Below are 144,179 nucleotides of genomic sequence, written 5' to 3'. Positions count from 1 at the left end.
TGAGAGTTCAGAACTCAGCCATACTCCTGTTTAGTTCAATTCAGCTGAACTGTTATTAATCTTACAAGCAAAAGAAAGCAATGAAGAGACTCAGGAGTAATATTTCAAATCTTGGTTGCTAGCAAATGAAAAACAGATTGAACAAGTTTGGCTTGTGATTCATTCTACAATTTAAAGCCACTGCCCTTTAATTTAGTCTTTTGAATGCAACTATAGTAGGTTTGCCTCCTTGTATTTGGATAATGAGGCAACCCACCATGAAGGCTGAAGGCTGTGTCTGGGCTGCTTACTGGCACTAAATAGCACTGGATGCAATGACATTATGCTCCCAACAGTATTAATTATAAGGGTCTTAGAATAGAAACATGGAACAGAAAATCAAAGATGTTCTTAGTTCACTGCTAGTAAACAAATGGCAAGCCACAAATGACAGAGGTTCTCTTTGTTGGAGGTAAAACCACTGACATTACCAGCTACTGAAGCCCAAGCAAATACTTTAACAAACTGTGTAGCTGGTAATAGGAATTTTTTCCTGAAAAAAAAATGTAATTGAAGTATAGTTGATTTATAATGTTGTGTTATCTTCAGGTATACAGCAAAGGGATTCAGTTATACATATATAAATATATATTATTTTTAAGATCATTTCCCCTTACAGGTTATTACAAAATATTGAGCATAGTTCCCTGTGCTATACAGTAGGTCCTTGTTGGTTATATATTTTATTTTTTGTCACACCCACCTCATGTGGAAGTTCCAGGGCCGGGGATCAATCTTGTGCCACAGCAGTTACCCATGCCACAGCAGTAACAAGGCAAGATCCTTAACCCACTGAGCCACAAGGGAACTCCATATTTTATATATAATAGTGTATATATGTTAACCCCAAACTCCTAATTTATCCCTCCTCACTTCCTGAAAAAGTTCAAACATACCCAAGTTGATAAAAGTGTAGTACCTTTCATGTATTCACCACATATATATATATTTTTTTCTTTTCTACTTTTTAGGGCCACACCCATGGCATATGAAGGTTACCAGGCTAGGGATCGAATCAGAGCTACAGTTGCTGGCCTACGCCACAGCCACAGCCACACAGGGTCCAAGGTGCATCTGCGACCTACACCACAGCTCATGGCAACATCAGATCCACTGAGCAGGGCCAAGGATTGAACCCGCATCCACCAAACCTACTGTATCAGACATCCCCAGGTGTCCCTCAATATGTGTTCTTATTTTATCAATTTTTGAACTCCCAGATGTCAGATGAACTCCTGACTGTCCAAAATAAAGATAAAATTCCACAATTTCCCTCAAAGCTAGATGTAGTAATATGACTTAGCTCTGGCCAATAACACAACAATCGCTGCTTCAGGGAATCTTCCTTTAAAACAAAACAAACCAAGAGTTTCCTGGTGGCTCAGATGGTTAAGGATTCAGCATTGTCACTATTGTGCCTCAGGTTCAATCCCTAGCCTGGAGAACTTCTGCATACCACGCATATTCATGGCCAAACAGCAACAACAACAAACCAAACAAAACAAAGACAGCAAGGCAAAAATCTTTGCCCTTTCCGGGCCCTTCCTTCCTGCTGCTCAGAACATGTTCAGGATTGCTAAAACTCCATCCTGGCCTGAATGTACCTTAGGGATAGTGGAGCAGAAACCTGCAGTCAGTCTGGGGTCTGGTCAGTCTGGAATGGTGGGATATGTATACCAGCTCAGGAGTGCTTTCATCTAGACTTTTATAAGAGCAAAAAATATTGTGTTTTGGGTTTGTTTTTTGTTTTTTGTTTTTAAAGTTTGTCACTCTTGGGCTAATCTAATCCTAAATAGTGTGTCTACCCTAATCTTTTTTTCTACTCCTCCCCACCCCACTGATTTACCATTCCTGGCCCTTCTGCTCTTTGTGCAAGCCTCTGTCACATTCCATAATATATTGTCATGACTTTGGTGTCTTAGTAGGTGCTCTGAGTTTTGTTGAAATCTGTGAAAGGATTTCAATCTGTTTATGTGGATCTCTATAATTTAAAATTTTCTTGGGAGTTCCTGTGTGGCTCAGCGGAAATGAATCTGACTAGCATCCATGAGGATGCAGGTTCAATCCTGGCCTTGCTCAGTGGGTTAAGGACTGGCGTTGCCGTGAGCTGTGGTGTAGGTTGAAAAAGCGGCTCCAATCTGGCATTGCTGTGGCTATGGCATAGGCCAGAGGCTACAGCTCAGATTCTACGCCTAGCCTGAGTACCTCCATATGCTGCCGGTGCAGCCCTAAAAAAAGAGGGACAAAAAAATTCTTATCCTTCCAATTAGATCACAAGTACTTTGAGCACAGGGATTTTTCTTATTCTCTCTGTAAAATTTCCATTTGGTTCTTTATATTTTCTATTTCTTTGCTGAGAATTTTTATCTTTCTATATGTTTCAAAGTGTTCACCTTCATTTCTTCACACTTTTTTTTTTTAATGGCTGCACCCACAGTATATGGAAGTTCCCAGGCCAGGGAGTGAATCTGAGGGGCAGCGGCGATTTACCGTTGGATTATTAACCTATTGCAGCATGGCGGGAACTCCCCTCTAAGAATATTTTTATAATAGCTACCTCAAATATTTCATCATCTAATTCTAATATACATGTCATTTTGTTGTTGGCATTTATTGATTGTCTTTTCCAATGTGAGTTGAGGCTTTACTGGTTCTTTCAATGCTGAGTAATTTTGTATTGTGTTCTGGATATTTTGAACATTATAGGGCTCTGGGTCTTATTGAAATCCTATGGATAATGTTGCTATTTTTGTTTTAGTGGATAATTGACCTGGTTGGGTTCAGGCTACAAATTTTTATCACACTTCTGGGTTTGAGGCTGCCTTGACTCCAGGCTAAAGAATATTAGAGGGATAACAATTAGAAAGTCACCATCAGTTCAGGGATCCTGCAAATTCTGACCTTTTTCTCCAATCTATCTGCTATGATTTCTTTTTCAAGAGTCCTAATATAGCTATTCCACAGATTCTGCCTAGATTTTATAGTGTTATTCAGTGGGTGAGACAGAGTGGATTGTGCTATCTTGCCCAGAACAGGTCCAGGTCATTTTTTAAGTGTACATCCTTGGGGTTCCCATCCTGGTGCAGAGGAAATGAATCTGACTAGGAACCATGAGGTTGTGGGTTCAAACCCTGGCCTCGCTCAGTGGGTAAGGATCTGGCCATGCCGTGAGCTGTGGTATAGGTTGCAGATGAGGCTTGGATCCTGTGTTGCTGTGGCTGTGCCTAGGCCGACAACTGTAGCTCCTGTTGGACCCCTAGCTTGGGAAACATCATATGCTGTGAGTGCGGCCCTAAAAAGCAAAATAAATAAATAATAAGTAAATAAATAAATAAAATGTACCTCCTTAATTTCTATAGAGGTTGAATAGAAGAAATGACCATACAACAAATGGTTGAGTTTCTAGTACAGTCCTTATGATGTATCCTGATTAACTGCAGGGTTTAAAGTGCTCTGTGCAAGAGTTCCCACCGTGGCTCAGCAGGTTAAAAACCCGACATAGTGTCTATGAGGATGCAGGTTGGATCCCTGGCCTCACACAGTGGGTTAAGGATCTGGCATTGTCAAAAGCTGTGTTGTAGGTCACAGATGCAGCTCAGATCTGGCATTGCTGTGGCTATGGCATAGGCCAGCAGCTGCAGCTCTGATTTGACCCTTAGCCTGGGAACTTCCATATGCTGCAGGTGCAGTCCTAAAAAGAATAAATAAAATAAACTGAAGTGCTCTATGCAAAGAATTTGGGAAATGTGGAAAAAGCACAAACCTTGAAATTAAGCAGAATGCATAGAATGGAAAAGGCATTCCTGGGGATGGTCCAGGGTGCTGAGTTGCTAGCAGGCAGAAAGAAGAAAGAAAGAAAGAAAGAAGGAAAGAAGGAAAGAAAGGAAAGAAAGGAAGGAAGGAAGGAAGAAAAAGAAAGAAAGAAAGAAAGAAAGAAAGAAAGAAAGAAAGAAAGAAAGAAAGAAAGAAAGAAAGAGAAAGAAAAGAAAGAAGAAAGAAAGAGAAAGAGAGAAAGAAAGAAGAGAGGAAGAAAGAGAGAAAGAGACAGAGAGGAAGAAAGGGAGAGAGGGCATTACTATGATGTTCACTGAGAGGGTAAAATCATACCATTTATGAAAACTCTCCACCATACATAACATACAGAATAAATGTTAATTCCTTTTAGAATTTAGTATCAGGAAAAGATTGCCTGAAGAAAGAGTGTACTTCTTCTGGTCATATGGTAAGAATTATGTAACTTGTATTTTTCCCCACACTTTGGCTGACAGGAGGCTCAGAGCTAAGTGTGATGAGCAATCAATATGTTCATTTGTGGAAATGGTATATTTGCCTCTGTAGAATAACATGGCATTTTATTTTCCATCTTTTATCACAAAAGCCAAATTGTATAATGTGACTTTTAGGGTAAAATATTTTAAGCTTTTTGGATGTAGATAGAACATAGGCATAAAAAAGCTAGTATATATTCTGCCTTTTAATTTATATGGTTTTACTAAGCATTTTATGTTCCTTAATTGAAAGTTTGTAGTTATTTCCTTATAAGTCACTTTGAATTAAAATAAAGATAGCTATTTCAGGGTTATGAACACTCAGTCACAGAATGGTTACAGTTTACCGCTGAAATTCATATTTTAGAATTAGAGCTAGCATTTTATATCTCAAACTGACATTGCTCCTATTTACAATCCATTTTAAAAATATTTAAAATAAGATGCTGATAACACATGGAGAATATTTTTCTAACAAAATCAGATGATGTGATAAGCTTTGGTTGTGTAATCTTCCTTCAAATGTTATTAGCATATTCATCACAGTAAACAGTATGCCTTTCTTTGTTAAACACTGCAGGAATTGGTTTATGGCCTAAAGACATTCACAGTAAGCACATGTTGTATTAAATGACTCCTATTTAAAATAGCTTTGGTTAGATTTTGAAATAATGAAGTGTCTCATGCTTCTGATGAAAGCTTTCTTTTTTTCTTTCAGGTTTCTCTTAGAAGGAGCCATTTTTAAATAGAAGTGTTTTCTAACTACGGGCCCAATTTCTCCAGCTTGATTTGTGCCAATATGTTTTTTAAAGAGTTGTATTATTATGTTGTGAGGCCAGATGTTTAAACAGTTTTGTTTTGTTTTTAATTCTCAGGCACAAGCTCACCTTTCACAGAGCAGTACAACTTCCTATTTATTGATTGCAAGCTGTTTCTAAAGCCTTAGATTTTTTTCCCTAGTAATTCAGTGCATAGCAGTACAGTAGTATGTTGGCTGAATCTGAGGTAGAACTTCGCTTTTTTATTTTTATTTTTTTATCTTCTGTCTTTTTAGGGCAGCACCCCTGGCATAGGGAGTTTCCCAGGCTGGGGGTTGAATCGGAGCTACAGCTGCCAGCCTACACCACAGCCACAGCAACTCAGCATCCAAGCTGTGTCTGCTCAACCTATATCACAGCTCATGGCAATGCTGGATCCTTAACCCACTGAGCAAGGCCAGGGATCAAACTTGAATCCTCATGGATACTAGTTGGGTTCGTAAAGGGCTGAGCCACAACAGGAACTCCAAACTTTGCTTTTTTAAATGCGTTGGCCAGTTTCTGCCTGCTATGATCTCCTTTGAGCTTAAGTGTGCTTGTACTTTGCCACATCAAGTAAAATAAGATCAAAACCTGTTACATCTCTAAGAACTCCTCCTAAAATTTGGTCGGAATCCTCTAACAGCTCATTGACTTATTGCAGGAGGTGTCAGTAGCATTCTTATTTACGTTTTATATTTTCTTGCTCTTGTTTAGTGAAAAACATACAAATGTTCTTCAACTTCAGGCAAAAATTGATGACTGTAGCTGGGAATTGGACAAGCTAGATTAAGAGCCCCTCAAATTAATGTCACAACTTTAAGATGGAACCAAATAAGCAGGGACATGTTCACCTAAAAGGGAATTAGGTAAATAAACACATGATTCTTTTCAATTGCTTAACAGAAGAATGGCTTGAAGAATACTCATAATTAGTGAAAAGAAGGCAGTTACAGAACCCACGTCCCCGTGCAGCCTCACCATCAGCCCCCCTGGCCCTCCAGTCACACTGGACTTGCAGTTTCCCAAGCCTGTTTTCCTGATGAGCTTTCTCACAAGCTATCCCTTCTTTCTCCTTATTTTCTTCACATTTCAGCTTAAATGTTACTTCCTGATCCCCGGGACTAGGTTAGACTTTGTTTGCCTTATGCACTTGTAGCTAGCACTAAAGTAATGGGAGGCAGGTAAGTGAGGTGTGTGGATCTCAACCTCATCTTAGAGATGAGATGGAGTTATGGAAATTGAGGCGCAGAGTGGTGAGATGAATTACCCAAGATCACTGTCACCCAAGTGAATAGTAGAACTTCATGAAGCATCTTCTGATGTTATGTAGCAAGTCTTTTATGTTAGTCAAATGGCTCTTATCCTAAACTGTACTTCCTAAAGTGCTCTAAACTTCCAAAAGCAAACAAACCTAAGGAAATCGTAAGAGTTTGATTTGCCATCTTCTATTTGAGTTAAGAGCAAAATATGGTATCATAACTGTATGACTGAAATATAAGCTTTCTGAACAGAAGGAATAGCAGAAAAGGATTTAAGAATCAGTGAATAACAGCTTAAATATGATTTTAAAGTGATGATGTTTAAAGCACAGGAGACTGGATTTTTTTTAATTTTTTTGAAGATTAAATAAAATAACTAATTTTATTTTTTTAATAATAGTCCTATTCCATCCATGAGTTTTGTTTTGTTTTTTGGCCTCGCCCATGGCATGCGAGACTGGGTTTTATATGTTGGAAGACAATACATTACTAGAGTTAGATGGGGGAAGAGGCATTCCACATTAGCACTGATCAAATGTCAGCAGATGGAGTTCCCACTGTGGCATGTGGTAATGAACCTGACTAGTATCCGTGAGGATGCAGGTTGGATCCCTGGCCTCACTCAGTGGGTTAAGGATCCAGCATTTCTGTGAGCTGTGGTGTAGGCTGGCAACTACAGCTCTGATTGGACCCGTAGCCTGGGAACCTCCATATGCCATGGGTTCAAACCTTAAAAAAAAAAAAAAAAAATCAGCAGAGAAGTATGTCCTGCTTTGCATTTCACAACTTCAGAAAAGAGCAGAGAACTCTAATGGGTTCAAGGCATTTTACAAAGCTAATTAAATATTAGTTAAAATATTATCTGAAATTTGGAAATAGGGTATAGCATTATCAGATGTTCTTGAAGTCCAGCGTTAGGCTTGACTTATTATTTCCACATGTATTTGATAATTCTGCACAGACAGAGATTAACTTGTAGATACAGTTGAGTCTCATTATTCCTGATAGTGTTCTATAAAGTCGCCATGAACACTGAATTAGCACATACTGACTATTGCTTCTATGAGAAATGCAGTGGTAGTTTCCTGAGAGCTTCTGGTCTCAACATTTGCATTAACTGATGAATACAGCAACATTGTTTTACATATATTTCTGTTTAAAAACATCCTGAGTTCCCATCGTGGCACATCAGAAACGAATCTGACTAGGAACCATGAGGTCGAGGGTTCCATCCCTGGCCTTGCTCAGTGGGTTAAGGATCTGGCATTGCCGTGAGCTGTGGTATACAAGGTTGAAGATGCGGGCTGGGATCTGGTGTTGCTGTGGCTCTGGCATAGGCCGGTAGCTGCAGCTCTGATTTGACCCCTAGCCTGGGAACTTCCATATGTTGCAGGTGCGGCCCTAAAAAGACAGAAAAGACAAATAAAAAAATAAAAACATCTTATTTAATATATACATATATAATGTTAATTTCTGAGCACTGAACTCACAGCTGATAGCTGGTAACTCATGCCTGAACAAAACTAACCTAATACACACCACAGGTAAGGCATACCACAGCCTGCTTGCCCTCAGGACCCTACACAGCCCTGCAGCACTATTCCTGAGGGCCACTTTTTTTTATGGCCACACCCAAGGCATTTGGCACAGCACAACGGGGGTGGGGTGGGGGGAATCGCCTGAGAGCCATTTTAAACAGTGAGCAAAAATCCCAACAAAGAAACATAAAAATGTAAAAAACATGGTACTCAATAGATCATGAAAATGACACTTGTTTATAATGTGAGTTGCAATACTTACTACAAAAGTGTGATGAGTATTAATCTGGGGTTTCAAAAGGAATTTTTGGTTTGTTTGTTTTTTAGGGCCTCACTGGCAGCATATAGAGATGCCTAGGCTAGAGGTTGAATGGAAGCTAGAGCTGCTGTCTTATACCACAGCCACAGCAATGCAGGATCCAAGCCGCATCTGGGACCTATAACACAGCTCATAGCAACACCAGATCCTTAACCCACTGAGAGAGGCCAGGGATCAAACCCACAACCTCATGGTTCCTAGTTGAATTCTGTTCCACTGCACCACATTGGAAACTCCCTGAAAATGAATTTTAATGAGTAGGATTTCACAGATATGGGATCTGCAAATAACGAAGATTGACTTTATTCATCCAGCAGAGATGCAAATAATTCTAATCAATGGAACAGAACCCTGTTGATTATGGTGTGTGGCTCTGCTAGAGGGTTGACCTATTTTATACCTAAGGCAGATATCAATTAGCTTGCCTCTATCAATCTAGTTTCTCATTTGCTCTTTCAACTGGTTTTAATATACTTCTGGTTCTCTTATTAAGTAACAAATTGAATAAAATCTTTGACACGTGTTCATTTTTTGTTTATCTGAGATTCAGGTTTTTTTAATATGAAAATTGTACTTTGTACACTTTCAGAGACTAAGACACTGAGAAAATCTCCCTGTAACTGCTAAATGAGGAAATAGAACAAGAAAAGTTCCAAGGTTCTGTCTTTCAGGTCTATATTCTGCAATTTTAAGAGACTAAAAAGAGCCTTGAGAAGGAACAGGTGAGGGATAACTCAAAACTATTTAAATTATATTGATTGTAATAAACCATGCTAAATATTTTTATTTTAGTTAACATTTTCAAACCCTAATCTTTACTAGGACACTCTAAGAAAAAAAATTCTCTTAAAGTCAAAATGAAAATAAAGGAATTCCGTCGTGGCGCAGTGGTTAACGAATTCGACTAGGAACCATGAGGTTGTGGGTTCGGTCCCTGCCCTTGCTCAGTGGGTTATCGATCCGGCGTTGCTGTGAGCTGTGGTGTAGGTTGCAGACGCGGCTCGGATCCTGCGTTGCTGTGGCTCTGGCGTAGGCTGGCAGCTACAGCTCCAATTGGACCCCTAGCCTGGGAACCTCCATATGCCGAGGGAGCGGCCCAAGAAATAGCAACAACAACAACAACAAAAAAAAGACAAAAAGACAAAAAAAAAATGAAAATAAGCCATCTAAATAATCTACAGAGAATATAAAAGGATTACTTAAACCATCATCTGATAAAAGGTTACAGTTTTTTCAGCCTTAATAATAGAGGTTATATTTAGTATCATGAGAAACAAGTGCCTATTTGTCACAGATTTTCTGCCATTTGTGATTTCAACAATTGCTTCATCATATAAATTTACTGTAGAATCCTCCACTAAATTAATGATAGAAAATGAAATTATGCTTATTATTCCTTTCTTTATGCTTTAATTGCCAGCCAACTTAGAGTGAAATTTGAAGCAATTTTAACAACTATAATTTTTCAAAACTTGTACTTTTATGTCTTTTCCTTTTCCTAATTTTATTTGTAGGTTATACTGCTTATTTATAAGTTGATTACAAAATTGTTTATAATTTAGTATGTGTTAATCACAAATTTATTACTATTTGTTTATAATTTTCTCAATCCTTAACTTTTTAACTCCTATTTCTGTTTTATTCTTTCATTTTACATGTCCTTTGTTTTCAGCCATATACAATTCTGGGCTTAGAAGAGAAAAAGTATCCTTCTCCACTCTGGAAAGGGACAGAGGATACACAGGAAAACTGAAAAATAAAGGAAATAAAGGAAAATATTAAATTTTCTTTGGGATAGAAAGAGGATGAGCCATTGTTTTCCTGCTAGCAGAACAATACCTATGGCTCTTTATGTGGGCATCACAGTTTTGTGATCGTGAACCAGGGATGGCCTTAATAGACAACTGGACCACAGCTGATTATTATGAGAAGGAGGGCTTTGGGCTGACTTTCCCACACTTGACATGATAAAGGACAGAAATCATAAAAGGCTCACCACCTTTCAGGGGGAGGAAGATAAGATACTTTATTTCTCTGGACTAACTTTATATCCTGAGGCTGGAAAAGTTATACAAAAAAATTAAGTTTTTCACCTGTCAGATGTTATCCACAATACCTCCCTTGCTTGAAGAAGGAGGGCTATGAAAAGGTTTAGAGTAATGCCAAAATTACTCAGAAATAAGTTAATTTTGAATTGCAAAACTGAAGATTAACTGCTTCATGACCACAGAGAGTAGAAGTGATTCTACCCTTAAAAAGAGCAAGAGGAATTAATGTCTTGGTAGAAAGAGGAGCTGCAGCTTCAGTGCTTCAGGTTCTTGGAGAGAGTGGGGGATTATGAGGAGATGGAGTGAAGGAGAACTGTCTTTTTTAAAGTAAATATTTTCATATTTCAAGAGCAGGATGTATTCATTTTTAGAAAAGTTTGAAAAATTAGAAAACAGTCACAGAAGAACATAAAAATCACTTACCACACTACCACTTGCAATAACCTATACTAATATTTTACTCTGTCCCTCTAGGCTTCTAATCTTTGTTCACGTATGCATGTATTCCCTCTCTGAGAAGCTATAGTGTTGCAAAAAGATCACTTAAAGAGGGGACCATACTTTTACGGCAGATGATAAATAAGTGTTTGATCAAAAATTTATCTTTAAAAGGAGCAAACTGTGAAACCAAATTCAATTTATCATATAGTGAACAAAATTTAGGTTGGAGTTGAGACTATGCACGAAGTCTTAGAATGAATTCCAATCTTTGCTTCGAAGCACCTGGAACAAAAATATATTTGATACTTCCAGCATAATTTAAAAGATGAGCCATCGATTAATTCATTCTTTCAAAAAATGCCTATTGTGTTATAATTCTCACCTACTTTATTCTTTAATTAACAAGTTTAATCTTCTTCAACTGTGTCATATCCTCATTATCAATGACATTGGCTGTCTTTGAAAAATTAGAGGGAGGGAGGTAAGAATCTTTGTTTCTTATGACTAATTTTACAGCTAATGACCTCATGGAATTCTGGTGCCTTTAACAAAATTTACAACTTCAGTTTTCAACCAGTTTGTATTGTATTCCCATTCTTTCAGCAGAGGTTTATCATGTCTACAAATCAGAGATGACTGACCAAGTTATAGATGCCACAGACAAGGAAATATCAGTGTTAAACATGTGGGAACTTGGGAGTTCCCTCTGTGGCACAATAGGTTAAGAATCCCACTGCAGCAGCTGAGGTCACTGCAGAGGTGCAGGTTTTATCCTCAGCTAGGCACAGCGTGTTAAAGGATCCAGCATTGCCACAGCTGTGGCATAGGTCGTAGCTGTGGCTCAGATTCAATCCCTGGCCCCAGGAACTTCATATGCCACAGGTGCAGCCATAAAATAAAATTAATTAAAAACATGTGGTAATCTGAAAGTGATTTCATTGGTGAATATTTTCATATAATAAAAATTCTGCTTTGGAGTTCCCGTCGTGGCTCAGCAGTTAACGAATCCAACTAGGAACCATGAGGTGGAGGGTTCGATCCCTGGCCTTGCTCAGTGGGTTAAGGATCCGGCGTTGCCGTGAGCTGTGGTGTAGGTTGCAGACGCGGCTCAGATCCCGCGTTGCTGTGGCTCTGGCATAGGCTGGCAGCTACAGCTCTGATTGGACCCCTAGCCTGGGAACCTCCATATGCCACAGGTGTGGCCCTAGAAAAGGCAAAAAGATTAAAAAAAAAAATTTCTGCTTCTTTACACATTATCTTCTCTGTATGGACTTGGATGATAAACACAACCCCCTCTGTACTTGATGACAGTATCAAGTAGTAGGTGGGGATTTGCATGGTGTGAGATAAGGGCTGTGTAGCAGATAAATTGTTTCTCAGGCTTCTCCTTGAGGATGCTAGAAGCTTGGGAATGGCAGCTTGTTTATGATGAAGAGAAGGAAAAATAAAGACAGTAAGAGTTAAAGGAAGATAGCATAAGAAAAAAGTGTTCAGTGCTATGCACCAAAAAATTGTTATTGCTGTTATTACTAGGTTCAGCTACTAGATGTATCCAATGCCTATAAGCAAGTCAATTCTACTGAGGGAACCTGTTATCCTTTGTAAAATAAAAGGTTGGTATGCACCATCCTTAGGATTTCTTGTTTCTAAAATTCTGTATTTCTATGACCTGAGAACACACAGTATTTCTAAGGAATGCTGGAGTACTTAAGAAGATTTGAAAACTGTAATAATCTGATATTTGCTCTTTAAGAAGAGTTTGTAGCTATTCGAGCATTTTTTTTCTAATATGTGTTCTTACACATTGTACACGTAAATGTTTTTTTCTACTTTTAATTGAGCTAATTAATTAGCTCATAGGATGCCTTTAGGTGGATCAGGAAAATACTCCTCCATTAGTTTGACAAAATGACAGGGATTTTTTTTTCTTTTTTGGCTGTGCCCACAGCATATGTATGTTCCCAGGCCAGGGATCGAATCTGAGCCACTGCTGCTGCCACCTATATCACCTAAACCCACTATGCCAGCTGGAGATTGAAACTACACCACCTGAGAGACAACGGTAGATCCTTAACCCTGTGCATCACAGCAGGAACTCTGACAAGGATTCCCTCCCCCGCTTTTGCTTTCATTTATTTATCTATTTTTTTGTCAGTGCTCGCGGCATAGACAAGTTCCTAAGATTGAATCAGAGCCAAGCTGTGACAATGCCCAATCCTTAACTGCTAGACCACAAGAGAACTCCTTTTTTTTCTTGTTTTTGCAATTTAGGTATTCCTTCTATTGGATAAACAAAGCCAAATTATCCCTGTGCTGGGTTCTTGTCCTGAAAAGTGGTGGCCTTCTGCTTAATACTCTCATTTGAGGAGTTCCCAGTGTGCCGCAGTGAGTTAAGAACTTGACTGCAGTGGCTCAGGTGGCTGTAGAGGCTTGGGTTTGATTCCTGGTCCAGCACAGTGGAGTGGGTTAAAGGAGTCAGAAGTTGTTGCAGGTGTAGTATAGGTTACAGCTGTAGCCCGAATTCAATCCATGGCTGGAAAACTTCCATATAACATGGGCATGGCCATTTTTTTTAAAAAAAGAAAGAAATCGAGGAATAGGAAATTGCCAAGGGCCATTCAGCTCACAAGTGGCAGAGCAACAATTTAAATCTGGGCAGGGTGACTCCACAGTGCCCACCTAACCGAGTCCAGGTTTGTTTCGCTCACCACACGGCAGGCCAATAAACTGGGCGATGAATTGTTGAGGCAAAGAATAACAACTTTTTTTTGTTGGTCTTTTTAGGGTGGCACTGGTGGCATATGGAAGTTCCCAAGCTAGGGGTCAAATCAGAGCTGTAGCTGCTGGTCTATACTTGTAGCAACACGGGATACGCGTCTGTGACCTACACCACAGATCACAGTAACACTGGATCTTTAACCCACTGGGCGAGGCCAGGGATTGAACCCACATCCTCATGGATACTAAATGGGTTCGTTACTGCTAAGCCACGACAGGAACTCCCGAAATAAGGACTTTTAATCAGAAAGCCTGCCGACCAAGAAGATGGCAAACTAGTGTCTCAAGGAACCATATCTTTCTTAGTCACAGACCCATAGCTATATTTTGCCCATTTATTTAAGATACACCCCAAAGGACTTTTCTTAGGGACAGACGGAGTATTTCCCATATTTATAAGTTCAAGAACAACAAAACACAAAAAGCACAAGCAAATTTCAATACCAAAAGCACAGATTCCATCATGAATGAATGCAAAACAAAAGTAAACAAACCGGTTCACAAATCAGGTTGAGTCCAACAACGATTTCCCTTTCCAACAAAGTACCCCAGACAGGTGCTAAACAAATTGGCTTTTTCCTTAAAGGAAAAGCCTGAGAGAGCAGAGAATGTTCCCAGTTGTACACACCATAGTGACTTACTGTATGGAGCCCATCAGCCCCCGAATGTTTATTCCTTGCTCCATGCCAATCCCTGGGGCAGCCAGTGTTGCTTCAGGGAATTTTGAAGGAAGATCTTCAGGACAAGTGGTCCCGGCAGTTGCTAAGGCCTTACCTGAAAATTCCCCAACCAGGGCTGGCTGGCCACAAGTAGCAAAGCTCCTAGCTGGCTTCGTCAAAATGGTTAATGCAAAGTTGTTAAGGACACACAGCAAAGCCAAAATAAACCACAAAATAGTGGAGTTCAGGATTGGAGGGGACACAAACCACTCATCTCCTTGCACCGCCTGCAGTAAACCTTTCTCTGCTCCAAACTCCAACGTTTCAGGGGTTTTTGGCCTTACTGTGCATGGAGCACATGAACTTGGACTAACATAACTGTTAACTCCTGCCACCTGTGAACTGCTGTGCCTTTACCATTAACAATAGTTAAGCAATCAGGTTTTGTCCCTTTGTTTTGTTGTGTTGTAATCTTATGTTTTTTAATAGAATTTTTTTTCCAGTCCTCAATGTTTTTAAGTTTCAGTTATGTTGAAGTCTCAACACATTAAAAATGACAGGGAAGTTTTTATCAGTCAAGACTATCTTTTCCTCCCTCTTTCCACGAATCCATTACTTCAACTTAACTGAGCAGAGTACCAGCAGTACCTGGTAATTCCCTATAAAGAAAGGAGCCTGGGGCAAACAGACTCTTGAACCGAAAATGCAACTAAGAAGTTACATTTACACATGGCTATGGCAGAAGAAATTACACAATATATCAGGCTGAGATTTCTTTGTAAACATCTATGACTCAGGCTCAACCATGGGAAGTTAAGAAAAAAGTTATTTCCCTGTTTTTAAAATAGAGAAACCGAAAGGACTGGACTTGCCTTTAGAACTGACGACACAGCTGCTCAGCACTAGTCTCCTGCTATAAGGATAAAGAAATGAAATCCAGCAAATAATTCATGTTTAAATGTTACTTCAAGAGGGAATTGGGTGAAGGGCAATTTGCTGTTTCCTGTGCATCTATATTTATTCCAAAATAAAGGGTTTTTTTTAAGTTCCTTCAGTATGGGAAGTGGAGTGTTTTTTGTTGTTGTTGCTTTTTTTTTTTTTTTTTTTTTTGTCTTCTTAGGGCGGCATATGGAAGTTCCCAGGCTACGGGTCCAATCAGAACTACAGCTGCTGGCCTACACCACAGATACAGCAATGTGGGATCAGAGCCACATCTTCGACCTACACCACAGCTCATGGCAATGCCGGATCCTTAACCCACTGAGCAAGGCCAGGGATCAAAAGCGCGTCCTCATGGATGCTAGTCAGATTCATTTCCACTGAGCCATGGTGGGAAGTCCAGGATGTGGACTTTTAACCTTGGAAGGAATTACTGTTATACTCTTGAATTTAGCAGAAGAACAGGGGAAACGATATCTGCCATCAGACCTTCATCATTTTCAAAGGGTATGTTTAGTGTCCTTGACTAAGGAAGGATCGCTTTCCAAGTAAGGGGCAGCAAGTAGAAAAAAGTGATAGAAAATTCCATTAAAAGTATGCAAACTTGGGAGTACCCCTTGTGGCTCAGCGGTTAACGAACCCAACTAGTATCAATGAGGACACGGGTTCATTCCTTGGCCTTCCTCAGTGGGTTAAGGATCTGGCATTGCTGTGGCTGTTGTGTAGGCCAGCAGCTGTAGCTCTGATTCAACCCCTAGCCTGGAAACTTCCATATGCTGTGGGTTAGGCCCCAAAAAGACAAACCAAACCATACAAAAACAAACAAACAAAAAACCCACGAAAGTATGCAACCTTGGAGTTCCCACTGTGGGGCCATGGGTTAAGGACCTGGCATTGTCTCCACAGCAACTAGGGTCGCTCTTGAGGAGTGAGTTTGATTCCCCACCCAGCACGATGGGTTAAGGATCCAGCCTTGCCACAGCTGATTCAGTCTCTGGCCTGGGAACCTCCATATGCTGCAGGTGTGGCCAAAAAAAAAAAGCAATTTTTCTAACTTAAGACAAATTTAGAATCAGTAATCAAGGAGTAGCAATTACATATTCTGTTGTCGTTTAATTTTTTCCTAATAGAAATAATGCATTATAAAAATTTTGGTAAATACTGAAAATCATAAATAAAAAAAAAATTTCCCATAACTTAAAACTGAACAATAACTACTATAGATATTTAGCTTTTTTCTTAAATTTTTTCTATGTGTAAATATTTTTGTATAAAATTTGGATCATACTCATTTTTATTTGGTGAGCTTACCTTTACATTTAGCGTATTGTGAACTTTTCCCAAATCAAAAATAAAATTTTATTAGCAGCATATTATTCAGTATGCAGCTATGTCATAATCTGGTTAATCATTCCATTATTGCATTGGATATATGTGACCTATAATTTTCACCAACATAAATAATGGCTCATTCAAAATTTTCAGTCATTAATCTTTGTGTGCATCTTTGATTATTAAAAGTAGTATCACTGGGTCAAAGAGATTTAGTTTCCTTAATACATATTGCCAAATAATTATACAGAATTGGGGATGCTAGCAAATATCCACCTAAATTTGAAATTCTGCTAGCAGTGGTCTCTCCATTTGATTTCTCCAAAGTCTATTTTCACATGTTCAACCTACAGCTCTTTTATATGAGACTAATGCCAACTCATCCCAAAAGTTCAGGTATAGATGACTAGATAAGAACTTCTACTTATAGGCTGCATTTCCTTGGCCTCAGTATTGTCAAGGTAGAAAAGATCTCATCACCTTCGGAATCTTCTTACAACCACATTAACATTACTATGTTTTTGCATTTTTCAAGCCTATATTAGTCCAAATCAATATTGGAACTAAAGAGCCCCGAATATCTAAGATCGAGGCAGAAAGAGAAAGGAAAAAGATACATCCTGATGTTAAGGATCTTAGGATCCTCATGGAAAGGATGTTATCAGTGCTTCTCAAACTTTAATGTACTTATGAATTACCTGGGGATTTTTTTAAGAAGTATAATTGACATTCAACATTACATTAGTTTCAGAGTTCCCTTGTGGTGTACCTCCTGCTGTGGCTCGGCTTGTGTCCATGGCCTGCGAACTTGTACGTGCCACAGGTGCAGCCAAAAATAAAAAAATAAATTAACATTACTTTTAGCTGTACAACACAGTGATTCAGTATTTGTATATATTACAAAATGATCACCACAGTAAGTCTAGTTAATAACTATCACTATACATAGCCACAGAATTTTTTTTGTTTGATGAGAATTTTTGAGACTTACTCTCTTAATAACCTTCAAATATGCAATGCATTTTAACTATAGTTGTCATGCTGTATATTCATCCCCATGAGTTATTTACCTTATAACTGGAAGTTTGTACCTTTTGACTCCCTTCACCCATTTCACTCCTCTAGTCCCAACCCCGACACACACACCTATGGCAACCACTAATCTATTCTCTGTATCTATGAGCTTTGTTTTTTTGTTTTTTAAGATTCCACACATAAGTGAGATCACATAGTATTTTTCTTTCTCTGACATCTCATTTAGCATAATGCCCTCAAGTTCCATCCACATGGTAGCAAATGGCAAGATTTCATTCTCTTTATGGCTGAATAATGTTTAATTTTATATTCCACAATTTCTTTATTCACTCATCCATTAATGGACACTCAGATAGTTTCCTTATCTTGGCTATTGTAGATAGTGCTGCAATAAACATGAGGGTACATATATCTTTTCCAGTTAGTGTGTTCATTTACTTTGAATAGATATCCAGGAGTGGAATTGTGGAATTATATAGTAGTTCTATTTTTAATTCTTTGAGGAATCTCCAATAGTGTATCCAACAGTTGTCTTTTTCTTTTTTCTTTTTCTGCTTTTTAGGGCCGCACCAATGGCATATGGAGGTTCCCAGGCTAGGGGTCGAATCCGAGCTGTTGCTGCCAGCCTATGCCACAGCCAGAGCAACGCCAGATCCGAGCCATGTCGGCAATCTACACCACAGTTCATGGCAACGCCAGATCCTTAACCCACCGGGCGAGGCCAGAGATAGAACCTGAATCCTCATGGTTCCTAGTCAGATTCATTTCCACTGTGCCACGACCGGAATGCCCAAAAATGCCCATTTTTTAAATCAGATTTTTTTTTTTTTTGCTATTGAGTTGTATGAGTTTTTTATGCATTTTTTATATTAATCTCTTATGACATATATGATTCATAAATATTTTCTCCCATTCAGTGGGTTGTCTTTTCATTTTGTTGGTGGTTTCCAGGGGATCTTTTCAAAATGTAGATTCTATTCTATAGAATGTAGGGCCTATAATTCTGCACTATGATACAGCTCCATGGACCACACTTTGAGTAGCAAAAGTCATTGCACTATTAAGCAAGATAACAGTTTTGGGGAGTTCCTGTTATGGCTCAGCAGCAGTAACTAATCCAACTAGTATCCAGGAGGATTTGGGTTTGATCAATGGCCCCACTCAGTGGGTTAAGGATCTGGTATTGCCTGAGCTGCAGTGTACCTCACAGAGTCATGTAGGATCTGGCGTTGCTGTGGCTGTGGCACAGGCCAGCAGCTTTAGCTCTGATTCCACCCCTAGCCTGGGAACTTCCATACGCCACGGGTGCAGCCCTAAAAAAGCAAAAGAAAAAAAAGTTTTAGATATCAATTACTCAACAGGCTCATAATAAAACTTGATAAATGCTTAGGATTGTTATTTTCATTATTACTAGTGTGTACATTAATTCTTTTCCTCTCCTGCAGAAGCAATAGAAAATTTATTTCAGTGAGTTCCGTTGTGGCTCAGTGGGTTAAGGATCTGGCAATGTCACTGCCGGTTATGGATTTGATCCCTGGCCCAGGAACTTCCACATGCTTCTTTTGGCTTGGCACAAAAAAAAAAAAAGAAAAGAAAAGAAAATTTCAGGAAATTGTCCTTAACAATGTGATAAATTTCTTCTGTTTGAGGAGGCAGAATTCCTAACCTCCCAATATATGTGGATGGGAGTGTTTCTTCTCAATGTCTTATTGCAGAAAGACCTAATGGAGGAAGGACAGAGTCAGAGAGAAGTGAGTTTGACTCCTTTTTGAATTCCAGGGGCTTCGTTGATTTGAGTGACTGCAAATATTGCTCCCTGACTCAATGACTATACAGACCACTAATAAAACTCCTTCGAGAAACTGGAAAAAAAAAATCTATTCTTCGGCTCTTTCTTTTCTCAGCTAATTAACATCTTTTTTTTTTCAAACCTCCTTAGCCTTCCTGTTTCAGCTTTCCATCTCTTTTCACTCATTAGTCTGTTTCACTCTCTGTTACTTTTCGATAATTACAAATGGGGTTGCGTTAGGTGGGAAAAAAATCTTTTTATTTACAATAATTTTGTAATAACTCAAAGCATGAGAGGGCAAGTGAATCAATAACTTCTATAAAAGGAAAAAACAAAAGCCTCAGAAATGTAGATGACTTGTCCAAAATCACATAGCTTATAAGTGATAGAGGCAGTATGTGGACTCAGATCTTTCCAATCTCATAGCTTGTGTTCTCTCAAGCATGCCATGCCTACTCTCAAATCTAGGAGATAAAACCAGCACGCAGATGACTATATTTAAGCCAAAGTGGGCAGGTGACAGAAGCACACAAGAGTGGTATAAACCAAGCACAGCAAAAGTCAGAAACAAGGAGAGCTATGTTCAGGTGGGAGGATCAGATGTGGCTTTGTGGATGGGTCCCTGTATGAGACACTCTAGTTCGTGAGAATAGCACAAGAAAAATGGGAAATCCCAGGACCTCTTCTCAGAAGTAGAAAGGGCCAAGTTTCAATGGAAAATACCAAAGAGATAAAGCTGGAAAAGATAGGTTAGGGCTAGGTAAAGGCAGGCTATGAGTGCCAGGTGAGGCAAGAGTGTTTCATTCAGTAGACAATCAGAAAATGTTGTAAATTTTCATCCAAAAATGCACTTAAGCAAAGCTGAACTTCAAGAAAATGAATTAAAAAGTAGTATATTGGATTGATTGGGACACAGAAAGTCAGAAAATTCTATTTGATGCCATGAAGGATACAAAGATGGTTCAGACTTGGTTTGTATCTTTAAGACTCTTATTACACAATCACTTTTTACATAACTGCACAAATAACCTCAATAAAAGGCATATTTTAATAAATATCACTGAAATGTACAAAATGCTATCATAGTTGTTGGCTGAAGAAGAAAAAGATCTAGAAAATTGTCACATTTTAGTTATTCTAGCATAGACTTATTAGGCTATCACTGTCAATGTGGGGGGGTCTAATTTCATGGAAAATAATTAAATTTGGGACATTTAAACTTTCTTGAAATTTGCATTTCAGCTAATTAACATATGGACCCAAACAGCACACCATTTCCAAACCAAGAAATTCCTTCCAACTACTAATACTTGAAGTCATTTTCATTTTAAAAATTATGTATTCATTAGGTATGCTAAAAGCCAAAGTTAAGAATTTCATTTTTAAAATAAAGAAAAAAGAACAGAGCTACAGTAAGTTTTATTTTTAGAGCTGCTGCTTTATCAACTAAACCAAGATGAAATAGTTACTCACCAGATGACAAAGTAGCTTTTTTTTTTCTCCTTAAATTCATTTCTGAGTTAATACAAATCTGACTCACTGTCACCAAAGAAGAGGAACCTTCTTGCAGAGACTTGTACAGCTGTCCTGGGGTCGATCTCTACATAACATATACTTAAATTTGAACATTGCTCATAATGTAAATGCTAGTTAATTAAATTCTAGGTTTGATTGTAACTAAATCAGATATTGAAAAAAGTGATACATTGGATTAGAATTTCCTTTAAAAAAATGAAGCAGCCTACTTGTTACTTGAGGAGAAGCAAATTCCAAAACATTGACTTATTTCCAATGAGAAAGTCTGTGAAATTTCCAGAAAGTAAGATAGAGCAGTACAAATATCTGTAATGAGCAATAACGCCACACTGTAGAAAAAGTAGTATTAATGTCATTCTGATTCAAAGCTTTTAAGCCAGGAAATCCATTTGACAGAGGGATAAGAGCTCAAATTCATTTCAGTTAAAGCAAAACAGGAAGAGCAATAAGTAGCTATCCTGATTGGGGGGGCGCAAAAAAAAGCAAAGAAGTCAATGTTCTCAGATGGAAAAAATTTGTGAAGTCTCTGAGATTTGGATGTTAAGTTGGATGAGGGCGGAGTGATTAAATTCTCTACCTGCCCAATTTTTACTTATGTAATACAGCTGAAGAGGTAGAAAAACTTCTGAGGCATTTATTAACCAGAGGTTTTGCCCTAATTTATTTAGAAGAAATTACAATATTCAAAATGAAACTGAAGGGAAAGCAGTTGTGTTACTGCTGGAAAGCAGACTCCAAAGAGCAGGGACAGCAACACCCTCAAGCATCAGGTCAACTTGTCATCTCTACCAGGTATTAGATATTTGATTCGATATCAGAAAGTCTCAAAGGCTAAGGTATTGCAGGGGCGGGGGTCGGGGTCTGGGGCATGCTTTTGAAGTTACATTTGCATAATATTTGCATAACCCTTCGCTTAAGTGGTATAATTACTGGGGTCCTGGGAGGGCTGCTATAGAGGTGAGGGAGGGATAAGAAGGATGGGAGCCTGACCCTTCATGCTCACCCCTAGAAACGGCCTCTTGAGCAAGATTCTACTCTCTGAAAAACTTATGGTTTCCAAGTGGTTGGGGTGTAGGGCGATGCACCAGGGGTTTGGGATGGAAATGCTATAAAATTTGGTTGTGATGATCGTTGTACAAATATAAATGTAATAAAATTCATTGAGTAATTAAAAAAAAAGAAATTCAAAAGCTGAAAAAAAGATTCTACTCTCTCTGAGCCTAAATCTCCTCCTTTGCACAATATGAATAATAATGTCTCCTTATAAGGCTGTTGTAGGTAGTAAATCAGGTAAATAATGTTAAGTACTGACTCTTAAATAGCAATAAATATGTTTAAACCTAAAAGATATTGAAGTAGAAACACTAAATTAGGATGTCTGTTCGGAAGAAGATTGTTTCCATTTGGAAAAATATTAACTTTGCCTTGTTCCTAGAGCATTTTAGATATTTATTTTCATTTTCTTTCTTTCTTCTTTTTTTTTTTGGGGGGGGCCACACCTGCAGCACAGGGAAGTTCCCAGGCTAGGGGTTGAATCAGAGCTTCATCTGCCGGCCTACACCACAGCCACAGCAACACCAGAACCCAGCCTCTTCTGTGACCTACACCACAGCTCAGGGCATTGCCGGATCCTTAACCCACTGAGCAATTCAAGGGATTGAACCCTCATCCTCATGGATATTAGTTTCCTCACCGCTGAGCCACAAAGGGAACTCCAAGATATTTATTTTCACATAGTTAGTCCTAATTGTTGATTTTTTTTTTTCCTTAGTGGTTCTTTAAAGATGAGAAAGGCAGCTCTTTTTTAAACTATCACTACCCAGCTAATATTCTGGCTCAAGTGCAAAGGGCTAGTCTTTTCCACAGAGCCCTTTAAAACAGGTGCGGAAATCACAGCCATTTGTGCACTCAGCACAACCTCTGAGAATAGAAGCTGGTTTCTGCCAGGTAGTTTTCTCCCATCCTTGGTCCCAGAGGAGAGTGAAGTACTCCAGAAACCCTTATTAACTGCTGTCATTTGGATGAAAAAGTGTGAAAGCAGCTCCACCACCCTTCACCACATCACATTAAGAACTGAAATGACAACAAAAGGGAATGGAAGCTGTGAAGGCCGCCCAATATTCATGTTACCTTCAAGTGAAGGAAAAGTGTAAAATTGTCCCAAGCCTAGAACTTGTGTCTTGCTTCCACCCAAGCTTGACCACCCCACCTGCCAGAAGATTCCACTCTGAAAAGCATTAATGTTAAATCAAGCATTTTGTGAGTCTGATTCTACTCATTCCTAAATAGCTATGAAGATAACTCTGAGAACTTATTAAATATTTACAAATGAATGAATGAGTTAATGTATATGAATGAGTGAATGAGGTCCCAGAGCTCTGTGACCTCAGAGCTCTGTATTCATTCATTGAACAAATATTGAGGGGTCCCTGCTGTGTGCAGGTATACTATGCTAAGATAAGGATATAGTGATAAGACATGAGTCCTCTTGGAGCGAGATTTTGGCATGGAATAGTCATGTAATTATAAACGTCTAGATCATACAAAATAATATATTATGCTCTAGACACTATAATTATGGGGATAATTATAGACGAGGGAAGTTGTGTGAAATGTAACTTGAATACATCGTATACTTGACCTGAACTGAATTTGCTATCATTAACAATTTCAGTTAACTTTCTTAGAATTTACATAGGCTTTTGAAAACATGATTTCATTATCCCAATCCACTTAAAGATGATGGCTGAGGAAATCTAAATCCATAGCTCTTTTTCTCTTAAATAATCCTTAGAGTGAGCAGAAGCTTTCAAAATCATTCCCCTGATCTTAGACATTTGTTCTAAAAAACAGGTTCATTAATCTTTGTTGTTACTGAGAATGATGTTTCTTCAACTTTAAATAAAATGTTTAGAATAATATTTGATTTGCATATCTCCTTTCACTTTTTTTTTATTTGTATTTTTTTTATTTCCTAAGTAGAGCCTGAAGTCCAGGCTATGTGGCATCTCAGGATCAAACCAAAGCAATGATTTCTATCAGGAAACTCTTACTGTTATTAAATTATTCTTCCTCAGCTTTCATTGCTGAAGAGAAGTGACAGATTGTTGACAGCTATCAGAGCTCTTCATGTTTTATTGGAAAGTCATTTGAAAAATTACCATATCATTAATCTCAAATCTCAAAAACGTTTCAAAAATCTCTCAGAAAACTTGTAAGATAGGCATGAGATAATATCCTTACTATATATTCACTCTTTCTTTTCTAGCATTCAGACACTGGTTAAAGGGGGAAAGTTTCGGGGAAGGAAATGTTCCCTTGGGGGAATGCAGTGTTCATGAAGAGAGACTGGCCCTTGCCTGAGGACCCCTCCCTGCTCCAAAGGAGGGGTGACCGGTAGACTCTCTTGGAAAATAGTTGATTTCTATTAGCAAAGGAGACTCTTTCCCCAGCTGGATACCTGCCCAGTCCTGGATTTCCTGACCTGCCAGGGAGGGTGCTTTCAGAGCCTGGAAAGAGTGTCTGAAAGAGATTGCATGGTGTTGCATGGTGGTATTCCAGGCACAGAAAGGCAAGGACAATCTCCTCAAGTTCTTGGTTCTCGAGAGATACAGAAGGAAGAACAGAGGAGCCAGGTTTGAGAACAGCACTGGCAGAGATGAGAAGGCTAAGAACCTACTCTCGGAAGAGCAAAAGGACTAGGTGGAGAGGGAAAATAGTCATGAAAGAAGGACCTGAAAAAAAAAAAAAGAAAAAAGCAAAAGGAGTTCCCGTCATGGTTCAGTGATTAATGAATCCAACTAGGAACCATGAGGTTTCGGGTTCAATCCCTGGCCTTGCTCAGTGGGTTAAGGATCTGGCGTTGCCGTGAGCTGTGATGTAGGTCACAGACACTGCTTGGATCTGGATTGCTGTGGCTCTGGTGTAGGCCAGCAGCTACAGCTCTGATTAGATTCCTAGCCAGGGAACCTCCATATGCCTCGGATGAGACCCTAGAAAAGACAAAAGAAGAAAAAAGAAAAGAAAAGAAAGAAGGACCTGGAAAGGAAGGTTGGAGTCAGATTATGTAGGGCCTTGCATGCCAGTGCAAAGCAGGTATATTCAGTTCAGTAAGTAATTGGAAACCATTGCAGATCCTCTGAGCCAAAAAAGAATCTAATCAATGCTATGTTTTAATAAAAGTAATTTGACAGAAACACATGGACTGGAATAGGGTAGGGAAAGGCAGGAGATATCATGTATGTGTGATGCTGAAGAAGATACAAAATCAAACCACCATTTGAGATACCACTACACACGTATTTGAATGGCTAAAATTAAGAAGAAAAAATACTGACAATATCAAGTACTGGCAAAGACTCAGAGGAACTGGAACTCCCAGACATTGCTGGTGAGACAAAAATGGACCAGCAATTCCAGAAAATAATTTGGCAGTTTCTTATAAGGTTAAACATATACTAACCATATAACAATCCTACTCATGTTATCTGCCCTAGAGAAATGAAAACATACATTAACATAAAAACCTATACATGTCTGTTTGTAGAAATTCTGTTTGTAACTGCCCCAAAATGGGAATCATCCCAAATGTCATACATGGGTGAAAGGGTAAACAAATCACGGCACTTCCATACCATGGAATACTGCTCAGCATTAAAGAGGAGCAAGAAATTATGCTGAGTGAAAAAAGTCAGTCTCAAAATGTTTCATAGGATATGATTCCATTTATATAATATTCTTGAAAAGACAAAGCTGTAGGGATGGAGGACAGATCAATTATTGCTAGGGGTGAGGGAGGGAGATAAGATAACAATAATAACACTAATGATAATAAAGGGATAGCATGAGAAATTTGGGGGGATGACAGAATGGTTTTGCATTCTGACTGCAGTGATGGTTACACGAATCTGTTCAGATGTTTAAAATTGCAGAATCACACACCAAAAGAAAAAGTTCAATTTTACAGCATGATAATTTTTAAAATTTAAATTTAAAAAAGCAAAGCCAGGAGTTCCTGTCATGGCTCAGTGGAAATGAATCTGACTAGCACCCATGTTGATGCAGTTTCAATCCCTAGCTACTCAGTGGGTTAAAGATCTGGCATTTCCGTGAGCTGTGTGTGGTATAGGTCACAGATGCAGCTTGGATCTGGTGTTGCTGTGGCTGTGGTGTAGGCCAGTGGCTACAGCTCTGATTCGACCCCTAGCCTGGGAACCTCCATATGCCACAGGTGTGGCAAACAAAACAACAAAACAAACAAAACAAAACAAAAGCAAAGCCAAAAAAACAAATTAGCAAGGAAAGCAAGATATTTTCTGTTGTTTGAAGTATCTATTGGACAGAGCATATTAGCATAAATAGACAAAGGCAATGCTAAATGGAAAGAAGAAATGGAAAAACAGCTTAGATTGTTAGACTCCTAGATTCATCCTGGATCAGTGACCATCCTTATGTCAGGCTGTTTTCCCCAGAATGGCTGTAACAATAGGTATCAGCCTATATGCCCTTCTAAAACTCTGCTCCTCCACCCAGAGGTCTATGTCCCAATGACTTGAACTTTTGACTGTGTACACCAAGAGAGGACAATGGAAACTACAGTGTGTGCTTCTCAAAGTTAAGTCTTAAAATTGCTCTGTACTTCCTCTCTGTTCTCTTAGAACATTTGCTCTGGGTATCCAGCCACTGCAGTGTGAGGAATTCCAAGTAGCCCATGGAAAGGCCTATGTGAAGAGGAACAGAGGTCCCTGTCCATAGCGCTGGCTGATCTTCCTACCAATAGCCAGTACCACCTCACCAGCCATATGACAGAGTCATCTTGAAAGAGTCAAACTAGCTGACACTGCCCCAGAGCAGAGCAGAGCAGAGTGTGTCAGCGGAGCCCTGCCTAAGTAGGTTATTTATGAACAACATAAATGATTGCTGTTGTTCTAATCCACTAAGTTTGGGGGTGTCATGTCACACAGCAATAGATAGCTAATGCAATGTTTTTGCTCACTTAACACCAATAGATCTATCTGAGCGCCCTTCTTGTGTATAGAACAGTTTCCCTTGCTATCTAAAGTAGAGCTTTCTGAGAAAACCATCTGTAAGCCAAAATACTATAGAGAAAAGAATTACCTTAGGACCTATCTTGCTAATGAAGGTACAAAATAAATCAAGACAGCACAGATGCTCATGTAGTTCAAAGCTATGGTGACTGGATGCTGAGATACTGAGTGTAGTTCCCAGGGAAGGAGATGGGCGGTGCCACTTTCCCTGCTACTCCAGGTGTACACTGACTCTCTATGGACTGTTGAAAAATAAATGTTGAATGCTAGTTTTGCTTTTTGTCTTTTTTTTCCTCCATAAAAGTGAAAATCCTCTTTGGATTTCTTTCAGTTAGTAAAAAGAGGTTCTAAGGTAGGTCCTTCATAAGCCCGAAGTGGCTTATGAAATGAACTGTTGAAAAGGGAAGTAGACCTGTATTCAGAAGAATTCTTGGGATGGGATGAGGCTTAGAGGGAAAATGTGCACGACTGATTAATGAAGTTACACATTGGGCATTAGTCCTGAGAGATGGCATCACTGCTATTTGCCTATCCTGTTAAAATTCAGCCATTCCCATATTATGTATTGAACAAGACAGGATGCAGATGGGTTGTATCTACTCGAGATCACACAGATATTTAGTACCAGAGACAAAGCTCTAAATCAGGTCTTCTGATGCGCAGTTAGTATTCTTTTCACTCAGTCTGTCCTTTCCCAATAACAGATTCCAGAAACCCGAACCCCAGGACTAAGAGCAGCAAAATATGCCTGGATGCTTCTATTTCCCTGCCTACGCCTGGAACAGACATCATTATCCAAGCACAGATTTTTCATGAGGTCACTGCTGTGCACACAGATGATGGATCCAAAATACCATTAGAGAACCTAAGTAGAAAGATGCAAGAGCTAGACTTGATTTGTACTACTAGTGTCAGAAGAATACAGTAAAGGCGGGCTCAAAATATAACCTGTAAAAAAGAGTTGATATTGAAATCCCCCGTGCATAAGCAAGAGGGGAACGGTTTGGACATGACTGCTTAAGGTTAACAATGCCTGAAACAACACATAAACTCTGAGTCTACTAAGGAATCACTTCCCACATCTTTGAGGAACTCTACTATAGAACCTGTTAACAATTTCCATTTAATATTTTGAACTTCTTTGTTGTAGTTAGAAGAAAACCTGTTACTTTAACTTCATAAATCATATTGCATGTATATAATTTGATCTCATCCTGAATATAATAGAATTGGAAAGTATATAACAGGGCAGTAGTGGCATATTGCACACTTTGATGGTTCTGTTCTTCACAACGCACTTGACATTGTCTGAGAGCAAAGTAGGCTCTGGAAAAAAAATACAATGTCTAGGGTATGATTTAAAAGCAGAGGTTACAAACCTATGGCACTGTGGATTTGGGGGTAGCTTGCTGAGAACAGGATTCAGATTTGTCCACCATAGGACCAAGAGCGGAGCTTCTCTGAACTTGGTCATAGGAGAGCAAAACACACTGCAGAAGCAACTACAACTAAACTCCCAGAAAAATAATGATCACTCTTCTCCTTTCTATGATTCTGAGTAGGGCCTGAGGATGGGGTTAGGTATGAAGTTTATTCAAATAAAACAAGTAGCCAAGTGTCTTCATTCATTTATTCACTGAGTACTTAGTATATGCAAAGTATTCTGTTAAACACTATGAGGAATACAGGATGAAACAGGGATTTTATCTTCAAAGGTTCTTTCTCTAGCAGGGACCCCACCAACTTCTTTTAATACAACAGGATTTGACAACATAGGCCTAATGAGTTAGAAATTTAAATATCAGCCAGTGGCATCTAAACACAAGAAAATGGGGTTTAATAATTAGAAGCAGGATACATCATTATAATGGTCTATACAAATCAGCAGACTTCAAAAATATTGACAACACCTTTATCTCTTTCTCCTTTCTTTCTCTCTTCTTTCTTTCTTCCTTTTCTTTCTCCTCTTTCTTTCTTTCCCTCCCTCTCTTTTCTTCTTTTTCTTTCTACATGGGATTGCTATTATTTGAAAAATTGCTAGTTGCTAGATCACTTAGATGCATCATTCTTCTTTTAGGAAATCATTCCTGGTAATGAAATTCTTTTCATCAGCTCCACTTTCAGATTTGCAATACAGGCTTGTCCTTTAACAAGTAAGTGTTCTTTTCAGAAAAATATGCATCATGTGTGGCAAAACAGAAATATAATGTTCTTGAAAGCGAACTACTTTGGATGTTAGTTAACCTTTCCTTTTTTGTACTTGGACTTTATTCTTCTAGTAATTTCTCTGTCCACATCAAATTTTCAGGAAGGTCGAAGTCATCATCGAAGTCATCTCAAATCTTCAAATAATGGTCAGTAAAATTCTTGTACCATCTCATGTTTTTGTGTTTAGAAGATGTTGATTTATATTTCCCCTCATCTTTTCTAGACTAGAATATCTCAGTACTTTCCACTGGGTTTTCCTAAATACAAGCAACTTGTTTTTCAACTAATAATCTTAACCTAACCACCTCTCAAAGACCTATGATATCTGTTAAGTGCCAGTCGCATGAGAATAAGACAGAGAAGAATCTTAAAGAAAGTGGGATTTAGGAGTTCCAGTTGTGTATCAGTGGGTTAAGAACATGGCTAGTATCCACGAGGATGTGGGTTTGATCCCTGGCTTACTCAGTGGGTTAAAGATCTGGTGCTCTGTGGCTGTGGTGTAGGCCAGCAGCTCCAGCTCCAGTTCGACCCTGGCCTGGGAACTTCCACATGGTGGAGGTGTAGCTGTAGGAAAAAAAGAAAATAAAAAGAAAGTTGGCTTTGGAGTCAACCCAATCTGGATTCCATGTAAGGCTATGACACTTTCTGTATAATTCTAGGTAAATGCCATAATCTCACTGAGCCTCAATTTACTAATCTGTAAAATGGGGATAGAATGCACATTGTAAAGTCAGTATGAGAATAATACAATATTAGAAAGCAGGGAGTCTGGAGTTTCCCGTCGTGGCTCAGTGGTTAATAAATCTAACTAGGAACCATGAGATTGCGGATTCGATCCCTGGCCTTGCTCAGTGGGTTAAGGATCCCGAGTTGCTGTGAGCTGTGGTGTCGGTCGCAGATGTGGCTCAGATCCCGAGTTGCTGTGCTCTGGCATAGGCCGGCAGCAACAGCTCAGATTAGACCCCTAGCCTGGGAACCTCCATATGCCCTGAGAGTGGCCCTAGAAAAGGCAAAAAGACCAAAAAAAAAAAAAGGAAAAAAAAAGAAAGAAAGCAGGGAGTCTGGTACATAATAGGAATTTCTTAAATAAATAACAATTTTCCTTTGTTTCCTCCTAAAAATGACAAAGCTCAAGATTTAACCATTAAAATCTATAAACAGTTACAGTTGCAAAGCATTCAGGTCCCAATCAACCTTTCAGACACCCCACATTAAGAAATGAAAATTTGGGGGGGAAAAACCCTATAATTTTATCATCCTAGTACCACAGCTGTTTCCATTTTTGTTATGGTCTGGCTTTTATACAAAGGGTCACATTTTCTCCACAGCTTCAGTCAGGGTGCATTCATCACAAAGGTACTAAAAGATTTATTCCAGGTGATAGTGGGAAGCTGCTGAAGAAGAAATGGAAGGCTGCGGAGGTGTTAAAGTTCTCTGAAGATATTGTTCAAACCTTTCTCCAGCACAGAAACTCGACAAAGAACTCCTCTGCAGTTTTCGTTACCCAGGGCTGTTTCTTTAAATTGTTTGACGTCAGAGAAGGAATGCTATAGCAACAGTCTGTCAAACTGGAATTAACTCAGAAGAAAGATGGGGGTGGGGAGAGGAAAATTGCTCCCGGGCGGTACTGACTTCAGAGGAAGCAAATTTGGTAGATGCATTCATTTTATGACATTTTAAACATAAAACACCCAGAGAAATGTGGGAAAAGTCGGTTGCATGTGATGTTTTAACTCATGCAGAGACAAGTGACTTGATGGGGTTATCTGGAAGGCCTCCTTTCATCAGTGACAATAGTAACAACTTCCAAGCATTGATTATTTATTCAGAGGTAGGCTCTGTTTAAATGTTATCTCATTAAAAATTTTAGCACCTTTATGAGGCAGATACACTATCCCTATTTCGCCGGTGAAACTAAGGCCCTGAGACGGTACAGGATCACAAAACTAGCGACATTAGAGCTGGGATTGCAGTGCAATTTTGTAAGACTCTGGGCTTCAGTTTACTCTCTTACATTTAAAATTCCAGAAATGTTAAACCTAAGCGGGACCTTGAGGTCTTCTAAGTCAGCCCCCCTGCCCTACCCTCAAGCAAACTGAGGCCCGTACTGTGCCGGGAAGGAAAACTGGCCAACCCACTTGGGCGCTACTCAGAAGTGTGCTCCGTCGTCCAGGCGCTGCACCAAGAAAACGAAACTGCCCGGGAATTAATGTTTTTCTTCTCCTTCTAGCAGGAAACGAGAGAGAAAATAGGAAGCAGAAGCTGTGCGCAGCGCCAGCTGCCTTCGCCCCCTGCCCAGGCCGTGCACGCTCAGGGGTCTGCGCGCGCCCGCGCCGCGTCCCCGCGGGACCCGCGCGCCTCGTGCCTCGCGCCTCGCGCCTCAAGCCACGTCCCCGCCCCGGCCCCGCGCGCCGCAGAGTTGGCTGCTGGGCGGCGCGGGCCTGGGTGTGGTCGGCGGATCTCCGCGGCGTTGGTCTCGGAGGTGCGCTGCGCTGCGCTCCGCACGCCCAGTCCGTGCGCCAGGAGCTGCGAGGCTCCCAGCCGACCCTCGGACGCCGGGTCCAAGCCGGCCCGAGCTCCCTCCAGGTAGGCGGCTGCCGCGCGAGCTGCGGCTGGTCTGTGCGCCCCGCGGGGGCATCTCGGGCTTCCTGCAGGGGGGCGTGAGGCGCCGCGAGGCTGCCTCGGCGGAACTCGGCCCTGGAGGCGGCCCGGGTCCGGCAGAGTTCCTCCTGACCCGAGGATTAGGAGCTCCGGTCGGCGAACCCTGCCTGGGAGGACGGGGCGGGCGCGCCTCGGTAGCGCTCTAGTGCAGGGACCGGCCGTTTGGCCGCAGCTTCGGACACTTCCTAGGCCCTTGGGACCGCTCGCTCTGGGCAGCGAGGGGGTGAGCCATGGTCCCTGGCCTTTCGACCCCTAGGTGCTTCTCCGCACCCCGAGGTCCCTTCGGGGCACTGGAACGCGAGCTGGTGTTTGTCCTGAGAATAGCGATTATTCAGGGCTGCCCCAAAGGGTTATTGGGTCGAGAGCCCTGGGAGAGCTCATAAAAGTTCTCCACTGAGTGCTAAAAATGAGTCCATTGGTTTCGTGTTAAATTTATTTTGGAAATATGATGCACAGTAAGGGGGGGGGGTGTTAAGAATTTTGAATACTTTTAAGTTCAATACATGATAAAATGTTTTCCTTTTCTCTCCACGTTCTTTTTCTGCTTCAGAACACAAATAATTTCCTTGTGCTTTGATATTTATTGCTCTTCGGTCGGTAAGGGAAGATAGAATTCCCAAAAGTTTAAAAACAGACTTAAATTTGTTTATAGAAGCAGTTTGTTATTTTGCATCTCTCTCTTCCCTTTTTTCCTACTCCTTCCCTTTCTCTTTTAATAAAGGGTGTGGACGCATCTTTCTCCTTCCACTGGCAGAATAGCTCGGTCTGTGAATTAGCACCCTACTGGAAAGTTTTCTTAAGACATTCGGCATTGAATTGTTGATTAGAACGCTTTACTATCGGTCCATCTTAGTGTTGCAAACTGAGATTGTGACCTTTAAGTGTCTTTTAGAACATAAACAGAGCACACTCTCCTTCTTTAAGATGAAAGAGAAGTCATTTCTAGTCGCCAAGGAAAACAATAGTCTGTATAGGTAAAATTGTATGCTTTGAATCTCTTCGCCATTGCACATTTTTATTTTTTAGACTTTTCAGTGTGGGGCTTTTGGTTTATTACTGATCCTGGGCTCTGAAAGTTTATTGTATATTTCAGTATTTGGTTACAGATCATTTAAAGACTTTACATGTTGCATTTTGGTTTGTAGATGAGTTTGAAAGTGAAATAGGAACTTTAAAAATATCATTTTATTAAATGTCTTTTAATTCTCTTGTATACACACATTTATGAAATTATTTAATCTGAGTGTGATACATTTATGTTCACATCTGTGAGCCATAGGTGTTATTTAGGAGATTGTTCTGAGTTGGTCTTTGTTAACTTATAGAATTGCTTCTTTTATTATTTTTTCCAGCTTTATTGAGATATTAACATGACATTGTGTAAGTGTAAGGTATACAATGTGATGATTTACTATACATATAAATTACAAAATGATTACCATAATAAGGTTAGTTAATACATCCATCACCTCATGTAATTACTTTTGTGTGTGTGTGTGTGTGTCTGTGCATGCGCACGTATGTGGTGAGGACATTTAACATCTCTTTTAGCAACTTTCAAGTATGCAATACAGTATTGTTAACTATAGTCACCATGCTGTAGATTAAATCCCCAGAACTTACTAACCTTATAAACGGAAGTTTTTACCATTTGAGCAACATCTCCCCAGAATTATTTCTTTGAAATCATTGGCACTTTAGTATGTCAGCACATATTTTAACACTTTAAAAATAGAGTGTAGGACATTTTGAAAATTGAGAATTGGAACTACGTTTTGGACATTTTTCTGCCCTTACCAAATACTGCCTGAGATGGTATGATTTCACTGATTTCTTTCAGGCATGTTATTCAAGTACAATGACTGTGTCACTTCTTTACCTTGTTAATCTGCATTTATTATGGGAACTATTTGTTAAACATTTGTTCTTGGCTGGGGACAGTGCTACACATTATTCTAATTGTATCTCACATTAACTTGGCAAAGAAGACATTATCCAGTTATACAGGTAAGGAAACTGCACCTCTAAGATGTTAAATAACTTGCTGGTGATTATGTATCTATTAAGTAGCTCATTGGGGATTTAAGGCCAGATGTCTCTGAAGTTCATGTTCTTCCCTCTTTGCCTCCCTAACTTGGTGCCAGGGCATGAAGGATAACCCTCAGTTATTTGTTAGCATATTTGTAAATTTTCCAATACGTGCCAGAGATGTGAGTTTGTTTTTCTAGCATAGTCGTTACTGTGTTATTGTACAGGTCCTCGTGTCAACCATTCTCTTCTCACCTTTCTATTCCTGTTTAAATGTCTAACTCAAAATTCAAAACCTCCTTCTTGACAGGGCAGAATTTCTCCTACTGACATTAATAGGTAGTGATAGTTTAATTATCCTTCCTAATTAATTTTAACCTATGTTAATGTGAGTTCTCTCGAGTCATAGATATAACTAATTTGGAAGCTTACAAACAGGACGGCAATCTGTTTTGGAATATGGGAACCCTTTGCTATCCCTCACATTAAATCAGAAGGTATTTTGATAGATATTTCCTTCTACAATTACCCTGTCCCTTCTACTGAAATCTTCAATTTCAATTTCTTTAGAATCATTTACATTATAATACAAACATTCTGTTGTGCCACCCATCTTAAAATTCATTCTTTTTTTTTTTTTTTTTTTGCTCACTTGCTCTTTACAAAGTATAGCTTCTGCCCTCAAGAAGCTTGCAGTTTTGTAAGTGAGTCAAATAAATAGGCACCATGTTGTGTTTTTTGTAAATTTTTTGGCCTCTCTAGTGGCATGTGGAAGTTCCCAGGCCAGGAGTCAAACCTGCACCACAGCAGAGTCCAGAGGTGCTGCAGTGACAATGCTGGATCCTTAACCCACCAAATCACAAGAGAACTCCTAAAAATTCTCTCTTGATCCAGTATTCTGCCCCATTTCTCTGCTTTACATTGAGAAAGTGGAATTTTTTTTGATAGAACAAAAATAAATGCACGAGAGATAATCAGAAACTAAGTAGCTACCTACAGGGGCCAAGTAGGAACTGAGTCAATGGAATGGTGGAGGGGATGGTACCGCTCTAATTATACCTTTTTGTGCTTAGTTTTGGGTTTTGAAAACTTGTTAATGTATATGTTCAAAAACAAGATAGTCAGAGTTGATAGAAAACCTCCAATTGAATACAAACAGCAGCAGATTTATAGTGGTATAGTTAGAGCAGTCCTGAAACTATTTTTTTGTGTATTGTGGGATTGAGCAAAGGAGTAAATTCATTGCTATTTTGGGAGCTAGGATTTTCACTGTGGAAGAAGGGAAATAAAAATATGAAACAGAAGAAGGCAGTGAAGAACTCTTGTACTGGGTTGGAATTAGTTATCCATAAGAACCCATGATTAAAATGTACATACATTCATACAGACATGCATATAATTCCTAGTTCTCTCTGATGAAAGGGCCTAGTGATAAGAACACCCTAGTAGCTGTGAGCACAACCATGCTCAGATCGAAATGGCTGATTTGAGAGCTGAGGAAAGGAAAGTATAAGATGAGCCTAGAACACAAAGTAAGGAAGTGTTCAAAAAAATAATGGTGACATGTCACAGGGACATAGGTAATAGCTTGAACAGCCAAATCTGGGAAATTTTGAGCACCAGCGTGAATAACAATAGTAATGGATTATAACTCTGAATAAAATCAGAAGCCACAAGTCCACAGTAAATAAAGCAAGGAAAGGGGAAAAGTTCTTCCCGGTGGACCACCAATAAAAACTGTAGAAGGAATAATAGAGTTCGAAAACTTACTCATTTGCAGCCATCATGGTAATAGTGATTCAGACAGGTGTTACTAATGGCGAAAAGTATATTAATACAGTTTCCAAAGATCTCTCTAAAGATTAATGACCCAGGGGAAGATGGTTAACTTCACAGTGGAGAAATCTGACAGACAAGCCTCAACCAGATGATCAAAGTGAACATCACCAGGAGTGGGATAAACATATTCCTCTTGACATTCTTGAACTAGGGAACATGATTACTTTTCTGTGGTATTTCTAAAATGCATAACCAAGATCTAATCACAAGGAAACAATTGAGGGACCTTAATTGAGGATTGTTCTACCAAGTTAACTGGCTTGTTCTCTTCCAATATGTTAACGCCATGAAAGACAAAGAAAGGCACAATAAACTGTTCCAGATTAAAGGAAATTCAAGAGACCTGCCAATTAAATGCAGTGCATAATCCTAGGTTGGAAAATCCAGTTACTCTAAGAATATTAAATATTACTGTATCGGTGTTAACTGTACCGAATTTGATAATTGTATACTATAGTTATGTAAGAAAATGCCCTTGATCTTAGAAGATAGGCAGTGAACTATTAAGGAATAAAGGGTCAAATATCTTTAATTTACTTGAGAGTAAATTAAATAGATAAGCAGTAATACTTATTACATAGAGCAAATGTGGCAAATGTTAACAATTGGTGAATCTAGGTGAAGGGAATAAGAGTGTTTGAAATTTCAAAAAAAGGAAAATTGAAACTTCAAAAAATAAGTGGGAGTTCCCGTCATGGCACAGTGGCTAACCAACCCAACTAGCATCCATGAGGACGTGGGTTTGATCCCTGGCCTGGCTCAGTGGGTTAAGGATCCGGCATTGCCATGATTGGTGGTGTAGGTTGCAGACGTGGCTTGGATCTGGCTTGGATTCCGTGTTGCCATGGCTCTGGTGTAGACTGGTGGCTACAGCTCCAATTAGACCCCTAGCCAGGAACCTCCATACGCCAAGGGTTTGGCCCTAGAAAGAAACAAAAAGACAAATAATAATAATAATAAAGCTACTCTGTGTACACAAATCTTTGAAAGATTCCATGTGGGCTGTATCTGCTTCTCAATCCCTCATCTCCTATCTTCTTCTGAACCTGCTCCAGAGACTTTATCCTTCCTATGCCGCAAAACCCTTCTTCCCAAGGTCACCAAGGAGGTTAGTCTTGCCACATTAGATCTCTCAGCCACATTTGACACGGGTAATAGATAAACCCTTCCTTATTGAAGCATTTTTCCCCATTGGCTTTTGGGACCCTCACTCTGGTTTTGATCCTGCCTCACTGTCTGTGGCTTCTTCTCTAACTCAGTGAATGGTATCACTATCCATCCAGTTGCTCAGTTTAAAACTCCTAAGAGTTAGCCTTACTTCCCCTGATTCACTCATCTTACACTGTATTCCTCCAATTGCCAGGTATTTGGGGCTCTAACTTTAGAATTATTCCAAATTTGTCAGTTTTTTTTATCACTTCTGCGGCCCATTACTGTGATGTCAAATCACCGTATTTCCTGGCCCAGACCACTATAGCAGCACCTAACTGATCTTTCAGCTTCCAGTCTCTGTGTCCCCTAGTAGCCAGTATGAACTTTAAAAGGTGAGAATCAAATCAGATTATGTCCCCTAGTCATCAGAACCCATTGCTGTTAGATTAAAATCTGAAGTTTTATTGTGATCAAGAGGTCTAGATGATCACATGGTTGGGTTCCTGCCTTGCTCCCTAATATCTCTGCTCCGCCTACTCCCTCCAGCCTTAGTATACTCTCTCCAGTGGATTCAACTTGCCAGGTTTTTGCCTTCAGGGCCTTTGTATTTACTGTTTCCTGTGCCTGGAATGCTCTCCCCCCATTTAAGATATGGCTCATTCACTCCTTTCATTCAGGTCTCTACTTAGCAGATTAATTTATTTAAAAACAACCTTCCCAGTCATCCTCTAACTTCTCACAGGTTTTTTTCCCTGCATGGTACTTATCTATACTTGAAATTGTTTTGTATTTGCATGCATCATTATCTTCTCTTAGACAGATATAGAAAACCTCCATGGCCCCAGGAAACTTTTGTTTACTCCTGAATCCCTAGAGCCTGGAATGTGCCAGCTGTGTGGTTGGAACTCAGGTGTTTGTTAAGTGAATGGATAAATGCTTGAATTAATAGCTGCCAACTTTCTGGCTGTAATTTATTTAGTGCTTTTGCAGTTGGAGAAGACTGTCTCAAAATGTCCCATAATGTTGGTGCTGTTTAAAATTTTTTGGTGACACTGCTCAAGGTTCTCTGGAAGGTAGTAAGTTATCAACTTTGTATTTCATGACTTCATCTTTCTTTTTTCTGCCCTCTGGTGGAAGGAATACTAATAAGCAGGAGATCAGTAGAGTAGGTCATTAGGAAGAAATAAAAGTGGCTGAACCTTGATCACAAATTGGATGATTTGCTTTTTTTAAATAGCCACACACATGGCACATGGAGGTTTCCAGGCCAGGGGTCCAATCAGAGTTACAGCTACCCACCTACATCACAGCCACAGAAATGTAGGATTTCCTAGCTGCATCTGCAACCTACACTACACCTCATGGCAATGCCGGATCTTAACCCATAGAGTGAGGCCAGGGCTCAAACCTGAAACCTCATGGTTACTGGTTAGATTCGTTTCTGCTGCACCACAGCAAGAGCAGGAGCTCCCACTTTTAAATTACAAAGATTTGAAGAAAATTTTAATTTTAGGTAAGCCTCAAAGTTAACCATTGTAAGACTGGGGAGAATGAAAAGAGAAGAGACAGAGTTAAAGAGATTTCTGGCTCAGAATGAAAAATAAAACTATTTTGCTCCAAAATGTTTGGATTACTTAAAATAATTTCTCCTCAGATCTCATAACTCTTTTGCTTTTTTAAATATACTTATTTCTCAAAGTATTTTTAACATTTTTCCATCTTTAGTTCAAAGACATCTTTTTCTTAACTGTAAAAATAATTTGAGCTAACCTTTGTTGACTTTTCCAATTGCTAGTTAACATATGCCAGGGGAAAAGCCAGGATTCAAACCCCAACAGTTGGGCACTAGAGGCAGCACTTCCTTAACTACTATAGTTCACTACAGCCTTGCTTCTACTGTCCTGTGGATGGTACAGGTACCAAAGAATTTCCTTTGGTGGTGCTTGCTAAATTCACAGCATTATTCCTCAATACCGTTTTCCTAGTATGCATAATGAAGAGCCTTTTCTTCCAGAATTGCTGAGAACTCTATCTTATTTAATCTCTTTTGAAGCAGAAATCACGTTAAATGATTTCACCACTTGTGTACTAGTGACTTGCTAAAAATAATATAAGGTTTCTTTAATGTCCATATGTAATATGTAAAGCAGTATGCAGCTTAAAAAAGTTTTTCTCCCAGGAGTTCCCTGGTGATCTAGTGATTAGGATTTTGTGCTTCTTCCACTGCGGCCCAGGTTCAGTCCCTGGTCTGGGAACTGATATCCCACATCAAGCCACTGGATGCCACGGCCAAAAAAAATATTTCCCCCATTTTGCCTTTAGCTCCCTAGTTGATTTATATTTGTAATTTTTTGTTATATAAACAATTGAGTAAGGACTGTCTTTAAATATTCTTATCTCTTCAAAAATATCATATTTTTAGAAGCCTTACTGTTTCTTCTTTACCATCTAACTTGCAACACATTTTTAGCTATACAGAAATTGATAGAATCTGTACCATAAAATTTGAACACCACTTTGGAAAGGACAAAGAGGAAGACAGTGGTCCTTATGCTCAAAGCGCTAATAACCTCTGGGCTCTGACCTAGGAATTTTTGTTGCTTTTGTCATGATGACATTTAACAATGGCTTGACTCATTTTTTTTCCTCTTCATTTTTTGTGAGTTCCCCACCTAAACACCTTTATCCAGAAATTGTTTTAAGTACAAAAGCTGGGCATTAACTATTTGGTTTGTGAAATTAAAAACCCAATAATGCAGCTTAAGCTGAATGAGGCTTTGTTGTACAGCTGGCATGTAACATAGATCATACATTGTATTTAGGATAATTAACAAGGCTTATAGTGAACGGGTTTTTGTTTGTTTGTTTGTTTTTGTTATTTTATGGGATTTTTTTGGCCTCACATGCACCATGCAAAAGCTTCCAGGCCAGGGATCGAACTTACACCACAGCAGTGACTATACTGAATCCTTAATCACTAGGCCACCAGGGAACTCCTCTGACCAGTTTTTAATAAGGAAATAATTTGAAACATTTTTTACTTTCTAGATGTCTGCAAATTAAATTATGTATTTGAATGGAAAAATGGTAGACAGCTAAATACTTAAGGAAATTGAAACTCGTCAATAAGGGATCATCATTAAGTGCATTGCTTACTAAATAGGCCTCTAGGGAAGCTGTTGAGGAAAATAAACTTTTTGAAAAATACACTCCTTATCATCTGGTGCAAAAAGCAAAAGCAGTTGGTATTTAAAAAATTTTAAACTTAGATATTAGTTTTCATGGTTATGTGTTAACTTTTACCTATGGGAATTAAAATTTATCAACAGGGGATTTCATTATATTTATTAATTATGAGCATACCACTAGGCAAGCTTTTGAGAAAAATAAATTTAAAAACACATACATGGAGGCTCGGCCATGCCTTAAGATAAAAAAAAGGAGATGGAGTTCCTGTCGTGGCGCAGTGGTTAACAAATCCGACTAGGAACCATGAGGTTGTGGGTTTGATCCCTGGCCTTGCTCAGTGGGTTAAGGATCCGGCCTTGCCGTGAGCTGTGGTGTAGGCCACAGACGTAGCTCGGGTCCCCGAGTTGCTGTGTCTCTGGTGTAGGCCGGCGGCTACAGCTCCGATGAGACTCCTAGCCTGGGAACCTCCATGTGCCATGGGAGCGGCCCTAGAAATGGCAAAAAGCCAAAAAAAAAAAAAAAGGGAGAGAAATGTTTATATGTAAATTTCCTCTTTGGTTATGTGCTAACCTTTTAATGAGGGAACATCTTTGTATAATTTCTATCTTTTTGTCTTTTTTTTTTTTTTGTCTTTTTAGGGCCTCACCCACGGCATATGGAGGTACCAAGGCTAGGGGTCCAATTGGAGCAATAGCCACCGGCCTTCACCATGGCCATAGCAACTCAGGATCCAAGCCGCATCTACGACCCATACCACAGCTCACGACAATGCCGTATCCTTAATCCACTGAGTGAGGCCAGGGATCGAACCTGCATCCTCATGGTTTCTAGTCGGGTTCATTAACCACTGAGCCACAACTCCATCTTTGTATAATTTCTAGAGATGATGGAGAAACACGTTATGAAGGGATGCCGAAGTATGGGGAACAATGTCTTTCCTTAAGCTTGTGGAAGAACAGTGTTGGTGTATGTGATGGTGAATGTTGTGGGATGAAAACATCAGTAGGGCAGTAGAGTAAAACTAGATGTGGCTACAATGGAAGTGTAACTGAAAATGATTACACTGTTCAAGCCCTGGTGGGGAGAGTCCCTCGATTGATGGATTTTGAGGACATTAGTTGTCGGGGTAGGGAGCTAGGGATAGAGTCAAGTCTAGTTAGTGTGGGTTATTAATGAACTGATAGGCTGAATCCAAGACAGTAATCATATGACATTCTGATAAAGTAAGTGTGGTCCTGAAGTAGCATTGGTGGATATCTGTTCATCTCAGACCAATATCACATAAGTACACTTGCTTCTGAACTAGTGAAATGTCCCCAAGTTTTATCTCATGCGTCTCTGTAGAGAAAGTAGTTTGAGGACTAAGTAAAAGGAAATACCCTGCTATTTCACGTAGCTGATAGTAAATTAATGGAACTGGTTGCTTAAGAGGTACTACCACTAAAAATACAAGCACACTAAAAGTGGTTTCAGTGGATTCACAGTGGTTTCAGAATGTATTGCATTGTTTAAGGGAAATCCTTAGGATGTTGATTTTAGTCATATTCTCATGAAACATTTGTTTTTTTGGTGACATAACTCTCTAAATATGTGTCCTGTCCTTTCTTATGAGAAGATGAACTTTTCTGACTGCAGTGGGTCAGTTCCTGTGCCTGGTGCAGGCTGGGAGTTAAATACACGTTTGTTGAGTGAAAGAATAAATCACATGATTTGAATTGATAATAGAATCGTGCTCATTTCTTATGTATTTAGGACTATAGATAAAAATAATCAGAAATGCAGGAAGAAAACTCTTCTTTGAAAGACTTCCCAAAATGTTAACTGGAAAAAAAGCTATTTGTTTAAAGTTTTCGAGGAGTCACTGTCGTGGCTCAGCAGAAACAAATCTGACCAGTATCCATGAGGATGCAGGTTTGATTTCTCCTCTCCATCAGTGGGTTAAGGATCTGGCATTGCCATGAGCTGTGGTGTAGGTCACAGATGCGGTGTGGATCTGGCATTGCTATGGCTGTGGTATAGGCTGGAGGCTATAGCTCCAATTCGAACCCTAGCCTGAGAATCTCCATATGCCGCAGGTGTGGCTCTAAAAAGACAATACATAAAAAAAAGTTTTCATTATATCTCTTTCTCCCCCCCCCATCTACACACACACAGGAATTTAAAAGGATTCACTAAAGAATAGAAACCTACTCTATATTTAAAATATATACTCTGCATCAGATTTTCATGTAGTATCTGATATTACAGTAATGTTAGGTTTTGTTAGCTTTGCCTCAAGACCTCGTTCCTTTCTTTTTCCCTTTCTTTGACTTATTTTTTAAATTAAAATTTTAATTTAGGAGTTCCTGTTGTGGTTCAGTGTGTTAAGGACCCAGCGTTTTCTCTGTGAAGATGTGGGTTTGATCCCTGGCTTCTCTCAGTGGGTTATGAATCCAGCATTGTGCTGCAAGCTGAGGTATAGGTCACAGATGCAGTTGGGATCTGGTGTTGCCATGGTTGTGGTGTAGGACACAGCTGCAGCTCAGATTCGACTCAGCCTGGGAATTTACATATGCCACAGGTGCAGCAGCAAAAAAAAAAAAAAAAAATTTAATTTTTGTTTGTTTGGTTTTGGCCACCTTGAGGCATATGGAGCTCCTGGGATCAGATCCAAGCCGAAGCTTCAAACTAAGCTGCAGCAATGTCAGATCCACTGTGCTAGACGAGGGATTGAACCTGTAACCCAGCATTCTCAAACTGCTGCCAATCCTGTTGCACCACAGTGGGAGCTCCTTTAATGTAATTTTAATTAAAAAATTAAAGAACCTAGGGTTAAACATTCATTTTTTAGGAATGTCAGGTAGTCTAAAGCATTGCATATGTCGCACACTTTTAATTTATAACATGTAAATATGAAAAATTTGTAGGAATGAAACAAAATCCATTTGCCCTTAATTCTATGAACTCTTATTCTTTTTAAAAATATTTGTGCATGACATTTTATAGAGTCATGGAGTTTACCGTCTCAGTTCAAATTTTTGCAGTGGTGACATAGCCTATTCAATAATAGAAACCCAAATTATTATCCACAGTGTTCACCCCAAATGGATCTCTTTAAGATACCTGGATAAGGAACTTGTTTTCTTATTGACTGGTTTACAACTGTGTGGAAGGACCCTGTTGGTGCCTTGTTAACAAAACTTATTCACAAGTGGTTATGGTATTTTTTTTTAAGAAAAAAAAAATGTATATCAGTTTTGGAGTTCCTGTCGTGGCTCAGTGGTGATGAACCCAACTAGTATGCATAAGGACGCAGGATCCATCCCTGGCCTCAATCGAGGATTAAGGATCTGGCGTAACCGTGAGCTGTGGTGTAGGTCGCAGACGTGGCTCAGATCTGGCTTGGCTGTGGCTGTGGCATAGGCCAGCAGCTACAGCTCCGATTCAACCCCTAGCCTGGGAACTTCCATATGCGGAGGGTGTGACCCTAAAAAAAAGAAAAAAAAAGTCAGTTTTGGCATTTCATAGTCCAAGTTCCTTTTTTTTTTTTTTTTGGCCACACCTGTGGCATGTGGAAGTTCCTGGGCCAGGGAGTGAACCTGCATCACAGCAGTAACTTGACAATACTAGATCCCTAACCCACTGCACCACTAGGGAGCTCCTCATTCTTATGTTTCTTAAAGCAAGACCAAACACAAGTAGGTTATTTTAGAGGAAGTAATGGCTGCCAAAAAAAGAGAAGGAAGGAAGTGGGGAGGCAGGGAGGCAAGGAAGGAAGGAAAGAAGAAAGGGTGTCAAGATTTTGCCAGATGTATTGTTTCCCTTGAGGAATTATTTGTTAATGATTTCTTTGTAAAGTATTTTAAGTTGTGACTGTAGAAATAGGAAGTTTGTATGGAAACTTCTCTTTTTTTCCATTTCCTCTTTTCTCATTTCCAAGCTTTTGTTCAGGAAAAAAAAAGTAAAAAATTTTCATAGTTCAGATACGGAAAATAGTTTTGATCTATTTTATTTTTTTATTTTATATTTTAGTTTATTGCTGCAATCATGGCATGTGGAAGTTTCCAGATCCCAGGGATAGAACCTACAACTTGTACCACAGCTATAGCAGTGCCAGATCCTTAACCCACTGTGGAACTTCCAGTTATGCTCTGTTTTAAAATCAATTGGAATGGAAATGATTTCTTTTGATAATTATGTATTCCATCTATCATCTTTACTTTTTAAAGTATCTAGATGTTTTGTATGACCAGGAAGATAATATAGATGCCAGTTAGTTTTTTTAGGAACTTCTTTTTTTTTTTCCCTTATATCTTTTTGAGGGCCGCACCTGCGGAATATGGGGGTTCCCAGGCTAGAGGTCTAATCGGAGCTGTAGCCACCAGCCTACGCCAGAGCCACAGCAACGCCAGATCCGAGCCGCGTCTGCGACCTACACCATAACTCACGGCAACACCAGATCCTTCACCCACTGAGCGAGGCCAGGGATGGAACCCTCAACCTCATGGTTCCTAGTCGGATTCGTTAACCACTGCACCACCTTGGGAACTCCTAGTTTTTTTAGGGACTTCTTAATGCGTAAACACACATTCTTGAACTTTCCTCCAATCACGTGGTTTTAGATAAGAGTTTAGACCTGAGGATCTCAAACTTCAGGAGGCATCAGAATCACCTGGCATGGCTTGTTAAACACAGGTTGCTAGGCTCCACCTTCAGGGTTTCTGATTGTTTACACCTGGCAAAGGGCTTAAAAGTTTGCATTTCTGACAGGTTCCCAGGTGATACTGCTGCTGCCCGTCCCCACTTTTTGAGAACCAGTGATTGGACTGTTTGGTTAAATTAGTGATTATCAATCATGTTTCTTCCCTTACACACCTTATTGATAAAACATTAATAACGCCCCAAACTCGGAGTCACAGCATTGGGAAGAGATGGGCATGGTGCAGTTGGAGAGTCAGGTGTTGAAATATTTAGGAGGTGGATGTAGTTTAAGAAAGCCCTTGAGGAGTTCCCGTCGTGGCGCAGTGGTTAAAAATCCGACTAGGAACCATGAGGTTTCAGGTTCGTTCCCTGCCTTGCTCAGTGGGTTAAGGATCTGGTGTTGCCTTGAGCTGTGGTGTAGGTTGCAGACGCGGCTCAGATCCCGCGTTGCTGTGGCTCTGGCATGGGCCCGCAGCTACAGCTCCGATTAGACCCCTAGCCTGGGAACCTCCATATGCCGCTGGAGCGGCTCAAGAAAAGGCAAAAAGACAAAAAAAAGAAATCCCTTGAAAACGATTGGGTATTTTTTCTCCTATCCCTCCACCTTTGCATGTCTCTCTCTCCTCCATGCTCTTTAGAGAATCCTGGTCTATAAGTAAGGATATAAATAAGGTAGGGATGGTTTAGGTCCTCTCCCAGCAAACTTCTCCCCTTTAGAGTCAGGGAGGAAGCCCCACTGCCTCTCAAGTTGCTGCAGAGAGAAAGCAGTGGCTACACTGCAGGCGAATTGAGATGCTGAGGCCATGAACAGAGTTATTTTTGGTAATAATTTTATTTTCCTTTGTTGTGTAAAGTATTATTGTATTATGTCTATTGATCCATCAACAGTTGTGAATATTGGCCTGAGTAGTGTTTATGATTATAGCTTCTTCATATATTTCCCTTACCAGCCCACATTAAATCTGACTTAAAATTCCAAGGACATTTGGTTAATGTGTGTTATTTAATCCCTAAAATAATCACTTGTGGTAGACGTTAGTTTCTCTAATGTACGGCTGAGGATATTGAGACTCAGAAGTTAAACAGGTTCTGGGATCACACAATAAGTATAGTCATATTCCTAGTTTGTTAGGTTGTATGAACTTGGGTAAGGTTCATGACCTTTATAAAGTGTTTCCTTATCTGAAAAATGAGGATGATATTAGCACTTATCATTTGAGGTTGTTAAATGAGTTATTGTGAAGAGTTGTGAGCATTCTTACATAGTAAGTGCTCAGTAAATGTCATCTTTTTTTTTTTTAATGTCATCTCTTGATAGGCTAAATACATGAGTGTCTTTTAATTTCACAGATCATCCAGGTAACCCTCCTCTTATGTATTACAGGTCAAGAATCTTACCCACAATTTGGAGATTCAAAATACTTTGAAACTGCAGGTTTCTTCATATATCATTTAGAGCAAAACTTTCTGTGATTTGAACTCATTTGGTGCCACATCCTGACTTGAACTAACATGAAACTGTTGCTAGTGTATTTTTTCCCCACCTAGTTGTGACTATGCTTATTATGTTTGGCTGCAGAAGTACTCCTCCTGGATTATGTGGCTACTGCCCTAGAGTCCAGTTGGGGTTTTATGAAATATGTGATAAATTCACCTTTTTAAAGTCTGTAAACTCCCGAATTCTGAAATGCAGGCCCTTCAGGCTTAGGGTGATAGATTATAGACCTATGTGAATATGCACGTAAATGTCTGTTTTTCTTCAGACTGTAAACTCCTGGAGAACTGGGCCTCTGTCTAATTCATGTGTAACCCCCGTTCTTGGCATGTACTAGGCTTTCAGTAAATGTTTGGTGGGAGAATGAACTATACCAGAACATACCAGAAGGTGAAGGGCAACAGACTTGAGAGCAGCACCTTATTTTTTTTTTCCTGGAACACAGACAAAACAGACTGCCTTCAGTTCACAAGAGGCTGTATTGCGTTATTTTGGGAACACTTAAAAATGTTCAGTGTAGGAGTTCCTGTCTTGGTGCAGTGGTTAACGAATCCGACTAGGAACCATGAGGTTGCGGGTTCAGTCCCTGCCCTTGCTCAGTGGGTTAACGATCTGGCGTTGCCGTGAGCTGTGGTGTAGGTTGCAGACGCGGCTTGGATCCTGCGTTGCTGTGGCTCTGGCGTAGGCCGGCGGCTACAGCTCCGATTCAACCCTAGCCTGGGAACCTCCATATGCTGCGGGAGCGGCCCAAGAAATGGCCAAAAAGACAAAAAAAAAAAAAAAAAAAAGTTCAGTGTAATGAGAAATTTGGTAGCAAAATAAAAAAGCAAAACTAAATGCCTGTACTGCAGTGTCAGCATCTCTAACTTCTCTTTTCCGCTTATCCACTTGCCCCATACAGCTCTAGATTTTTGGCTAACTTCTTGAGAAAGAAAGCCATGTAGGGGGGTTGCCATCGTGGCTCAGTGATAACGTACCCAACTAGTATCCAAGAGGATGCGGGTTTGATCCCTGGTCTCAATCATTGGGTTAAGGATCCAGCGTTGCCATGAGCTGTGGTGTAGGTGGCAGATGCAGCTCAGATCTGGTGTTGCTGTGTCTGTGGTGTAGGCTGGCAGCTACAGCTCTGATTGGACCCCTAGCCTGGGAATTTCCTCATGCCACAGGTATGGCCCTAAAAAGACCAAAAAAAGGGGGGGGGGGAGGGAGAGAGGAAGGAAGGGAGAGAGGGAAGGAAGGAAAGAAGGAAGGAGGGAAGGCCACATGGGACTATCTGTAATTAGAAGACTATTTGGGGTGGGTAAGCAAGTGTGTTTTTAAATTCCTTAGTGAGAATGATCATAAAAGCTTTAATACCGTAACTGATTCATTATGGGTTCAGAGTTTTTTAATAAAATTTTTTTAAAAAATCATAGGAATTATAAATCAGGATTGCAAAGAGAAAAACAGAGAATTTAATTATAGCAAACTTAAAATTAACTTTTTCGAGGAATAGACTTCTAATGAGCAAAAGTAGTTTATGCTTAAATTTTTAAAGTATAGTTTAAAATATTCTTTCACGTCTTACATGAGTTTTCTTGATCCATATGAAAATTATTAGTAGCTATTAGTACTTCTATGTCTTTGTCTCCTGTAGATTAAAACAGCTATTCACTAACACAGCATATAATTGTACAACTGCATAATGCCTTGCTTTAGTAAACTAGGGACATTTTAAGAAGTGGAAAGACAAGGCTGTTTGAATTGTGCAACTGTATTTTTTTCCATTTTATTTAATAAATTGGCTTGAGTACAATGGCTCATTGGTATTTTTTGATATTTCTAACTGGTACAGCTGAACTTTTAAAAAGATAACTAATATGCTGCTTTCTGCTCAACTAACAATGCTTTTACTATATGATCAAGCTATTTAAAATGTGTTAAATGAATCAAATATTCATATTAAAAAACTTAGTCAAGAATTTATAGTAATTGAAAGAGCACTGTGCTTATATCAAACTAATTTCTGCTAAGTTATTAGCTTAAAATTGCTTTAGCTAGTAATTTCAGTACCACTTCAGTGATTGTGATAAACAGCTCCAATTTGATCTTAAGTAAAAATCATTGTTGGTGAAATTCCTTGACTATTACGCTGTACCCTTCTGATGATTTTTTTTTAAAACAAAAGGTGAAGTGTATATATCTTACACTTTGATATATACAAAGTTCTGTTATCTTTCCTTCCTTCCAGAGGGAAGTTCGTTCATTCGTTTGTTCCTTCTTTTTTTCTTTCCTTTTCTTTTTAAGGCTGCACCTGTGGTATATGGAAGTTCCCAGGATCATGGGTCAAATCAGAGTTGCAGCTGCAGGCCTACACCACAGCAACACCAGATCTGGGCCACATCTGTGATCTACACCACAGCTCATGGCAATGCCGGATCCTTAACCCACTGAGCTAGGCCAGGGATTCAACCCACATCCTCACAGAGACAACAGTGGATCCTTATCCCACTGAGCCACAATGTGAACTCCCCAGGAGGGAAGTTTCTTAACTAACTGGCTGAAGATAGATCTGGAAAAACACAAATATTTAAGAAATGAATTGGGGATGGGAGGAAAGAGTCCAATTTAAAAATTTGTTTTTATGTTTGTTTTTGTTTTGAGCAAAAATTGATTTGGATTGGGCACTGCCAAACCAGAAGTGGTTAGGAGTGCTCTGCCACCCACTTCTGGAGATACGGGTAAGACTTTTATAGAGAAGAGAAGGAAGTGAAGCAAGGGAATTACTTGACTGCCTGCAGCTTACGTGGGTGCCTTATTGGAAACCCTGGTCGGCAGTGATTGGTTGTCCTTAGGTTTTGATTTACTAACCTTGAGGCATTTACAGGCTTAGGTTTTGGTTTGCTTACACAGGCTGTTAAGGTATTAGAGTCACCTTGGTCTCATGGCCTCCTTGTTTAATCGAACATGTGCAGGAGTTGGATTAATTGTAAACATATTTATGGATCCATATGTGACTCATTTTTATATATTTATATTTGCTTGCTTATTGATGATATACAAATAACTGTAAAGCAAATACCCAACTCAGGAATTTGGAAGTTAACAATTACTTGTAACTACTTGTGTGTTCTTTCCTCCTGTTTTATCATTCTCTTGCTTCAAAAATGTTGTTGCATGTGTATGCATTCCTAAACAATATATGATTTAGTTTTTGTTTTTTTTTGAGTTTTGTAAACGAGTATTATGCTGGTATGTGTCTTCTAGAACTTGCTTTTTTTCCTCTTGGCAGTATTTTTCAGATTCATCTATGTTGTACATACTTGCAGCGCATTCATTTTCACTGCCGTATAATAATTCACTGTGAAAACACAATAATTATCTATTCTTCTAATGATGGGTATTATTTTATTACTATGACAGTAATGCTATATGAATCCAACTCTTTGGGTCATTTACCCAGAAGTGGAACTAAACTGTCAGGTTGAAAGATACACATATCATCACCCTTGTTAGATATTGCCAAATTGCTTCCCAAAGAGCCAGCCTACAAGAATTTGTTGCCATTTTCCTACATCTTTCTCTACTCCTGGATGAGAAAAAAAAATTCTGTCGATCAATAGGTATAAAATTATTTATTTGCATTTCTCTGATTACTGAGATTCAGTATCTTTTCATTTGTATATTGGCCTCCACTGGTTTTTTTGTTGTTGTTGTGATCTGTTATTCATATCTTTGCACATTTTTCTTTTAGATCATCAGTCTTTTTTAGTATTAGTTTAGAGGAATTACTTTTAAATTCTAGATGCTGTGGACCTAAAACATATAGACTGCCAGATATTTCTCCAGCAAAGATGGGTTTTTTGGGTTTATTGCATAAAATTGCAATTCAGGGTCTGCAACCTTTGCAGTCTATGTGGCAGTCTCCCATGGCCAGGGAAGGAGCACTGTTTTATAGAGAGGAAAAGGAGTCTGAGAGCTCTAATGAACAAGAGTTCATGGGTTTTCACTGGCTGAGTCCTTGCCAGGAAAGAAGAGCCTTCTTTGGGGCTCTGTTATTTTACAGGGTATGAGAGCTCCCTCTTCTGGTGTCCCAACTCCACTTAATTGACTTTCTGTTTATTAATTTTTTTTCCTTTATATGGCCACACCTGCAGCATATGGACGATCCTGGGCCAGGGGTCAAATCGAAGCTGCAGCTGTGGCCTACACCATAGCCATGGCAACACCAGAACTTTAACCCGCTGAGTGAGGCCAGGGATCGAACCTGCATCCTCACAAAGGCAACATCAGGTCCTTAATCTGCTGAGCCACAAACAGAACTCCTGTTTATTAATTTTTTTTTACAATGCTAATCCTTTATTTGAATTTTAGCTTGCAGCTGTCTTTTCCCAATCTGTATCTTCATTTTTTGTTTTTTTCTTTCTTTGATGTAGTGGAAAAACTCTCTTCTCATCATGCATACACTATACTTATATAACTGAAGATGCTAACTCTCTTTTTTTTTTTTTTCCTTTTCCACCCCCCCCACCCCCTTCCCTGCCCCCGAAAACGGAGTTCCCCGGCCAAGGATCAGATCTGAGCTGTAGTTGCTACCCACACTGGGCCAATGCCAGATCCTTCAACCCATTGTGCCTGACCAGGGATCGAACCTGCAGTCCTGAACTCACATCCTCATGGATACTAGTCAGGCTCGTTACCACTGAGCCACAGTGGGAACTCCCAGGAACTCCTCTTTTTTAAATTTTAAATGTTTTAATTTTTTACTTTTTAATTTAATTATTTTGGCTGTGCCTGTGACATGTAGAAGTCCTCGGGCCGGGACTGAACCTGAGCCATGGCAGTGACAACATTGAATCCTTAACCACTAGGCCACCAGGGAACTCTGCTGGCTCTATTTAAAAAAATTTAGGAGTTCCCTTCATGGCTCAGCGGTTAATGATCCTAACTAGGATCCATGAGGATGTGGGTTCAATTCCTGGCCTCACTCAGCGGGTTTAAGGATCCATCCTTGCCATGAGCAGTGGTATAAGTTGGATATGTGACTTGGATCCCGCGTTGCTGTGGCTGTGGTGTAGGCCAGCACATGCAGCTCTGATTCAACCCCTAGCCTGGGAACTTCCACATACTGCAGGTATGGCCCTAAAAAAACATTATTTTATTGAAACAGTGGATTTACAGTGTTTTGTTAATTTCTATTGTACAGCAAAGTGATTCATATGTGTATTCTTTTTCATATTATTTTCTATTATGGTGTATCACAGGATATTGAGTACAGTTCCTATACTATACAGTAGGATCTTGTTTTTTATCCATTCTATGTATGATAGTTTGCATCTGCTAATTCCAAACTCCCAATCCATCCCTCCTCCATTCTCCTTTCCCTTTGGCAACCACAGGTCTGTTCTCTATGTTGTGAGTTTGTTTCCGTTTCGTAGATAGCTTCCTATGTGTGGTATTTTAGATTCCACATATAAGTGATATCATGGTATTTGTCTTTTTAACTTACTTAATATGGTAATCTCAAGGTCCATTCATGTTGCAGCAAACGGTAATAAAAGAATGCAGGAACAAACAGCTGCTATCAGGCAAGAGAAGTAACAATAGCAACGTTAATATATCAGTTGTAAAGTCTCCCAGTTCTGTTTTGGTGGTAAGGATTAGCCTGAAGTGCTCAACCACCAGATAAACTAGAACCTAAGGGATGATGATGTTGACCTTTTCAGACCCTCATGATTTCAGTTAACTAAAGCTTGGACTGTCTAGAGGGGCCAAGCCCCTTTGTGAATCCACGTGTACCCTTAGCATATTCCCCAGTTTGGCCTTTGAGGCAACATTGCTTTGGGAAAGATCTCCATGTTCTCCTTACTGGGTGCAAGTAATAAATCCTTCCTTCTCCTGGTCTTTGGCTTGATTGTGTCTTTTGGCTTGACAACCCACCAAGGGGTGAATCTAGTTTTTGGGTAATACTAGTAAGTTTTCCTTAAAGAGTGAAAAATTAATTCCTCTTTTTAGCAACAGATGTGAAAGCTGGAGAAGGCTGCTTTGATGTTTTTCAGACATCCAAAGAAAGTTTGTGGCAGAGGAGATGTGAATTTCCCTCTACCCTGCTGAGCTCTTGGCTGAGACCCCCTGAATTACAAGAGAAAACACACAGAAGTTTATTAATATGTGTACCTCCAGTGTATCCAGGGTAAAATGAATAACTCCCTGAGGCAGCCCAAGCCAACAGCTTAAATGCCGTCTTCAGCCCGGAGACAAAAGGACATTTGGGAGTTAGGGGTGGAGACCAGTCTTGGGAGGTTCCTAGGAAAAGCAAGGGTCAGTTTTGATACCCAGATTTAAGTCTGTGCCCTCTCCATTGATGAGACCCTTTCAGAGTCAGTCATCCCTCACTTCTGGCGGGAAGGAGACACCCTTACAATTGGAGATTTCCTTTGTAAATGTCCATTTCCATTTCAAAGGGTGTGACTTCTCTTATTTTCTCTTGTTTCTCTTCTGTCTGCTCTTTCTCAGAATAATCCCCCCACCTAAAAGGTATATTCTGGAGTGGCATATTTTGCTTCCCTTCATTGGACACAAGCATCACAAGGGTTCTGATTTTGCTGCTGGGAAATATTTCTCAGACAGCCCATTGCTTTATAATTGCCCCTTATTTTCCATTTTGCCTGCTTAAAGTTAGCTGGAGTTCTTGGACATATGAATAAGGTTTTTTTTTGTTTTTTTTTTTTGTTTTTTGTCTTTTTGCCTTTTGTAGGGCCACTCCCGAGGCATATGGAGGTTCCCAGACTATGAGTCTAATCAGAGCTGTGGCCACCGGCCTACGCCGGAGCCACAGCAGTGCGGGATCTGAGCCGCGTCTGCAACCTACACCACAGCTCATGGCAACACCAGATCCTTAACCCACTGAGTAAGGCCAGGGATCGAACCTTCAGCCTCATGGTTCCTAGTCAGATTCGTTAACCACTGCACCACGATGGGAACTCCTGAATAAGGTTTGAGAATTCAGAATTTCAGATGAGGAAATGGGGTCACATAAAAGCAGCTCTTTGAAAGTTCTTAAACAGAGAAAAAGGACTCTAAGTGATGGTGAACTGTAGAATCAAGGAGTTTTTTCTTTTTCTTAAAGGGAGAGACTTGGGCATGTGTAACCCCTGATAGGGTATAATTGAAAGTAAAATGCTCCCCCACAGGTTGTTGGATGAAAGTGAGGAATTATATGGAGTTCCCCCTGTGGCACAGTGGGTTAAGAATCTGACTGCAGTGGCTCTGGTTGCTGTTGAGGTGCAGGTTCAGTTCCCAGCCCAGCACAGTGGATTAAGTACTGGCATTGCCACAGCTGTGAAAGGTCTGGCTTGGATTTGATCCTTGGCCTGGGAACTTACATATGCTGTGGGTGTGGCCAAAAAGAAAAGAAAATGAGGAATTATAACTTTATATAGACAGACTAACCTGTTAACATCTGAATACACTGACCAGTCTTAGCTTCACTAATGGCAGCATAAACATTAAGTTCATTCTGATGTGCTGTAATAGGAATAATATGATGTGTGTACTATGTCTCACCTAGAAATACTCTTGCCAAATACATTGAACTTGAACATCATCTAGCCTGTAAATCTAACCTTCTTCTAGTTCATAGGCAGCATAGAGGATAAAGAAACAAGTTAAATAGGACCATAAGGAAGTAAACAGAATGTGGGATGTGCTACAGACAGGTCTCTCCAGTAAGTCGATATCATGGGAAAAAGGAAAGCAGGAGATGGATTCTTCTGGGTGGAGGATTTAAGAGATATTATAACATGTGTTATATATCCCTTAACTGGATCCTGATTTAAACAAATCTGATATAAAAGACATTAGTGGAATAACTGGGAAAATTTGAAAATGAACTGGTTATTAGCTGCTAAATAGTCGCTCTTAGTTTGGGAGGTTTGTTAATAGTGTTATGGTTTAGTAGGAAAATGTCTTAATATTTTTGGAGGAGTTCCCATCGTGGCATAGCAGAAATGAATCTGACTAGGAACCATGAGGTTGCAGGTTTGATCCCGGGCCTTGCTCAGTGAGTTGAAGATCTGGCATTGCCATGAGCTGTGGTGTAGGTCGCAGACACGGCTCTGATCTGGCGTTACTGTGGCTGTGGCATAGGCTGGCGGCTGTAGCTCTGATTAGACCTGTAGCCTGGGAACCTCCATATGCCATCGGTGTGGCCCTGAAAAGACAAAAAAAAAAAAATTTTTTTTGGAGATGTGTACTGAAGTCTTTAGCAGTAAAGTGTCTTGATTTCTGAACTGACTTCAAAGTACTTCAAAAAACAACAAAAGATGGAGCAAATGCAGTAACAGTATTAACAGTTTGTAAACCTCAGTGGTGGGCATTATGGATGTCCATTATACTAATTTCTCTACCTTTCTCTGTGTGTGAAATTTTTCTTTTTCTTTTCTTTCTTCCCTTCCTTCCTTCCGCCACACCGAAGGCATGTGGAAGTTTCTGGGCCAGGGACTGAATCTAAGCCATAGCTGCAGCAACACTACCGGAACCTTCAAGCCACTGCGCCAGGCAGGGATCAAATCCATACCTCTGCAGCGACCAGAGCTGCTGCAGTTAGATTCTTAACCCATTGCACCACAGCAGGAACTCTGAAATTTTTCTTAATAAAAAGGCTAAAACAATAGAGAAAGAAAGTTTGAGGTTGGATGTATTAGATGAAGAGGGATAATTAATCAGAAGTCTGAATTGCTGAAAAGGTAGGGATTGATAGGATTCAAATGTCAGGAGGGAGGAACTGGCCCAAATGACAGAAAAGTCAGCTCTGTTATAACAGGAGGGATGGAGGACCATATGATAAGTCAGTCATATATGTATCGTTTTGTAAAACCAGTAGTGGGAAATTGAAAGAGTTTATGTCTGGTGGCTTCTTCTTCCTCTCTGATAGAGAAGGCAAGCTCACCTGCTGCAAGAGGAGTTGTGACAAGGTTAGAAGCTGGCAGAGGGTGCAAAGGAATTGAAATCATTGTCACTAAGAGTGGACTTGATGGGTAAAAAGCTGCATAGGGTAACCAGGTAGTTTTGAGGGCCCAGCTAGATTGCTTAATAAGAATTTGTAGTAGAACTAATGTGCCCTGCTCTTTGCCTTTTTTTTTTTTTTTTTTTTTTAATGTCTGCGTGTGGAGCACATGGAAGTTCCCAGGCTAGGGGTCAAATCAGAGCTGCAGCAGCAGGCCTACACCACAGCCAGAGCAAACAGGATCTGAGCCACATCTGTGACCTGCACTACAGCTCACAGCAACGCCAGATCCTTAACCCACTGAGCAAGGCCAGGGATTGAACCCACATCGTCATGGATATGAGTCAGGTTTGTTACCACTGAGCCACAACGGGAACTTGCGCTCTTTGACTTTTCAATCAGTATTTGGTAGCTTGAGTTCTGGTTGAAAGAAAGTAAGGGTTTGGGTTCATCGAAGGTGTGATTTTGTCTGTTGAGTGTGACCAAATGGAAGGGCAGGGGAACTACGGTGTTGGCAGAATTGTTGATGAAGTGTTAAACCTGGAATCTAGCCTGCATGAGAAGGGAAATGCAGCTAGAAGATGGGTAAGTTCTGGAGATGGAAGGCACAGCATAGTGGTTCTAGTCAGCCAAGCTGTGTTATATACTTCACTGTTGCTAAGAGACTAGATCTTAAGTGTTCTCTCCATTAAAAAGGAATGGTAATTATGGGATGTGCTAGAGGTGTTAGTTAACACTTTGTCGGTAATCATAGTACAGTGTATAAATATCAGATCAACACGTTGTAAATCTTAAACTTACCTGGTGTTGTATTGCCTGTTATATCTCAAGTTTTTAAAAAAGGGAATTGTCATAAACCTCACTGTATTTCCCATTGACCCCTCATCTTTCTTATGAACTTTCTCCCTGTCACGGACTGTGAAGGGTCTGGGATTTCACCTACTTATAAGTTAGCCTGTTACTGTTCCATGCTTCAGATGTGAGATTCCACATTCAGAGACCAAGGACTTTGTTACTCACAGCACCACAAGTGGTGTGGCCTGGTTGGTTTGCATCCGTTCCCTGAGCTCCTCAGTTCCCTTGGGGATGACCCAGATGGGCCTGGTGGATACCACACATGCATTGGGTTTGTATCACAGTCCAGACACGATAGATTGTGGAATTTACCACTTTTTTTGTTGTTGTCCTTTTTTTTTTTTTTTGCCATTTCTTGGGCCGCTCCTGTGGCATATGGAGGTTCCCGGGCCAGGGGTCAGGTCAGAGCTGTAGCCACCGGCCTATGCCAGAGCCACAGCAACGCGGGATCTGAGCCGCGTCTGCAACCTACACCACAGCTCACGGCAACGCTGGATCCTTAACCCACTGAGCAAGGCCAGGGATCGAACCCGCAACCTCATGGTTCCTAGTCGGATTCGTTAACCACTGCGCCACAATGGGAATTCCGAATTTACCACTTTTACAGTAAGTGGAAGCAAGCCCACTCTTTGTCTTGGGAGTGGACATCTCATCCCTCAAGGTTGCTCACTCCAAGTACAAGCCTGAAATGGCTCACGTGGAAGTCTAGGACCTTGTATTCCTGGCATACCCAGCAGAATGGGCAGGGCCGCTCAGGGACCCAGGGCCTCTCCCAGGGGTGAGAGTGGTGGTGTTGAGGGAATTACTTTTGTCTTGTCTAGTCACAGTACTTTCATCCTTCTCGGCACCCAGCTGAAAAATCTCAGTTATTAGTACAACTCATAGTCTATCCCGAATGTGATGAATAACTCTTGCTAGTTGCAGATTGCCAAGGCCAGCTCAGCAGGATGGGGCTGAAGAATGGGTGCTATGGAACTTAAAGAAAAAATAACGAACAACAAGACACAAAAATATCAAGGCACAGAGAGAGAGAGTAAAGAGGGGAACCTGGAGGACTCAAGGTCTCAGGGACCAAGAGCCCCGCCTCCAGAAACCACACTGCTTTTATTGTGTTAAATGAGATCACCTGAGGAGGGGCTATTGGAGGATAATCAAGGAAAATTAGAGAAACATGTCTCTCAACAATCAAGGAAGAAGATTAGGGAAACATGTCTCACAACAGCAGATAGCTTCTCTTTAGAGGGTCATGTAGGGAGGGGCAGTTGGGGGCAGAAGAGCACTAGAAGTAGGTAAGAGAAGGTTTTGAATGCCCTTAAAAGTTATAGGAGACCCCTTTGAGCTCCTTGATATACCTTTTTAGTACATTAGCAGCTCATTAGGAGGGATTTACATCAGTCTTCCTTGCTTAGGATCTTTTGGAACTCAGAAAATGAAGAGGCATCAAAACCAATTGAAGTTCCAAGTTCCTGTTGTGGCTCAGCGGGTTAAGAACCTGACATGGGAGTTCCTATTGTGGCTCATTGGTAACAAACCTGACTCATATCCATGAGGATGCAAGTTCAATTTCTGACCTCACTTAGTGGGTTAAGGATCTGACATTACCACAAGCTACAGAATAGGTTGCAGATGTAGTTTGGATCTGGTGTTGCTGTGGCTGTGGTGTAGGCCAGCAGTTGCAGCTCTGATTCGACCCCTAGCCCTAGAACTTCCATATGCTGCAGTTGCAGCTGTATTAAAAAAAAATAAATCTCCTAGGATCAGGGACCAGGGATATTTCAGGTATGGTCCAGCAAGGGCAGTTGGGATTGTGACCATAAAGAACCTGTATGCTGTATGCTGTTCATGCTGTTTATCTTCAGTTGAGCAGAATGCTTTTTTTTTTTTTTTTTTTTAGGGCCATACCTGAGGCATATGGAGGTTCCCAGGCTAGGGGTCGAATCAGAGCATAGCTGCTGGCCTATGCCACAGCCACAGCAATGCAAGATCTGAGCCCACGTCTGCAGCCTACACCACAGCTCATGGCAATGCCAGATCCTTAACCCACTGAGCAAGGCCAAGGATGAAACCTGCATCGTCATGGATGCTGGTCAGGTTCATTACTGCTGAGCCATGACGGGAACTCTCAGTTGAGCTGAATGATGTTCTAGATTGGCTGGAATCTAACGAGTTTGGTACTATCTGAGGAACATGCTAAATTGTTAAATAGTAGTGGTTAGGACTAATGAAGAATGTTACCAAAGTTTATATAAATGGAGAAATATACCATAATATTGTATGGGAAATGGAATACTAGAATGATGCCAGTTCTTAAACTACTTTATAGTTTAATGTCATTCTAATAAATTCCAATACATTTATTTTTTAACTTGACAAAATAAAATTAGCCCTGAAAATAATAAACATTTGTACTGCAGTTGATGTGACTGAACGGTAGAAACAAATTCTCTCTTAGGGAAATTTGCAGTTGGGATAATCATTGGGGGCTATAAACTTGACCCAAGGAGATATAAACTTAGATACTGTGCTTGGAGAAGCAGAGAAAGTCACTCTGTAGAAAGAGAAAAATAAAGCAGATATGAAAAGAAAAACAGGACAGGTAGAGAAAGAATACCACTAGCTTCCAGTCTCTGCTCTCTTCCTGAGGCTATAATATTCCTGCCTTTTAGTTCTGAGATTTATCCTAAATCCTTAGAACAGATTTCCTTTAGGTCTTAAACTATTTTCATGTTAGTTAATTTATTGGAGAATAAGTGTTTCAGTTGCTAGGGCTGTAACAAAAGAGTAAAGTGAGCAACATCCTGCCTCAAGGAGCTGACACTACTAGAAGGAAGCAGACGAAGAATAAGCAAATACATGCTAGGTGGTCTTGAGTCTTAACAGTGAAAAGTAAGACAGGGTAAGGAGCCTAGTTGGGTGCATATGTGCTCTCAGTGAAGGTCACTCTGAAGAGGTAACATTTGAATGGAGTGAAGGGTGTGAGTGATGAGAGGGACAAGAGGGTTCTAGGCAGGGGTAAGAGCCAGTGTAAAGACAGGCTGGAGCCTGCTTCGTGTGTTCAGGGAACATCAAGAAAGCTTTTGAGCAGAAACGGGGGGAGGGGGAAGATGTGAGGTTAGAGGGGTGTGTGTGTGAGCATTTGTAAGGCTCTGCAGGTCAACCGAAGACTTTACCCTGAATGGAGTGAAAAGCCACTGCAGGATTTAAAGCAGAAGAGAGTGACTTCAGGGTGGTGTGCGGTTCATTGATGAAGTAAGGTGAGGTGCCAGTTGGACATCCAAATGCGGGTTTCTGCTGGTGCCGTCAGAGCTGTGGTCAAGTATTTCTCTATTCTAGTGCTAATTCTTTGTAATTTAGTCTGCAGTACTACAGCTTAAAACATCTCTTCCACCTTCTGATCCTATTCTTCATAAAATCCTTTAGTAAATAATCTCAATCCATTTTTATTAAGAAATTTTAACTTCCAGTAATAATTATCTCATTTGAATTTTAGAAGGACCAAAAAGAAGTTATACGTCAATATTTTAAAAGTAGATTAATATGTCAGTGGAGAACTGAATCAGTCTTTCTCTTTATTTCTGAATAGTGGCTTTCAGTTGTAAGTTCCTGAGGTCAACAAATTCAAGGATGAGTGAGCTGGAACAGTTGAGGCAGGAAGCTGAGCAGCTGCGGAATCAGATCCAGGTAAGAGCAAACTTTTGCATTTTGAAATTTTAGCACTTTATGTAGTATCAGCGATGAACAGAATGTGTTCATTAGTTTATCATTCTACATGTATTAAATAATTTATAAGGTGAGAAATGGTCAGTTTGTTTTTATCATGCCTCTAAAGAACTCTCCAAAAATCATGCCTGACAAATACATATGGGGACCAATGGCCCCTGTGTCCCTAAGAAGCTAATAGTGTATGTGTGATCGCTGCTGAAAGACAAACATAACAGTTTTCTTCTTACTCTCACACCAGGAATCATAGTTTGATTTTTGGTGCAATACGATAAGGCAGATATTATCATATTGTTATATGCTAGAAAATTAACCTATAAAACATTAGATTGCAGAGAAACATTAGAAATTATTTGTGGCAGAGTGAAGACAGGTCTATCATCTCTTACTCCTGGAAATCAGTTGAGAACAGTTGAGTGCATAAGAAATTTAAGCTCCATCTTTACCAGAATTAAAAACACTTAGAACTTCAAAGCCTAATAAAATGGGGAAAAGTCATAAAATGTTAGGGTAAGGAAAGACTCTGAGGGCTTTTGCACCTATGAATCTTTTTTTTTTCCTTTTCTAGGACCACTCCCTTGGCATATGGAGGTTCCCAGGCTAGGGGTCTAATCGGAGTTGTAGCTGCCAGCCTTCCCACAGCTCACAGCAATGCCGGATCCTTAACCCACTGAGCAAGGCCAGGGATCGAACCCAGAATCTCGTGGTTCCTAGTCGGATTCATTAACCACTGCGCCACGGCAGAAACCCCACACCTATAAATCTTATACAAAGCTGATAGCACTCTCTCAGGAACACCACCATTCCTTTCTTTTGGAACAGTGGAAACAGAAGCATCCCTGGACCGGGGTCTATCAGGGAAGGCAGAGATAAGAATGAAAAGATACAGACATGCCGTCTTTTAGGAAGCATCTTAGTGAGCAGGGTAGAAAAAAGAGATAGAACTATGTGTAGCAGCTGCTGCCTCCTTCTTCTCATAAGGATAAGTAAGGGGTAAACAATTTACAAATATAAGTGAAGGACTTCATCATGAAAGCAGAGAGAATCCCTAGTAACTTGGAACACTGGTGTGGTCTGTCCATATGAACTGTTTGCTGTAGCTATTTCAGAATCACTCATCAAATTTCAAAGTGAAGGATAAGCAAAAAGGAAACAATCATAGGATCTATACAAAGATATTACAGGAAAGAGAGAGGAAAGGAGCAGGAAAAACAAGGGATGGTTGAAGAACACCCAGCAGAAAAATGTTGATTCTTAGTTGGTTAAAACTGTAACCAGTTTTACCTCCAGGAATTCAAGGATGTTAATCATTTAGATGTGAATGAGAACTCTGAGTGGATACCTTAGGTAGATGGTGTGGCTTCATTTTGTAGTTGAGGATACTGAGCCTCAGTGAAACTAAGTAATTTGCCAAGGTAGCATAACTATGAAGTGGTAGGTTCAGGATTCAAACCAGGTGTATTTTGCTTCCAGAGCCTGTCCTATAGGCACCCTTGTGATCCTACCTCTCAACTGTATTTACTAACATCTGGCTCTGTAGCCTGTGCTATAGCCGTACAAATCTGGTTGTCACTCCCTGAACATGCATTGCCCTTTTCCACTTGGTTGCGTTTTTTCAAATCATTTCCTTTGCCTGAAATTATACTACCTCTGCTCTCATTTTATTCCTCGGACTTCTATTCATCGAGTCCTAGTCTTCTTCTAAGAAGCCTCACAAGAGTCCTTCACTTGGAGTGTATGGATTCAATTTTTTAATTATTTTGTGGCCAGGGACACAACTATTTTGATGCTCTGTGTTTTTGCTCTTAAAGAAGAATACCAGCGCCCACTGTATAGGATTATGGAGAGGATTAAAACAACGTGACATGTTAAGGACTTAGACAAATGCCAGTAAGTGGCAGTTCCTTACTTGCCTGGCACTTTGGATTTGTGTTGCAGGGCTGAGTTGTGTACATTTGCCTCTACTGCTTGTACTTGGCTGGAAAATTCTGTCTTAGTCCTATCTTCATACCTCACCAGCATCCAAGCATAATGTCAGGTGCTCACTGAAACATCTTCCATGATTTTAAGTAACCTAAGTAATCACATGTATGTAAAATACAATCTATTTTTCTTCTCAGTGTAATCACTCCATGCTGTATTTAAAGATCCTTCCATGCTTCTTTCCTCCTCCACCCCATACTTCCAGAAATATAGTTTAACTATTTATTTACCTATCTGTGGTATAATCACATGACATTTTGGTACAATGTATGATTCATTTTAAATTTAAAAAAAAAAACAGAAATAGAGAAAACATAGGTTTTCTTTTGTAATTGTTACCTGTTTGATTTGGACTGAGAAATGTCACTTTTATTTTGCACAAAGATATTAATATCAGGTCTTGTATTTCTTTTTCTTTTTTTTTTGTCTTTTTGCCTTTTCTAGGGCTGCTCCCGCGGCATATGGAGATTCCCAGGCTAGGGGTTCAATCAGAGCTGTAGCCGTCGGCTTATGCCAGAGCCACAGCAACAGGTCTTGTATTTCTCAAAGTGGACAGTAAGGAATTCAGCTATTGGGAATGATTCTTTTATATTCAGTTTTATAATGAATAAAAGTGTTTATAAGAATTTTTTCTTGGGAGTTCCTGTCGTGGCTCAGTGGTTAATGAATCTGACGAGGAACCATGAGGTTTCTAGTTTGATCCCCGGCCTTGCTCAGTGGGTTAAGGATTCAGCGTTGCCGTGAGCTGTGGTATAGGTTGCAGACTTGGCTCGGATCCTGCATTGCTGTGGCTCTAGCGTAGGCCCGTGGCTACAGCTCCGATTAGACCCCTAGCCTGGGAACCTCCATATGCCACGGGAGCGGCCCTAGAAAAGGCAAAAAGACAAAAAAAAAAAAAAAGGGAATTTTTTCTCAAACTGTCTTATTGTTTCTTTCTAAATTATGACCAAAAGGTATTTTGCTATTTCTTTCTTTATATATGGACTTCTTTTCTGTAAACTTCTTTGCCTGGTTCCATTCTCACTAGTAAAAAAAATAAATACTTTAAAAAAAACGATTTTTTTTCTCAGAGTGGTTAGAATCTGCATATGTAAATTTGCAAGGAATTACTAAAATATTCGTAGAATTCTTATATTCCAACATGTTTTGGAGTTCCTGTCATGGCACAGCTTTGGAAACGAATCCACCTAGGAACCATGAGGTTGTGAGTTCCATCCCTGGCCTCTCTCCCTGGGTTAAGTATCTGGTGTTGCTGTGAGCTGTGATATAGGTCTCAGATGTGGCTCAGATCCGATGTTGCCATGGTTGTGGTGTAGGCTGGCAGCTGTAGCTCCAGTTGGACCTCTAGCCTGGGAACATCCATATGCCACAGGTTCAGCGGCCCTAAAAAAAGCAAAACAACAACAACAACTAAACAAAAAGCTAACCAACAGGTTTTTTGTTTTTTTGGTCTTTTGTCTTTTTAGGGCCATACCTGCAGCATGTGGAGGTTCCCAGGCTAGGGGTCTAATCAGAGCTATAGCTGCCCCCACAGCAATGCAGGATCTGAGCCATGTCTGCGATCTACACCACAGCTCAGGGCAACGCCAGATCCTTAACCCACTGAGCGAGGCCAGGGATTGAACCCGCAATCTCGTGGTTCTTAGTCGGATTCATTAACCACTGAGCCACGACGGGAACTCCATACGGAAACTCCAACACTTTTTAATTTTTACTACTGATTTGCATTGTAGTTCATTATTTTTTGCCTGCAGTGTTTTAATTGTATTGTTAGTATTAAGGTCAACTCTTTGAGGGGTTTTTTGATTTGTCTACTGCTTTATCCATGGTGCTTATAATAGTACCTGACAGAATGTACAACAGGTTTTTTATTGAATGACTGAATGGACTAAACAATGGTGGTTCACTTCCATAAAGCTGAAAATTAGAGAGCCCTTTTTATAGAATTTAATCTTCAGCTCCAGTGTTTTTGGACATGGCCCAGGCCATCATTGTCATTTTTGGAGATTCTTTTCATTGTAGGAAAGTGGGCTAAATTATTCCTTGCCAAATGAAGTTTTCTAAACCCACAATTTGAGAATGAGAGAATCAAATCACATGTTTGTGTAACCACTTATGAACACCCTGAGATAGAAATATTCTAAGTGTTTATAAATAGGATGAAAAGGCTGCTAAAAATTGTGTATCTATCTAGTCTTTGCTGTAAGTGGTGGCAGCCATTTTCCCTGTGGCCGAATGGGAAGAGTTGTCCTTCGGGGACATTAATTCAACAAATAGTGCATGCTTCCTCTTTGCGCAATATACTAATGAGCACAGCTGGCGGAAACCAAGTTGAAGATAACAGTACCCTAACCTTTCTTTTTCTCTGGGCCATAGCAGTGACAGCACCAGATCCTTAACCTGCTGGGCCACTCCAACTACCCTAATCTTTGGGGGAAAATTTTTGGAACAAATCTAGCAGGAAAAATTAATTCTGGTTCTGATTTTCCTATGTGTATGAATCCTCTAAATTTATTATTAATTGATAACTTGGTTTAAAACATTTTGTTGCTTATTAAACATGTTCTTAACCTTTATTTTATTACATTGGATTTTTGTTTCACTATCTTCCTTTTAATAATTCTCTTCAGTCTGTGTAAAAATTTAACATCTCTTTGAAGACTACTCTACAATACTTAGGCATAAACACCTGCTTACATCTATGGGATTTGCTGTTTTCTGGACATATCTTTTTCTCATATTAAATCTAAAAATTTTTTTTCTGGTAACATCTGTATACAGTGTACTTGCAAAGTATTTTAAAGAAATGTTATGTATTTTTAAATTTAAAACATTTTTAAAACCGAGGTATAGTCGATATACAATATTATGTAAGGTTCAGGTGTACAACATAATGAGTCACAATTTTAAAGGTTATATTCCATAACTTTTATAATAGTTATAAAATATTGGCTATATTCCCTAAGTTTACAATATTCTTGTAGCTTATTTATTTTATACGTAATAGTTTGTACCTCTTAAGTTCCTACCCCTATGTTACCCCTCCCCTCTTCCATCTCTCCACTGGTAACCACTAGTTTGCTCTCTATGTCTGTAAGTCTTTTTCTTTTTGGCTGTATTCACCACTTTGTTTTATTCTTTAGTTTCGACATGTAAGTGATATCATACAGTATTTGTCTTTCTCTGCCTGACTTATTTCACTTAGAACAATACATCCATGTCTATCCATGTTTTTGCAGATGGCAAAATTTCATTCTTTTCTTGGCTGACTAGTGTTGCATTGTGTATGTGTCTTTATCCATCATCTGTTGATGAACCCCTAGGTTGCCTCCCATATCTTGGCAGTTGTAAATAATACTGCTGTGGACTTTGGGTACATGTATCTTTTTGAATTAGTGTTTTTTTTTTTTTGTTTGGATAAATGCCCAGGAGTGAAATCACTGGATCATACAGTGGTTCTACTTTTAGTATTTTGAGAAACCTCTATACTGTTTTCCATAGTGACTATACCAATTTACAGTCACACCAACAGTGTACAAGTGTTCCCTTTTCTCCACATCCTCACCAGCATTTGTTATTTGTAGCCTTTTTTTTTTTTTTTGGTCTTTTGTCTTTTTAGGGCCATGCCCTCGGCATATGGAGGTTCCCAAGGTAGGGATCCAGTCAGAGCTGTAGCTGCTGGCCTACACCACAGCCACAGCAATGCCAGATCCAAGCCAAATATGCAACCTACACCGCAGCTCATAGCTATGCCGGATCCTTAGCCCACCAAGCAAGGCCAGGGATCAAACCTGCATCCTCATGGATGCTACTCAGATTCAGTTCCACTGAGCAACAATGGGAACTCCCTAACTGTAGTCTTTTTGATGGTAACCATACTGACATATGTCATGTGATATCTCATTGTGGTTTCAATTTGCATTTCTCTGGTGATTAATGATGTTGAGCCTGTTGGCCATCTTTATATCTTATTTGAAAAAATGTCTATTCAGGTCCTCTTTTGTATTTTTTAAATCAGGTTGTGTGTTTTTTTGATGTTGATTTGTGTGAGCTGTTAGTATATCTTGGATATTAATCCGTTTTTGGTTATATCATTTGCAAATAGCTTTTCCCATTCAGAAGGCTGTCTTTTTGTTTGATGGTATCCTTTGATGTGCAAAGATTTTTTATTTAATTAGGTCCCATTTGTTTATTTTTGCTTTTGTTTCCTTTTAGGAGACAGATCCAAAAAAACTACACTTTATGTCAAAGAGTGTTCTGCCTATGCTTTTTTTTTTTTTTTGGTCTTTTTGGGGCTGCACCTGAGGCATATGGAGGTGCCCAGGCTTGGGGTCCAATCAGAGGTGGAGCCGTTGTCCTACACCAGAGCCAAAGCAACACTCGGTCCAAGCCTCCTCTGCAACTACACCACAGCTCACAGCAATGCCGGATCCTTAACCCACTGAGTGAAGCCAGGGATTGAATCCGCGTCCTCGTGGATGCTAGTTGGGTTCATTAACCACTGAGCCACTGTGGGAACTCCTAACTATGCTTTCTTTAGGAGTTTTATGGTTTCTGGTCTTACATTTAAGTCTTTAATCCATTTTGAGTTTATTTTTGTACGTAGTGCTAGAGAATATTCTAATTTTATTCTTTTACATGTAGCTTTCCACTTTTCAAGTATTATGTACTTTTAAAAATATTTCTGAAATATCCTTCCCACCTCTTTCTACATGCCAGAACAAAGAGGAGGGAACTCAGAATTCTTGCTTTGGGCTTATTAAATTAGTCTAGTTCATTTTACTTGGGAGGATGCAATTTAAAATCTTCTAACTATAAACCAAAAGTATATTTGTGTAATAGACTTGAGAGTCTATAAGTAAAACCATGTGTCTATGGCTGATTGATTTTTGGAACAAAGGTAGTAAGACCATTCTGTTGGGAAAGAATAATCTTTCCAACAAATGTTGCTGGAACAGCTGGCTATCCACTTGCAAAAGAATAAATTTGGACTCCTACCTCATACCATGTCTAAAGATCAACTCAAAATGGTACCATGGAGTTACTGCTGTGGCACATAGGGTCAAGGATCTGTCGTTGTTTCTGCAGCTGCTTGGGCCACTGCTGAGATGTGGGTTCGATCCCCGGCCTGCTACAGTGGGTTAACGATCCAGCATTGCCTTAGCTGTGGCATAGGTCACTGATGCAGCTTGGATTCAGTCCCTTGCCTGGGAACTTCCATATGCTACAGTGCAGCAAAAAAAAAAAAAAAAAAAGTATCCAAATATAATAGCTGAAAGTGTAGAATTCTTAGAAGCAAACCTAGTTATTAATCTTTGTGACCGTGAGTTAGACCACAGTTTAATATGACGCTAAAAGCACAAGCAACAAAAGAAAAAATAGATAAATTGTCTTCATTAAAATTATAAAAACTTTTGTGTCAAAGGAAACTATCAGGAAAATGAAAAGTCAGCCTATGGAATGGGAGAAAATATTTGCAAATCACGCATCTGGTAGGGGTCTTGTATCCAGAATATATAATAACTCCTACAACTCAACAATAAACAAATAACCCAATTTAAAAATGAGCAAAGAATTTGATATATATTTCTCCAAAGAAGATTTACAAATGAATAATAAGCACATGTAAAAATATTCCACATGAAAAGATGCTCAGCATTACTAATCATTAGCAAAATGCAAATGAAAACCACAGTGAAATACCACTTGACATCCACTAAGATGGCTGTAATAATAAAAAAAAGAAAAGGAAAAAGGAGACAAGAACAGTGTTATCAAGGAAGTGAAGAATTGGGACCCTCCTATATCCTGGTGGGAAAGTAAAATGGTGCAGCTACTGTGAAAAACAGTTTGGTAGTTTCTTAAAATGTTAAACATAGAGTTACTTTATCATTCACCAATTCCACTCCTAGATATATACCCAGGAGAACTGAAAATATGTGTACACACAGAAACTTGTATATGAATGTTCACAGCATCATTGGTCATAAAACCAAAAAGTAGAGATGATATAAATGTCTATCAGATTAATTAATGGATAAACAAAATGTAATGTATTCATACAATGGAATGTTATCCATAAAAAGAAATGAAGTACTAACACATGCTACAACATGAATGAACCTTGAAAATGTGCTGAGTGAAAGAAGCCAGACATGAAAAGGGTCATGTATTATTCCACTTCTATGCAGTGTCCAGAATGGACAGATAGATTAGACAGTGAATTAGTGATCACCCAGGGATGGGAAAAGAGGGAATTAGAAGGTATAGGGTTTCTTTTTTTGGAGTGATAGAAATGTGCTGGAATTAGGTAGTGGTCCTGGTTGAGCAACATTGTGACTATGCTAACCACCCCAGCTTCACACCTTAAAATGATTAATTTTATGCTATGTGAATTTTATTGTAATAAACATTTTTAAAATAAAGATTATGTGGTATATAAGAAGTATATTTCATATCTGTGTTTTCAATGAAAATATTATTTTAAATCATACCTAGAGATTTCCATGTCTAAACGTATAATCTTTCTTTACTTCAGGATGCCAGGAAAGCATGTAATGATGCAACGCTTGTTCAGGTAAAGTTTTTATTTTTCCTCAATTCATTTTATTAATTCACATGAAACAGCTTGACACTAATGGAGATGACATTCAGATTCTTTTTATTAGTATTTAATTGAAAGAAAAATGAGATCTCTATTTAAAAAGACTTTATGATTTGTCACATGCTGTCCAAGTGCTTCGTAAAGCGTATTTATTAAAATAGAAGTCTGCATAAAAAAACTAGTATAAAAATATGTAGATTCATATGTTTATTTTTAAGTAGCTCCTGGTTCTTTTTTATATCCCTGGTTAAGCTTTTTTTTTCTTATATAAACTTTAGGAAGGTTTCAGTAGTTTAATTAATATCAAGCATTTTTATTAAGTAAGTGTTTTATGTGCTGTTCAGATAGAAAACTGGCTTTCTTTTTCTTCCAAAGCTGAATGAAGTCTATTTTCTCTTGTATAAGATAACATATTTCAAAAGATGATGAGATATGGAGTAACTTCTAGATAGCATTTGCTTGCCTTCATATGGATTTCCAACTCTTTTTAAAAAAAATTATTATAGTTGATTTAGAGTGTCCTCTTATTTTCTGCTGTACAGCAAAGTGACCCAGTCATATACATAAAAAATGGCTTTCTTTAGACAGTTAAAATGAGAAATGTGTTACTGTGTGAGCATCTATTAGATTTTTATTTGTGGCTGTTTTTGTTACTGAGGTTGGGAGGTATATCTGTTCTTTTTAGTTAATGGTGTACAGAAGATATTCTCACTGGAAGGTGTGCAAGTAAATCATACTTTTTCTTGGACAGTATATTGATCATATACTGACTGGAATTATTTATATTTAATTACTTTCAATTGTTATACATTTGTTTTATGTATCCTTTTTTTTTTTTTGCCTCTCAGTTGTTTCTGCTTTGTTTTCTGAGCTCTGTCTAAGGTAAAGAATAACATTCTGGTTGCTTCCTAAAGATCACATCAAATATGGATTCCGTGGGTCGAATACAAATGCGAACGAGACGTACACTAAGGGGTCACCTCGCTAAAATCTATGCCATGCATTGGGGATATGATTCGAGGTTGGTACCTGCCATTTTCAAACTGTCTGCAGAATTATTTTTGTTGAGTCATCATTTGTATTTTCTTTTAGAAACAACCTGTATCTATGAAGTGTTTGCAGAGAATGCATCTAGTATGATCACGGGTTTTTAATAAAAATATTCATTGACACTTTAAAAGTTTAGAAACAATTAATAGGGAAAATAAGTTTAACTTCCCCAAATATCCTTTATCAAATGATTTAGGGAAAGGATTTAGGATTTCTTTTCTTTGCAGTGGCATATTATACTTTGTTGTTTTTAAATTACCAAGGCAGTTCTGTTGTATATTAACCTTGAAATTTCAGCTGATAAGGAAAATTTTTTTGAATATTGGCTTCCAAAAGTTACTAGATATTGCTATAATTATTTATCACCTAAATTTACAAAGGATGGAATTACATAAAGCAAAAGCATTTTCATTGGGTACATCTTTTATTCCCCTAAGCCCAACATTCAAGTGTGTGTGTGGTTTTTGTTTTTTGTTTTTTGTTTTTGTCTCTTTGCCATTTCTTGGGCTGTTCCTACAGCATATAGAGGTTCCCAGGCTAGGGGTCGAATCGGAGCTGTAGCCTCCGGCCTATGCCAGAGCCACAGCAACATGGGATCCGAGCCGTGTCTGCAACCTACACCACAGCTCAGGGCAATGCTGGATCCTCAACCCACTGAGCAAGGGCAGGGATCGAACCTGCAACCTCATGGTTCCTAATCGGATTCGTTAACCACTGAGCTACAACAGGAACTCCCCAAGTGTGTGTTGAGCATGCACACACACCTATGCATGTGCACACATATGGCTGCCACCTGGCTTGCAGGTTGGATAATTGGTCATGATGCTTTATTTTGTTCATAGGGTTACAGTGTGGTCTGTGCTTTTCCCAGAGTATCTGGCAACAGCAGGTCACTTGCTGCCATAGTGGTTGACTTGCTCCTTTGGTTTGGTTCATCAAATTGGGAAAAATAATCTTAACTAAGAAATTATTTCTTAATAGAAATTGTACATTTTTTTCTTCTTCCAGGAGAATCCTAAAAATGTTGCTAATGGTTGGCACATCTCCATGTAATTGGGATACTTGAGTCCAGTAGTGTGGAGCTTGTACCTCTTAGGAGGGAGTAAATAAAATTATATAATTAACAACTGATATAAAGCTAGGCCGAATGTTTTATTCTTTTTCTAAAAGAAGCTTCAGATAAGAAATAGTCTACTCATTGATATGGCAAAAATTTAACTCAAAATACAATCACTTGAAACAGTGTTAATGGGAGTTCTCTTGTGGTGCAGTGAGTTCCATCCCTGTCCCAGAAACTTCCACATGCCATGGGTGTGGCCAACCCCCCCCCCCATAATATAATGGTTCTTTATGTCAGTCTTCATAGGAAAACAAAGGAATCAACAAAGAACCTATCTCACATTGTCTTCCTCCCCATTCTCTTTATCAACTTGTTCCTTTTAATGTTCTTCTCAATTCAGTGCTGATGATGATGTGAGTTGATTTTTTTTTTTTTTTCTTTTTAGGACTGCACCCTCGGCACATGGAAGCTCCCAGGCTATGGGACGAATCAGAGCTACAGTTGCCAGCCTACAGCACAGCAACGCCGGATCCGAGCTTTGTCCATGACCTATACCACAGCTCACTGCAGTGCCAGATCCTCAACCCACTGAGCGATGCCAGGGCCCAAACCCACATCCTCATGGATAACAGTCGGATTAGTTTCTGCTGAGCCACAACAGGAACTCCATCAGTTGATTTTTAAATAATTTACTTTAGTTTCCACACAGTACCCTACGGTTAGATCTTCCCGTTCATAAAACTTGAAATGATTATACCTAAGAACCTGGTAATGTTACTTACCTATAGTGAAGAAACCTGGGTGGCTGGTGATAGGGATGGGAAGGTGATTCTTTTCACTGTATATCCTTTTGTATATTTTGAATTTTATACCATAGTGAAAAATAAAATTCCAAAACGAAAAATCCAGTTGCCAAAAACTTAGTCAGGAGTTGGCATTTCGCCTGGCAAACAGAGCTTTTGTGCAGTTTAAGCCCAGTCTACTTTTCTAAATTGTTTTCACCATTTCTTACAGACTATATATCTGGGAAATTCACAACACTGGAAATACCCATTGTATTTTTGAACCTCTTGCCCTGTAACATACCCTCTTTATAGAATACAGACTTTTCTCTGTTTTGAGCTTTCAAAATTCCATTTTCTAAGATGTATTTTCTTTTGCAAGACTCCTTCAGTAAATCAATTAGTTAATTTGTCCCTCATTTGTTTTCCTATAGCCTTTATTTTATACCACTCCTCTGACAATTTTCATTTACCTAGTTTATTATGGTAAATATCTTTTTAGCTTTTTAGGGCCGCACTCGCAGCATATGGAAGTTCCCAGGCTAAGGGTCAAATTGGAGCTGTAGCCTCCAGCCTACTCCACAGCCACAGCAATGCTGGATCAGAGCCGTGTCCGTGACCTACACCACAGCTCATGGCAATGCCAGATCCCCAACCCATGGAGTGAGGCCAGGGATCAAACCCACAACCTCATGCTTCCTAGTTGGGTTCGTTGACAGCTTGAGCCACGATGGGAACTCCTGTTATAGTAAATATCTTATCTCTACCAGATGGTAGAGGCTCCAAGGGTAGGAGGTACCTTGCCTGTGTTGTACCCATGACACTGCCTTGTGCTCACAGGCTGTCAATTGATATTTTAGTTTGAGTGAAACATGGTTGTTAGGCTTATATATACTCTGTTGTCATTATATTTAAGTCAGTAAATACTAAACCAGCTAGCTAATATCTACCAGAATCATGAATAAGAACTAGAATATTCTTATCATGAAAAAGTTGAATCATAACCAGAGATATTTTTAGTAAAGTATCTAAAACAATTTAATGTTGAATTTTTTTTGGCGTGCAGAATGCATTTCTTTAAAGTTGGGAGAGGAATTCCCTGGTGGCCTAGAGATTAAGGATTCAGCATTGTTATTGCTGTGGCGTGGGTTTGAACCCTGGCCCAGGAATTTCCACGTGCCATAAGCATGGCCAAAATAAACAATAAATACATAAAAATGGAAGAATATTTTTTGTTCTCCAGTTTTTAATTAGCAAAGTCATATTTGTCTTTTCTGAACTGTTCTACATTAATGCAGTGTGTAACTAATTTAAACTGCTTTTCCCTCTAAGTGTCACTATTTTTGTGTCTGTTCCTCTAGGCTACTAGTCAGTGCTTCCCAAGATGGAAAATTAATTATTTGGGATAGCTATACAACAAATAAGGTAGAATTTCTTAACCATTCTTATATATAAACTTTTATTTGGTTTGATGTCCATCAATTCTGCTTTATTCTTTAATTTCCTTCTCAGATGAAAGGAGAACATAGCGGTAATCATACTATGTATTGATTGTCTGTATGGGCCATTTGCTGTTCCCATTCACCTTAAACTTGACTATGTGACCTGCACATGATTGGGTAATCAAGCACCAGACAACAGTGTGAATAGATCTGTGCAAACTGTTACCATTGTTAGAATTTGAACCCAGAATACTTGTTATTAGAAGGGTGTCGTTCTTCATGGAAGAACCATTCTAATCAACTCCAGTACTGTTCAGTGTTCAGTGTTATGTTGGAGGAAATTCCTCTTTTGAGCACTACTGTAAAAACAAGTTTATTAAATTGCTTTTTAGGGCTTCACCCTCAGCATATAGAGGTTCCTAAGCTAGGGGTCCAGTCATAGCCACAGCTGCCAGCCTACACCCCAGCATCACCAGATCCAAGCTGCATCTGTGACCTACACCAGAGTTCACGGCAACACCAGATCCTTAATCCACTGAGCGAGGCCAGGGGTTGAACCCACAACCTCATGGTTCCGGGTCGGATTAGTTTCCTCTATGCCACAATGGGAACTCCAGTTTTATTAAATTCTTTAACATTTTACACTTAATATTTCAAATGGCTCTATTAGTGTTGAAATGTCCTATGTCCTTGCTCTTCTTTAATACATTCTGAAAAGAGCATTTAAATCCAAATGATTTGATAATAATACAGGGAAAAAAAACAGGCATTTCAGTGTTCATTAGTGTTTTTTATTGTTCATTTTTTCAAACCATCGAATTTTATTTTACTTGGCTTATTTGGTAAGATACATTTAATTTTTAGTAGTAGTTGCTACATTGTGAGTAGGTTGGAATGATTAACGATTGTTTTTGTACTCTTTACTTAGTAATAGTTCTTGTGTGTTGTATTTGTCCTGCAGATGCATGCTATTCCTTTGCGGTCCTCCTGGGTGATGACTTGTGCTTATGCTCCCTCTGGTAATTACGTTGCTTGTGGAGGACTGGACAACATCTGCTCTATATATAACTTAAAAACCAGAGAGGGAAATGTGAGAGTGAGCCGAGAGTTACCGGGTCACACAGGTGAGCTTCCCTACATATCATCCTTTCCTCCCAAACTTGATTCCTAAAAATTGAGCTCATCAAGAAAGAGTGACACAGTGCGCTCATTTGGCTAATGGATGCATGTTAGTCAAATGAGAGTAGAAATAAGCATGAATCAGGGAAATGCTGATTTTTTATAATTATACAAATGATGGCCATGCTTCTAGTTTTCTTTCAAAAATATTTTTTTCATAAAAATGATAAATTTATTGCAAAAATTCAATGGAAAATACAAAAACCAAATATAATTTTCTATATTTTTGCAAAATATGACAGTTATGGGATTTTAGCATCTTATGGAATTGAAATATGTATTAAGGTACATTTATAAAGTATTTTTCACTGTGTGATAGTACATTGCTTTATTTGCCAGTGTGCACACTGTAGTTCAATAATATAGTATTTGGTTAGCAGTGTTAATTAGGAATATACAGCCGCTCATTAGGTTTTAGTTTCTCTGGATTTTGGGGAGTACTATTTGGCTATGCTTTTTACAAAATCTCCCATTTCCATATTTGGAAACACTGGTGAATTCTGAGCATTGGATTGCCACCTGTTTCATGAAGCCTTCACTGAGATTTTTAAAGTATTTCTCCAAGGTACTTATTAACCCAGTCTGCTATAGATGATAGGTATTTGTATTAAGGAGTATCTCTCTCTTAGGTAGTTGTAGTATGTGGAAGGGACTGTTTGTAGCTTTCTGAATGACCAACATGGTATCATTGACAGAGTAAATAATAAGAGGGAGGTTTTTGATAAAATGTGGTTCCAGGCAGCATAGAGTTTGAAGTAATTAAAAGATTATTTGTTAGTGTAATTATAGATTATGCTGACAAACAGGTATCATATTTTTTTAAAATATATATTATTGTTTCGTATACCAATTGAACTAATCAGTGATAACCTAAATTTTGTTGCTCTTTATGCTATAGGATACTTGTCCTGCTGTCGTTTTTTGGATGACAGTCAAATTGTTACAAGTTCAGGAGATACAACTTGGTAAGTTTATTCCAGAAGATTACTGCTTTTGAGGTTGTGGGTAGTAGTAGGAACTGTGTAAGAAGAGAAAACACTCATTAGTTATTTCTATTTTTAATTCTAGTGCTTTATGGGACATCGAAACTGCCCAGCAGACCACTACCTTCACTGGGCATTCTGGAGATGTGATGAGTCTTTCTCTGAGTCCTGACATGAGGACTTTTGTTTCTGGTGCTTGTGATGCCTCTTCCAAATTATGGGACATTCGTGATGGCATGTGTAGACAGTCTTTCACTGGACATGTGTCAGATATTAATGCTGTCAGTGTAAGTGAATAGCATTTCTCAGGAAAATTTATTGTGCATTTAAGGTGTTGAACTCTATAGTATGATTTCACAAGCAAACTCCCTTCAGGGATTCTTATAAATAACATGTTTATACAACATGTAATTCCCAAATGATGAGGGTTTACTTTTTAAAAATGGGTTGCTACTTGCAGGTGAGAAGAAATGATTTATTTCCAGATTTAGAGGGATAGATCATCTTGAGCAAATAAGTAGATTATTAGTATCAAGAGAATGTTCAGAGAACAGAGTTCTCTATCTCTGAGGTCAAAGGGAACAACCCAAGGAGAAAATAGTCAGGAAGACAAAGGCAGCTGTTTAGTGTAGAGTATAGTTTTTGAAGTCAACCAAACCCTGGATTGAGTCTTAGTTCTGCTGGGAACCAGCTGTGTGAGATCAGATGGGCTGCTTAAATTCCGTGAGCCATACATTCCTCATGGGAACAGTGCTGCCTACATTGAAGAATGGCTTGGTGGAGTTCCAGTTGTGGCTCAGCGGGTTAAGAACCCAATTAGTATCCATGAGGATGTGGGTTTAATCCCTGGCCTCACTCAGTGGATTAAGGATCCAGCATTGCTGCAATATGCGGTTCAGAACCCATGTTGCTGTGTCTGTGGTGTAGGCTTGCAGCTGCAGCTCTGACTCAACCTCTAGCCTGGAACTTCCATATGCCGCAGGGCCAGCCATAAAAAGAAAAGAAAAGAAAAAAGAGTGTGGGGGGACTAAATGAAACTATATGTTCAATGCTAAGTAAAGGGTATAAATTATTTGTAAGCTCCTTCATATAAAAAAAAACCCAACAGGTAGCCACAAATAGATTTAAGGCAGATAATAAGTACTCAGTATATATGAGAATGAAGCATACATATTTATAAATTAAAACTAGGATGACATTTTGAATGACAATCAAAATGATTTATGAAGCAGTCAGAATTGAGGGGAAGGGTATCAAGAGGAAGTAGGATAGTGCTTGACTTGGTAAATTGTCCTATGTGGATCAGATGCCAAAATAGATGTGACAAGAATTTCCAAAAGTAATGTAATTGCAAGGGTTTATGTGTATAAGATACACTCTAGTTTTTCCAGAAGATATTTTTGAGGAAAATTGATTTTTATGCACTTGTTGAAAGTTAATTTTTTATAGTGTTTTAGAGACTGTCAGAGAAAGGAAAGGCTTTGTTACCCCCGCCCGCTACTAGATCAACCTGGCTAGAATAGAATTTTAAAGCAAGCAAACCCAGTCTTCTCCATCTCTTATCCCATCTTGTCTTTATTCATTTGATGATTTTCTTCTGTTCCTAATTTGCTACAATTTTATCAGGAATGAATGTTGAAGTTTATCAAATGCTTTCTGTTCATCTAATGAGATATGATCATGTGGTTTTTTTTTTTAGTTTAGTTTTGTTTTTTTGTGTTATATTTTTTCTTTTATTGCTTTTTGGGGCTGCATGTTTGGCACATCGAAGTTCCAAGGCTAGGGGTTGAAGCTGCAGCTGCTGGACTATGCCACAGCCACAGCAAAGCAGAATTCGAGCCATGTTTCCAAGCTATACCAGAACTCACAGCAATGCTGGATCCTTGACCCACCCAGTGAGGCTAGGAATTGAACATACATCCTCATGGTTACTAGCCAGGTTTATAACCGCTGAGCCACAATGGAAACTCCTTTTTTAGTTTGTTAATTTACATGGATTGATTTTCTTTTTTTTCTTTTTTTTTTTTTTTTGTCTTTTCAAGGGCCGCACCCGAGGCATGTGGAGATTCCCAGCCTAGGGTCCAATTGGAGCGGTAGCCACTGGCCTACTCCACAGCCACAGCAATGCTGGATCCCTAACCCAATGAGCAAGGCCAGGGATCGAACCCAGAACCTCATGGTTCCTAGTCAGATTCATTAATTGCTAAGCCACAACAGGAACTCCTGATTTTCAAATATTAACCTAACCCTACATTCTGGGACAAGCCTCTTGGTCATTAATACATAATCCTTTTCACTTAATAGTGGATTTTACTTGTTAAAATTTTATTATGAAGTTTTGCATTGATATTGATAGGTTATTGTATTATTTTTTGTTTCTTGAAATGTTTTTTCCTGACTTGGTATTAGCTTAATGCTGGCCTTATAGGAAGAATTGGAAAGCATTCCCTCCTCTTCTGTTTTCTCAGTTCGTGTGGAATTGGTAGTGTTTTGTTCTTAAATGTTTGGTTGAATTTACCTGTGAGAGCTTTCTGGCCAAGAGTTTTATGTGTGTGTAAGAAGAGATTTAACTAAAAATTTGTGTCTTATTAGATAGGCCTACTTAGGCTATCCATTTCTTCTTTATTTATTTATTTATTTATTTATTTATTTATTTTTTTGCTTTTTAGGGCCACACCCGAGGCATATGGAGGTTCCTAGGCTAGGCTAATTGGAGCTGCAGCTGCTGGCCTATACTACAGCCACAGCAACATCAGATCCGAGCCGCATCTACAACCTCCACCATAGCTCAGGGCAACACCGGATCCTTAACCCACTGAGCAATGCCAGGGATCCAACCCTCATGGTTCCTAGTTGGATTCATTTCCGCTGCACCACAGCAGGAACTCCTCCACTTTTTCTTTAGTAAGCTTTGATAGAGTGTGTCTTTCAAGAAATTTATCTAGGAGTTCCCATCATGGCTCAGCAGATATGAATCTGACTAGCATCCATGAGGATGCAGGTTTGACCCCTGGCCTTGCTCAGTGGGTTAAGGATCCGGTGTTGTCGTGAGCTGTGGTGTAGGTTGAAGAGTCAGCTGGGATCCCACATTGCTGTGGCTCTGGTGTAGGCCGGTGGCTACAGCTCCAATTAGACCCCTAGCCTGGGAACCTCCATATGCCACAGGAAGCGGCCCTAGAAAAGGCAAAAAAAAAAAAAAAAAAAAGGATCCAGCGTTGCTGTGAGCTGTGGTGCAGGTCACAGACACGGCTTGATTCCCACGTTGCTGTAGCTGTGGTATAGGCCAGCAGTTAACAGCTCCGATTCGACCGCTAGCCTGGGAATCTACGTATGCCATGAGTGGGGGCCTAAAAAGACAACAACAACAAAAAAGATTTATTTACTTCAGTTGCCTGATGGCTCAGCAGGCTAAGGATCCAGCATTGTCACTGCTGGGCTTGGGTCATCAGTGTGGCTCGGGTTCAGTCCCTGAGCCTGGAACTTTTGTATGCCTTGGGCACAGCCAAAAAAAAAAGAAGGGGAGAAAGTTATCTATGTCATCTGTGTTATCAAATTTATTGGCTTAGAGAGTTCCTGTTGTGGCACAGTGGAAGTGAATCTGACTAGTATCTCTGAGGATGCAGGTTTGATCCCTGGCCTCGCTCAGTGGGTCAGGGATCCAGCATTGCCATGAACTATGGTATAGGTCAGAGATGTGGCTTGGATCTGGTGGTGGTGTGGCTATGGTGTAGGCTGGCAGCTGCAGCTCCAATTTGACCCCTAGCCTCAAAATTTCCATATGCCACAGGGGTGTCCCTAAAAAGCCCCAAAAAATATATATATATATTTTTGGCTTAAATTAGTTCATAATATTCCCCTATTTTGATAGCTAGAGAATCTGTAAGATATTTCATTCATGTGATATTGGTAATTTGTCTTAGTTTTTCTATGATTATTCTGGTGTTATGCATTGAATATCTTGAACTTTTACATGTTGAAGTCCTAAACCCCAGTACCTCAGCATGTGACCTTGTTCAAGAATAGGGTTATTGCAGATGTGATTAGTTGAGTCAGACTGGATCGGGGGCCCTTAATCAAATATGACTGGTGTCCTTAGAAAAAGGGAAAATATAGAGGGTTAGTGTGAAGAGACACAGGAAGATGGCCATCGGTAAACAAGGAGAGTGGTGTAAATGTCCCTTCCCTCCCAGCCCTCAGATACTGTAATTTCAGGCTTCTACCCTCCAAGATCATGAGGCAGTTCATTCATGTTGTTTAAGCCACCCAATGTGTGGTACTTAGTTACAGCAGCCCTAGCAAACTAATACATTTGGTTAAAAGTATATCAGGTTGTTTTTTTGTTTTTTTGTCTTTTCTGGGGCCGCACCTGCGACATATGGAGGTTCCCAGACTAGGAGTCCGATCGGAGCTGAAGCCGCTGGCCTACACCAGAGCCACAGCAACGTGGGATCTGAGCCTCGTCTGCAACCTACACCACAGCTCACGGCAACGCTGGATCGATAACCCACTGAGCAAGGCCAGGGATCTAACCGGCAATCTCATGGTTCCTAGTCAGATTCGTTAACCACTGAGCCACGATGGGAACACCTCTGTCTTTTGGCTTTAATGATTTTCTATTTCATTGATTTTTTTTCACTCTGTTCTTTATTATTTCTTTTCTGGCACTTAAATGGGTTTCGTTTGTTTTCTTGTTTCTTGTTTCTTAAGGTAGAAGCTGACACCATTGACTTGAAATTTTTTCTCTTACCTTAGAGCTTAAAGTCACAAATTTTTTCTAAGCATTACTTTTTGCTACCTTCCATAAATTTTGATGCATTGTTTTTATTTTTATTTTTTGTCTTTTTAGGGCCACACCCGAGGCATATGGAGGTTCCCAGGCTAGGGGTCAAATTGGAGCTGTAGCCACTCGCCTGTGCCACAGCCACCAGAACAAGCCTTGTCTGTGACCTATACCACAGCTCATAGCAGTGCCAGATCCTCAACCCACTGAGCAAGGCCAGGGATCAAACCTGTGTCCTTATGGATGCTAGTCACATTCATTTCTTCTGAGCTATGACTAGAACTCCTAGTTCAGAATTCTTTATAATTTTCCTTTTGCTCTCTCTGACCCATGAATTATTTAAAAGTATCTTGTATCTAGATATTTGGAGATTATCTAGAAGTCTTTATTTTTGTTAATTTTTAATTAAATTCCCTTATGGTCAGAGAATATACTTTGTATGATTTTTACGATTTGAACCTTTCTAAATTTCTTTTGACTTGTTTTGCAGTCAAGAATATGGTTTACTTTGGTCAGTGTTCCATTTGTAATTGAAAATAATCTGTATTCTGCGGTTACTGAGTGAAGAGTTCTGTAGATGCTAATTAGGTCAAGTTGGTTGACGGTTGATAGTTAATTAAGTCAAGTTGGTTGATCAGGTTTTCTGGATCCTAGATGATTCTTGTCCTTTCTATTCATTACTGAGAGAAGGGTGTTGAAATTTCTGATTGTGTATTTGCCCATGTTTTTCCTCGAAGTCTTAGTTTTTGCATCATGTATTTCAAGTCATAAACCTTTAGGATTTTATGTCCTCTTGGTCTTGATGTCCTAAAGATTCCTTTAGCTTTATGAAGTGTTCCTCTTTATTTCTGGTAATGTTATTTGCTTTGAAATATTTATCTACCCAAGCTTGCTTGGTTGCTTGCTTCCTTCCTTCTTTCCTTCCTTCCTTCCTTCCTTTGTCCCTCTCTCTCTCCCTCCCTCCCTCCCTCTCTCTCTCTTTCTTTCTTTCTTCTTCTTTGTTTTGTCTGTGCTTGCAGCATATGGAAGTTCCAGGCCAGGGATTGAATCTGAGCCACAGTTATAGCAACCCCTGATTCTTTAACCCACTGCACCAGGCTGGGGATCAAACATCACATGCCTCTGCAGTGACCTGAGCTTCTTAACCCACTGTGCCACAGTGGAAACTCCTCAACTTTCTTTTGATCAGTGTTAGCATGGGCATATCATTTTTCCTTACTTTTAACTTACTTGTGTCTTTATATTCAAAGTGATTTTCTTTTCTTTTCTTTTTTTTTTTTGTCTCTGCTTTTTCTAGGGCTGCTCCTGCGGCATATGGAGGTTCCCAGGCTAGGGGTCCAATTGGAGCTTTAGCCACCAGTCTATGCCAGAGCCACAGCAACACAGGATCCGAGCCACATCTTCGACCTACACCACAGCTCACGGCAACGCTGGATCCTTAACCCACTAAGCAAGGGCAGGGACTGAACCCGCAACCTCATGGTTCCTAGTCGGATTCGTTAACCACTGCACCACAACGGGAACTCCAAAGTGATTTTCTTATAGGCAGCAGTTGCTTGTTTATAGTTTGATTTCTCTTTTTAATTGTTTACATATGCGATTACTTTTTTGACATCATTAAGTTTAAATCTGTCTTGCTATTTGGTTTTTATTTACTTTTGTTTATTCTTTTTTTTTACTGCTTTTTTTGAGTTTTTTTTTTTTAATTTTGAATTCTTTTTATTTCCTTACTTGGCCTATTAGCCTTAATTTTTTTTTTTTTTTGTGGTTGTTGTAGGGTTTGTTATATATATCTTTATCTTATGGCAGTCTCCTTTCAAGTAATGTTACACTCCATTGCATATAGATAAGAATTTTTCTACATTATACTTCTATTTCTCCCTTCCCAGCCTTTGTGCTACTGTTGTCACACGTTTTATTTATTTATTTATTTATTTATTTATTTTTGTCTTTTGTCTTTTTTTGTTGTTGTTGTTGTTGCTATTTCTTGGGCCGCTCCCGCGGCATATGGAGGTTCCCAGGCTAGGGGTCCAATCGGAGCTGTAGCCACCAGCCTACGCCAGAGCCACAGCAAGGCGGGATCTGAGCCGCGTCTGCAACCTACACCACAGTTCACGGCAACGCCGGATCGTTAACCCACTGAGCAAGGGCAGGGACCGAACCCGCAACCTCTTGGTTCCTAGTCGGATTCGTTAACCACTGCGCCACGACGGGAACTCCACGTTTTGTTTTATATATATTGAAACCCCAAATACATTGATGATATTTTTGCTTTAAACAGTTGATTATCTTTAGAGAAATTTAAATTATAGAAAAGGTCTTTATATTTACTTATGCAGCTACCATTTTCTGGGATCTTCATTTTTGTGTATATATTCAGATTTCTATCTATCTTCCTTCTGTTTAAGCGGCTTCCTTTAACATTTTTTGTGGTGCATGTCTGCTAAAGATAAAATCCTTCAGCTTTTGTGTGTCTGTGTTTTGTCTTCTCTCCTTTGGGGACTCCAAATATACATATGTTAAGCCACCTACAGTGTTCCCACTGTATGTTTGGTTAATTTTATTTTTCAGTCTTTTTTCTCACTATTTCATTTTTGGATAGTTTCTATTGCTGTGTCTTCAAGTTCTTCTCTTCTGCAGTATCTAATCTTCCATTAAACCTATACAATGTACTTTCAACTTCGGACATTCTATTGTTCTTGACTACCGATTCTCCATCTTCTGTAACATTTCCTGGATTTCTTTCAACTAATTGATTTTTCTCCTGATTATGGGTCACACATTTTCTTTTTTGCTTGTTTGATTTTCATTTGATCCCAGATATTGTGAATTTTCCTTACTGGATTGGGTGCTGCTAATTTTATATTCATATAAATGTTATTTAGGTTTTGGAGTTCCCTGGTAGCCTAGCAGTTAAGGAGTTAAGCCTAGTCACTGCCGTGGCTCAATTTGATCCCTGGCCTGGGAACTTCCACATGCTGTGGGCATGGCCGAAAAAGGAAAAAAAAAATGTTATTTAGGTTTGTTCTAGGACATAGTTAAAATTGGAAACAATTTGATCCTTTCAGGTCTGGCATTTAGGTTTTGTTAGGTGAGACCAGCAGCACTCAGTGTATGCTTATGTTTGCCTCATGGTGAGGTAGAACCCTTATGGTCTCTCTTCCCAAAGAGTTAAAATATTTTTGCTAGTGGGAACCTATTGCTGGTGGGAACAGGCATTATGCACAACCCTGTGTGAGCATCACATGTTTCCTACAATCTTGAGTGGTTTCCTCACTGATCAATTCTCATTTGAATACTTGAGGATCCCTCATCATATCTCCCAAGCTTTCTCTGTCAAGCGTTGGCCTCTCTGGTCTCTGCCTGTGAACTATAGCTGTCTTGGACTCTCCAGTTTTCCAGCTCTGTCTCCTCAGCTTGGAGAGTCAGTGGGCTTCTCTGGCTACCTCTCCCTGAACCATGACCTGTAGACTTTCTCCAGGCAGTGAGATGTGCAATTGTAGGGCTTACCTCATTTGTTTCTTGTTTTTCAGGGACCATTCTCCTGGTTGACTGATACCAGTGTCTTTCTTTTTTTCTTTTTTGACTGAACCTGTGGCATATGGAAGTTCCTGGGTTAGGGATGGAATCCAAGCCACAGCTTTGACCTATACCACAGTTGCAGCAATGCTGGATCCTTAACCCACTGGCCTGGGCCAGGAATTGAACATGTGCCAGAGCAGTGACCCAAGCCACCACAGAGACAAGGCCAGATCCTTAACCAGCTGCACCCCAGCAGGAACTCCGTTAGAACCATTTATCACCTATTTTGTCCATTTTATTTTTAGCTTTTTTAGCCTGAGGGTAAATATGATCACTGTTACTCCATTTTGGCTAAAAGTGAAAGCATAGCCAATAAGTAATTTTTAAAAATAAAATTATCTTGGCATTCCCCCTGTGGTGCAACAGGACTCGGGCTCAATCCCTGGCCTGGCATAGTGGGTTGGGTATCCATTGTTGCTTATAGCTGCCGCTTAGGTTACAACTGGGATCTGATCTCTGGCCTGGGAATTCTGTTTCCCTGAGGTTGGCCAAAAAATTAAAAAAATAAAAATATCTTAGCTGAAGGAAAAAACCAATTTGGAGGTTTAAAGAATTTCCAGTTACCAAAAAGTAATTTTAAAAGGCCAACACAGACATACTTTCTTGAATTTAGAGTATCAAAGAATATGGACAAAAAAATTCTAAAAGTATTCAAGATGAGAAAGTAGATACAAAAGATAAAAAAACAGGCCATTCTCATACTTTTCCATAATAGCGCTGGGAGGCTTCTGAACAATACCTCCTGAGTGTTAAGGGAGAAATACTGTGACCCAGGAATTTTAAGTATTAGAGGTTGTATTTTTGGTTTGGGGGGTTTTTTCTTTTATCTTTTTTTTTTTTGCCTTTTTGTCTTTTCTAGGGCCACACCCGAGGCATATGAAGGTTCCCAGGCTAGTGGTCAAATCGGAGCTGTAGCCGCAGGCCTACACCACAGCCACAGCCACAGCCACAGCCATGCAGGATCCAAGCTGCGTCTGCTACCTACAGCATAGCTCATGGCAACACTGGATCCTTAACCTCCTGAGCAAGGCCAGGGATCGAACTCACAACCTCATGGTTCCTATTCGGTTTTGTTAAGCACTGAGCCACAATGGGAACTCCAAGGCTGTGTTTTTCAAAGAGAATTACTATAGTAAGTATATAGGACAGGAGCTAAAAACAAAATATAATCAGTTAAGGCAATACATGTAATTGTTGGCCACTTCTAAAAGATACAGAATAAATCAAACTATCTGTTGTTTACAAGAAACACACTTGAAACAAAATGACCCAGGAAGACTAAAAGTTTATGGTGGGCAAAGCATAAACTAAAGGGAATCTCTAGTAATATTACTTTATTTCCACCAGACAAAGTAAAATTGAATGAAAAACTATAAGATGAGAGGAGTTTTGGAGTTCCCTTTCTGGTTCAGCAGAAAAGAATCCAACTAGTGTCCATGAGGGTGTAGTTTCCATCCATGGCCTCTCTCAGTGGGTCAGAGATCTGTCATTGCTGTGAGCTGTGCTGTAGGTCACAGATGTGGCTCAGATGCTGCACTACTGTGGCTGTGACTGTGACCAGCAGCCAAAGCTCTGATTCAGCTCCTAGTCTGGGAACCTCCATACGCCAAGGGTGCAGCCCTAAAATGCGAAGGAAGGAAGGAAGTTGGGAAGATGAGAGAAGTTTTATATTAATAAGAGGTACAATCTGTAGATTTTGAAGAACATCATTTCGTGTTGATGAAACATACTGCACTCTGCACTACTGCACTCTGCATCATACAGATACCTTAAACATTTTTTAAAACCCATTAAAGGAGTTCCCATCGTGGCACAGTGGTTAACGAATCCTACTAGGAACCATGAGGTTGTGGGTTCAATCCCTGGCCTTGCTCATTGGGCTGGGGATCCGGTGTTGCCATGAGCTGTGGTGTAGGTCACAGACACAGCTCAGATCCCGCGTTGCTGTGGCTTGTGTTATGGGCTGGCAGCTACAGCTCCGATGAGACCCCTACACTGGGAACCTCCATATGCCGCGGGAGCAGCTCTAGAAAAGGCAAAAAGACAAAACAAACAAAAAAACCCATTAAAGACATAATAAGTGAATGAAACTCATAGCTTAGGATATCAGGAAAAATACACACTTCAGGAGAGTGAGAGGAAGGAGATGGTCAATAGAAAAGCCAAAATGTAGTGTGATGACATGACACTGAAGCCTCTTCTATTTCAGTTGCTGTATTTTACATCTCTGCTTGCTAATTCTTAAAACTTCTATTTCTTTGCTCAGTGTTTCTTGTAATTTATCAGTCTTTATCTCCAGTTTATTTCCAAGATATTGAGTCATCTTTCCTATCATCATTCTAAAGTCTTTTTCGTGGAGGTTGGTAATCTCCAGATCACTTAGCTGTTTTTCTATTTCCTTTCTTGTTCCCTTATCTGAGTCATAGTTCTCTGCCTTTTCATTTCGTATAGATTTTTGGTGTGGTCTCCTTTTTGCAGACAATAGTAGTGTTGAGGCCTGTGTTGCTTCTGATGTCTGCCCCCCTTGTGGTTGAAATTGATGGTGGGGGGGCATTGCTGCAGGCTTCCTGATGGGAGGGACTGGTGCCTGCCCACTGGAAGGCAGAACTGATTTTTATCCCTCTGATGAGTGGGGCTTTGTCTCTGATGAGATTAGAGGTAGTTAAGTGCCTGGGGTGGGGGGGTCTTTAGGCTTCCTGTCTGCCGGTGGGTGGGGCTGCCTTCCCACCCAGTTTGTGGTTTGGCCTGAGGCTTCTCACGGCTTATGGGTGGGGCCAGATTTTTCCAAAATGGCCACCTCTAGAGGAGCACACACTGATGATTACTCCTAAGACCTTTGCCTCCAGCGTCCATCACCCACAATGAGCCACAGTCACCCCTTGTTTTCCCAGGAGATCCCCCAAGAACTATAGGCAGGTCTGACCCAGATTCCCATGGAGTCTCTGCTTTGCCCTGGGACCTAGTTCACATGAAAGCCTGTGAGTGCCTTTCAAGAGTGGAGTCTGCGTTTCCCCCAGCACGAGCCCCGCTGGCCCTCAACACCAAATGCTCTGGGGGCTCCCCCTGCCAATGCCAGATCCCCAGGTATGGGAACCTGACACGGGGCTCAGAACTGTCACTTCTGTGGGTGAGCTTCTGCGATACAGTTACTTTCCAGTCTGTGGGCAGCCCACCTGGTGGGTATGGGGCTGCTTATGTCACGTAATTGCAGCTCCTGCTGTCTTGATGTGATTTCCTCTTTGTCTTCTGGAGTAGGATATATTTATTGATAGTTTGCAGTCTACTTCGTTGAAGGTTGTTCAACAGTTGGTTGTAGTTTTTTTTTTCTTTTATGAGAGAAGGTGAGCTCGGTCCTTCTATTGTGCCATTTTAATCCCTTCTCTCTTTCTGAAGCCTTTTCTAGAACCAGCAAGGTCACCCAGGATCCAGCCCTCTGCCCCTTCTGGAAGTCTGTCCGTAATCCTTTAGTGGCAGTCCTGAAATCCAAAAAGGTCTGAGACATGTTTTCTCCCCTGAGTTAGCCTTGCTCTGTGGCAGAAGCTCAGACTGACTGGCTGTTTATAGTCTTCATCCTACTTCCTATGACTGTTGCACTGAAGGAATACTCTTGTGTTGGATTTCAGCGTGCTCTCCCAGGCCCCATGGAGTTTACGTAATACACAGCATAGTACCTTTCTAAATACTGAAAAATTCTGAAATCTGAAAAACAGCTGTCTTAAAGGGTTCATCCAAGCCTCAAAGGGACGTGGACCTGTGAGCTCCTGGTTGCTCATCCTACCTCCCTCTCCCCTGGGTCACCCCTTTTCTCTTCTGCCAGAGCCACTGACATTGGCCTCCTTGCCAGCCCTGCATGTTCCTACCTCAGGAGCACCACACCCACTTCTCCCTTTCTCTCAGCTGCTCTCCATCCAGTAAATAGTGTCCAGGCTCAGTGCTTGGCCTCCTCTGGGTCTTTAGTAAATATTTGCTTCTCTGTAAAGCCTTTCCTGGACATCTGAGGATTTCACCTCAACTACCCTTCACTTTTTCCTGATTTTGTTTGTTATCTACCATACTTATAATTTATTTTTCATGTTTATTTCTGCTTCACAGGAATATAAGCTCTGTGGAGATAGAGATTTTGTCATTTTTGTTCATTTAATATCACTAATGTGTAGAGCAATATGATACACAGCAGGTGCTCAGTAAATATTTGTGTGTTGAATAAATACCTGGAAATTTTTATAAAAGAAAACTGTTAGAAAAATTCAAATACTCTAAGACCTGGTTTCCCAAATTGTTGAAAAACTTAAGAAAAAAAATGATTAAAATTACACATCTGCAATTTTTTTTTTTTTTTTTGCTTTTTAGGGCCACACTCACGGCATATGGAGATTCTAACTAGGAGTTGAATCAGCATTGTCGCTGTTTGCTGGCCTGCGCCACAGCCACAGCAATGCAGGATACGAGCCCTGTCTGTGACCTACACCACAGCTCACGGCAACGCCAGATCCTTAACCCACTGGGCAAGGTCAAGGATCACACTTGCATCCTCTTGGATACTAGTCAGATTCGTTAACCACTGAGCCATGACAGGAACTCCCAGATCTACAAAATTAAGAATAATAAAGGTTAGGAGTTCCCCTTGAGGCACAGTGGGTTAAGAATCTGACTGCAGCGGCTTGGGTCATTGTGGAGGTGCAGGTTTAATTCCTAGCCTAGCACTGTGGGTTAAAGGATCTGGTGTTGCTGAAGCTGTAGCTCAGATATAGTCCCTGGCCTGGGGACTTCCATATGCCTAGGGTGCGGCCTTTTAAAAAAAAACAAAAGAAGGGGAGTGTCTGTCACCACTAAACAAATCTGATTAGTATCCAAGAGGATTCAGGTTCAATCCCTGGTCTTGCTCAGTGGGTTAACTATCCAGCCGTGACCTGTGGTGTAGGTCACAGACACTGCTCAGATCTGGTGTTGCTATGGCTGTGGTATAGGCCGGCAGCTATAGCTCCAATTCAGCCCCTAGGCTGGGAACCTCCATATGCTGGGGTTGCAGCCCTAAAAAGAAAAAATATATAGCCTCAGAAATATTTCCAGGCCCACATTTTCAAACTTTGAAGGAACAGAATATTTTGATGCTATTGAAACTGTTCCTGAACACAGAAAAAAAACTAGAAGTTCCCCAGTTTATTATTTCAAGCAAATTAGCATAATCCTTATACCAAAACACAAAAAAGTATATCCCTTAAAACTAGTTAAAAGAATTTAGGGAGTTCCCGTCGTGGCACAGTGGTTAATGAATCCGACTACGAACCATGAGGTTGTGGGTTCGGTCCCTGCCCTTGCTCAGTGGGTTAACAATTCGGCGTTGCCATGAGCTGTGGTGTAGGTTGCAGATGCAGCTCAGATCCAGAGTTGCTGTGGCTCTGGTGTAGGCCAGTGGCTGCAGCTCCGATTCAACCCCTAGCCTGGGAACCTCCATATGCCATGGAAGCGGCCCAAGAAATAGCAAAAAAAGACAAAAAAAAAGAATTTTAGGAAAAGTTATAGCAAATCCAACAATGTGTCAAAGTAAAAACGTGTTATTATCAAGTAAAAATTTGTTCTAGGAGTGCGAAAATGATTTAATACTAGGAAATCTATTAACTAAATATACCACATCAGGTTGTCAATATTTCGGATACTGAAAAGGCATCTGAGGGAGTTTGCTGGTACTCTACTGGTTAAGGATTCGGTATTGTTACTGCTGTGATTTGGGTTTGCGTTGCTGCTGTTGTGTAGGTTCGGTCCCTGGCCAGGGAACTTCTGCATGCCTCAGGCAAAAAAGGCATCTGACAGAAAGCAAATACTCATTTCTTTTAAAAAAAAAATATATATATATATGATAAAATCAGAATTAGATAGCTCTTCTCTATCATTTAAAAAAAGCCCACTTAGGAGTTCCCGTCATGGTTCAGCAGAAATGAATCCAACTAGGAACCATGAGGTTGAGGGTTCGATACCTGGCCTTGCTTATCAGGTTAAGGATCTGGCGTTGCCGTGAGCTGTGGTGAAGGTCGCAGACAAGGCTCAGATCCTGCGTGGCTGTGGCTGTGGCGTAGGCCGGAAGCTCTAGCTCCGATTGTACCTCTAGCCTGGGAACCTCCATATGCTGTGGGTACTTACCTAAAAAGCAAAAAAAAAAAAAAAAAAAAATTAAGCCCACTTAAAACAGCCAACATTACACACACACGCACACACCCCATTTTTCTTTCAATATATATTAAATACATCAGACACATTCTAAATATATATTTCTTCCAGTTCTGAGGGCCATCTTAACCTCCCAGGCAATTAAAACTAGTTCATTATATTAGTAAAGTGAGCATATAATACTATATTATGCCATACAAACCAGGAAACTTTTGAATGTGAAAGAGTGATGTTAATAATTTTGCCAGGGGAAAAGGCATAATTGGTAACTGTTCTGGGCAAAACAGGATGTATGGTCGTCCTGTCTCTTGAACAGAGTATTCGCATACTGTGCCCCACACACTCTGATATTCTAAACTGGGTGTTTTGCCCTTGGTGTCCTGTACTGCACTGTAGGCCACTCTCTTCTGGCCTATAGTAGAGAACGGCTTTAATCCATACATGGTGATAAAATGTGTGCAAATAATAGCGCTGGCTTCCTGCAAAGTGAATATTATCTTACTGGAAGTTAGAGTGGAAGGAAGTGGTCAAAACTGCCAGCCTACAAGTAGGCAGTGAGGGTTTGGTGAAGCCTCTTATTACTGAGGGCTTGTAACTTCAGTGTAGCCTGGGATGCCTAATGATGGGATGCTTGATAGATCAAAGAAATTATGGCTAGAGGCTCCTTGTGCCTTTTGGGAATTTGAAAAGAAGGAAAGCATTTCCTGGTATTTGATGTGGAGAAACTATCTCAGCTGGGACCAGGCTTTGTCCACCCTAAAGCATTAAAGTAAAAGTACTTGCAGTTCTAAGAACCTGTTACCAATTATCACTGCCCTCCTCCACTGTCATCCTGAATATGAGACTTCTTAATAGTTAAACACACTAGAGGCCTTTTCATTATATTAAATAACAAAACAATAATACCATCACTATTATTGAAATTGCCCTGAAACATCCAGTCAGTGCAGTTGGACCCAAAACTGAAATAAGAGATGCATTAAAAAGAAAAAAATATTATTTATAGATATGTTTAGCTTTCTGACTACTCCAAGAAAGAGTTCACTGTATTTTCTGGATTACAAAAACTATTTAAAAATCACTGGAGCATGGTAATGTGAGAAAAAAGAATCTATACATGTATGTGTAACTGGGTCACCATGCTGTACAGTAGAAAATTGATAGAACACTGTAAACCAGGTGTAATGATAAAAATAAAAATCATAAAAAGAATCACCAACTTTCCTATACCAATAATAACCAGGTATAAAATGGAAGAAAATGCTATTGAGAAAAGCAACAAAAATGATAAAATAGATGGGGAATAAAATTAGCAAAAGATGAGTTCCCTGGTGACTCAGTGGGTTAAGAATCCGATGTGGTGTGGTTTTGATACCTAGCCTGGGGACTTCTGCATGCCACAGGCACAGCCAAAAAAAAAAAAAAAATGAGCAAGGATATGCAGAATCTTTATGAATACAATCATAAAGCTTTACAAGTAAACATTTTTTAAAATTCCATGTTACTGAATGAGAATATTGGATATTGTAAACCAGCTATTTAGCCTTCAAACTAATTTTTAGGTTTAATACAGATTTTAATCAAAATCCAAGTAGATTTTTTTTTTCCGATGAGGCAGAGGAATATGAAGAAAAAAGACTTAATCTAATATACATGAAACAAGTGGGGGGGGGGGGAAAGAACAGACATTTGAAATAGAATAACAGGTTTTTTTAATTACTCAATGAATTTTTCTTTCTTTTTTTTTGTCTTTGTCTTTTCTAGGCCTCACCTGCAGCATATGGAGGTTCCCAGGCTAGGGGTCTAATCGGAGCTGTAGCTGCCGGCCTATGCCAGAGCCACAGCAACGTCAGATCCAAGCCTCATCTGTGACCTACACCACAGCTCATGGCAATGCCGGATCCTTAACCCACTGAGCAACGCCAGGGATCGAACCCACAAGCTCATGGTTCCTAGTCGGATTCATTTCTGCTGAGCCACGACGAGAACTCCTACAACGATTTTTTAAAAAAGAATGTGATACCTATACGAGGAAGGACAGACAAAACTCAAGCTAAAATTTTTGTGTAAATGAGTTTAGTGAATTGTAACATGTAGTAGCAAGTTGGTAGAAAAATAACTAATTAACAGAAACGAGGATGCGAGTTCCATCCCTGGCTTTGCTCAGTGCCATGAGCTGTGGTGTAGGTCGCAGACACGGCTTGGATCTCTCATTGCTCTGGCTGACAGCTATAGGTCCGATTTGACCCCTAGCCTGGGAGCTTCCATATGCCTCAAGTGCTGCCCTAAAAAGTTATAAAATAACTTGCAAATAGATAAAAATTAAGATGTGAAAATGAAATTAGTAAAAAAGAAGCCAGAAGATATTATAAACATCAGTTAATAGATTCAAGGGGAAGGACTTTATTCATTAAAACAATAAAAGAAGTCTTAAAGGGAACAGTAAGCAAGTTTGACTACCTAAAAATTAAAAATTGCTTTATATATTAAAAAAATTTTTTTTGGTCTTTTTTTAGGTCCAAACCTGTGGCATATGGAGGTTCCCAGACTAGGGGTCTAATCGGAGATATAGCTACCAGCCTATACCACAGCCACAGCAATGCCAGATCTGAGCCACATCTGCGACCTACACCACAGCTCACAGAAGTGCCCGAACCTTAACCCACTGAGCGAGGCCAGGGATCGAGCCCGAGTCCTTCGGGATACTAGTCAGGTTCATTACCACTCAGCCACAATAGGAACTCCTATTTAAAATTTCTTGGAGTTCCCCTTGTGGCTCAGTGCTTAATGAACCCGACTAGTATCCATAAGGACACCCCTTGATCCCTGGCCGTGTTCATTGGGTTAAGGATCCAGCATTGCCATGAGCTGTGGTGTAGGTCACAGATGTGGCTCAGATCTGGCGTTGCTGTGGCTGTGGTGTAGGCTGGCAGCTACAGCTCCTATTCAACCCCTAGCCTTGGGTGTGGACCTAAAAAGACAATAGACAAAAAAATAAAAATTTTTTTTGGTATATTGATCTTGTAGCCTGACAATTAGTTTGAATTTTGTGTGTGGATTTTTTTTTTAAAGATGAGTTTTTTATTCTTATTTATTTATTTATTTATTTATTTTGTCTTTTGTCTTTTTGAGGGCTGCACGCGTGGCATATGGAGGTACCTAGGCTAGGGGTAGGAGCTGTAGAGGCTGAGCCACAACGGGAACTCCCAAGTAGTAATATTTAATTTAAATGTTTTAGTAAGACAGGAGTTCCCGTTGTGGTTCAGTGGAAACGAATCTGATTGGCATCCATGAGGACGCAGGTTTGATCCCTGGCCTTGCTCAGTGGGTTAACGATCTGGCGTTGCCGTGAGCTGTGGTGTAAGGTCGCAGACGCGGCTTGGATCTGGCATTGCTGTGGCTGTGGCGAAGGCGCGAAGGCCGGCAGCTACAGCTCTGATTGGATTCCATACATACATACATAATACATACGTAAATAAATATTTTAGAAAGACATATGGAGGACCAGAGCCGGGACTTATTGAATACTTGGTTTATGCTGAATGATGGGTTGTGGGTACTTTGCCTGTATTTCATTCAGTCCTATCCAACATTCTAAGTCTGAAATTTAAGGCTCAAGTGATTAAAAATCTTTAGTGCCTAACATTACTCACCTGGTAAGAAGCCAAGTTAGAATTTGAATCTAGGTCAGTTTTAGCCCAGAGTCTCTTATGACTGCCTTACATAATTTTTGTGTACTTCTATGGAATAAATGTTGCTTTTCTTTCTAGTTTTTCCCAAACGGATATGCCTTTGCCACTGGCTCCGATGATGCCACTTGCCGTCTTTTTGACCTTCGTGCAGACCAGGAGTTATTACTGTATTCCCATGACAATATCATCTGTGGGATCACTTCTGTAGCCTTCTCAAAAAGCGGGCGTCTGCTGTTAGCTGGGTATGATGACTTCAATTGTAATGTATGGGACACGCTAAAAGGAGATCGTGCAGGTTAGTAAATAAGTCCACATTAGGTTTTGATTTTGTCAGGAAACATGAAAAGGATACTACTGTTTGTTTGCGAGACCTCCTGGACACCCTGGGGCTGTGGGGACTGGCAACCTGGCAGTTCCCTTCATGGTCATTGTTGCCCTTTTGAATGCAGTACAGCCTATAATTGTACTTACATTTCTGTCTTCTCAAGAGTAATATCTGAGTCTGTATTTTCTTGTTTGGTAAGGTTCGACATAAAAATAAGTGAATATGATTTAGTGTGGTGGTCTTTTCCAAATTATAATTTTCTTATAACCTGATAGGAAATACTGTAATTGCTGTGGATCTTTTTGGCGCAGATCTTATCTGCAACAGTAAACAGAACTGCTGTCTTCCCTTAGCCCTGTACTCTGAATTCTCCCCTACAGATTCCAAAGTTTTAGCATCAAGTCATATTGGGATTGTCATTAATAGCATATTATGAGGAGTTCCCTGGTGGCCTAGCAGGTTAAGGATCTGGTGTTGTTACTGCTGTGGTGCAGATTCAGTCCCTGACCTAGGAACCTCTGCATGCTGCAGGTGCAGCCAAAAAAAAAAGGGGTATTTAAAAACTTTTTTTAGAATCAAAATTATAGCCAAGGAATTAAGTAAGTCTCCATGGCTTTTTACCAAAACAAGTAATCCTCTGCCCAGCTCATATTTTCTGCTCCCAAAGATAACTCCTTTTAAGAATTTACTTCCATAGCTTTATCTTTTTTGTCTTTTTAGGGTCGCATCTGTGCCATATGGAGGTTCCCAGGTTAGGGTTCTAATCGGAGCTGTAGCCACTGGCCTACACCACAGCTACAGCAATGCCAGGATCTGAGCCGTGTCTGCCACCTACACAACTCACGGCAACACCAGATTCTTGACCCGCTGAGAGAGGCCAGGGATTGAACCCGCAACCTCATTGTTCCTTGTCTGATTCATTTCCACTGCACCACGACAGGAACTCCTTTTTTCACTTTTTTTTTTAAGGCCCTCATTCTTTCTTCTGTGAATAAAAGCCTTTTGTTTCTCTGAGGTCATTTTTTTTCAATGAATTTTATTGTATTTATAGTTGTACTCTGAGCCCTTTTTGAAGTTTCTTCTTTAAGCATAATCCTTTGTTTTCCAAGTTGCCTTTTCCCTCCCTTCTTATTTTTTTCAGTCTCCTGTCTAGAATATTTTCTTAAAATTCTGGTGATTCTTAGTTTCTTATTTATACTCAAGAGTGAGGTACTAGATGCCGTGGCCCAGTGGGTTAATGATCTGGTTCATCTCTGACGCAGCCGGTCAGATCCCAGCCTGGCTCAGTGGGTTAACGGGTCCAGCGTTGCTGCATCTTCGGCTATAGGTCTCAGCTCTAGCTCAGATTTGATCCCTGGCCTGGTGTGCTGTGAGGGTGGCCAAAAGCGAAAAAAATGTGAGGCACTGAAACTGCTTGAGCACCATCTACACATGGTTGGGGTGTTCTGACCATAGGCCTCACTGAACAATATCTGGCTCTGTTTTCCTTGGGGAACCTGTTTTATGGCGGTTTTTCCCTTGGGCCAGATGTGTTCTCAGAGGTAGATTTTTTCACTTCTCTGTCTAGAATGTGTAATCTGACAGTTTGGGGGCTGATTGCAGGAGGAAAGCTGAGGTGCAGAACAATTAGCAAGTCAACTCTCCTTACTCTCCATTATCAGCCATTACATCAATCACAACTCTTTTTTTTTTTTTTTCTTTCTCCAATTAAGAGACTCTTTTACTCTCTCTAGCAAATAAGTCTGTAGTCTTGGGCTCTAGTGCAAGACAGTCAATCATGTAACTCTGCTGAGTGAAGGTAGGGACCTGGGGAGTCTGATTCCTGGACGTGTTCTAATGTTTTAGGTTACTTCATCTTTGCCCCTGCCTAGTTCCACTAGTATCAGACCCTTTTGCAGCTTCTTGGTTTATCAGACCATTCGCTTTGCACTCAGCGTTGTAGGGTCCACTAACACAGTTACCACCATACAGCTCACCGTGTTTTTGTTGCCATTGCTTGCTCTCACACCCTCTCTGTCCTTGTGAGTTTATGTCCTTACTGTTTTAAACTCCTATATAGTTGTTGAGGTTTCTAAGGGAGTAGAGACAATACCACCATTACCAGGAACAATTTTCTACAGCCTCTCTTAAGAGACTGCAGGAAAGTTCACAGTTTAGCATTTTGCAGGTAGATTTGTGGAGCTATTTTATTGTCCAAAGCCAGTTACTTTTTTGAAGCATTAGGTATTTTGCCTGGATTGAATCAATTAGGATCTGTAACAAAATAAAAATTTGTTTTTGGTTTTTGTTTTGTTTTTGGCTTTTTAGGGCCGCACTCACAGCACATGGAAATTCCCAGGCTAGGGGTTGAATCAAAGCCACAGAGCTGCCAGCCTACACCACAGCCACAGCAACACCAAGTCCTGGACCCACCGAGTGAGGCCAGGGTTCGGACCCCCACATCCTCATGGATACAAGTCAGATTTGTTTCCACTGCACCACAATGGAAACTCCTATTTTTGAGTTTTAAGCTTTGCTTTGCCTACCAGCTATTTGGTTCCAGGTTGACGCAACTGGATACTCACCTTAAAATTGAATTGTGTCTCATGAATTGCTAATTCACTCACTCTCCTTTCTAATATGACTTGGAATATTTAGATGGCCGCAGTGGTCATTTTTTTTTTGTTATTTCAACCCATAATGGTAAATTTGCCCATTGCCATACAGAGAAGATTAAGAGTTAGACAAGATGACTTCTTTTCCTGATTTTGGGTGAAAAAGATATGCTTTATTTTATATATAGAGAGAGAATGCAAACTCACAAATAATATATTAAAGAAAAAATTCCTATTGAGAATTTGATATGTTCTAATTTTTCTTTTAAATATTTGCATTTCTCATTTTCCTCCAAAATATTTGGGAATGTTTAATTTTATCCTGTGAGGTGACCAGAATATCAAATGAGCTTAACTTTAGTGTACAAAATAAACTCGGTGAGTTTGATTGTTTCAGAAATATAACCAAAACATTCCAGTGTTTGGTGGTTAAAGGAAAAAAGTAAATAAATTATGGTGGTATTTTTTGGAAGTGATGGCATAAGGCAGCTTCATTTTTATGTTTTCATTGTTCTGGTGGTAAAAGTTCATTGAACTTCACTTAAAACTTTGTTTTGGAATTCTCTGACGGTCTAGCAGTTAAGAATCTGGCATTGTTGCTATTGTAGCTGGGGTTTGATTCCTGGATCAGGAACTTCCACATGCTGCAGGCAAAATCTTTTTGTTGAAAATAGCACAGCTTATTGACAAAATTTAGAGTATCTGAACTTACTGCTTTTGAACAGATGCTTTTGAACATAAGAAAGTGTAACTATAATTTTTCAAAAATGAGAAACACAATTTGATGCACGTCAGAAATTCATGTGATACAAAGAATTTTATTTTACATACATACCCAGCTTATCCCCGGCACTCAGTTTCTCACCTCAGAGGAATCTGTTAGTTTTTAACTACCATTCTAGATCTTGTGTATGACTTGTTTAATTCTAAAACTTGCCCACTGCTAAATTTTTACCGAACTTTTCTTTTTCAGGTGTTCTTGCTGGTCATGACAACCGTGTCAGCTGTCTAGGTGTAACTGATGATGGCATGGCTGTGGCAACAGGGTCTTGGGACAGTTTTCTTAGAATCTGGAATTGATAGTGTGTACAAATTTTCTGTTCTCCACTGATATCTGGAGAAATCAGTACTACAGCCTGTAGCTGTGAAAAAGAATTTACCTTATATTTGCAGGTGAAGATTTTTCTATTGAGACATTATATACAAAACAGCTTTCAGTAAACTACAAAAGAAAAAAGGTGAAAAAGACAAGGTAAAGGTGCTTGCTGAGATCAAAAGGACTGGTGTTATAGTTTGAGCAGTTGAGCTAATTTAACCTTGATAAATTTCTGCTTGTACTCAAGTCTGATTCTTATTTTCTTTGTGCAGGACAGAATGTACACATTATAACAGCCTATCATGTATGATTGTATGTTTGCATTTTTTAAGAACTACATTTCTAATTTTGTATACATAGGAAGTGTCACATTTTTGAGTTTTGTAATGAAGGAACCAGGCACAGTAATAGATGGAAGTGGTAAGATAGGTGTGTGTACTAATGTTTGAAGACAGTCTCCTTGAATTCCAATCTTTCTCTTTGATCTGGAAGAGATCCTAGTTGCCTACTGTTTAAGAATGCTGGCAGGCCTGGGTGTACCGCAAAGGTGAGTCCTTGTATTATTAGTTTCTGGTATAGCCTTGGCCATCTTAACAATTTAAATAAGTACTCATGTTCAGTCTTTTGAGGAGGATATAATCTCAAGGTGGGGAGAGATCTCACTCTGAAATTTTAGCCATACGTAAGAAACTCATAATAGGTAGATGGCAATAATCACACACGGTTATTTTTAAAAAGCTGGTTATAATCAAATGACACTTTTGGTACCACTCTACCTAAAGTTGGGCTTTCCAATTGATTTTATATTCTAAAACAGTTTTCAGAGTGCATTCATTATTTCAGAATATTGATGAGCATATAGATTGTTTTTGCATGTGAAGAATGTTTCCCAATGTTCTCCATCAATATATATCTAGGTAGGAAACACAATGTGATGGTGTTAAATTTTTGAAAGAAGTGGGGTAAAATCTACCCCATCACTAGACCTGATTAGTTATAATTGCAAGAAGGTTGCTTTATCAGCTTATGCTCACCTAACATAAAATCTGAATTGATGTAAATTATCTGTGCCTTCATAAATTTAAAAAAGAAACATTTAAGTTTTTTGATCTTCTGTAATATTTCTTCTCAGCACAAAATACTGGTTTTTAAGTGGTTTTGCTTCAAAGAATACCAAGATCAAAGTGACCCCCACATGAAAACCAAAAGGAAATTCTAAAAGTAGTTCTTAAAGGAGTCAGAGGAAAATAATAAGCAATTCCTCTGCTTGTCAGTGATATATTAATTTTTTGTTACTAGAATAGGCCCCCCGCTGAATTTAAAATAAGATACCTTTTCCTTGGATTTTCTCCTACAAATCTAACTGGTTGACAGTAGATTAGTCTTGCTTGATGGTGAAGTCATGGGGTTTTTCTGATATAGAAGTGAATTTGTGTTTTTTAACTTATTAAACTGTGTCACTAATTAAGATAGGTACCTTTAGGTAAGTGCATCAACCATAATGAAGTCAGTAACTGTTTAAGATCAGTTGATATCTAAAAAAGGATAAAATGGAAAAGGGAAGATTTAGGTATAGGACCAAAACACCCAGACTCTTGTAGATGGCAGGCATGAATGTATTATTTATATACAGATACAAAATTTCTATGAACTTTTGCTGTTAATGTTTGTAGACAATTTATATCACTTCATAAAGAGCAGCTTTTTAAGGTATGGCAAGAATGTGTCAAAGGAACATACATTCATTTCCAGAAATAGGGAACGAGTGAGGGTTACTGTGTAGTTCAGCAATTTATTCCAATATCCTGTTCAAGAAAGCACTTCTGGGAGTTTCCGTCGTGGCTCAGCAGAAACAAATCCGACTAGGAACCATGAGGTTGCAGGTTCGATCCCTGGCCTCCCTCTCAGTTGGGTCAAGGATCTGGCATTGCTGAGCACTGTAGTGTAGGTTGCAGACACTGCTCGGATCTCGAGTTGCTGTGGCTGTGGCATAGGCTGGCAGCTGTAGCTCCAATTCAACCCCTAGCCGGGGAACCTCCATATGCCATGGGTGCGGACCTAAAAAGACAAAAAAAAAAAAAAGCACTCTGCCATGTGCAAAATAGCCTTATATATATATATATATAAAGACTATCTCCTCTACTTTGAGAGTGGTTCTAGTATCAAGATACTTTAGTCAGAGGCATACAGACTACAAGGATTTTAGTCTTAAGCATGTTAATAAAAATGACTTAGTGTTATTAAAGTTTTTGTACATAATTAAAAAAAGCAATTCCCATAATTAAATATGTACTAGGCACCTGAAAACTAACCACTATCATGGCTATTTATACATATGACTGAAGGGTGACCTCATTACCACATTAACTTACTAGTTAAACCTGTTTTCTAGTGATAGGGGTTCCAGTTACTAAATGTTTTTATTTGTGGTTGGAATTCATCAGATCGTCTTATTTTATTTTGTGTGTAAGACTTCCTGAAATCAGTAAAAAGAGTATATATAATGTGTAGAACCAGAGTAGTTTGAATCTCAGTTTTTCAAAACTTAAAAACAGAGCCAAATGTAGTTTTAAGGAATTGGTATCATCAATATTGCAGTTCTGGTACCTAATTTTTTTAACTTGTAAGAAACATTTAAACATAAAACAGTAGTTTTATCTGTAGATTCTTTAATCACTTCATAAAGAACAGTAACAAAGATGTGGCAAGTAATATCTTAAAAGGCACATTTTATTTCCTAAAACAGTGGAGTAATGCCGCATGGTTCAGCAAATCATCCCATAGACCTGCTCAAGAAAGCACTTTGAACTATCAGTGAGGACATTGCCTCCACTTTGAAGGACAGGCCTTATTTTTGGCAGTTTTGCTATTAAAGATTTAGAGTGAATATCCAAGGTCCTTCTCTAGCTCAAATTTTTATACTTGAGTCCATGGTTACAACAATATATTGAGTTTCATCTTCAGAGAGGGAAAGATTTAGGCATAGTATTTGAAGAAATAATTATCAAGAGATACTCTAAGAGGGCCTAGTAGGTAATCTCTTTAATTTAGATGCAACTGAACTGATTAATACTGCATGATGATAGTAAACTAGCCTCCTAGCTTCTGGAGTATGTTAAGTAATTTTGAAGTTGACCTATGGAAAGAGAAATAGCTCTTGGCTTCTTCAGATGACAAAATGAAATGATTGTTGCTAATGCTGTGCCAAAATTATATAACATTCTCCAACACTTTTGATGTCTTAGTGATAAATTAAGACTTCGTTTTAAAAATGAAGATGTTTGGGGAAATGTATGCTTGAATGTCTCACGTTTCAAGTTGTAACAGTTGAATACTTGTGGCTTACCTATTGATGTGCTTAAACTTAGTGGAAACTGATTAAACAATCTCCCAAATGGGCCTATTATTTTAGTAATAAAGATGTGCTTTCTAAATTTCTTAGGATGTGAGTTAGGCTTACAAACAGTTTTAAATTAAGGATTCTGTACAGTCCAGTTTTCTAATTTACCTTTTAAATAAAGTAACCTATCCCGTTTCTAATTTGCCTTTTGCCATTGTGGAAAGAAAATTTTTAAACTGTTTCTTATCTGCTGTTAGTCTTACTGGTGGGTGTTTTAAAAATCTCTTTCTTTTGAGAAAGGTGGCATGGTGAATAAAATTGGTATTTTAGATTAAGTAGAATATGAAGTACACTTCATATATACTAGTTTTTCTCCCATTACTCATTTTAAGTTGCCTTAAATTCAAGTGCTATAACTAAAGTATTGGTTACAGTAGGTACTCATTAAAATGGTTTGTAGTTGAATGTCTAAGCTAGCATTGCTTTAAAAAGTAATTTATTATCAGATTGATGGTACACTTTGTATTTAGCACATTTGTTTGCATGTTGATAAAATTTCCTAAGTCTTATTTCTTAAATCCAATTATTGATCCTGTAGTTAATGCAGTATATGAAAACTGGTTATATGTTTCAATTGGTGTTAAATGTGCCCCCCCCAAAATCTTACAGCAGTTGTTTAATAGCACTTCCATGATATACTTAGATACTTCAAGCCTTTTCTGTCTCTTACACAATGGTGCTCTATCCTGTTTTCTCTTTTCAAAGAAGCATCTGAACACTTGTATTTGCATATTCTCATCCAAAGGCATTCATGTCCAAGTGGGGTTTTTAAGTTGATTAAAATATTTTTCACATAGAAGGGTTTCTACAATACTTGTGGCCAACTGAATCTGAATGTCAGTAGTTTGACTATGGGAAAGGTGCATATACTAGATTAAAGCTCTTATAAAAAAAGCTTTAAACCAAACTATGGATTTGTATCATGATTTAACAGTATTCTTGGATTTTTCTTGCAGTGTTTCATTCCTTGTACAGTAGCTCTGTGAGATAATGTTGCTGTGAATTGATACTGTAATCAATAAAGTGCTTTTAACCAGATTTCATGTAATATGTTTTAAGTGCGGGAACTAAACTCCAAGCCCAGTATTTCACACTCAGCTTTTTTTTTTTTGTCTTTTATAGGGCTGCACCCATCACATATGAAGTTCCCAGGCTAAGGGTTGAATCAGAGCTGCAGCTGCAGGCCTACACCACAGCCATAGCCATGCCAGATCCAAGCCACATCTGCAACCTACACCACAGCTCACAGGAATGCTGGATCCTTAACCTACTGAGTGAGGCCAGGGATCGAACCCACAACCTCATGGTTCCTAATCAGATTCGTTAGCTGCTGATCCACAGCAGGAACTCCCAACACCTGGCTCCTAATTCCTTTATCTAAATATTGGTAATTATTTTCTTCATGAAAAATGAACAGGCTGCTGAGAAGCAAGGAAGAGACTGGTATGCCAATGACCCATCCTGTAGTACTGTGAATATTAGCCTACTGTTAAAAGGCCACAGTAGGAGTCCCTGTCATGGCTCAGTGGTAGAGAACTGACTAGTATCCGTGAGGACATGGGTTTGATTGATGGCCTCGCTAGTGGCTTAAGGACCCTGTGTTGCTGTGAGCTGTGGTGTAGGCCAGCAGCTTGCAGCTCTGATTCGACCTCAGAACTTCCATATATGTCAGGAGCGGTCCTAAAAAGACCAAAAAACAAAGCCACAGATTTTCCTTAAAAAGTAAAATTTAGTCACTTTCCCTTAAGTTCTCTTAGGATAAAAATGAACCAGCCTCCCCAAGATAGCTTGTATGCCTGCTATAAAAATCATTAAGATTAAAGACTGAAATTCACTAAAATCAGTAGAAATGCTACATTTATCAGCTATCAGGCAAATAAGTTTTATTTTCACCTTGCACTTATAAAAAAATGTTTTGAAAAAACTTAAGATCATACAAAGTTTATAAATAATCCTGCAAACATACATAGTAGACAATCAAGTAAATGTGCAATAACTTTTAACTACATCAGCTATAAATCAACTTCTTTATAATTCACAGGCTTGGTCATGGGTGCACTTATCTCCAAGCATAGAGGTTGGGTTTCATTATTTTAGTGTCCCATTTCCAACCTTCATACATTTTCAAACTTGATCAGGTGGAACTGCATTCGTTAGTGATGCAAAACTTAGTATAAACTTATTATACCAGAAGCACTATTCCGGAATTTCCCAAACTTTAGCATGCATCAACAATCATCCTTAGGGCTTGTTAAATCAGACTGCTAGCCCCCAGACCTAGTATTTGACTCTCTAGGTCTGGGATGAGAATCAAGAATGTAATTCTTACAAGTTCGCAAGTGATAACTGCTGATGGAAAGACTAAACTTTGAGAACCACTGTGTATTTCAAAAGTTCAAGTACTTGCGTATAAAGATTAAGGCCATGATTTTGTAACCTTAATAAGCAGTACCCAGTCTTAGACATCAGGTTTTCATGTTGCAGTTGTTACCTAATCCCACTTCTTTGTGGCTTATGTCATTTTTTGGTTATAAAGCAACAAAATTAGCTACAAACCAATATTTGGATTTGAATATTGTATCCTAGTATCTGATTTGCATAAAAATATATTTTGAAAGGCTTCTATGGCCTAAATAATGTTATTTTCTCCTTAAAATATCTTAAAAAAGTGTTGCACCTGCTGTGAAAAACAACAGCATCCGAGAGCCTCAAAGGCACAGAAAAAGTGCTATTAAAAAAAAAAAAAAAAAAGCCTGAAATGTTATCTTTCCCATGGAAAAGTGGCATAAACTATACTGACCAGATGCACTGTGTTTTCTGGGATTGTGCATTTCTAACAACCATCATGTGATGCTGATCTGGTGCTCCTTAAAACTATATTTTGTGTAGCAAAGCCCTAGAATGTCAGTTTTTAATGTTTCCATAGACATTTCAATTAGTTTTTAACATAGAAACAGACACAATACTTGAACCCATACACATTTCATTAAGATAAAAAATACAGTAATCATTTTAAACCATGCCTTGGCAAATTCATACAATGAAATAAACATAAAAGCAACCCCAGGGGTAATCCAGCAGTATCCTCTGCAAATACCTTCTGAAGAACAGTGTTTATACATGACCATAACCACTCAAAACTCAGACCTCCCTTATCTTTGGCCATTAAACTTTAAAAAAAAATCACTTCTAAAACTGACATGGAAAGCTTTCCTTAACTGGAATCAGAGTTGAGGCTAAACATTTCTTTAGAAATGGATGAACAAATTATAATAACAAAACCATTTTAGATCAGTTTTAATGGGAATAAAAGAGGGACTAAAAACAGCATCATTTGTGGTTTATATACCTGCCAGGAGGGCAAGTGATTGTAACCTGCATAAACAATATACTCAAGAACATTCCACACACCTTTGTGGTTAAAGCAGTGCAGTTTTTTTATAAAACAAAAAAATGTGACTATTCCCATTAAAGTATGCATCACAAATTAGTTCTGAGAAAGAAGAAGAAAGGAGCATTCTCTAACTCCTGGATGCCAGGAAGCAGAGTTTTTTCAGAATCAAAAACAAAGAGAGCCCTAATTAAGAGCAAGGCCCCACCCCTCAGGGGTCACAGAGTTGGTTCTTTTGCTTTTTAACTAGTTCATCACTTTCACACATCAAAGGCTTTTTCTTTACCTAAAATTAAAACCAAAGAGACATAACACTCTTCAGAAATGCAAACACCTTGAGATAGATTAGTACCGGAATCTACTCAAGGATTTGCTGTTTAGGTGTAGTTAGTATAATTCATATTTAAAGTCACTTCATAAAAATAACTGTCCCAGTCTTCTAAGTTCCATTTTCTCCTATGATGATCACCGAAGCAATCTCCATTAAGATTCTTCATTGCTTGAATGTAGAAACTGCTTAGTAAAATTCTCCAGCTCGTTTTCAAGTTGAACAGCTTTCTTTCTAATTAAAAAAAATGAATAAAACACCAATCTAGTTATCAATAAGAAAAAAAATGCATCCCATCCAAATCTTAAAAAGAATTACTAGCCAGCTGTTGCTACATATATCTGAACTTAGATTATCAACCCCTATAAAAGCATTTAAGTGCTATTATAACTTTACAATAAACACAGAATCCAGTATCCAGGAAAAAAGCATATTGAGATAAAAGACAAAATCTTTAATAAGATGAAAAGCCTAAGAGACAGTGGAATCCTTTCACCTTACATGGGAATTATATATCTTAAGTGACATATAGACACAGTTGTCCTTGAATTCCCTTTAAGCATAAAGTATAAGTGCATTTATATACACACAAAGCAGCTTGGCAGATGTCAAAGGACCATGGCTGCCAAAAAATATATTTTTTTAAATATCAAGAATTGTACTTGATGCACCCAAATGCCCATAAACAGAGGGAAAACAGAAAGAAAATTGACAGGAGGCTGCTAAGTTTGCATCTCCCATTCATACTTGAATGAGCTTCTTTTTCTCTTTTCTCCTTGGTCTTGTTTTGTAGTTAAGTACATATGGTGGAGTGTATGTATGAACTCCACTATATACTTCTTCCTTAAGCATTAGTTAAATTCTACCTGAATGGCTAAGCCTAATTTAGTAATAGTGGAGATTCCAATCCTATGTTAATATTAGTTGAAACTTTCCTGTTAGAAAAAAAATTAAGTCAAAAATAAATTTGTTAGGAGTTCCCGTCGTGGCGCAGCAGGAACGAATCTGACTAGGAACCATGAGGTTGCAGGTTCAAACCCTGGCCTTGCTCAGTGGGTTAAGGATCTGGCATTGCCGTGAGCTCTGTCTGGTGTAGGTTGCAGACGTGGCTCAGATTTGGCGTTGCTGTGGCTCTGGCGTAGGCCGGCAGGAACAGCTCCAACTGGACCACTAGCCTGGGAACCTCCATATGTCACAGGTTCAGCCCTAAAAAGACAAAAAATAAATTTGTTCAAGTCAGTCCTGCCAAAATCTGAAAGCTACATAAGTACCTATAATCTAGGGGTTTTTTTTCTTTCTACTATAAGAATAAATAGTATTTAAAATCCTAGGCTTAAAAAAAATTTCTAGGGAGTTTCCTTCATGGCTCAGCAGTTAACGAACCCGACTAGGATCCATGAGGAGGTTTTGGGTTCAATCCCTGGCCTTGCTCAGTGGGTTAAGGATCTGGCATTGCTGTGAGCTGTGGCATAGATCATAGATGCGGCTCAGATCCTGAGTTGCTATGGTTGTGCTGGAGGCTGGCAGCTGTAGCTCCGATTCAACCCCTAGCCTGGGAACTTTCATATGCCGTGGGTGCAGCCCTAAAAAGACCAAAGAAAAATTCTATTGGATATAGTTTCACCAAATTTGAAAAGCTATATTTAGAATGATCTAACCCAAATCTAACCTTATCACCTTTTCCAGAGACTTTGAGACTGTGGTGCAGTGAGAATGTGACTGCTAATCAGATTTAAGATAAAATGGAAAGATACCATGACATGCATTTAAAATATATGTCCCAAAATCAAGTCACAAGGATAGTCTCTTCAATTTGCAGACACTGCCAGCTGTTTTCAAACCAGCAACTGTATGTAGCATGTGCCCTGGTAAGTAGCAGCAGAGTGTAATGATTCTCCTAGGCTGGTAGATGAGCCAGCTAATGGGTAATAAAAGCTTAAGTTAACAACTACCAAGAAATATAGACCTTATAGTGACACTGGTCCTGTCCCCGCAAAGCCAAATTTATTTAGACTCCAAAGAATCCATGGCAAATTATATTAAACCAGAATTCTACACTATATTAGGATATCTTGTTCAATTTTATTGCTTCAAATTTAAGTATACCTAACAATTTCCAATGAGAAGAAAAATTATGGGTCTTAGATATATAGGACTGAAAACACATACTATTAATAACAGAACTTCTGCTCTGAAAAGGGACTAATATAGCTTAATAGAGAGCTATAAGCTTACATCTAAAAAATTCCTTTAAATTCAGATTATTTCTTCTTATAGAAAATAGCTTTCATTGAAATTGCAAAACATATGGAATTAAACATGGAAAATTATAAACCAATGCAGAAAGCTAAAAATTTTAATACAAATGTGCTAGTGATTTTACATAATTATATCTTAGTAAAGAGACCAATAAATGTTCATATTATTGAGGAAAAAAAGTTCAAATACCTTAAGAGCTTTGAATTGCTTTGTATTTTCTCCAGTTGATCTATTTCTTTGGATAATCTAGCAATTTCTTCTTCTAGATGTCTTTGTGTAATATCAACTTGTTGGCACAGGCGAGCAAAAGTGGTTGCCATTTCCCTTAAAATAAAAAAACATTTTATCATCAGTCATAAATGCCTTGTAAAAATGAATAATCTTTGGAGTTCCCACTGTGACACAAAGGACTGGTGCTGTCTTGGGAGCACTAGGACGCAGGTTTTGATCCCCTCAGATTTGATCCCTGGCCCAGGAACTTCCCTATGCCTCAGGTGCAGCCATTAAAAAAAAAAAAAAAAAAAAAGGAAAAAATTGCAATCGTCTGTTGCTCAGAAAACTTTCTAATTCAGCTCTCAGTAGCATCCTAATACAGAATATTATGCATTGATTTGACTCAAGTTCTATATATTTCTACTAAATCAATGAAACCAATATTTAAGATACATAAAAGAAATTCACTGGGCCCAGGTATTTATTAATAAAATTCTTTGAGTTTAAAAAAAATCATGCCGTTAAAGTTCAAAATCTGGGCTGCAACAGTAAAAATAAATCTCGTTCACCATCATGCATTTTGAGCCCACTGTTTGGCATCATTCTATTTTTTCACTTTGGTGGTGATTATAGTATGTGTTCACATTGTGACAACCGACATTACTCATGCGTTTCTGCATGGACATCATACTTTAATAAAGCTTTAAAACAAAAACACAGAAGAATCTTTCAACTTACTGTTGTACTTGATGGCTACAGTTGGCGCTTGTGAAGCTAACGATCATCTGCAGTTTTTCAGTTGCATAGTTCACAAACTGCTGTTTAAAGGCTCTCTCCTTGGCACGGGTGGTCCAAGTCAGCCTCTCATAAAGATACAAAGCTCCATACATACTTAATGAAATGGATATGAGTTTCCAGCCTACAGTTTTCCAAATCTGTAAGATAAATTTACAGTTTACTCTGAGAAAGAAAAACACCACTAGTGAGATAATACTAAAAGACATTTTAGAAAACTCATCGGCGCCCTACAGATCACTGAGTCAGATCGTTTTTTAAATGTATATTCCTTCTCTATGAGAAAATATGAAATTACTGGAAATCAAACTGAAAAAGGAACAGCACATAAATATCAGGCAAGAACTTTTAGAACTATTTACAACCTGCCAGGCATTTATTAAGTTGATTCAATGTATCTCAGAAAGGGATGTTAATTTTTTTTAGGTCAAAGGTTTAAAAAACCAAAACAAGTAAACCTATGCTGTTAATGCAATGAAAACATTTTGAACATATAAGTACTACAAGAAATAATATTTATGGGAGTTTCCATTGTAGCTCAACAGTAATGAACCCTTTAGTATCCATGAGAATGCAGGTTCAATCCATTGCCTCCCTGGGCTAAGGATCTGGCATTGCCGTGAGCTGTGGTATATGTATGTCACAGACACGGCTCAGATCTGGTGTTGCTATGCCTCTGGTGTAGGCTGGCAGCAACAGCTCTGATTAGACCCCTAGCGTGGGAACCTCCATATGCCATAAGTGAGGCCCTAAAAAGACAAAAATAAAAACAAAAAATTAAGATTAGACTTGTGAAACTCTATTCATTAACTTTAACCTACAATTTGCATGTCATTTTATAGATCCAGAAGTAAAAACCTTTCTTTTTCTGACCTAGTAGATAGCTTTGCAATAATTTCAATTTTAATCACACTAAAAAGTACTGTTTCTTACCACTCCTCCAACAACAATGATGCCCATCGAAGTTCTAGAGGTAAGAGAAGCTAATCCTGTTATTAAGGTAACCATGATTTCTTCCTGTGATGCATTATCTGGTGTTGCTGGATTGTTAGGAGCTGTGGGAGTAGAAGCTAAAGATCTGGGGAGCTGAGATGGGGAAAAAAGGATGAATTCAATTAAGCAACTACAAATGGAATTACTGTATTTACAAAATTCTACTGTATTCTCTTTTAAAATTATAGTAGTAACTATGAAAAGAATGACTTCAATTAATGGAGTTTACCCATAAATATGTTAAGAAAATGAAAAATGGTCTGAAAATTATCGTCTATGACATGGACCAACGATATCATGACAAATAATAATAAATTTTCACAACGTACAATGAGTCTATAACAGTAGACCCTCAACTCTTAAAATTAAAAGTGTATAAAAAAAATTTTTCAGAGTTCCCTTTCTGGCTCAGCGGGCTAAGAACCCGACTAGTATCCATGAGGATGTAGGTTCGATCCCTGGCCTAGCTCAGTGGATTAAGGATCTGGCGTTACCATGAGCTGCAGTGGTAGGTCACAGAGGTGGCTCGGAACTAGCATTGCTGTGGCCCTCAGCTGTAGCACCGATTTAGCCCCTAGCCTGGGAACTTCCACATGCTGCAGGTATGGCCATAAAAAGAAGGAAAAAAAAAAATGGACTTCAAAATTAAAACCTTTTACACTTCAGGGAGTTCTCTCATGCTCAGCGTGTTAAGGATCTGGTGTTGTCACTGCAGAGGTGATGATCGCTGCTGTGGTGTGTGTTCAATCCATGGCTCGGAAACTTCTGTATGCCATGGACGCAGACAACAACAAAAAAAATCTTTACACTCAAGAAACACTATATGAAAATTAAAAGGCAAGCCACAGACTAGAAAAATATACATTCTTGGAAATCATATATCTGATAAAGACTTGTACCTGGAATATATAAAGAACTCCCACAAGTCAAAAGGAAGCCAAATAACCCAATTAAAACATGGGCAAATGGGGGAGCTCCCTGATGGTCTAGTTGTTAAAATTTGGAGCTTTCATCACTGCAGCCCTGGTTCATCCTGGTCTGAGAACTGAGATCCCACATATGAAAAGATGCTTAACATCATTAGTCATTAGGGAAATACAAATCAAAACTACAATGAGATACAACTTCACATTTGCCAGAATAAAAAAGACAATAACAAGTCTTGATGAGAATGTGAAGAAATAGAACCATAATAAATTGCTGGTGGGAATGAATGTAAAAGACAGCAGCTACTTTGGAAAACAGTTTGGCAGTTCCTCAGAAAGTGAAACACGGAGTTAACATACCATACCAGAGTACGTATCTATGCCCAGCAATTCTGCTCCTAGATATATATATACTCAAAAGAAATGAAAACAGATGTCCAAATAAAAACAGTGTAAGGGTATTCATAGCATCATTATTCATAATAGCTAAAAAGTACAAATAACTCAAATGTCCATCGATTGATGAAAGGATAAATAAAAAAAAATGTGATAGCCATAATGGAATATTATTCAGGGATAAAAAAGGATGGAGTATTGACACATGCTACAATATTCAGGTACTGTGATGATGAACCTTGATAACATTATACTACGTCACAGTAATCAGGCACAAAAGGCCACATTGTATATGATTCCATTGATAGGAAATGTCCAGGAAAAGCAAAATTGATAGCTACAGAAACCTGACCAGCAGTAAGTCTGGAGGCAGGAATGATGAGTGACTGCAAATGGGCACAATGGTATCCTTTGGGGTGACAGAAATGTTCTAAAACTGAATTAATAGTGATGGTTTTACAATTCCTCAAGTTTTCTGAAAATTTACTGAATTGATAAATTCAAAAAATTCTTTTGGAATTTCCACATGCCACAACACAAACGCAGCCAAAAAATTAAAAAATAAGAAAGAAAAAAAGAAAAAACAAGAAAAAAAAGAAGTGGCTCTATATCTAAATATCAGCTCACAAATAAGCAAATCTGGCATAACTAGTTCTATATAGAGAAATCACATAAATAAAAGGAAACTCTCAACTGGTAGAATAAGATACACACCTGTACAGTATAGCAATAACCACTTAATAAGAAGCCTACTCCAAAAAAAATATACATATATATATATATACACACACATACACATATACCTGAAAGATGGGCTCTGATAACCCTAGAAGCACCCGCTGAGCATTTGTAGGGCCCAAAAAACGATGGACAAGGGATGACCAGCCCAGGGAAAACCGAAATACAATATCCTCTTGGAAATCTGAACATAACTTGTGGCAATTTAGGTCATAGCTAAGATCAAATTTCTTGCAAGGAATCAGTGTATGTAGTTTATTCTGTATACCAGCTGGAAGTAATGGCTTCAAATTTTCTAGAAAGAACAAAATTATATTTAAAGAAACAACAGTAAATAATGTATCTTTTAACCATGAAAAAACAAAAAACGCATATGAACTTGTAGATATAAATATTACCAATAATTTCTTGCTGGGACTGAAACATTGAAGCATTGACTTCATTGGTACACCGATCAGCCAAATTTCTTCCCATTCCATCTTCTATGTGCTTATTTAACTCCTGTTAACAATGGTAAATGTCTACATCTTTTTCTCTAGAACATATGCAGATTTTACAAAAATAAAAAAGTAGTAAACACTACCCAGATACCCCATGCTAAAATACATGCTCAGGGCAGGGCCCTAAGCCAGGACAAAGCCAGATGAAGCAAAATGATTGGCCAGAGGAAGTCCAGAAGGACCGCCCCCAGAGGAGTGATTTTGATTTAAAGGCCCTCCGAGGCACATGTTGCTCTCTCCCTCTTTTTTCCTATGTCTTTCTCTCTCCCTTTTCACCCCCATCCCCCACCACACACCACTGTTTGTACCTGTATTTTCTCCATACTTATCTTCTCTCTTTAAATAAACACTTAGGAGTTCCTGTTGTGGCACAGCATAAATGAATCTGACCAGTATCCATGAGTATGTGGGTTTGATCCCTGGCCTCACTCAGTGGGTTAGGGATCTGGTATCGCCATGAGCTGTGGTACAGGTTGCAGATATGGCACACAGGTTGCTATAGGCCAGCAGCTACAGCTCCAATTTGACCCCTAGCCCGGGAATTCCCACATGCCACAGATGTGGCTCCAAAACATGTAACTGCCTCATAAAAAAGAAAATTAAAAACAAACAAACAAAAAATTGTAGTAAACACTAAAATAACTTCATTCTTTTCTAAGAGGATAATTTTTCTGTGCTTTATAGTTTATATATTTATTATAAGAGTGCAACAGGAGATGTAATAGTTTAATCATGTCCTGATTGTCATGAGCGCTAAAATGGCCAAACCACTAAAGAATGAGTAAGAGTCAGAATAAGATAAGGAAACTATATCTGAATATTTAACTACAATTTAACTTACATTTTTATACACTTTCAATACACTGGGAGTAGGATGAAACTCAGAACAAAATTCATCAACCAAAACAGAGAGTCGACAAATTTCATCTGTCATTGCACATGAAACCTAAAAATATTAAAAAATTAAAACAAGATTACCAACTATTCAAAAACTCAAATTGAAAAAAAAAACAAAATATTCCTTTAAGGTAGTAGATAAAAATTTTAGGGTTATCAAAAATATTTCCAGAGTTCACTGGTGGACTAACAGGTTAAGGATCCTGCACTGTCACTGCTGTGGCGCAGGTTCCATCCTTGGCCTGGGAACTTCTGCATGCAGCACGCACAGCCAAAAAACCCCCAAAATTTCCATTTTCAGATAGTATAATCACAAAGCTTATGTTACCCACCTTATTTGCCACCTCCTCTGTAACTTCCTTGATTTTTTTCTTAACATCCAGAGTTAAAAGGTTCATCTGGTTTCGGATAAAGTCCAGTCTATCAATTTGGTCTTCCCTCTCTTCTATTGAATAAACCCTATTATGTTATGAAGAGTAATTAATATTCAGGATATATTAAAGTCACAAGGATATTAAGCAGGTACCTTCACTTATATACTGAACCATCTGTTAGCATGATACAAGAAAAAAAAATCTTGTATTTCAACGTCTAAAAGGGATTTGAATAGGAATTCCCTGGTGGCACAATGGGCTAAGGATCTGGCCTTGTCAATGCTGTGGCTCAGATTTGATCTCTGGCCAGGGTACTGCTGCATGCCACGGGGATGCCAAAAAATAACAGATATAACATTTCACTGATGTTTTACAAATGATTAAATATAAACTACTGTCTACCTCTACTGATGTGGTATCTGAATACCACAAAGGACTAAAAAGGATTCTAAATCTCCACCCATTTCATGGATATGAACAGTCAAAATACACTCTATTTAACAAACAGGGGCTAGTGGAGTTCCTGTTGTGGTGCAGTGGTTAACGAATCCGACTAGGAACCATGAGGTTGCGGGTTCGATCCCTGCCGTTGCTTAGTGGGTTAAGGATCCAGCATTGCTGTGAGCTGTGGTGTGGGTCACAGGCACGGCTCGGATCCCGCGTTGCTGTGGCTCTGGCATAGGCCGGTGGCTATAGCTCCGATTGGACCCCTAGCTTGGGGACCTCCATATGCCACGGGAGCAGCCCTAGAAAAGGCAAAAAGACAAAAAAAAAAAAAAAGGGCTAGTAAATAGCATTCTGCAAGCCAAATCCAGCCAGCTACTAGTTTCTGTTAAAGTATTCTTGGAATACAGCCACACACATTCACATTCCTATTGTAGACATGACTGCTTCTGCTCTAAAACAGAACTGAGTAGCTGCAAAAGAGATAACATGGCCCATAAAGCATAGATGTCTACTATCTGCTGAAATTTGTCAACCCCTGGTTGATATAGGAAAACAAAGACGATCTTTTTAAGATCATCTTTGGCTAAATGAGTTTTTAAGACATGATTATACAAACCATCCTCAAATCACATGATTTTTGTGCCATGTTTATTCCTATGTCCTCTATTTTTCAAAAAATTAACACTAAGGTCAATCCAGTGGATCAATACTCACTCTGGCTCTCATAATAAAGCAACTGGCTCATTATACAGAAACTGCATAGGGCCAGATATCAGAATCTGGGTTCTTTTTTTTGTCTTTTCTAGGGCCACATCCACAACATACAGTTCTCAGGCCAGGGGTCTAATCGAAGCTGTAGCCACCAGCCCACACCACAGCCACGGCAACGCAGGATCTTTAACCAACTGAGGGAGGCCAGGGATTGAACCCGCAATCTCGTGGTTCCTAGCTGGATTTGTTAACCACTGAGCCATGATGGGAACTCCAAGAGTCTTGGTTCTAACACTTGTGCTTTATATGTTCTAAATCCTCTTTTATACATTACACACCCCAACAAAAGTGTCGAAAATTGGCAATAGATGCAGATATGAGTAGAGTTTTGTTACCGGCAAGACCAAATAAATTTAAAATTCCCAACTTACGTCATCTTGAACTTAATATGAGATGCTTTATAGCTTTCCTTTGATTGGCTTAAGCCCACTTAATGGTCCAAGTGAAGCTGGACATCATCATGTTTGTGTGTTTAATAACATCTTGATCTGTTTCAAGTGTACCAAGTTTGTGAGAACTACCCTTTTCGACTAATGTTGGTGTGTTCATTTTCAAGTTATAAGATAATAAATGAAATAAAGTATTGCAAAATAGTATGATATATAGGGTAGTAGGTACTCACCAAATACACTTTCTGGCTGACAGGCACTTATCACCTTATTTGTTTACAAGCTGACAAAAACCACAACTGGCATAAAACAGTGATTTCAAACTTTCAATGGAAAACTATAGGAAGATGAATGATGGGCTGAATGTAAAAAAGAGGGGCACCTGTTTTGGACTTCAAAAAATTCTGCTTGAAGAAATGGTTCTTCCAGTGCTTTAAAGATATTTTAAAGCCACTGTATATTTTGAAATCACAACTCACACACAAGAATACCAAGATTCAGGGAATGTAAATGATGTGTTCAAGGTTGTAGAAGAAATATTTACAATTTCAAATATTCACTTAAGAACATGCAAGTAGGAGTTCCCACTATGACACAATGGGATTGGTAGTATCTTGAGAGTACTGGGACACAGGTTCCATCCCTAGCCTGGCATAGGGGGTTAAGGTACTGGTGTTGCTGCAGCTGCATAGCTCACAACTGCAGCTTGGATCTGCTCTCTGGCCAAGGAATTCCATATGCAGTGGGGTGGCCAAAAAAGAAAAAAAAAGAAAAAAAAATTTAAAGGAGTTTCCACGGTGCAATGGGATTGGCAATATCTTGGGAGGCTGTGATGCAAGTTCCATCTCCAGCACCCCCAGACTGGCACAGTAGATTAAAGATCCCTGGCCTGGGAACTCCATATGCTGCAGGGCAGCCAAAAGAGAAAAAAAATAATAATAAATAAATAAAAAATGAAAACATGCAAGTAGGTATCACCTAACGGTGATGTTAGTGTGAAAAGTTATTTAGTAATATAACAATTTTCAATCTCGGTTTAAGGAATTCATATTGACACACACAAAAAAACATTTTCAATAAAATGAATTCATACCTTTTCTCTGCTGCTGCCACGTTTATTGAATCCATTATGTTTTTCACAGTTTCTAGTATTTGTTTAGCTCTGATAGTGTGCTGTTCAAACTTTGTTTTCACTGCTGACTGCGAGATACACTCCTGCGAGGGGCCCAAGCCATAACACATTACTGCAATTCCATCCGAACACATTCAGGAATTTAAACACAAAAACTTGCTGTTTATAAAGTTAACCAAAACAGACATAAGGATAGAAAATAAATGTATGACAAATACAACTTAAAATTATACAGGTCAAAAAAAAAATAAAAGGGGGGACAAGGATTCAAAAGCAAAAAGGCTCTAACAGCAAGTTCATATTTTTGTGTTAATTTTACACAGTAATGTGTAATGGTTCTTTGACTACATTATTTTTAACAGAAAATAAACAGGGTTCTATTATCAATGTTAAAAAAAGGTTTCTTCTTTAGAATTACTCATTATATTTGTTCATCTTTAATCTTTTCCTAGTCTATCTTGACTTTTCTCATATTTACAATTGATAACCTAGTAAAATTTTTAATTAAGCCATGAATTACAATTCTACACTGAAAAAATTAGTTGAAATAATTCATATCAAGTTATAAAAAAGGATTTCTATATATTAACGCTTGAACAGCAAAAAACCTAAGTAATATTTTTAATTATTTATAGAAGAATATCTACAGCTATTTCTAAAACAAACCCACTATTGTCACTGGTCTATAGTGTGTGCATACATGTCAGAATGATGTTTCACCTTCAAGCTAACTGTAGCTCATAACTCACTAACAGTTGCACAAATCAATTAGTATTTCATGACCAGTGTATTTTTAAATAGAATACATCAGAACGCATCATCTATGATAATGGATGTTTATTTTGTGATTTTTTTTTCCATGTTCAATTTAGGTGCATACTACTTGCTGTTTAAAACATTTACTATAATTCATCATTACATGCTTCCAAAATTATTACATTAAAATTTTCCTTTCACTTTTATTTCACAGAAAGTGAAATTCTATACTGACATAGCATTTGAAAGCAACTGTAAGTATTTAAAGAGAAATGCTATCTGGTCTTTGAACAATCAAGAAATGCTCATCTGGGTGAGAAAATTAATACTAAAAGAGATGTTTCACAGGAGCGATATTTATTTTCTACGATAAACTTGTAAAAAACTAGGTGTATAGCCCCAGCTCTCCAATATTTTCATGAATTCATCCTCTTGAAATTGTGTTTAACTAGTACAGATTGTGCTAATTACTTCCTAAAGTAATTACTATCCTTTATCAAAATAAAGCTTTCAAGCTTTAAAACAGTCACTTAATACTCTAGCACTGTATTTTTATATTAAAATCATTGGCATATTACATATTCATTCAATGTTTTATTTATAATCTATGCTTAGCCTTCATGTCTCAAGTGATTATTTGTTCACTTCACTAAGATAAAAGAAACTTTTAAATTCTCTTGACTCGTTAGCTTTTCTCTTTGTTTGAGGTATAGAAAACCTAATTCTTTTCTTTAGCTATAGGACACATGAGGGTAATTCACTAGTTAAGAGTTTAAGCCTAACTCAGAGCCCATTACTTTTTTTCACTGCATGTCTAACTTCTGCTCATTGTAAAACTTTTTAATACATCACTAAATGATCATTAATCCTAAAAAGAACAGTGGTAGGAAATTATATTATTCCTCTTCTGTACATGCCAAAGCATAAACCACTAATAACTACACAATATTACACATGTAAAGTGCAAACCATCTGTTTTTTAATGATCAAAAACAAAATTTTGATTTTACTTTAAATAACTGTCTCATAAATTGCTAAATTAACCTCCACAAAAGCTGTAATAAAAGAATAAAAATATTTTTAAAAGAAAAAAACAAGTTAAAAGAAATTCTATGTTCCTCGATGAAGCAGATCTAGATATCAGCAATGAAGACCCCAAATTTGTAGATAACAGCACAGTGTTAGAGCTAGACTAGAAAAAAAGAAAAAATCTCAAAAGTTATTAGAAGAAAACAGGCAATCTTTTTCTAATTAAAAAGTATCTAATATAGATGTCCCACTGATCAAAAAAATATCAAGAGTCAACTGTAAAAGAAATACTCTATTCCAACTAAATATAGGAAATACTAATTTAAATAAAGTTTCTTTACTGAGCCACTTTCCAGAGCCCTTCATGCACTAATACACTTATGGATCTCCATGGTGGACGTATACAGCATACAGGAGTTCCCAGACTTACTTTATCAGGAACTCTTAATTTTCCCAAGGAAAGGTTTAAAATACTACATTAGACAATTTAAATTCTATCTTGTCAGAGTATCCTGTAGGTTACTTTAAAACTTGTTAAAGATTTAGAACCAAAATAATATTTTCATTTCAATTTAGATCTTCTGATTTTCTAATAACATCTAAAGATAGCTGACAATTAGTCACAGTTATAAATTTCTAAATATCAATATTTATGTGTAATTAAAACATAAACTTGTCAAGTCCACCACTTTGATAACAGACCCCAAACACCCAATAACATGCTACTCACCACTCTCAATGTATTATTTTAAAACACTTTAAACTGATAGGAAAAGTGCAAGAAGAACACCAAGATACAATATACCTTTCAAGTAAATATACCAAATGTTAACATTCAGCTTTGTCTGTTTACTTTTACTTCTCTCGCTCCATATAGATATAGGTCTACATATTCATATACTTTTATACACATGTACATTTTTTCCTGCTGAACAATTTGACAATTCATTGCAACCACTACAACCTTACTATGAAATATATTAGCATGTGTCTCCTAAGAATGAAGACATTTTCCTATACAACCATAAAACAATTATTATATTCAGAACACTTACTACTGGGACAATACTATTAACCTAACACACAGTCCATTTTAAGATTTCACCGTTGTCCCAAGAATGTCCTTTACAACAAATTCATCAAGATTTTAGAAAAAAGTTTTATATCTTTTCCTTCATACGATAAAAACTATTAAAAATAATGGCCAAATACCTGGGCAAAAAATTTTAGATTTCTAAACTACCTTCAGAATATACATCTGTCCAAATATAGGCTGAAAACAAGAAAACATATATTAATAGAATTAACTTTGACTTTCTTGTTTGATTTTAATTTCCAAGGCTTATTTAACTTGGTACCCAGAATGTTCATAATATTTAGCTTTTTTTAAACCAAATGAATCTCAAGAAGTCCATGGCAAAAATCAGACTGTTTGATTAAAATGATGAACTTGGGGGAGTTCCCACTGTGGCTCAGGAGAAATAAATCCGACTAGTATCCATGAGGATGCGGGTTTGACCCCTGGCCTTGCTCAGTGGGTTAAGGATCCGGTGTTGCTGTGAGTTGCGGTGTAGGTAGCAGATGCAGCTTGGATCCCACCTGGCTGTGGCTGTGGCTGTGGCGTAGGCCAACAGCTATAGCTCAGATTTGACCCCTGGGGCCTGGGAACTTCCATATGCCACAGGTAAGGCCCTAATAAAGACAAAGGAAAAAAAAAAAAAGATGAACTTGTTACAGTTTTTCCTTTTCCACAGAAATCATTTTATAAGACCACACAAACAACTGAATTCTAAAAACAGAGAAAAGGTGTTTAAAGGCCACAATCCGTAATCACAACGCAAAGAAATCAAGAAAAGTTAAATGAGAAGATTCCATTTTTTTTTTCCTCTTAGGGCCTTACCCATGGCATGTGGAAGTTCCCAGGCTAGGGGTCGAATTGGAGCTGCTGGCCTGTGCCACAACCACAGCAAGTCGGGATCCGAGCCACATCTGCAATCTACACCACAGGGCAGGATCCTTAAACCACTGACCGAGGCCAGGGATCAAACCCACATCCTCATTAACCTCTGAGCCATGACGAGAACTCCCATGAATCAAAAAAAAAATTTTTTTTTGGTCTTTTTGCCATTTCTTGGGCAGCTCCCATGGCATATGGAGGTTCCCAGGCTAGGGGTCTAATCAGAGCTGTAGCTACCAGCCTACGCCAGAGCCACAGCAACATGGGATTTGAGCTGCATCTGCAACCTACACCACAGCTCACGGCAACGCCGGATCCTTAACCCACTGAGCAAGGCCAGGGATTGAACCCACAACCTCATGGTTCCTAGTCGGATTGATTAACCACTGAGCCAGGACAGGAACTCCCCAAGAATCAAAATTTTTAATAACTCCTGCACTGAAGAGGAAATGCCAAAAAACTATAAAATTTAATGAACAATGAAAACTGGATACTGAAACTCATGGAATATATCCCAAAGCTACACTCACAAATTCATAGCCATAGCCCTAAATTCTTTCCTAAAACCAAAAAGCAAAAAGTGATTCCACTTACACCATGAAAACAGAAGGAAATTTTGTAGAAAGATTAACATAGAATTTAATGAACTGGGAGTTCCTGTTGTGGCTCACGGTAACAAACCTGACCAGACCAGTATCCACCAGGACGTAGGTTCAATCCCTGGCCTTGCTCAGTGGGCTAAGGATCCAGCGTTGCCCTGAGCTGTGGTATAGGTGGCAGACACAGCTTGGATCTGGTATTGCTATGGCTATGACTATGGCTGGCATCTACAGCTCCAATTTGACCCCTAGCCAGGGAACTTCCGTATGCCTCGGGTGAGGTCCTAAAAGACCAGAAAAAAGAAAAGAATTTAATGAATAAAAACCAAAAAAATCCTATTTATCAAATGAAAAATTAATCAAGGGCTAGGCCTCGGTCTTTAAAGGATAAAGCAAAGCAGCCAAATCACTGGCAAATCCAATTAAGATTTAATATATATATATTTCCTGTATCCTTTACCTATATCTATGTCTAAATATATACAGACACAAATAGACAAGGGATACAAAAACACTTTTAAAAAAACAATTTTATAATAAATTATAAATTCTCAGAAATGCACTAATTTATAAGAAATCATAAGTTACCAAAGCTGATTTTAAAAGTAACAAATTTCAGGAGTTTCCATTGTAGTGCATCAGAAACAAACCCAACTAAGAACCATGAGGTTGGGGGTTCGATCCCCAGCCTTGCTCAGTGGGTTAAGAATCCAGCACTGCCATGAGCTGTGGTGTAGGTTGCAGACTCGGCTCGGATCTGGGCATGGCTGTGGCTGTGGCGTAGGCCGGCGGCTATAGCTCCAACTAGACCCCTTGCCTGCAAACCTCCGTATGCCGTGGGTGCAGCCCTAAAAAGACAAAAAATAAGAAGAAGAAAAGAAAAGAAAAAATTTCAGCTTTGGAGAGCAAAAGAGTTGCTGGAGTTCCCTGGTGGCTCAGCAGGTTAAGGATTCAGTGTTGTCACTGCTATGGCTCAGATTTGATCCCTGACCTAGGAACTTCTGCATGCTGTGAACATGGCCAAAAAACAAACAAACAAACAAACAAACAAACAAACAAACAAAAAAAAAAAAAAAACCCGTGGATGTGGCACAGCCAAAAAACAAAGCAAAACAAAACAGAAAAAATAGGGAGTTCCTGTTGTGGCACGGCAGAAACCAATCCATGGACTAGCATCCATGAGGATGCGGGTTTGATCCTGGTCTTGATCAGCAGCTTGGGGATCCACTGTTGCTGTGAGCTGTGGTGTAGGCTGGCAGCTATAGCTCCAGTTCAGCCCCTAGCCTAGGAACCTCAATATGCTGCAGGCGCAACCATAAAAAAAACAAAAAAAAAAAAACAAAAAAAAAACCGACCAAAATAACTAAGTTGTCAATGTAATTACCAAAAAAGCATTTGGCCATCCAGACAAAATTTTTTGCCCATCTCATTATTTCTTTATATAAATTCAAATAATTTTTAGATGATTCTCATTTTATATCTATCAGTTTTAAACAAAAGTTTCAAACTCTAGGAGTTCCCATCATGGCTCAATGAATCTTACTAGCATCCATGAGGACGAAGGTTCGATCCCTGGCCTTAATCAGTGGGTTAAGGATCCGGCATTGCCATGAGCTGTGTAGGTTGCAGAGCAGCGCCGGATCCTACATTGCTGTGGCCATGGTGTAGGCCATCAGTTACAGCTCCAATTTGACCCCTAGCCTGGAAACTTCCATATACTGTGGGTAAGGCCCTAAAAGGCAAAAAGTTTCAATCTCTAAAGGTGGACATTCTCCACAACTGTATAAGCTCTTGCTCAAGAAATTTTTTCTATATATAATTTTAAATTCTCAAATGAACTTTTACAATAAAAACGTGAAATGCCATGTTTCTTCTAAAAACTTAAAAAAAAATTAAAAGTTCCTAAGTCTGCCTGATTACTGCAAGCAATCACTTAGGGAGCTTTATATATATAACAGATCCCTAGATCCATCATACCCCTACAGGATCAATCTCTGGGATAGGTCAGGAGTCTGCAGTTCTCTAAAGTACTTCATGATCAGCTGGGTTTGGGAACCAGTGCTCTACAGCACATCATTTATTCTTCTCACTCCCACCTCTTCAAGGAGATAATCTAGGAAAGCAAAAGCTGTACCAGGAACCCATATGAAAGAGAACTAAACTGTATGCTTTAGTAGGAGAAAGCAATGACAAATATACACACATACATACACAGAAAAGCTCAATTTAAGACCAGGGAAAAAAACAATAGATACTCTCCCCATTACTTTCCCCATGGATGAAATGTAACTGACATCTTACTGAGACAGCTGAGAGTAGGTTTTCTTAAACACTGTCTTGATCTAACTAATGGTCTTTCTTCCTCTTACTAATTTAAAAATAGAGGAAGAGTTCCCGCTATGGTGCAGTGGGTTAAGAGCCCAACTGACTGCAGAGTCACTGCAGAGGCATGGGTTCGATCCCCAGCCCAGTGCAGAGGGAAAAAGGAGCTGGCATTGTTGCAGCTGCAGCTTGGATTCAATCCCTGGCCTGCAAACTTCCATATGCTGCAGGTGTGGCCATAAAAAATAAATTCACTAAAAAATAAAAATAGAAGAATAATTTTAAAAATTCTGAAAAATAAATAAATAAATAAATTCTGCCAAGTACATTCAACATTCAATGTCCTTACAATGAAGGCAAGTACTACTTATAGAGAAGAATAATTACAGATGAAAGTTTTCTCACTTCTAAAGTATTTGTGTTCATTTGTGGGTAAGGAGATATGCAACCCAATAAGCACAGCCAGATAAAGCTAAATGAGGGTTTAGAAGATTAATATCTAAAGAACTTTTTGGTCAATGGTCAATGTAGGTAAGTTTTAATATCTCTGAATAAAACACCTACACCAAAACATAAGGAAGCATCCTTCCTCCCCAATGCTGCACACACATTAGTTTTTCACAAACCTCAGCAGTTTGGATTCCTAAGTACAGGACCTGTATCATAATTATTTTTGTATTCATTTGTTTGCTCAGGACTTTTGGCATAAAGTATGGAGAATAGGTGACAATACAATTTAGAATTTAATTAACTTCTGTCAAATGACATTAACTATGTTCTATCAAAAGAAAAAGGATTTTCATTTTGCTCTATTATCCATTCCAAGAGTAGTTATATTTCTTTAATCTTCCCTAACTATTGAAAATAGAGTAGTTCACCCGCTGCACAACACAATATTAGAAAATAGTGTCTCGGAGTTCCCGTTGTGGCTCAGTGGTTAACGAATCCGACTAGGAACCATGAGGTTGCGGGTTCGATCCCTGCCCTTGGTCAGTGGGATAAGGATCCAGCATTGCCGTGAGCTGTGGTGTAGATTGCAGACATGGTTTGGATCCCGTGTTGCTGTGGCTCTGATGTAGGCCGGCGTCTACAGCTCCGATTCGACCCCTGGCCTGGGAACCTCCATATGCCGCAGGAACAGCTCAAGAAATGGCAAAAAGACAAAAAAAAAAAAAGTATCTCATTTAAATATAAATATATAAGTAAAAAGAATAAGAAATTATAATTTCTCTATTCTTACAGAGCATCCATTTTGCAGGGACTTCCTTTCTTCAAATTTTCCTTGTTTCACTTGCTTTGTTAAACTACATTAAATAACACCAAAGGTTACTGACAAAGATAACAAGTGAAAACAGAAGATTACAATCACTTTCCATCATTTCTAGGATTTTATATTGTTAAATACAGTCACAAAATTCCTACCTCAAAGATTTGTTCAAAATTCTGAAATTCCTGTAATCTTGCCTGAAATCCTTCTGCAAGTGCCCCACCTGTAATATTTAGGTGAAGATTTTAGAACCTCATTTATAGCAAGAGTCCCAGCATGCTATTTTTATAATCTATATTTGTATTTTAAAAGGAAATCTACGACGAATACATACCACCTTCTGGCATCCCCTGTGCTTTGTGCTTTCTAGCATTAAGAACTTCCTTTGCAGAAACAAAAAAGATACGATTCCGTGCTTCTAAAGGATCCACAACTTTGAGCTCCTCCACTAAGAAATGTAGGCATCTCTCCATGTGTTGTCTGCGTACCTAGAGAAAAACAGGGTATTAAAAGAATTCTAATGATTAAAGAAATATATTTCTTATAATTTTATAATTATAACTGACAGTTACAGGCCTATACTAAATGCCATTTATAGTTATATTGTACTAACAGTTGCCACATACTTAACAAATCCAAAAATTCTAATAAATTAAGTTTGACACCTGCTGACAGGAAATCTTCCTCTTAACCTAATGATTCTGCCTTGAACATTTTGATACTTGCTGACAGGAATCTTCCTCTTAATTACTACACAACCATTAAAAATCATATCATACACAAAAATTAGCAGTTAAAAGGCATGGAAAGGTTCCTAAATCTGTATTAAGGACAAAGGATGTGCATATATATTTATTTAAGTTAATAGGTGACATGCAAACAACACCCACAAAAATGGGTGGCATTTTTCTTTATTATGCTTTTCTTATTTTCCAAATTTTCTAAAATGATGCTATTAATACCTTTAAAATCATGAAATACTATAATTCTTTTACTATAATGAAGTTATTTTTATTTTGATATCAGAACATATATGGCATTTTTTTTTTTCTAAAAATACTGGAGGAGGGTGGAACTAGACTCTCATACTGAGTGAAGTAAGTCAGAAAGAGAATGACAAATACCATATGATATCACATAATATATGGCACAAATGAACCTTTCCACAGAAAGGAAAATCATGGACTTGGAGAACAGACTTGTGGTTGCTGGGGCTGGGGGGGGGTGGGGAAGGATGGATTGGGACTCTCGGGTTAATAGATGCAGACTATTGCCTTTGGAATGGATTAGCAATGAGATCCTGCTGTGTGGCACTGGGAACTACGTCTAGTCACTTATCGTGGAGCATGATAATGTGAGAAAAAAGAATGTATCCATGTATGTGTGACTGGGTCACCATGCTGTACAGTAGAAAAATAATAATAATGTATTGGGGAAATTTAAAAAAATAATAATACTGGGGGCATTTCCGTCATGGCTCAGCAGTAATGAACCCAGTTAGTATCCATGAGGACAGGGGTTCAATCCCTGGCCTCACTCAGTGGGTTAAGCAGCCGGCATTGCTGTGAGCTGTGGTGTAGGTTACAGCCGCAGCTTAGATCTGGCGTTGCTGTGCCTGTGGGGGTGGCCGGCAGACGCAGCTCCAATTGGACCTCTAGCCTGGGAACTTCCATATGTCGCAGATACAGCCCTAAAAAGACAAAATAAACAAAGTTGAGGAGAATGCATTAGCTAGAGATTAGAGCTGTAATGTTAGGTTTAAGATTAGCACTTTGGTACTTTTAGTTAGGAACAAGGATTAAAGTTAGTTAGGGTTTAGTATTAGCCTCCAGCATTATGGCTATGATAAGAGATCTCCATGTTAAGACTTAATAAATAGGAATAGATAAGAACAATCTGTGGGTGATATTTCCTAGTTCTCTGATAATTAAATGAAACACTCGATTTGAAAAACTTTGATTACAAAACGAGTTAATGAAGCTTCATATTAAGCAAAATTCCAATCTGGGACATGAGGGGAAGAATGAAAACAAATACTATAACGTGACTAGTGATGGAATAGTATAAACCACTATTAATATCAGAAAAAGTAGTATTAAACAAATTAAATATTACTTGTGGACCAAATGCCAGATTCTCTATTCTTAAAAAGCAAGTTTCTAAACCACTATCCTAACTAACACGAAAAACAAAAACTACCAAGTGTTGGAAAGGATATAAATCAAGTGGAACTCTCAATCTGTTAGTGGGAATATAAACTGGTATGAGCACTGCAGAAAACCCTTGGGCTGTACAGCATATCCTTAACCTGTAATCCAGCAATTCTACTCCTAGATATGTACCTATGGATTACTGATTCCTGTGTTAGTGACACTGAGTCAGATATATCTTTGGTTAGAAGGCAGGAGCTGTTCTGTGTTATACGATGTTTACCAGCATTGCTAACCCCTACCCAATGAATTCCAGAAGCACTCTCCCCCAGTTGTGGCAATCAAAAATGTCTCCAGACATGGCTATATATTCCCTGGGGGCCAAAATCACCCAGCGCCTCGTACTGAGAACCACTGATACATACTCAACAGAAATATACACACCATTGTTCATGAAAAAGACATATATAAGCAGAGGCACAGCAGCATTATCCACAATAGCTAAAAACAGGAAACGTACCAAATGCCCACCACTACCATCAGAATGAACAGATCAATTGTTGTTATTCACAGGATGAAATACTGTATTACATCAGTGAAAACGTACTTCAACTACACATAACAGTATGAATACATACCACAAAGTAATGTTGAGCAAAAGAAACCTTACACAGAAGCAGATACTATGTGGTTCCATTACATAAAGTTGAACAACCAGAAAAATTAAATCTAGGATATCAGAACGTAAGTGGTTATCTTTGGGTTGGAGAACAGAAGCTGAAAGTGGGGATACTGGGGTGCTGAGAATTTATGCTTCTTTTTTTTATTTTTTTCAGCTATTCTACTCATGGTTTGCAGAAATTCCTGGGCCAGGGATCAAACCCACACCACAGCAGTGACCCGAGCTGCTGCAGTAAAAATGCCAGATCCTTAACCCACTGAACCACAAAAGAACTCCCTGTTCTGCTTCCCTGACCTGGATTCTTAGAAGTTTCAAGATCTAAAATGATTGGATAGTACTTTCATAACACAATTTTCCTTCAAAGTAGCTTAATATTCTGGTCTCTCACATACCCACTTCAGTTTTTCTGTTTGTATTCTTTTCTCAAGTAAGAGAGTAGCTGCTTATGATGTTCTATTCCATGATGGTTACTGTTTTCTCAGATAATAATGTACATGACTATATTCCAAAACTTAAAGAAATAACTTACATCTTCCATATATTCTGGCTCTGATGCAGAGGCATCCCAACGATTATTCAGAATGAAAATATTAGGCTTGGAAAGTCGCTCATTTACCTTGTGAAAAAACTGTTTTTCCTGAAAAATATCAAATGCCCAACAGTGTCTACTTTTAAAAGCTGTTTTTACATTTATACTTGAAACTTTATTTGAATCTAAAGGTTTGAACCATTTAACAATGATTAACAACCACTGATAAAGGATCCCAAAGCACTGAGCATTAAACTTTTAAAGGTGACAAAATTAAAATATAAGAAGCAAAACTTAGGATTTTCCTACACCTCCCATGAGTCTTTTTTGAAATTCAATTTAGCAAATATTTATCTCTTTCTACAATAAATAGAACATAAAAGATACTACTAGATATGATGGTCCATATTTTGAAAAAGCTACCTCAAATCTTTTTGAAGATTTAGACTAAGTATATGACAATTTAAGACACATGTACAACACATCATAATAAATAATAAAGGTAACGGCCATAAATACTATAAATATCCAGTTGAAATTAAGAAAAGCTCCATAAAGAAGGAGGTGGTGATGAAATGGGGTCTTGAAAGTACTGATAACAAGGCTTTTTGAAGGATGAAAAATTGGGAGGGGGAAGATTTGCCCACAAAGAATAACAAACAAAGGTACCAAAGTATCAAAGTTTGTTTATCCAACACCTAAATAATGGAGTTACTCTAAACAGATTTAAACATTTACCTATTTTTAAAAACCATCAGGTTATAAACAACTGTGAGTGTTGTCACAGCAGCTTGGTTCATGTGACATAGATTGGGCCATATAAACACTAAGAACACAGTCACAAAATAGGTCTTGCTGATAACTCCTAGGTTTTAATGGTGTTTGGCCTTTCAGTGAATGTCAACAACACATATCACACCTTGCAAATATTAGTAGAGCCATCAAACCCTAGAGGGCTACTGAAATCCTAGGAACTACTCTCAAGATCAGAATCAGCCCTTCTAGTCCCACTGAAAAAAAAAAAACCCTTCAACTATCCCTGATATCAGACCTTCTTCCATGATTTTGATTTCCTTCACTTTTCAGAATTGACAGACATCATTTCATTTCTATCAAACAAAATAATATGATTAGATCTTACCGTGTTCATCAGTGTTGATTCAGAGTTTGCGACCAAAACGAAGACATCAGCATCTAAACAAAATTTATCAATCCAGCTATCCAGCTCTGTAGTGACATCTGTACCTGGACTAATGGGAATAAAGTAAAAATTGTATTTTTTAAAACTTTATGAATTATTTGAAGTCTAAAAGAAAGGATTTCTACTAGTTATCAGTATGAAGCCCAGGAAATTTATTTTCTCACCTATAAGAGAGCAGCTATGGAAAGCTGAGAATCTGTGCTTTATAGATGCCTTTCTATTCTGCTGACAATTCCCAGAGCCTATTCACCTGACAACTTGGCAAATGCTAAAAAGTTTACTAAGCTAAAAACAGCAAACTTCGTGATTTTTGACAAAACAGGTAATATGGTCAATATTCATGCTTTGAAAGGCTGAAATAAGCACTGAGAAAAAAACCAACCAACCAAAGTGGGCTAATATACAATCAAAAAATGAAGGTACAAGAGTTCCTGTTGTGGCTTAGTGGTTAACAAATCCAACTAGTATCCATGAGGACTCGGGTTCGATCCTTCAGGGGGTTAAGGATCTGGCACTGCCATAAGCTGTGGCGTAGGTCGCAGAGGTGGCTCAGATCTGGTGTTGCCATGGCTGTGGCATAGGCGGGCAGCTACAGCGCCGATTCGACCCCTAGCCTAGAAACCTCCATATGCCTCAGGTGCAGCCCTAAAAAAACAAAAACCAAAAAAAAGAATAAATAAATAAATAAAAAATATAGGTACAAGCAGCTATTTCTGTTACAGCTCAGAGGAAATTAAGTGCTTATTAACATAACCAGTGGTTTTTTTTTTTTTTAAAAAGCCTCTGCTAGGAGTTCCCTTGTGGCACAGCAGGTTAAGGCTCCAGTGTTGTCACTGCAGCAGCTTGAGTGGCTGCTTGGTATGGGCCCTAGCCCGGGAACAGCCAGGGGGGAAAAAAAAAAAAAACTTCTGCTAAAAAATAAATTTAATATAAAATCTATAGTATAAAAAGTATAGTCCAACTGTCTATACATTGGCTTAATGTATCTGTCCTGTGATAAATTGGCAAGATAACAGAATGGATATAATCTAGCCATGAAATAAAGAAAAATTAGTTAATATTATATTTAAACCAAGTATTTTTATTGCCCAAGCTCCTTCTCTGTCATCTGAATTATTTTTACTGATTACTTGAAACACTCTTTCAATCAAAACAGAAGACCCTCATCAAAAAAAAAATAATAATAATTTCCATAGAACATTGGTGTTTTTTTTTTTTTTTTGGTCTTTTTGCCTTTTCTAGGGCCGCTTCCTGCGGCATATGGAGGTTCCCAGGCTAGGGGTCTAATTGGAGCTGTAGCCACCGGCCTATGCCAGAGCCACAGCAACTCGGGATCCGAGCAGCACCTGTGACCTACACCACAGCTCACAGCAATGCCAGATCCTTAACCCACTGAGTGAGGCCAGGGATCAAACCTGCAACCTCATGGTTCCTAGTGGGATTCGTTAACCACTGCGCCACGACGGGAACTCCCAGAACATTGATATTTTAACTGAAAAAAACAAAAGAGCACATCACAATTTTGACAAATCAGTTAAAGAAGTTTCCTTGTAGTGCAGCAAGTTAAGGATCGGCATTGTCATTGCAGTAGCAAGGTACAACCCATGGCCCATGGAAACTTCCACATGCTGGGATTGTGGGCAGAAAAATAAAATAAAATGAAAAATCTTTTCACTGATTTTTTTGGTTAAGGACACTGTTCAACAGATAGGGATTATCATTTTTATTAAGCACCAGTGTAGTAGGATTTTTTTTTTTTTTTTTTTGGTGTACTTGCAGCATGCACAAGTTCCCAGGCCAGGGATTAAACCCATGCCACAAGCAGTGACAACACTGGGCCACCATAAACTCCAGTAGGATGATTTTTAATAAATGTAGTAAATGCAGGTTAATCAGAAGATCTAGAAATAAATTACAAAAATATTCGACTAGTCCTTGAACAACGAAAAGCTGTATGAAATGTCCAGTAGTTATTTTAGGCAACTTGGTTTCAAGAATTACTACTGATTAAAAATAACACTTTTTTGGAGTTCCCGTCGTGGCTCAGTGGTTAATGAATCTGACTAGGAGCCTTGTTGCAGGTTCGATCCCTGGCCTTGCTCAGTGGGTTAAGGATCTGGCGTTGTCATGGACTGTGGTGTAGGTTGCAGACACGGCTTGGATCCTGCGTTGCTGTGGCTGTGGTATAGGCTGGCAGCTACAGATCTGATCAGACCCCTAGCCTGGGAACTTCCATATGCCGTGGGTGCGGCCCTAGAAAATATATTAAAAAAAAAAAAAAAAAAGGACCAAAAAAATAACACTTTGTTTATTACCACTGGGACACAACAGGAACTCCCCAAAATAACACCTATTTAGTTATCTATCTAGATTATCTACAATTAAACAATCTCTAAGGCCTAACCAATTACCCAAACTACAAAGTCAGTCTAGGGAAATAAAACAACAAACAAATGGCTATTCTTGAAATTTCCTGTAACAGAATTAGACTGATAAACTGGCAATATTATATAGCCATTATTAAAAAACAAACAAAAAAATACCTTATCTGTTCTGTAACAATCTATCAAAGAAGAACAAGGCAGAAACTGAAGTCTTTATATACTACAGGCTGAAATTAAGCAACATTTATTTTAAATAAAACTTTAGGAGAAAACAATTCATATGCAATTTTACCTGTCCACTAAAACCAGGTCATCTCTCAAGAGGGCACATTTTGCCTTTGGCCAAAACACATGTACAAGACAGCCAGCTTTCAAGTCTTTGTCCATGTGAAGGGCATGGGCCAGCTGATTAACTGTCTAAAGTGGGAGGAAAAGAAAAAACAAAAACTCTACTTATAACAAAGTGCAATAACAATTTAAAATACTACGACTTGGTACATTTATTTTTGCAAAAGATGTAGAAAAAGCAGAAGTTTAAATAACTTGAAATAAAACCATCTGAGCAATCTTGAGAAACCTCAGGTTTAAAATTACCATGAAGGAAAAAAAAAACTACCCTTGAAACAGTTTACTCATACCATTCTGTAAAAATAATCTGAGCTGGAAATATTCTAAATGCCCAACAAATGCTCTGGCAATGGAATCCCATGCAACCCCTGAAATTTATACTGTAAGCATGAAAAGAAATTCATAATATATTGAGGAAAAAAGCAAATCAGAAACTAGCATATATAACATAAAACCTTTTTGTTTTAAAAACAGAGAAACACCAATTTAGCTCTATACCAAAGAATTTCCACTGCTTTTGGAAGTGTGAGGTCTGGAGTTTCTTTTCATTTCTTTTTGCCTAATTATATTTTCGGACTCTTCTAAAATGAGCTTACTGTTTAGTAATAAGGGGGAAAAATAAAGAAACATCACCAGGTAGTTATTTATTTACATAAGCCTATGCCTTTTCTTTCCATTTAAATTCCCTAGAATAGGGAAATAGAAAATTTCTATTTCTCAAGATGATTTCTGATATACATTAGTTTATTACCTTTCATGTATGTATTAAACATACAATTAAGCACAACAGGCTTAAGACAAAGTTAGTAATCAAGGAAAGGACAACAACACATATACCTCCATGGTTCTTTTGTGATTTGTATGAAATTTTAGGTAGGGGTCTTTTTGCTTGCTTTCATAAACTTTTTCAAAGAATTATAATCTTGTATTAAAATCCTGATGCCTTACAAAATTAATAAAAGCATCTATCTGACAAAGCTGTGGTGAGGTTTCGGTTATCAGAAGTATTTAGAATAGAGCCTGGTACATACCAAGTGTGCAATACTTGGTATTATTGTTGCATTCTAGCTATTATTGTTGCATTTATTTTACTAAGTGAACTATTACAGTCCAAGACTCAAAGTATATTCATACGTTAAAGCAGGTCACTTTCTAAAGTAAAGAAACTTAAATTCTGGAGCAGGGAGAAGAGTAAAAGAGATGAAGAAAGAGGACTGTAAGAACAGCTCACTGATTGGGAAAAATTAGATAACTACCTTAAAATGTTATAGCACACTTGACCTTGAGGCAGTTTGAATTGACTTGGTAAAATTCTTGATTAAAAAATAAGATATTCCTTCATTTGTATGGATATAAAATTTAGAAATATATTTTCATAAAAATCATCTCATTTATTGCTCATAGCTAATCTAAAGGCTATTACACAGATTGAGTTTCCTGCTCTGATCAAACAGCAAACCCACAGGACTAGATCTATGAATTCACCTACAGTTTAGACAAAAATAAAATGACATGGAACTTCACACACTGAACTTTTGCATTTGTGGGAGAGATTAAGACTTAAGAGAAAGTGACTACAGTGAGACACAGGGCCTTTACCAAGTGATTTCATTCCAGAGTAAACATCTTGCATCCTAATTGCTTTCTCTTTTCTTCTGGCTGAAAAAAACCTAGTGCCACTTAATTCCTTAAGAAACTTATTATGGGAGTTACCACTATGGCTCAGCGGTAACAAACCCAACTAGTATCCATGAGGATGTGGGTTCGATCCCTGGCCTTGCTCAGTGGGTTAAGGATCTGGCATTGCTGTGAGCTGTGGTGTAGGTTGCAGCTGTGGCTTGGATCTGGCATTGTTGTGGCTGTGGGGCAAGCAGGCAGCTTCGGCTCCAATTTGACCCCTAGCCTGGGAACTTCCATATGCCACAAGTGCAGCCCTAAAAAAAAAAAAAGAAACTTATTATGAAAAGTAGGGATAAGAAATCACCACTGGCCTTTATCTGATAAAGCTACAGCATTTTCTCATGAATATGCTTACCAAATATTCTAAAGGCAAAAACCACTTCTAAAGGCACAGACGTGTCAAAAACAGATTCCAGAGACCATTTTTTAAACAAAGTTTTCCTTAGAAAGACAAGATTTGAAACTAAATAGCAACAATACACTTTAATAATGTTATTTTCACTAAGTGAAAATAGTATAAACTTTTAAAATAGTATAAACTTTTAATTCTAGTTCAATTTTTTCTTTCTGGCTACACTTGAGGCATGTAATAATTCACAAGCCAGGGATAAAATCCAAGCCACAGCAGTAACCAGAGCCACAGCAATGACAACTGGTAGGCCACCAGTAAAGACATCTAATTTATTTTTTTTTTTTTAGTGATTTTTATTTTTTCCATTATAGTTGGTTTACAGTGTCCTGTCAATTTTTAATTTAAAGACAAGTTTTATTCTTACAGTAATTCAGCTCTGAAGCAAAATAATTTCAGAAAATTCAAAAATATTAGTGATGGTTTTAAAAGCTATGAATAGAAGTACTAATGGTTCTTCTGTCTCTAGCAAGGCACCCATTTTGTGAAAAAATTTTTAAAAGGACATGTTAAGGACATTACTTCAGGTACATTATGTTGCCAAAGGTCAAATCATATACCTTCACACTCTTTTTTTCATCTGACCCTTCTGTCATGAGATAGGCTTTATCTCCATCCGTTCCTTCAACGCTCAGGAAGCAATTGGTTGTATGGCCAATCCCACTAGGGAGGACTTTATCCCACAACATGGCATTGATAACAGAGCTCTTCCCACTGCTTGTCCTGAAGAATATACAAAATCATGACAAAACATAACGGTAAAAACTTTGTTCACTGGCTCAAAGGCCTACATTTTTATAACGCAGATTCTGTGAATTTCATCAGATTCCATTTTTTTTTATTAGAAGTTGACAACTTGATTTACACAACTATTAGCAATGTACATTTCAGAAAAATAAAGTAGAGGAAAACTAATCCTACCTTTCCCATAAAGTTATCCTTACCCTTTCCATCTTTCTTGCTTCTTGAGGCATTTTGAAATCACAACCTTCCACCATAAGATGTGGTCTAATATCCCATCTTCTTAAACATGGGCTGGGCCTTTTTAACATCCAAAGCCAATTCCTTTTTATCCTTCTCAAGCAGAACAATCTGAGTCATCACTTCTCAGTGAAGGCCTCTTCCCTCCCACTCTGACTCCACCCTAACCTGAGGTAGGGCCTCTTTCTTAGCCCTACTTCATGCTAGACTGTGTAAGCTCTGAGAAACAAATAACATAAAACAAAACAAAACAAAACAAAAGAAAAAACCCAGAGCTTGGTGAAAAGTTTTCAAGGACACAAACAGGTTGTTTTAGTAGAGAATAACTGAGAGTGGTCAGAAAAAGTTTCTGCCTGAAAGAGTGAGGAGCCAGACATAGAACAAGGCAAAGAGAATTCTAGGCATAGGAAATTCCAAGTGCTAAAGATATAGGAAATAGCTTAGAAGGCCTACAAGGTTAGTTCAGTGAGTAAATAAAACCCTCTGTTGGTATATGGCTCATGATATCTGAACAACCAAGTAAGGGCCTAGTGATAGTGTCTAACAGAGTGGTTGGTACATACATACACAGTTAACAAATAATCCTTAAATTTTTTTGTCTTTTTAGGGCTACCCACAGCATATATGGAAGTTCCCAGGCTAGGGGTCAAATCAGAGCTGTAGCTGCTGGCCACAGCAACACCAGATCTGAGCCGCACCTGCAACCACACCACAGCTTACGGCTGGATCCTTACTTAACCCACTGAGCGAGGCCTGCATCCTCATGGATACTAGTCTGATTTGTTTCCACTAAGCAAGATGGAAATTCCCTGACCCTTTAAATTAATGTATAAGCTGTGGCAGAAATCACTCTTATCACTCTGGAAGTTACACTGAGGAATGGTACTTCCTATTTCCCTCTGGGAATCATGGAGCTGAAAATTCTTTTGGAAGACACATTGGTAATCAGAGAAGCTTAAAAACCTAAGTCACAAATTTTATACTTGTCACTTACCTGTTTTTCTATATGTATAATGTCTAACAAGCCAATTCTTAGAGATGAGTATCCTTAAAGTATAAAAATATGATTGACCTTCATAAAGCTTTATTTATTTATGTAGTTATTTTTCTTTAGGGCTGCAGGTGCAGCATATGGAAGTTCCCAGGCTAGGGATGGAGTAAGAGCTGCATCTCCCGGCCTATACCACAGCCATAGCAACACTGGATCTGAGCCCCATCTGTGACCTAAACTGCAGCTTGTGGCAATGTTGGATCCTTAACCCACTGAGCAAGGACAGGGATCGAGCTCACATTCTCATGGATATTAATCAGGTTTGTTCCCACGGAACCAAAATGGGAACTCCATTAAGCTTTATTTTACACCAGGAGCTAAAACAAACTTTTAACATTTAACACAGGCTGAAACTGTTGTGAAGAGAAAAGGTGGAGGGAGAAACTATCACTTGCAGAAATATCAGAAATGAATTTGCAGATATGACCAAGAAAAGTTAATTTCTGCAAACTACCCTTGAGAAAAAAAATAATAAAGGATTACCTGCCAAAAAATGCCACTTTCATGTGTCTCCGAGACAGCACCTCGCCAATAACGGAAAGCTTATTTTTATACCTCTGTATTTCTATCAAGTCATCCTCAACAGCTACTTGATCAAGTTCTGGATTCTTGTACGTTGCTGTAAAATTAAAATAGAATTAGAGGAGTTCCCTTGTGGCACAGCAGCTTAAGAATTTGGCATTGTCTGCCATGGCTTGGGTCACTGCTGTGGCTTGGGTTCAATCCCAGCCTGAGAATGTCCACAGGCAGAGCAGCCAAAAAAAAAAAAAAAAAATCTAAAAAAATAGAGAAAGTAATATAGATGAATATTAAGTTAATTAAAAAAACAGAATGTTTAGGATATGCATATAGTTTGGCTTTGTTCTATATTAACATGCCATGTCAAAGTAAAAATGCCATGGTACCTGAATATTTGGTAAAAGGGGAACGCCTCATTGCAATGGGTCATAAGAATACTGCCCGAATTTCAAAATTATTAAAAATTACAGGGGTCTAGCCAAAAGGATATTTTACTATTCATCTATGTCTCAAAGATACAAAATACCCACCTAAGACAAAAATGTATTTCTGAACAAAGAAACTAGAATCCAATATCTACTTTTTATTCCATCCTGACAAGAGCTTCAAATCTTGAACTGAGAAAAGGGATTCACACACTAAGAAAGCATATGGTTTAAATGGGTAGCTTCCCCAAAATAAAGATAGAGTTCAGGGGGTCTTCAAGCTAGGTAAGACCTCCTTATCTTTTCTGCTTCCCACAGGGGTGGAGCAAGACAGCTCATTTAACATGAAAAGAGAATTCCAGACTGTTTCTCACTCCCTTGGGAGAAACTGCCTACCCCAGCCCCAGGTGTCCTTCCTCCAAAGAGGGGAGTAGCTGGGAAAGCAAAGATCTGAAAGCAGAAAAGTATCTCAGCTTTGTTTATATTTCAGGAATATACATTTTCACATTTATATTTTTATCATCTCATTTTAAAGGTGAAAACAGGGAGATTCATTTGGTTATCTAAATGGTCCTAATTAGAGACAAATATGGACATAACTTAGAGGGTAACCCCCAATTAAACTTAAGCTTTACAGATCTCATCAACTTGTCAAATACATTAATATGTGCAACTTGGTAAAAAAAGCTAAGAGTGGCTTAAATTAACATTACATTCATCTTTGATTTTCATTTTATTCCTGCTTTTCTATGTTATTCCTTATTCACCTACTTTGCCTCTTTTTTTGTAACATTTTTTCCTGAGGTTCTAGAACCAGTGGTAAGTAGATAAGCTAGAGGTTCCCCAGAGAAAGAGAGCCAAAATGGCTTTTTTGACGTAAGAGAAGACATTCTGGCCTAAGCCACTTTGTGATCTAAGCCTAACCACAATGCCTGCCCTTAACAGGTCTTAGTAATCAAAGATCTTAAGGGCAGGGAATGAATGCAGGAACAGAGAAAAAGAAGTCAAACAAGAGTACAGTGATAAAGCAGAGTCCCAGTTCCTCCTCAAGGGATATATGTAAGAATAAATCTTTTTTTTCTTTTTTTTTTTTTTGTCTTTTTGCCATTTCTTGGGCCGCTCCCACGGCATATGGAGGTTCCCAGGCTAGGGGTCTAATCAGAGCTGTAGCCACCGGCCTACGCCAGAGCCACAGCAACACAGGATCCGAGCCGCGTCTGCAACCTACACCACAGCTCATGGCAACACCAGATCCTTAACCCACTGAGCAAGGGCAGGGACCGAACCCGCAATCTCATGGTTCCTAGTCGGATTCGTTAACCACTGTGCTACAACGGGAACTCCAAATCTTTTTTTTTTTTTTCTTTGTTTTCCTCCACACTGGCAGCATTAGGAAGTTCCGGGGCCAGGGAACAAATCCATGCCACAGCATCAACCTGAGCAGCTGCAGTGACAACACTGGATCCCTAACTTGCTGCACCACAAGAGAAATCCTATAATAATATACATGAGTTCTGCAGGAACTAAGGCCCTTATTCAGGCAGAGAACCAAGTGATGACGCTGACCCTCCTCACTTCAATCAACCAAGACTTGGACTCTGTTGATCTTTGCCCCAATTCTCCCCTGAATTCTCCTCCACTCAAGCCACTTGAACATGTACGTACTCTTAGCCTAAAACTTCCCCAATTTTGCTGTTCAGAGAGACAGAGCTGCAGGAAAGATCCCCAGTGTTCTCCTAAACTGCTGCAAGTAATAATAAATCCTTCTTTGTCCTGATCTTTGGCTTGGTTGTGTCTACTGGCTCAAAGTGAACCCAATTTACATTCTACAGCTGCCATTTCATTATCTCCTACATAATACTTAACCTACTTAACAAGCTCAATATACAGATGTTAAATTTAACTTCCTTTTCACTTTAATTTATTTTAAATTTTTAGAATAAAATACTATTCAAAGTCACTGTGTCAGCTCAGATTATTTCCAAATTGAAAAATCAAGATTCTGTACCAGTACTTTTTTCCCTCATTCAACAAAACTTGAATTGTGTCAGATCTGGTGACAGGGAGAGAATGATAAGGCAGGATTCGCACTCTCTAGGAATTCAAAATCTAGTGAAAAGGGATTAGGAAAAGAAGTTTGATTCTACCAAATGTCTTCCCACTGGCAGCAGAGTTTACAGAACCCCTCCCTTTTCACTGTATGCTTGAAGGTCAACATTATCTCTAAAGTAATATACCATAGAGTATGACATTATCACCTCTATTTGAATAGCTACACCCACGTTAAGATAACTCCTTTTGCCCTTTTCCCACCGCATCCCAGCCTCACTTGAGAGGATAAGACAGGTCTGTCTGAGATCTTAGTTTACCTGCTAAGTGGATAAGGAAGATAAGTATACTGATTCAATGTGGGCTACCTGGCTTTTAGTCTGGGCATTTACCAGCTATGTGATCTTGGCTAAGTCACTTAACTTTTCTGTGCCTTAGTTCCTTTATCTTTAAAATAAGTGAGATTAAAATCTGTCTCAGTGCTGATTTGAGATTTGAGTTAATAATATAATAAAATGCCTAGAACAGTACCTCACACACAAGCGCTTCTTTCTTAGTTGCTATTAATATAAGTCAATCTTCCTCACTTGGTGGGCAGAAAAGTGGTGGGTTTTATGTGTTACAAAGCCCTACATGTGTTCAGTAACCCAGGCTGAAAAAATAAAGCACCTTTATGGATTTTCAAAAGTAATTATTTGAAAAATTTAGAGGAACTAACCTTCAACAAAATGTGATCCTTCAGTAACAAACTCCAGTAACTGTTCAAAGATTGCAGTAATTGCCTTTTTAGCCAGCACAAAGTGCTTCAGTGGAGAAGCAGTTTCTGCCATTATGCTGAAAATAAAAAGTACAAATTAAGCTTGATGATAAAAGACATCTGAATTAAGGGCACTTTCCAGCAACATATTCTCCTTAACAAAACTTCCAAAAAACTTTTTTTTCTTTTTTGTCTTTTTTAGGGTCAAACCTGCGGCATTTGGAGGTTTCCAGGCTAGGAGTCCCATCAGAACTACAGCTGCTGGCCTACACCACAGCCACAAAACAGCCACAGCCACAGCAGATCCAAGTCGCCTCTGCAACCTACACTACAGCTCATGGCAACACCAGATCCTTCACCCACTGAAAGAGGCCAGGGATTGAACATGTGTCCTTCATGGATGCCAGTCAGATTAGTCTCCTCTGAGCCACTATAGGAACTCCCCAAAAAACTTTTAGATGACTGTTCTTTGGGGGGGAGAGGTGTTTTAGTCAAAGACTACTTTGGGGTGATATTCCACTAAAATAAATGAACTCTGTTGGCCAAACTCTTGGTTGCAATTTCTACTTTAGCTCCCTTTACTGACAATGAATCTGGCTAAATTCTGATTCTTAACTACATCTGGGAACAGGATGAGTGAGATGAAGCCAAGTTCACAAACACTAAGTTTCTCAACCTGGACCTCTGGTTGGGTGGAGGTGGATATGCAGAGTGAGGAAATGAATTCCAAGATCATAATGCAATACAAACGTTTAAAAAGCAGCAGTTCTCAACACAACAAATAAGGAGGCAAACCTTAAAGCAAGCAATAGTACCAAGAACTTAAAGGAATATAAATTAAAAAAAAATTATGACAGCTTTTCATGAAAAGATACCAAACAAAAGCGATCACAAACCAGTCTGACCCTGGTGTGCATGTGTGTAAAATGGAGCAGAATGTCCGTAAAGAAGGCTGAGCCTTCCAAAGCGTCAACAAAGGAGCCGCGTGAGAAAGTACGGAGAGGGCAAAAACCCGGTTCAGCTGGGTGTGAACACCTACCTTAGGAAAGGGCCTTCCCCGCCCTCCACACGGGCCGCGGGAGCTCCGCCAGCAGGGCTCGCAGCCAGACTCTCCGCCGCACCGGGGGCGCGGGCTCCAGGCTCGCGGACTTCGCGGGCCTGACCCGGCCTCTGGCCCCGCTCACGACCCCGCTGGCTCGCTCCTTTCCGAAGGACCGCGGCGGCGCCTCGTCACAGAGCGCCCCGCGCACGACTCCCCGCCCCACAGCCCGGGCCAGAAGAAGGTCACCCCGAGCAGGGAACCCGCAAGTAGCCGAGGCGACAAGCACTCACCCTGTCTCAAGTCCGACTTGTCACCCAGCAACCGCAGCTCGGCCACAGCCCTCAAGCCGCCTCATTCTTCCAAGAGAAGGTGGAAGACTGGAAGGAAGCGGGAGGAGAGTCGAGAGGACGGTCACTTCCGGTCTCCTGCCTTCCCCGATTTTGTTTGGCTCCGTAACCGGAAGTGCGTGTACGCCGAGCGCCATTTTTCTTAAGGGCAGAAGTCAAGGAGTTGGGGTAGGGAATGCTTCCACAAAAACGTTTTCCCGGTTATCCGGAACTTCTGCTTCTGCACACTTTCCCTTAAAAGTTTCCCAAACTGCCCAGCCTAGGCATAGCTATCTGCCAGTGGCTGCTTTAATGAGGAAGAGCTGAAAGGAAGAGGAGCGAGATGAGGTGGAGTTGGGGGTCCCAGACAAGAATTCCTGCTTCCTGGCCAGCAACAATAAAGGAAAACTTTTTGACCTCATCACCACCCTCTTCTTGAGGTTGGAGCACAGCTGTGTGTGTTTGTTGTATTAGAGGTGAGAATTAGAAAATTGATGTATCCTTGACTAGTGCTTCTCAAATTTTGTACTTAGGAATTTTGTATGTGGGGATCTTGTTAAAGTGCAGATTCTGATTCATTGGGTTAGAAGTGAGGTGGGTAGGTGCATTTCTAACATCTGTGGGGAGCTTCTGCTGCTGGTCTGCACATGGCTCAAAGGAAAGTCCCAGGATGTCTTTTTGGAGTTGGCAAGTGAGGCAGTTTTGCAAATCAGAGTGCTAATATCACCTACTTTATGGTAGGCTCTAAAATATACATATTTTGTTATTATTATTATTATTATTGTTATTATTCTTTTCTTTTTAGGCTTTTTAGGGTCGCACCTGTGGGATATGGAAGTTCCCAGGCTAGGGGTCGAATCAGAGCTACAGCCAGCAGCTATGGCCGCAGCCACAGCAATGCAGGATCTGAGCCACGTCTGTGATCTACACCACAGCTCTGGATCACTCACACAGAGCAAGGTCTGGGATCCCACACCCTCATGGATACTAGTCAGATTAGTTTCCGCGGCACCACGACGGGAACTGTATAAAATATACAAATTTTAGGAGTTCCCGTCGTGGCGCAGTGGTAAATGAATCCGACTAGGAACCATGAGGTTGCGGGTTCAATTCCTGCCCCTGCTCAGTGGGTTAATGATCCGCCGTTGCCGTGAGCTGTGGTGTAGGTCGCAGACGCGGCTCGGATCCCGCGCTGCTGTGGCTCTGGCGTAAGCTGGCAACCCCTAGCCTGGGAACCTCCATATGCCTCGGGAGCAGCCCAAGAAATGGCAAAAAGACAAATAAAATAAAATAAAATATACAAATTTTAAAACAACAACAACAAAGTTTATTCTCTCACAGTTGTAGAAGCCAGATGTCTACAGTGTCAGCAGGGCTGAGCTCTCTCTGGAGGCTCTAGGGGGAGATTCCTTCCTTGCCTCTTCCTTTGCTTGGAGTTACATGGCACCAGTCTCTGCCTCCATCATCATATGAATTTAAACATGGCTTTCTCCCTTGTGTCTCCTGTCTCTTATATGAACAGCAGTCACTAGATCTAGTATGGGGTTATGGATTCTGGATCCTAAATCCAAGATGATTTCATCTCAAGATCCTTAATTATACCTTCTAATGCCCTATTCCCAAGTAAGATCACATTCACAGGTATCAAGAGTGAGGACTTGGAACATGTGTTTTGGGAGATGCTATTCAACCTATTATATATGTACTATAGATATTTTCTTTAGAAGTTCCTGTTGTGGCTCAACAGTAACAAACCCAACTAGTATCCATGAGGACTCGGATTCAATCCCTGGCTCAGTGGGTTAAGGATCCCGCCTTGCCTGGAGCTGTGGTGTAGGTTGCAGGCACAGCTTAGATCAGGCATGGCTGTGGCTGTGGCTGTGGCAGAGGCCAGCAGCTCCAGCTCCAATTCGACCCCTAGTCTGGGAACTTCCATATTCTGTGTTTTCAGCCCTACAAAGACAAAAAATATATATTTTCCTTAGTCAATGATTTGCCTTTTCACACTTTTTTAAACTTTTAAAATTGAAGTTTAGTTGATTTCCAATGTTTTATTAGTTTCTGGCATACAGAAAAGTGATTCAGATGTATATATATGCATGTGTATATATGTATATATGTGTGTGTACATATATACTTCTTAAACTCTTTTCCATTATAGGTTATTATTAGATATTGATTGTAGTTCCTTGTGCTGTACAGTAGGACCTTGTCATTTATGTATTTTGTATATAGTAGTTTGAATTTGCTAATCCCAACCTCCTGATTTATCCCTTCCCCCTTTTCTCCTTGGGTTTGTTATCTATGTCTATGAGTGTTTCATTACTTAATGAATTTTATTACATTTATAGGTGTATAGCAATCATCACAACCAAATTTTATAGCATTTCCATCCCAAACCCTCAGCACATCCCCCCACTCCCCAACCTGTCTCATTTGGAAACTATAAGTTTTTCAAAGTCTGTGAGTTAGTATCTGTTCTGCCGATAAATTCATTGAGTCCTTTTTTCAGATTCCACATGTGTGATAGCATTTGATGTTGGTGTCTCATTGTATGGCTGACTTCACTCAGCATGATAATTTCTAGGTCCATCCATGTTACTGCAAATGCCGTTACTGCCTTCCTTTCAATGGCTAATATTCGATTGTGTAAATGTACCACATCTTCTTGATCCACTCCTCTGTCGATGGACATTTAGGTTGTTTCCATGTCTTGGCTATTGCAAAGAGTGCTGCAATGAACACTAGAGTACATGTGTCTTTTCCAGTCATGGTTTTCTCTGGATAGATGCCCAGGAGTGGGATTGCTGGATCAAATGGGAGTTCTATTTTGAGTTTTCTGAGGCATCTCCATACTGTTTTCCACAGTGGTTGCACCAATTTACATTCCCACCAACAATGTAACAGGGTTCCCTTTTCTCCACACCCTCTCCAGCATGTATTGTTTGTAGATTTTTTGATGATGGCCATTCTCACCAGTGTAAAGTGGTATCTCATAGTGGTTTTGATTTGCATTTCTCTAATAATGAGTGATGTTGAACGTCTTTTCATATGTTTTTTGGCCATCTGTATCTCTTCTTTGGAAAATTGTCTGTTTAGATCTTCTGCCCATTTTCTGATGGGGTTGTTTGTTTTTTTGGTATTGAGCTGTAGGTGTTTATAAATTTTGGAGATTAATCCCTTGTCAGTTGATTCATTTGCAAAGATTTTCTCCCATTCTGTGGGTTGTCTTTTCGTTTTGTTTAGGGTTTCCTTTGCTGTGCAGAAACTTTTAAGTCCCATTTGTTTATTTTTGTTTTTATTGTCATTAAGAGGTTATCCAAACTTTTTTTAAAGAGATTTGTTTTGTTACTATTTGGGGAATAGAAAAGGCAGGAAAACAGAACTTCTCATTTCTCTGAGACTCTCTGTTTCTTTTCAATCTTTTTTCTTTTCTGTTCCACATCAGTGATTTCCACTAGTCTGTCCTCCACCTCACTTATTCGTTCTTCTGCGTCCTGATTTCTGCTGTTGGCTGCTTCCAATGAATTTTTTATTTCAGTGATTGTATTTTACATCTCTTCTTGCTTAAGTTTTATATTTTGTATATCTTTGCTCAGTGTTTCCTATAAATTACCCATCTTTGCCTCCAGTTTATTTCCAATGTCTTGCATCAACTTCAGCATCAACAGTCTAAAGTCTTTTTCCTGGAGGCTGAGAATCTCCTGATCACTTAGCAGTTTTTCTGGGGTCTTTTCTTTCTCCCTTATCTGAGTTATAGTTCTGTCTTTTCATTTTTATAGGTTTTTGGTGTGGTGACCTTTTTGCAGACAATAGAATTGTAGCCTCTCTTACTTCTGGTGTCTGCCTGCCTGTGGCCGAAGTTGATTTCAGGGGCTTGCTGTAGGCTTCCTGATGGGAGTGACTGGGGCCTGCCCACTGGTAGATGGAGCTGATTTCTATCCCTCTGGTGGGTGGGCTTTGTCTCTGGTTGAGTTTAGAGGTTGCTGTGTGCCTAGGGGGGTCTTTAGGCAGCCTGTTTACTGATGGGTGGGGCTGTGATCCCACCTGAATTGTTGTTTGGCCTAGAGCTTCTCAACATGGATGGGTGGGGCCAGATTTTCCCAAAATGGCCACCTCCAGAGAAAGGCACACTGATGAATATTCCCAGGAGATTTGTCTCCAGTGTCCTTCCCTAACAACAAGCCACATTCACTCTGTTTTCCCAGAAGATCAATGAAGAACTGCAGTCAGGTCTAACCCAGATTCCTATGGAGCCTTTGCTTTGACCTGGGACCCAGTGCACATGAAAGTGTGCGCTTTTTAAGAACGGGGTCTCCATTTCCCCCAGCCCTGTGGTGCTCCTGTGCACAAGCCCCGCTAGCCTTTAATGCCAGATGCTCCTGGGGCTCTTTCTCCCAGTGCCAGATCCCCAGGCGTGGGGATTTGACATGGGGCTCAGAACTCTCACTCCTGTAGGTGAGTCTCTGTGATGCAGTTACTTTCCAGTCTGTGGGGCTTCCCACCCAGGAGGTATAGAGTTGCTTATGTGGAGTATTCGCCCTTCCTCTTTGTCTTTTGGAGTAGGATATCTTTTTGAAAGTTTCCAGTCCATTTGGTTGAAGGTTGCTCAGCATTTGGTTGTAATTTTTTTTTGTTTTTATGAGAGAAGTTGAGCTCCAGTCCTTCTATTCTACCATCTTAATCCCTTGTTTCTGTTTTATAAGTGAATTCACTTGTATCATTTTTTTAGATTCCACATATAAGTGATATCTTATGATATTTGCCTTTGACTTACTTTGCTTAGTATGATCATCTCTACATCCACCTA

At 39.1% G+C, this 144,179-nt stretch overlaps 2 protein-coding genes across 4 annotated transcripts; one reads left to right on the top strand and one right to left on the bottom strand.

Annotated features, from left to right (window-relative positions):
- Window positions 1-31,376: 31,376 nt before the first annotated feature.
- On the top strand, window positions 31,377-97,087 carry GNB4 (G protein subunit beta 4). Of its 2 annotated transcripts, XM_047786941.1 has the most exons (10): window positions 31,377-31,621; window positions 59,504-59,601; window positions 68,162-68,200; window positions 69,142-69,248; window positions 72,481-72,544; window positions 73,523-73,685; window positions 74,639-74,705; window positions 74,809-75,010; window positions 93,021-93,237; window positions 96,835-97,087. In XM_047786941.1, exons 2-10 carry the CDS (start codon window positions 59,545-59,547, stop codon window positions 96,939-96,941), a joined length of 1,023 nt encoding a protein of 340 aa, XP_047642897.1. In that variant the 5' UTR covers window positions 31,377-31,621; window positions 59,504-59,544; the 3' UTR covers window positions 96,942-97,087. The 2 variants fall into 2 exon arrangements, with proteins under 2 accessions (XP_047642897.1, XP_047642905.1); XM_047786949.1 differs by lacking the exons at window positions 31,377-31,621; window positions 59,504-59,601; window positions 68,162-68,200; window positions 72,481-72,544.
- A 6,236-nt stretch (window positions 97,088-103,323) lies between these two features.
- Window positions 103,324-139,466, bottom strand: MFN1 (mitofusin 1). 2 transcript variants are annotated; one of them, XM_047786917.1, is made up of 18 exons: window positions 139,334-139,466; window positions 137,963-138,078; window positions 134,735-134,870; window positions 132,780-132,942; window positions 130,075-130,199; window positions 127,339-127,447; window positions 126,198-126,305; window positions 123,171-123,324; window positions 122,992-123,059; window positions 114,868-114,989; window positions 112,126-112,252; window positions 111,738-111,842; window positions 110,795-110,897; window positions 110,462-110,691; window positions 108,277-108,429; window positions 107,287-107,483; window positions 106,525-106,659; window positions 103,324-104,310 (listed from the first exon to the last, which is right to left on the bottom strand). In XM_047786917.1, exons 2-18 carry the CDS (start codon window positions 138,072-138,074, stop codon window positions 104,232-104,234), a joined length of 2,226 nt encoding a protein of 741 aa, XP_047642873.1. In that variant the 5' UTR covers window positions 138,075-138,078; window positions 139,334-139,466; the 3' UTR covers window positions 103,324-104,231. The 2 variants fall into 2 exon arrangements, with proteins under 2 accessions (XP_047642873.1, XP_047642883.1); XM_047786927.1 differs by lacking the exons at window positions 134,735-134,870; window positions 139,334-139,466.
- Window positions 139,467-144,179: the final 4,713 nt, after the last annotated feature.

The sequence above is a fragment of the Phacochoerus africanus genome, chromosome 1 (genome assembly GCF_016906955.1).
Source record: "Phacochoerus africanus isolate WHEZ1 chromosome 1, ROS_Pafr_v1, whole genome shotgun sequence".
Lineage (NCBI taxonomy): Eukaryota > Metazoa > Chordata > Mammalia > Artiodactyla > Suidae > Phacochoerus > Phacochoerus africanus.
Note: the sequence above shows the minus strand (reverse complement) of the source record. Positions and strands in the feature narration are given on the sequence as shown.

What these genes read in the sequence shown, in the direction of transcription:
- GNB4 (XM_047786941.1), top strand. Translation starts at nt 59,545, where the DNA reads ATGAGTGAGCTGGAACAGTTGAGGCAGGAAGCTGAGCAGCTGCGGAAT. An exon ending in AGTTCAGGAGATACAACTTG is followed by an intron (nt 74,706 to 74,808) that starts GTAAGTTTATTC and finishes TTTTAATTCTAG; the next exon opens with TGCTTTATGGGACATCGAAA. An exon ending in CAGATATTAATGCTGTCAGT is followed by an intron (nt 75,011 to 93,020) that starts GTAAGTGAATAG and finishes TTTTCTTTCTAG; the next exon opens with TTTTTCCCAAACGGATATGC.
- MFN1 (XM_047786917.1), bottom strand. Translation starts at nt 138,074, where the DNA reads ATGGCAGAAACTGCTTCTCCACTGAAGCACTTTGTGCTGGCTAAAAAG. An exon ending in AGGATCACATTTTGTTGAAG is followed by an intron (nt 134,871 to 137,962) that starts GTTAGTTCCTCT and finishes TTAATTTTACAG; the next exon opens with CAACGTACAAGAATCCAGAA. An exon ending in TATTGAAAGTGTATAAAAAT is followed by an intron (nt 110,898 to 111,737) that starts GTAAGTTAAATT and finishes CATTGTTAACAG; the next exon opens with GAGTTAAATAAGCACATAGA.